At 42.4% G+C, this 111,718-nt stretch overlaps 8 protein-coding genes and 1 non-coding gene across 17 annotated transcripts; 2 read left to right on the plus strand and 7 right to left on the minus strand.

The window, feature by feature from the left end:
- The first annotated feature begins 16,221 nt into the window (after positions 1–16,221).
- Positions 16,222–16,294, plus strand: trnal-caa (transfer RNA leucine (anticodon CAA)). The gene has a single exon. It is a non-coding gene; the product is annotated as a tRNA-Leu (tRNA).
- A 16,454-nt stretch (positions 16,295–32,748) lies between these two features.
- On the minus strand, positions 32,749–40,247 carry drd5a (dopamine receptor D5a). 2 transcript variants are annotated; one of them, XM_076156422.1, is made up of 2 exons: positions 40,238–40,247; positions 32,749–33,995 (listed from the first exon to the last, which is right to left on the minus strand). In XM_076156422.1, exon 2 carries the CDS (start codon positions 33,835–33,837, stop codon positions 32,749–32,751), a length of 1,089 nt encoding a protein of 362 aa, XP_076012537.1. In that variant the 5' UTR covers positions 33,838–33,995; positions 40,238–40,247. The 2 variants fall into 2 exon arrangements, with proteins under 2 accessions (XP_076012537.1, XP_076012535.1); XM_076156420.1 differs by lacking the exon at positions 40,238–40,247 and having other exon boundaries at positions 32,749–34,134.
- On the minus strand, positions 35,958–41,310 carry otop1 (otopetrin 1). The gene is made up of 6 exons (XM_076156423.1): positions 40,906–41,310; positions 40,469–40,605; positions 40,087–40,145; positions 39,793–39,923; positions 37,623–38,530; positions 35,958–37,542 (listed from the first exon to the last, which is right to left on the minus strand). Exons 1-6 carry the CDS (start codon positions 41,276–41,278, stop codon positions 37,372–37,374), a joined length of 1,779 nt encoding a protein of 592 aa, XP_076012538.1. The 5' UTR covers positions 41,279–41,310; the 3' UTR covers positions 35,958–37,371.
- Positions 41,311–43,033: 1,723 nt separating this feature from the next.
- tmem128 (transmembrane protein 128) lies at positions 43,034–45,809 on the minus strand. 2 transcript variants are annotated; one of them, XM_076156733.1, is made up of 5 exons: positions 45,622–45,809; positions 44,338–44,470; positions 43,967–44,128; positions 43,387–43,495; positions 43,034–43,235 (listed from the first exon to the last, which is right to left on the minus strand). In XM_076156733.1, the coding sequence occupies exons 1-4, from the start codon at positions 45,719–45,721 to the stop codon at positions 43,396–43,398; spliced, it is 495 nt and encodes a 164-aa protein (XP_076012848.1). In that variant the 5' UTR covers positions 45,722–45,809; the 3' UTR covers positions 43,034–43,235; positions 43,387–43,395. The 2 variants fall into 2 exon arrangements, with proteins under 2 accessions (XP_076012848.1, XP_076012849.1); XM_076156734.1 differs by having other exon boundaries at positions 43,376–43,495.
- Positions 45,810–47,984: 2,175 nt separating this feature from the next.
- On the minus strand, positions 47,985–50,929 carry lyar (Ly1 antibody reactive homolog (mouse)). Its single transcript, XM_076156813.1, has 8 exons — positions 50,525–50,929; positions 50,320–50,434; positions 50,106–50,213; positions 49,914–49,997; positions 49,375–49,732; positions 48,991–49,050; positions 48,730–48,815; positions 47,985–48,581 (listed from the first exon to the last, which is right to left on the minus strand). Exons 1-8 carry the CDS (start codon positions 50,644–50,646, stop codon positions 48,444–48,446), a joined length of 1,071 nt encoding a protein of 356 aa, XP_076012928.1. The 5' UTR covers positions 50,647–50,929; the 3' UTR covers positions 47,985–48,443.
- A 76-nt stretch (positions 50,930–51,005) lies between these two features.
- Positions 51,006–55,635, plus strand: zbtb49 (zinc finger and BTB domain containing 49). Its single transcript, XM_076156812.1, has 8 exons — positions 51,006–51,221; positions 51,585–51,776; positions 51,907–53,033; positions 53,128–53,174; positions 53,260–53,333; positions 53,450–53,532; positions 53,867–54,028; positions 54,821–55,635. Exons 2-8 carry the CDS (start codon positions 51,625–51,627, stop codon positions 55,558–55,560), a joined length of 2,385 nt encoding a protein of 794 aa, XP_076012927.1. The 5' UTR covers positions 51,006–51,221; positions 51,585–51,624; the 3' UTR covers positions 55,561–55,635.
- Positions 55,636–61,903: 6,268 nt separating this feature from the next.
- Positions 61,904–71,738, minus strand: lmcd1 (LIM and cysteine-rich domains 1). 2 transcript variants are annotated; one of them, XM_076156378.1, is made up of 7 exons: positions 71,401–71,738; positions 67,324–67,421; positions 66,395–66,647; positions 64,647–64,796; positions 63,559–63,750; positions 63,204–63,422; positions 61,904–62,760 (listed from the first exon to the last, which is right to left on the minus strand). In XM_076156378.1, exons 1-7 carry the CDS (start codon positions 71,419–71,421, stop codon positions 62,650–62,652), a joined length of 1,044 nt encoding a protein of 347 aa, XP_076012493.1. In that variant the 5' UTR covers positions 71,422–71,738; the 3' UTR covers positions 61,904–62,649. The 2 variants fall into 2 exon arrangements, with proteins under 2 accessions (XP_076012493.1, XP_076012492.1); XM_076156377.1 differs by having other exon boundaries at positions 61,908–62,760; positions 63,559–63,789; positions 71,401–71,733.
- Positions 71,739–74,508: 2,770 nt separating this feature from the next.
- Positions 74,509–102,974, minus strand: setd5 (SET domain containing 5). 5 transcript variants are annotated; one of them, XM_076156447.1, is made up of 25 exons: positions 102,535–102,974; positions 91,601–91,860; positions 89,594–89,696; positions 88,952–89,184; positions 87,880–87,938; positions 87,592–87,779; positions 87,225–87,263; positions 86,788–87,078; positions 86,240–86,388; positions 86,021–86,138; positions 85,814–85,923; positions 85,210–85,459; positions 84,865–84,942; positions 84,628–84,771; positions 84,132–84,524; positions 83,440–83,700; positions 82,919–83,036; positions 82,564–82,793; positions 82,144–82,200; positions 81,555–82,001; positions 81,048–81,140; positions 77,669–77,997; positions 76,990–77,111; positions 76,739–76,827; positions 74,509–76,443 (listed from the first exon to the last, which is right to left on the minus strand). In XM_076156447.1, the coding sequence occupies exons 2-25, from the start codon at positions 91,669–91,671 to the stop codon at positions 75,871–75,873; spliced, it is 4,545 nt and encodes a 1,514-aa protein (XP_076012562.1). In that variant the 5' UTR covers positions 91,672–91,860; positions 102,535–102,974; the 3' UTR covers positions 74,509–75,870. The 5 variants fall into 5 exon arrangements, with proteins under 5 accessions (XP_076012562.1, XP_076012559.1, XP_076012561.1 ...); XM_076156444.1 differs by having other exon boundaries at positions 88,952–89,214; XM_076156446.1 differs by lacking the exon at positions 102,535–102,974 and adding an exon at positions 98,945–99,044 and having other exon boundaries at positions 88,952–89,214.
- A 2,054-nt stretch (positions 102,975–105,028) lies between these two features.
- LOC143005221 (putative peptidyl-tRNA hydrolase 2) lies at positions 105,029–108,902 on the minus strand. 2 transcript variants are annotated; one of them, XM_076156482.1, is made up of 7 exons: positions 108,736–108,902; positions 107,701–107,814; positions 107,473–107,544; positions 107,288–107,362; positions 106,536–106,633; positions 106,239–106,353; positions 105,029–106,096 (listed from the first exon to the last, which is right to left on the minus strand). In XM_076156482.1, exons 2-7 carry the CDS (start codon positions 107,806–107,808, stop codon positions 106,010–106,012), a joined length of 555 nt encoding a protein of 184 aa, XP_076012597.1. In that variant the 5' UTR covers positions 107,809–107,814; positions 108,736–108,902; the 3' UTR covers positions 105,029–106,009. The 2 variants fall into 2 exon arrangements, with proteins under 2 accessions (XP_076012597.1, XP_076012596.1); XM_076156481.1 differs by having other exon boundaries at positions 108,719–108,902.
- Between the last annotated feature and the right edge of the window lie 2,816 nt (positions 108,903–111,718).

Raw genomic sequence — 111,718 nt, forward strand, 5'->3', positions numbered from 1 at the left:
GCCCATGATGCGTTCTGCCGCTGCCTGTACGGTTGTTTGTCATCCTAAAAAAACTGTACCTTCGAGATCATCAAACTAGCAACACTGATGTCATTTGAAACTCTGCTGTTACATTATTATGTCATTAAACATAACCTTTGCTGACTGTGGCATTAACAGGATGTATGTATAAATGTATGTATAAAAATAATCCCCATATGACAATGTCTAACACACTTGCACCAATGTAACAACAATGTGACAATTTGGCTTCACTAGTATCACTCTGGTACAGAACACAATTATTCATCAGCAATATCGTTATTTTTTTTCCTGTACTACCCGACTGTACAAGTCCACGTGTGTATCACATTTCCTAGATCTCATTAATATGTCGCTCATGGCTATTTCTGTGCGGATGGAGATTGATTATTTGCCATTTAATCAGAAAAAATAAGCTCTTCTAGACCCAAAGGCTTTGCCTATAAGTACAGTCTATTTGACAGACAAACTCGCTACCTTCCAGACTCATTGGAGGTAGGGAATTTGCTGCACTGCGTGGTGACAAAATGTTCTAACATGGTTGACCAAGCTTATGATGTTGTGGTAACTTAAGGAATATTTGTAATGGCAGCAGTGTTTCCTAATTAAATGTGTTACATACTGCGCATTTTGAGAATTCATCTATGTAAGCTAGGCTATACAATTGTAGCTAGCTAGCTGAGGATATTTGCTTTATTTTGACATCAACCTACATACCGAATATATATTATTATATTATATATACAGTATATAATGTGTATGTGTTTCAGAGTTCAGTGTGAGTTCAAGTTAGTGGAAAAGGTGTTTTGTAAATAGCTATGCTACTGAAAAGAGTTAAGTTAGTCCAGCAGCTACTTGTAGTAAGCGAAGCCCCAACACTGATTGTCCCAAATGGATTTTATGGATGAGAGGAAGGATTACGACCCTGACACTAATCTCCGGGCACATAAACAAGGAGAGTGAGCCCACGGTGCAGAAATGACCTGACAGGGACAGGTTTGGGTTTATCCAAATCTTTATCCAAATCATCTGTTCAGATGTCAGGAGTCAGTGGCGGAAGGGATGTGAATAAAGGCAGAGATGGTGTGGCAGAGACCGTGTGGCAGAGACAGTGTGGCAGCAATGGCTTGGCATAAACGGCTTGGCAGAGACGGCTTGGCAGAAACGGCTTGGAAGAAACGGCTTAGCAGAGACGGCATGGCAGAGGCGACGAGCCATTGGACAGCCGCTAGATCCGCTCTATTGCCTTACTCGGAACCCGCACACACACAGCATAAGAAGGTCTTTGGTTGGAATCCTGTGCCAGTGTGTGTTTCCTCCCCTCTTCATGTGTTTGCTTCATACTTCTGCAATTGACCTCGAGGATGTTGTTCCCTGGGTGCCGCAGTTGGTGGAACAGCAGAGCATTAATATCCCCACAGGAGAGCGTGAAAACATAAAAACACACAAAGGTACCAAGGCATAGAAATCACTATCCCATGACAAACGTGAAGGGAAATTGGAATCGAAATTGAAATTCGACTTAAGTGAAATTCACTTAAGTCGTGGCTCCAGAGGGGAACTAAAAGGACGAAGTCTGCGGATCAGGAAGAGGATATTTTAAACAGCCTGAACGACGGTGAACGCAGTGCGAACGTTAGCAGCAACATTTGTAGTATGAAGTGTCCACAGCACCAGTGGAGTTTTTTGTACGCAAACTTGATGAACTGAGGCAGTCCAAATGTGCAATTCAGTTCTGTGGTGCACCTGTGGTTAAGCACAGGAGGCTTCTTATTGTGCCTAGCCTCTGCATAGCGAAAGCAGGTAAGCCGCACACAATTGGTGAACAGCTGTGTTTGCCATTAGCCAAAGAGATGGTACACATTATGGTGTGGCAAGAAGATCGCCAAACAGTTAAATTTTGTGCCACTTTGTGTCACAGTGTAGAGCCATGGCAGATGACGTTAAGACAACACTGATTGAACGCATTAAAAATAGTCGCTATTATTCCATCGAACTGGACGAGACTACTGATGATGCAGGTTTGGCCAATTTACTTGTTTATGTCAGATATGAGCATGATGGTGCAGCTTAGGAGGACTTTCTGTTCTGTCAGGCCTATAAGAGTTATAAATAGTTGCCAAAATGCTGTGTGTTTGAAGTACAGTTGGTTGTGTTTTTGATTTATGTTCTCACATGCTGTGTGTGTGTGTGTGTGTGTGTGTGTGTGTGTGTGTGTGTTAAAACATGCTGTGGGTGTAAGAGGGACTGCCCCCTGCCCCATATAGGAGAGTTGTTCTAGTACCAATTTGTACAATGTGGCTGTGATTGACAAAGGTCAAATTAAATAATATTCTTATGAGGAATAAATGTGCTTTCTGTTTGTATTTTGCATAGCAGCTGAATAGGGTAGGCCTACTGTATTTTAACGGCCATAGTGGTGGTACTTGGACAGCCAAATATTTTCTGAGGTGGTACCCGGTGTGAAAAGTTTGAGAACCACTGTTCTAGAGTAATTATGTTGATCCATCGACAGAAAAACATTTGAGGCAGAAATGTTAAATGCTAATTTTGGCTTGTTTATAACTCTTTATGATCTCATCACAGAAACAGAGTTCACAATTGTTTTCGACACCTTCGCCATATAATTCCATGTGTTGAATAAATGTATTCTAAATGAAAATACAGGTTAAAAACCCACGTATTTTTCAATAAACAAACATGACATTTTTGTACCAAGAACTTTAAGCAAGAGTCATACAACTCCCTTGTTTTCCCAATGTTCATGTCTGAATCTGTACCAAATCTGAGCCGTCTACGCCCAGTGGAAGATATATTACTGAATGTTTTACTTAAGTGTGGTCATTTTCTCTGAGTTGGTGGTGTATACCAGTGTTTTTCAACCGGTGTGCCGTGAGAGATCCTCAGGAATGCCTTGGGAAATTATCCAACTTCACTTAATTAGTCCCAAATGGGACAGAGTACTATCCACTCAAAGTGATTGGTCAGTTTTTCTGTGCAGGTGCGAGTGCCACGACTTGGCCATAGCTCGGATCGTACAATGAGTCTGGATATATTTCAGGACATTAAAAGCTTCAGAATGACAGTGAGTTTGCAAATTGATTCCGTATTTTGGTGTAGTTATGGTTAGGGAGTTATGGCTGAAAGAATGTCGTAACTCCATGACAAAGTTTAAATGGCCTGCTCTGTTTGTTAGTTTGTTTGGTCGCCTAGCTGGACTGTCAAGCTTTGTTGGACACTAAACGCTGCTTGACCGCCTCGGCTAAGATGCTAACAAGGCTGCTTCGTTGAAATTTTATGTTCAAATGCTTTTACTATCACATAAAATGGCTTTTGTTTGGAGCTTGGTGTGAGTGGTGTCATAGCATGTACACACAAACACTTTTATATTTCTATATATTATAATATATATATATTTTTTAACATGTATTATATAACTATAGAACCACGATATGTACAAAGATGTGCTTTGGATCATGCATTGTTGGCGAAGTCCTGATTATACCGAGTGGTGTTTATGGCGGTGTTACATTACGATCATTTGGCAGACGCTTTTATCCAAAGCAACTTACATTACATTACCACCCTTCGCAGAGGGGGGAGCAATTAAGGGCTCAATTGCGCTCACTGGGATGAGATAACGATGACTTAAACACCTTCGGCAGGGGCTCGAACCGGCGACCCACCGCTTCCCAAGCAGAAGCACTACCCACTAACGATGACTTAAACACCTTCGGCAGGGGCTCGAACCGGCGACCCTCCGGTTCCCAAGCAGAAGCACTACCCACTGAGCCACTGCCTCCACTGTTGCTGAGGTGTTTGGATGCCTGCACCTGCACTGCGGGATGAGATAACGATGACTTATACAGTCATACAAGAACATCGCTGTGGTTCATGAAGTTGAGTTTTCCAGCCTTCCATGAATCCTGTCAAGAAGTAGTGTTCTGGTTTAATTTTGCTAAGTAGCAGCTGGGTGAAATCCATTATGCCTTGTGAATGGTTAAAACCACTTAAACCTCCAGAGAAAAATCTAAAATTATGGCACTGTCTGCATATTTCTCATTCTATCAGTTCATTCCAGTTTTCATTTCTTCACAGTAATGAATGTGTACAGTCTGTAGGGACGATTATTCAGACTGAAACAAATGAAACGGTAACAACAACATGTATTGTTATCATAATGTCACGCTTCAGGACTTGTCACCACAGAAAGTTTCCTTGGGGCGTTTTGGTGATTTCAAGTCAATTTCTGTGAAAATTCAAGTTTGTGAAATTATAGCTTTTTACACATTTTCTGTTTCTGGGCAAGGATTCTCTGAGTAAGGACTTCCTCCTTCAATTGCCTTCCATTCAACTCTTCATTTTGCCCAGTGCTACACCGCCTCTCAGTGGACACTTTGAGTTATGGTCTTCATTTCGGGGAACCTGGAAGTCGGCTGTATTATCTGCTTTTTTTCACAATTAGAACAATTTTAAAGAAATTTGTCACCTGTGGTTTTGAATTTCAGGAATATTTTGGGATGCAATAAAGGTTCGAGGGAAATTAAATGAACTTAAATGGAAATCACTTTGCCGCTCTTCTGAGTCTTGAACAACGTTTCCTTTACGATAAACGATAAACATTATTTGAATATTTCGCAATGCAATTCATCGTGTCTGTATCAACGTCAGCTCTGCTTCCCAAGACACCGATACCATAACTGCGCATTAAACATCACAGGAAGCGTTGCCTCCCACACATGCTGCTTGAGGCTCCCCTGTTTGTGTCTGTGGCGTAGCATCCATCATCTGAGCCAGATCTCCCTGGGCAGCAGTTTGAGAGTCCTTGATAGTGGGAAAATTCAAACTCTGCTGTGTTGACGGCAGCTTCAAGGCTGCCCGGATCTGTGCACTTAATAAAGCTGTGATTTGGCTAGAGGGCTCTTCTACTGGCAGCTCTATTAGGAGGCTGCTGTGCTGCCTCGAGGACCTCTTTCCCCCGCCCCCTCCACCATTTGCCGTGAGTGAGCAGAGCACTTCAGACATCTTCAGGTAAATGTTGAGACAGCCGACACGTGCGGGAGGTGCGTGTAGGATGGCTGATACTGCAGCAGCACAGGGTGGAAACTTTTCAGAATTTCATTCAAATAAAGCTGCATCATTTAAGGTGTAATAACTCGATCGATCGAACTCAATCACTATAGTCGGCATGAATGAATGACTCACAATCCAGCACCCCAATTACATAGATTTGCACACCTCAGCTCTTCCCGTCACCAGTCCGTGGGTCCACTCTACTTTCCAGCTACTAAAGACCCATGCGAAAGAATGGGTCCGCGAGCCATATGTCAACAAACCAGGTGTGTCCTTGCCAGAAGAAGGTTGCAAATGACGGTGGCATTTGCATGAATGGTGGCATTGAAAGTTAGTAAGGAACACAAGGACATAAGGAACACACTTCGGGTGTCATTGTCTCCCATTAACTCTTGATTGGCTCGGCTCGTTGCAGAGACACAAGCTCAGGGCTCCCACTAATTCAGCCTACTTATGAGTTGTATTTTTTATGCACTTTATATTTGTTTTTATGCCAGTCCTATCATTTTAGTTTGTCATATTTATCCCCCAACATCTTGAATGCCGGTATGGGAAAATATTGTCTTGACATGAAAACCGGTCCCTGGCCCAAAAAAGGTTAGGGACCCCTGGTCTAAGTGGCTAAACTATATTGTATCTTTGGTTGATTAAAATGTGTCTCAAATGCATGAAACCATCCAGTGCATTTTAATCAACCAAAGATACAATGCAGTGATTTAGACTAGGAACATTAATACATTAATAAATGTATATCTGTAACTAAACTGGATGTGGGGAAACATTGTTGTGCTTCCTGTTAACTTCATATATCTCACGTATTGCAACATATTTGTGGAGTGTATATCCCCTTTACAAAACACAAAATGTTGCCTGACATTTTATTTATTAATGTTCGTACAAAGCCTCGTCAGCCTGTCTGATATTTCATCATCACCACGTCTCTCAGCCCAGGTTATGATACCATTTTACATTTGTTTCATGTTTCTGCTCTACACTTCTTAAAAGCTATCTTGTCCATCATTTCGTGCTGCTACTTCTATCACATTCAGTTCTTCCCTTACTGGTGGCGCAGCGGTGTTGTCCACCCCCTGCCGCATTTGTGTGTGTGTGAGGTAAAGGCTGCGGGCGACACACCTCAGGGTCAGATTGACATTAGCATTCCTGGTGGTGGGGGTCGGCTGATAAACGCAACTGTGCCACATTAATTAATACAGCTGTGAAATGTCAGCATAGATGTTGGATGGTTAATAATTAATTTGATAAACACACATTTGACTGTATACACATTATTTATGTTGCTGCTAATTTATGAAGGGAGATGTTGACCTGTCATTAACCATTTGATGAGTCTTAATAACAAGTCTTAATATCATTACTTCAAAATCAAAGAATAATTGTGCGGACATTGCACAGAGAGATGAAACTATCACACCGCAGATATAACTTTAAATGTAACTTATTCTGACTTGCTTCGGGAAGCAGTGAGCCTGATAAAAGCCATGTCGGGGCAGCATCGAGCTTGTAGAGATCCAAAGCGATTAAACAGGAATGCTGTGTGAAGACTCCAGGAACATCAGCCATGCCAATGAAAACACTTCAGACACCTTCACCTTAAATGAATTCTGCATGCTGAGTTCTTTGGATCAGACATGAATCATTCACCATTCTTCATTCATCACCGCCAATCAAACGTCAATCAGCTGACCTTGACCTTGCTCCATGTGTGATCACAAGACGGACAAGTTCATGAAACACTTTCCTTTGATCTTGTGTGAACTTCTTTCCAAAAATCCTCTTCACCTTCTCTCTCTCTCTCGCTCTCTCTCTGCCGCTGTGTGAGTGAAATATGGACAGAGCTGATGAATTATGCGATGGTGGCAATTAATTTCAAATTGGTGACCTTTCTAACCTCGATGTCACACTTCAAAGCAAATGAGCCCCTGTTCCTCCCTGCTTGGCAAAACCAATGAGAACTGCACTCGGGTTCTATCGTTGGTGTCACTTACATCTGGAGGGCTTGTGTTATTACCAATGAGACGGTTTGAGTCAGCGTATGACACAAAGAACTTAAGACAGTGAGTATTTATCACTCACTGCACTGCTGTGTTTGTAGGTAGAAGGCTGAGTAAATACACTAACTTACTGTCAACAAATTGTGTTTGCACTAGTGATGGACAACAATTAACATTTTTTTATCGTGATTAATGGCATGATTTTCTGTGATTGATTGCATTGTTATGGGCAAAATTCAATAAGGAATTTAAAAGTAGTTATTGCACACTTTTAGTTCAGACGGACTGCAATATGAAAAAAAAGTGCACTTTAAACAAATAAGGTGTTTAACAACAGTATTCCTTTTACACAGTAGCAGTTAAAATATTTCTTGTAAATCTCAAATGAAACATTATGTAAACAAATCAATTAAAGTGTGCGTGTGTTTAAAGTGGCCCACAAATTTTATGCATTTGGCCAGGACATTGTCAACCGCACTGTTCTGCAGGTAGACGCACTGTTCTGTGACAGAACGTTGGAGACTGTGCACAACACAGGGGACGTGTTCAAAAGGCTCTCAGCAGTTATCATATTTCTTGCACTATCTGTGCTAAGTCTGCTGACATTATTTGAAACATTCCACTGCTGTGCAACATGAAAAGGTTCCACACACGTTTCAGCAAAATGTCTTCTGTTTTCATTCCATCAGTATAATGCACTGTAACTCCGACGTAATCATGGTTACCCAGCGATGTCCTGTAGCCTCCAGTGAAAGCAACAGTTGTAACAGCGTTGCCTTTGTAGTCCTCTCCCTTTTCTTACAACTTGTGTATTCTTCTTGTGATGGTGCGTCTTGAGGGAGGCTCATATGTGCCGTCAGTCGTTGCGATCCTAAGGACGTTCCTCAGACCGACATATTCCACAATACGAAATGACCTGCAGTTTGTAACCCGTCTGACTACCTCAGAAGCTGCTACACAAGCCGCACTGATCAAGTTAGAGAACAAATACGAAGAATTGGCAGCCTACACACGTCACAATGATATAAGAATCATGGGCATACCAGAAGAAACCCCCATTAAAACTACCACCGCAGCTGCCTTGCTGAAAGAGGCTTTCCAGCTCGACCAGGAGCCCCCGCACATTCCAGCTGAGGCCCAGACCCGGGGATCGTCCCCACCCCGTCATCGTCCGGTTGTTCAACGCGATCGATGCCTCTAATATTCTCCAGCGGGCTCGAGAGCTTCGTGTGATCACCATCAATAGTACAAGGATCTCCGTCTTTCCCGACCATACGCCGAAAGTGGCCCGGGCTCGGGCGGCTTTCAACGCCGCCAGGAGCAAGCTACGAAGCATGGAAGGACGCGATGGAGTCCGTGGCGGTCTTTTCTACCCGGCCCGTCTTCAAATCACCTACAAGGGTGTTCAAAGGGATGTCCTTTTCACTGAAGAAGCCCAAATCTATGTCAACACCATGATCAAGGTTATTACATAATAACACACTGCATTTCAAGGTTCTCATATTCTGTTTTTCTGTTCACTAAAACCTATACTTGTACAGGTTATTCTCCTACCATGAACAAGGTCGTCTCATCTCATTCCATTTACCCATTAAGGGGTCTCAAAACAAAACACTGTAATTTTTTTTATTTTCTAAAGCCTATATTTACATAATTCGGATACTGCGGGAGCTTCTTTTCCTGGTCCTTGGTGTACTATAATCCGTCCCTCTCATACAAATGGGTTCTGCCTACCTGAATGCCAGCTCTGGCTCTGGCATGCCTGTAAGTTTAATTTCCTGGAACATTCGCGGCATGGGCAATCCTGTTAAAAGATCCAGGATCTTCTGTCATCTGAAGCGGCTCAACTCGGACATAATATTTCTTCAAGAAACTCACCTTAAGCTTAAAGACCTCATCATAGGCTGCAAACCCCCTGGATTGGCCAAGTTTACCACTCCAACTTCAACTCAAAATCCAGAGGGGTCGCCACTTTAATCAACAAGAGAACTCCATTCTCATGTATAGATATTGTTGCTGATAAAAACGGCAGATTTATTATAGTTGCAGGCACATTGGTGCAAACCAAGGTGTTACTGGTAAATGTCTACGCACCCAACTTTGATGGCGGTGAGTTCCCCAACAGATTACTCAGTACTATTCCTCACCTAAATACCCAGCGGATTTCCAATAGAGTTTTTCAAGAAATTCAGTACTAAACTTGCACCCCTACACACTTTCGCCCACGTTGGGTCAAGCTTCAATAGCTCTCCTCCTTAAAAAAGACAAAGACCCCACTGCCTGTGGCTCCTATAGATCCCTATTAAATGCTGATGTCAAGATCTTAGCTAAAACGATCGCTCTTCACTTGGAAAGAGTCTTGCCCATTATTATCTCGAACGAGCAAAATGGCCTCATTAAAGGTCGACTATATATTATTAATATATATATTATCCACTCCTCTCTCTCTGTAATTTCACCAGAGATTGTAATCTCCCTGGACGCTGAAAAAGCCTTTGACAGGGTAGAATGGGAATATTTATTTGTAGTACTGAAGCAATTTGGCTTCGGAAACAAATTCAGCAGCTGGATGAGATCATTATACTCATCACCACAGGCCAGTGTCCATACAAACGATATCCGTTCAAGATCAAGATCGCGTGATGACAAAATACATTTGACATATATGAAATTAAAATCAGACAGCTTTTTGTCTGTATTGCCAAATATAGGCATATGCATTTTAGATGTTTATTTTACAATATGAAACTTCTGTACACCAAGAGAAAAATCAGTGAGCACTCGAGCTGAGCCACACGTCAGCCGGCAAAGACCCGCAGGTTCACCACCCCTGCTCTAGGGGGTTCTCCAATCTTTACAATGTTTGGTTCACCCAGGTACGTTTGGACCTCCACTGATGCGTCCGCAGTGACATTTTGGGTCCTCGCTAACAAACGCACAATAAAGTCCCAAGTCCACAAAATGTGAGAGCGGGGGATAGATTGATGCGTTTCGCTGCCTCTCATATTTCGAATGGCAAGCCAAACCCGCGAACCAGTTCCTGAATCAGTCACGTAGTACAGCAGGTTCGCGAGGCTTAGAACGTCACCACATACGTCACCAACACAAGCCTCGATACGCGCTTCAGAAAGTCTTCCAGGATTACACGACACACACTTCGAAGCCTCCACACGAAAGGACACATCACTACAAATTGGGAATATTCACTCAAGTATCTGCTGAAAACATTCAAACTAATAACTTGTCAGCAAATGCATGTAGGTCACCACATAGGTCTGCTGCCTAATGAGAGACCAAATCAAGTGTGTCACTGTGACAGTGGATCATCTGTACAGCTGCAGACTTTAGCAATAATAATCAATGGTTAATGTTAGTCATTAAGATCGAGGCAGCTAATGCTCTCTATTAGACTTTATTAACTCCTCATACTCTGCTTACCCTTGTGCCCTATGTGGAAAGGTTTTGTAAAAGCTAGTTTAGATGGTTCTTAAAGTGAAACCATGACATTACTTGCTTTTTGATGCTGAGTAACAGAATGAGATCAGTTTAATCTCGAGGGACACTTTCTGACCTGCACACATCTCCACACAGGAACTTTGTACCATCTGGGTTGAATATTTCAGTGCAGTTAACCTGGCCACCACCTCTAAACCTTATGCAGATTAGAAATGTACTGTGAATGTGTCCAAGCAGTGTGGATGGCAGAGGTTAAGGGCTTAAAGCAAATATGACTGGAGTTTCACCTGTCCCAGACTGATTTGAAGGTATCAGATGGATGCTGTGTTTTTTCGGTTGGAGCGCCGTCCGACTCTAAGCCCTCACAATAATTACAGTGGATCAGCATTTTGTTTCTGGCTGCACATCAAATCCCCACGACATGAACTGACATGCCGGAAATGTAATGAGAATGATTTGATTAAATATTTCGGTTCACAACACTAAACTGAAGTCAACTGGGTGATTAGTTTTCTATGATGCAATCTGACATCCCTGCACTTGCTGTAGCTTTCTGAGCTGGTTTATTATCTGGTGTGTTGTTTGCGAGACATCGGCGTGATTCCAGGTCACCAGGGGTGTCCTGCTCTCCTCAACCATGCCGCATCGTTTTAATCTCCATACTTGTGTAACTGCTGGTTGTGTCACGATGGCGGATCGTGTGAATCATCCGGCTTCTGTCTGACATCAAGGGTCTCTTCACATCAGAACAAGAAGTCAGAATCACTGAATCTGCAGCTGAAACACGGTTCTTCATTTTGCCTTAGACATGGTGGGTTTTAGAGGTTCACTCCCACTGGCATTAGAGTGACTTTGTGTTGTATGAGTGAGTGTAAATCAGGTCAGGTGTAAGTCAAGTCAACTTTATTTATACAGCACATTACATACAATGTAAGCTCAATGTGATTCACACACAACAACATGTACAACAAAAAAGTGGGGAATAAATGTACATGGTCACAGTACCTTTGTATGGCTTCTGTTAAAGAACTTCCTGTCATAACTTCCTGTCATGTCTTTTGAAAGGAAAGTAGTCTGCGGTGGTTTGCAGATGATGTGATGTTTAGGTTCAAATATCTATATATATAACAGTTTGAATCATGCAACAGAATAATGTCATGCCAGCAGGGTGATGAATTCTAAAGCATCTTTTTCCATCTTCTGTCATCAAAATCTGCAAACCACCACAGTGTCCTTTCCTTTCAAAACTCCCATTATGATAGGAAGTACTAAAACTGTACTACTTTACCTAAAAGCTGTATGAGGGGATTGTGAGCATGTAAATCTCGCAAGCAGCCAGTAGGAAGACATCGCCAAAGAGAACAGTTTATGACAGAGGGAATTATTGACTAGTATTTTTGATTTATTTCCATTGAGTTTCTAAAATAGTTTCTGAGCTTTGACAGGTTTGTTATTAATCAGTCAGTGGATTTTGAAACACTTCCTGTACCTGAGAAATGAAATGCAGAAAGCCATTTCACCTCTGAGGGCGATATTTCACAATGCACAATACTGCCCTGGAAAGCTGTGAGTGGCAGCTCAGCGTGAGGTTTGACTAATGGGAAAATGATGATATGAAACATGTTTTGTATAGAAGGAATAGAGCAGAGCAGAGTGCCAGCTCAGGGAGAGAGTTGCAAAGGCATATTTACCTTTAATGTGTCTGAGAAGAATGGCTGGAGGGAGAAGAAGAGAAAAATAAATGTTTTTCTGTTTCGACCTGCAAAGAATATGCAGAATATCACAAAGTACAAAAGCAGCATAATAATAATAAGAATAATGAGAATAACTCCAGGGCTCAGAGGCCAAGCAGAGAGGAGGTTTAAGTCCATCAATGCCTTGCATTCCACTTCATACTACTTTTCGTTTACATCTTCTTACGTAATTTTCTTTATTTATAAATGGAATTTATTCTGAAGTACTTTTATATTTTTTACTTACTTTTATCTTTTATATATACATATATATATATATATATATATATATATATATATATATATATATATATATATATATATATATGTATATACTCATATGTATATACTCTTCCTCCTCCTTCTTCCTCCTCAGCTCTAACAGCAGCACTGTGGCACCTCTTTGTTGCATGACGAATCACGTGCACACAGTGTTTAACTAAACACACATCTGACTGGTGTTTAGTTTGTTTTGAAATTGTTTGCACATGAGAAAGGGCTGTAAAATTGTAATTAGGACATTGATAATATCAGCTGTAAATGTTGTATGCCATAATACTAGATAACATTTAAATTGTGACATCATTGTTTAACGCTATTATTGCTCCACTTTTTTAAATCGTAATCACAATATTAAAATCAGTAAATGTTCTTCTATTGACTGATTCTGAAACAGATTTAAAGGGGAAAAGAGTTCATCATGTTTTTGTTTCGGCAGAAAGTTATCTACTTTACATACTTTAGATGAACACGTCGACATTCCATCACACCTCTATAGACACTGATGCAGCTCAGTCAGCCAAATACGCCTCTGATCACCAACAAGCAAATTTATGCAATTGATGTCACACGCTTAAAGTTATGTACTGTCAGGGACGCATTTACTGACTGTGCGCTTGTGTATTTTATATACATAGCTGCGACTGAGATTTGAATTATGTTTGTCTTGTTTAGAAAAACTATCAAGTCATCGAGAATGAAGCAACGCCTCTGAACAAAGTAAACCTCTCATCACCACCTCGTGTGTAGCACTAAAATTACCATACGAGTGTGTAAGGAAGGAAGTGCACAGTTTGTGTAGGAATAAATGACTTTCCGAAATTCATTTGTATGTGCTGTTCTTGGATTTTAAATAAAAACACAATTTCATTGTGCTTTCTTTATCACACTGGCTAGAAGTAAAAACAGCATGAGGTGGGTGTCATCAATAGCAGCATAGCATCGGGGTGATACTTACGGCTCTCTGTTGATCCCTTTTCTATTCATTTAAAAGGAATTCTGATATTGATTTGTGTGTTGTGTTACCCATTTACATCACTGTGCAGGCCTAATTCCTGCACTGACTGTAAGCACTGCAGCAAACAAAAAATAAAAAAAAATAAGCACAGCAGCCTGAGGATGTTTTCAGTAATAACAGCAATATCACACTGAGACGTGAAAGCAACCGTGCTGGTGCAATGTGAAGTCAGGGGGCACGTGTGGATTAAGCGCCCTGCAGCGATCGCTAATGCTCAGATTGTAGCATCAGTTTTGAGGAGAGTCAACACACCAAAAAACACATTGGACACAACTAAAGAAACCAGCCATTTATCCACATTCACAGAATTCAATAAATCCCCTTCTTCTCTCTGGATCAATCTCATTAAACGCTGACACAGGGGCCTCCTGATTAGATCAATAACCCGGGGTGGGGGGGCGGGATTATGTACTGATGCACATAGTGAGGAGAAGGATACACATATGGTTTATTGATTGACTAGTGAAAGAGAAGCGCTCTTTGTCGTTCTGGAGTGAATGGAGCGTGGTGTGCCCAATTAAGCCAGGAGCAGCCCAGACTTCACTGTCTCTTTCTCTCTCTTATTTGGGGTCCCTTTGCTCTTATGTGCAGTCTTGGGTGGTTAATTGTTTATTTAATTTTAAAAGCCAACATATCTTAAGATCTGCTTAATTTATGCAATTCTTCTTCTTCTCTTCACTTTTACCCACGTGGGCTTTAGTTGTTATGTCAGGTTTGCTTTTGTTCAGTTCATGTACCAACTCTTCTAATTTGGACTTTTATGTTTCTCTCTTCCATTGCCTTTAGTCAAATAGACACACTTTTTTGGCCTTTGATACCTCCTCAGTGGCAAAGATGCAACAAACAGATGACGAAGGTGACGGTATCAGAGATGAAGGAATTCATCCATGCATGAAAATGAACAAGCTTGCGCTCAGAACATGCCGACGTCCTTCATCAAGTTGTTGTCTCTGGCAGCTTTCACCTCATTATGCTCAGCGTGCATTCATGATAAACGCTGGATTCTGCATCTTCTCCTGCGCTCAGTGATCAATTTTTTATCGGGAACTCCCTCAGCACAGAACTGTGTTTGCTTATTGTCCGTGAATGCCTCCCACAAAAAGTAGGCCGTCTATAAATAAACAAGAGCAGCTTGTGTTCTCTCTCTCTCTCTCTCTCTCTCTCTCTCTCTCTCTCTCTCTCTCTCTCTCTCTCTCTCTCTCTCTCTCTCTCTCTCTCTCTAGCCCAGGGCAGCTGGAGACACAGGAGATTAAAGACGTTTGAAGTTTTAGATTTTAAAGCTGCGCTCCTTGACTTCGACCCACTAAGGAGCAAAACGGTTGGAGTCAAGTCGAATTGTGTTCCACCGACGGCAAGAAGAAAAACAAACAAAATAACCTTGGTTTTGTGCCTTGAAGAAGGGAGGTGTGCTAAAGTGAAACGTATTGTTCCACTACTAAACATCTTCATGAAAGTCTTTGTTCGCTCTCGGCTGAAACGGGTCGGGAGGGAGGTCAAGAGAAGCTTCTTCTTCATCACTACTAACTACTAGGAAGCAGCTTTAGCTTCCTGATACTTCGCTCGGCCTGCTGCTTTACGGCTGTGAATAAAAATCTGCTCAGTTTTAGTGTCTTCATCACAAACTGCTTCTTAATATCACAGTACATTCAGGATTTAATGGTGCCTTTCTCAATGTTTTAACAAACTAGTGAGATATGACTTATTTAATTTGCATAATAAGGGAACAAGATGTTGCTAATGAGATGCATTTTAAGACATTGTTCAGTAAAACTCCATTAGCAGATCAAATACACATTACAAGCGTACTAATGTATACATTATAGATACAATGAAACAATAACCTCATGCAATGCTCAAAATCATATCAATATCTTATATTTGTTAAAATAGATTGATAATAAATAAGTAAATCATCACATTGTGTACATTTTGTGGCAAGATGAATTAGTATGTCATGATAATCAGACAAAAAGGGGGGGTCAGCGGAGGTACTTAGTATTATGCAAATTAAGGAAGGAGTGAGTGAATTTCAGACACAGCCTCAATTTGAATTTGGGGCAAATTGGGGAGTATTGAAAAAATTCTGAAAAAGTTGACTGCGGGGTCATCGTTTTGTAAAACTAGAGAAAACTTCAAAAGCCCATATCTTCGACATGGAAGGAGTGAGAGAGCTAAAAATTTCAGACACAGCCTCAAGGCTGCAACTGCAACAATTTGTGTGAATTTGGGGGAAATTGGGGAATATTGACAAAATTCTGAAAAAGCTGACCCCCAGTCATCGTTTTGTAAAACTAGAAAAAACTTGAAAAGCCCATGTCTTGGACAACGAAGCAGTAAGAGAGCTAAAGTTTCAGACATAGCCTCCAGGCTGCAATGGTATCATCTATATGGCATTTCATAGTAACCATGGACCAAATGGGTCATTTCTGTGAAAAGCCCATATATTGGACAAGGAAAGAGCTAGAGCTCCAGACCACATCATCTAGATGGCACTATGATCATTTGCTGCAAGTTTGGGGCAAATGAAAAATTTGGTCAAATTCGGGACAGTGTAACCATGGACCATTTTGTAAAAAGCCCATGTTTTGGCAGTGAAAAGAGCCTGAGCGCTATGACCGAAACTTAAATAGCAGAAATAGCTCAGTTGGGAGAGCGTTAGACTCAAGATCTAAATGTCCCTTGTTCAATCCCAGGTTTCAGCAGAAATCATTCTTGTCACAAAAATGTCAGTGTAACCATGGATCAAATGGGTCATGTTAAAGGCCCTTATCCTGGACAAGGTAAGAGCGAGACCTCTAGAAATTCAAACACATCATCTATATGGCACTAGGATCATTTGCTGCAAGTTTGGGGAAAATTCAAGCACATCATCTAGATGTGGTTGAATTTGTTGAATTTGAGAGAGCGCATTTCTCTCTGTTGAATTCATATATCTGTAAATCTGACTTTGAAAGACTCAGTGCCTCCCCAGCCACGAACTTCACCGCAAACCTCACCGCACATCACTGAATAGCTTAGACTTGAATGCACAATAACAGTGGAGCTATGTTTATACACAGCACTAGGCCCAGTTTGATATAAAACACAATTTTATACAATATAAATAGTAGGGGGTCCCTTAATGTCTCCTTCTGAAAACACCCAGAACCAGAGATACTGATTAACTGATTACTGAAAGTTGGAATGAGATCAGTTTTTCTGAACTGATCTATAGGTACCTGGTGATTTACAGTATGTCAGGGTACTTTACTGGCTCCTTTATTCTGTGAAGTACTATTTTGTGAGATGCTGTGAACAAGCAAACATTTTATCGTGAGGGTGATGCTCAACCACAATGGGCCAGAAGTCAGAAGAGGACACAAACTAACTGGCCCCCTGGCATCCCAAGGAGCTGAGGGATTAATGGATGACACGCTGGCGAATTGGGACAAGGTTTGGACCTTTGTGATCCTGTGTGTGTGTGTGTGTGTGTGTGTGTGTGTGTGTGCGTGTGTGTGTGTGTGTGTGTGTGTGTGTGTGTGTGTGTGTGTGTGTGTGTGGTTGTGTGTGTGTGTGTGTGTGTGTGTGTGTGTGTAAAATGATAAGCCCTTGGATTTAGGCTATGATTTTCTGGGTTATACCTCAAAAGCCACCTGCCTTCCTAAAACACCAACAGAACGATTTAAAATATTAATAGAGAAATAACCAACCAAACTGTTTTTATGCATCAGCCAGACGAGCAGAATAACCTGAAAAATTAAGCTGAAGCTTTCTAGTTACTCTTCTGTCCATCATCATCCCGGGGAGATTGAGTTATTTAGAGATTCCGGATTAATCGCAGCAGGCTGTGTTTAAACTTAGACTGAACAGCCAAGAGTGGAGACATTAAACACAGGGGGCTAAATCAAAATTATCAGAAGGAGGTTTGGCAGTGTGCGTCTTGGCGGGGAGGGGAGAAATACTGACCCACAATGAAGAACAGGGATGAAGTCCAGGATCTGCTATTATGTCAAGTTGATGTTTTGGCATCAAGCGAAAGTGATGATCTAAGATGTCTCTCAGCAGCATTTCTGGCCTTGACTGGAGTTCAAACTTTTTATGTGCACGTTTCCCTGAATTCAAAGCTATAATCCATCCATAGAACTGTGTAGCAACTGGCAGCAGTTGTGATTGTTCGCTCACGACAGATTTAACGTCTGCTGTTATTGGTCTCCAGGAGGGCAAGGGAGAGATTCAAGGTGCCAGTCAAGCACAACACAGCCCAGTTTATGTCCAAACACAAAATCAATTCAGTCAACAATGCATGTCTTTTTACCACCCACGGAGGAGGTTACTGTATAAAGGCTTGGATCGCTCTCTCTCTCTCTCAGGCTAAATTGGCAGAAGCAGAGGATTGATTTTGCTTGTTTGGAGGATAAGGGAGCAGAGAAAACAAACATGCATCACATTTTCTTCACATCACTGGATTTGCAGCTAGTGTTTCGCTCAAGAAGTAAAGGTTAGTTAATAAATAATGGGACTAACTCATACAACACAAAGTCCGGATTTAAGAAGAGGAAGTGTTGTTAGGGGCAAATGACATCACTCTTAAGGCAAACGAGACATAAAATGGTAGACTGGCTCCAATTCCCACCCTGTAATCTCTCCAGACCTGTATTTGTCTTTACTTTAGTTTGTCTGGGTGGTGTTGGACACAAATTAACCATTGAAATTATTGCTTGAAACCCAAAGTTTAGGTCTGGATTTCATCTCAATTTGACTAGAGAGCATTTAGACTTTACACTTAAACTTGGTCCCTCAGTACTGGAGCAGAACATAAAGGTAAAGCATTATGAGCCATTATGTCTGCCAAACTGCTACACGTTCCTAAACTTTGTCCCTTTGCTTTATTGCTTCACTGAATCATTGTTACAGACACATGGACACTTTATGTATGTTTCTGCAGTGCATTCATTCAAGCACAAAGACAGAGATACACACACACACACACACACACACACACACACACACACACACACACACACACACACAAACACAATGATCTCACATAATCCACGATCAAACAGTGAATCCACAGGAACAATTCTCTGCAGCCAAATCAATTTACAAAGAGAGAATCACACAAATAAGCCTCTTATATTCTCATTCAAAGATGGCTTTCATGTTTGTGTTTCCAAGTTGCTGGAGCACATCGTCTGCAGTAGCTACGTCAGCTCGTGCTTTTGGTCTTTAACTCGTGTTTTAAAATTAAATAAGAATATTCATTATTGCATCAGTGGGACCAAAAAAACTCATCAAGGCATTGGAAATGTCAAAGACTGAAAGCACAAATGTTCCAAATAAAACACTTATTTAGGCATTCCCAGGTTTCCCATGATGCATTTATTCATACAGCAACATTTCTACAACAGAAAATGTGATTTTCATAGATTGCTAACAAGCATTGGTCAATACTGAAGCCACCAATTCTTCATACAGTCTGCATCACCAAGATCAAACCAACAACACACTTCATATGTGTCTCGAAATAAACTCATTCAACCACCATTCACACCTGGCAACAACTCTTCTCATTCTGAAACATACATTATCATTAATAACACACTAACCCAGTGGTTCCCAAAGTGGGTGGCGCAACCCCTAGGGGGGCGCAGAGTTACTCTTGGGTCCATATTGTTTTATATCGGACAGCTGGGAACCGGTGTGGACCAAGTAAGTAGACTGGTAGCTGGTGAGTTGCCAGTTTGCCTCCAGAGCACTGCCGAGGTCCACGTGAGCAAGGCACCGAACCCCAGCTGCTCCATGGGCGCCGTAGAATGGCTGCCCTGCACTGCCCTCTGAAATGCATGTGTTTGTGTGTGTGTGTGATATGAGGGGGTGCAAGTCAAATTTCAATGGCATGCGATTTGCTGTGAATTGCATGCAACATGATGATTAATAAAAGTATCTTATCTTATCTTACCACTAGACTGGGACACCCCTCCTGCTGAGGTCCTGATCTTATTGACTTGTTAGCAATTAAGCCCTGTGGTGACCACATTCAGATCAAGAGCTCTGCAAACCATGTTGCAAATTGCAACACAATCATCAAACTTAATCTCCTCTCTGTCAGCTTCAGGCTCCCCTGATAAAGGGCGCCGTGAGAGAGCATCTGCGACTGCATTACATCTTTCTGACCGGCAATGAACACAAAACTCAAACGCAGCAATTAAAAAAGGGTCTTTGATCAAACAAAAAAGAGTAACTCCACTCCTGTAACTGAACCTGGGAGAATCCACACCTGACACTTCAAATAAATTGTGGTCGTTTTCTCAAACAGAAATGTATAGCTGAAAAGGTCTTTGTTTTATGGAGGAGATATACAAACAATGCTGTGAGAAAATGAGTTATTGACGTGCAGCCTGTTCGCCTTCAAATTATTGCCACGCTCTTTGGAATGTTACAGCATCTTAAAGCTCAATTCTATGTAAAGATACACACATTCACCCATCATCCTTCACTGTTTGGAGGATGCATAGTCAACACAATCCTGACCTCTGGTGCAGTGCAAACGTTGGTCCCTGCATATGCAAAGCTAATTTCCACCACGGGTCCCAGTGGCAAGATGGCAAAGGATGTCCGCCATTATCACATACGTTGATTAAAGTGTGCGTGCGTGATGCTGTCAATGTTTCTCCCTCTGGCTGCTTTTCAAACCACCTCGACAAAATGTTTCCCCTCACTGACATCGTACAGTACAATGACATTCATGAAAATCAATCTGCCTACATATTTTATAGCAATTCAAAGAATCTGCCATTAAACGGCTCTTTGAACATAGAGACAAGTCAAATCTAATACAAATTTGCTGCAAATTGCTGCACAAAGATGAGACAGACAATAAAATACAAAATTACAATGCCATAAAATGAGATTAAGATAAACTAAGAGACAGCAAAAACTACAAAAGCAACACATAAGGAGTACAGAAAGTATAGGCAAGACGGGACGGTTAAACATCAAACAGACCCAAACTCTCAGGAATGAAAGTGAGTATTTCTATTAGATTTAAAGGTAGCAATGGAGAGCGATGAATGCACAGAAAAGGCCCGATCATCTTTACTCTTTAAATTGGAACATGGGACAGACAGGCGCAGCTGACCTGAGCAACTGAGGAGGCTGGAATGGGAGCAGGAAGTGCGACATGAAGAAAACAAGACCTTAACATCAATTCTGAATTGAATTGGAAGCTGGCACGGTGAGATCAATGCGTAGTCCGTGAAGAGTCGGGAGGAGTCAGGAGGAGTGATAAATGGGGAGGCCTGGAGGAGTGAGATACAGTAGTAAACAGTACTATAATTTATTCTGGGCAACGATTTTTCATTTTTTTTTAAACTGCTCTCATGTGACTCCCACTCCCACAAAACCCGAGGAGTCACCTGACCCCAACATGTGAAGGACTCTGTGAAGGATCAATTACAGTGTCTGACTTGGAACTGAAAAAGCACACAAAAACAAAACACAATTGAGTATTAACAGTAATTGTGAATATATCAAATGTAATATAGTCAAGCTTAACCATGAGTCTCCTCCACTGTATTTTTACAAAGTTGTGGGGTTTGGAATTACACAATTCTGCAATGAAGCAATAACGTTGCCCAAAATGGGACTTTATTCTTCCCAGTTATTGGCGTTTTCATACCTTCAGACTCCCTGGCTAGATCAAATTCAACCTCCATTCCTTTGTAAAACTGAGATGAAAGCAAAAACGCTTTGTGTCGCTGAGAGAAAAGCAGGCAGAGGTAGAAGGTTTTCAACTGAAAGGGTTATTAAAGGGTTATTTATCACAATGGATCAAAGTCTTAAAGGTGGACTTATACTGGGTTATGTTGTTATTCAGTGCGTCAATGTATAAAGGTTTATGTGGCTGCAGGGCTAAATGACTCTGTATTGGTTATAATAATGTATTGGAGAGATAGTGTTCCAGACTTTACACTGCTCCCTCCTCAGCTATTAAGAAATTCCACTGTTTTATTTAATGTAAATTCAATGAAGCCCCCATTTGATGTGCAAAATAGCTACTAACTACAGTCATCAGATAAATGTAGTGTAGTAAAGTAAAGGTTCAAAGTGGAAACATGCACATGCACCAAGTTGTACTTAATTAGTATACTTAGTCTCTTCATTCATTTTATTTATTGTTATATATTTTATTTATTCTTATTCATCATTTGCATGTTTGGAGGAGAGTGAGCCTGGACTAGCCACTGTGTTTGTCTCCGCCTCGGGGCGCCGCCGTGTGATCCTCTATTTCCACATCTGATATGGCACCGCTTTGACAAGACAATTTGCGATTTATTTGAGTGTGAGTTTGGTTTTGTATTCTCTTTCTTAAATGCCCTTCTTAGGTGCCCAGTTGCAGAGCACTGGTCAGGTTTGGGTCATTCTGGCATTCACACTGGGAGAACTGATCCAAACGCTTCCTTTTACTGTCTCAGCCTGCTATGATATCCATCATCATGTTGCATGCAATTCACAGCAAATCGCATGCAATTGAAATTCAACTTGCATCCCCTTATACCACGCACACACACAAACACATGCAGTACAGAGGGGATGCAACCCTTTAGTTCATTTATCACAGCTATGTAGGTCAGGGTTACTTACTGGGTCGCCAACTGATCTTTACAGTGGCCTTGTGGGAAATAATATTCTTCTGCCAGTGTAATTCGAGTGGTGTGTGTCCCTCCTGCCTGTTATCAGTAACTCTGTAGGTCTGCAGTGTATCTCGGAGGGAGGAGTCCTCAGGATCTGTGGCCTACTTTTGTCAGACAGAGAATGAAGCTTTCTCTTTGCTTTTGTTTGTAAAAGCTCCTCCAAGTTGAATAGAACATTGCATTTTGTTGCATCATTAAATTGACACAAAGCCTATGAATTATATTTAGCACTGCCACAGTCATCTTGGGGTTTTGACAGGTCTTGTTGTCTGCGATCGGCAGGAGGAATCTATATTTGAACACGTTGCAGTTATGGATATGTGCTTTATTTTAAGGACAGGTGACATTCAAGTCTTGAACTTCACCAAGGTAGAATTAAGGAAAAAGTCTGGAGATTCTGAAAGGAGCAGCAGGTGGTCTACAGTGCTGAATCATCAGAATCATCATGTCAAACGGGGCCAGTGAGAGTGGCGTAATCATCCAAACAGCTGCTTCCCAAGACCATGCGTTAGCAAACACGACAGAGAGGAGACATGCAGCGCAGAAAGCAGCAGCACTAAAGCTGTTTTAGCTCTTACTTCAGGGCGACACATGAAAAATTATGATTCCATATTTCCTGTGCACCATGTTTAATTACAATAATTAAATCTTTATTTTTATTGATTAAATCTATACAGTCTCCTGTCATACTTAATAAATCTATTACTATTTACATGGACCTCAACCATGCTTTATTCAAAACTAAATCCATATATTGGTTTGGTGTTTCCTCTGCTTTAACACTTTGATGTTATTAGTTTATATTAAGTGATACTCTGTAATTCATACGTTCAGCCTGTGTGGGGGTCATATCTGCATATGCATGTGGGTGCATAGCCTCTGATTGGCCAGCGGCCAGCGAGAGAGAGAGAGAGAGAGAGAGAGAGAGAGAGAGAGAGAGAGAGAGAGTGTGTGTTTCAAAACTGTAATACATAGTTATTCACTTATAAAAATTGTAACTTGAGGCTTGGATGTACATCACATGCATTTAATATCCAGCTGTGTGTGTGTGCGTGTGTGTCATCGACAATCTCTTTACCGCTGATCTCCAAGATTCCATCACCATCATCTCCATCAGTTTGCAGCGTCACCTGCATATCTGTTGGGTGTTTTGAACGTGCATGTGCATACTTGCTTTTGTAGACACCTACACTGAAACTCGAGCTTACACACACACACACACACATACACACACACACACACACACACACACACACACACACACACACACAGGAGTGAGGTGTCATGTTAGGTCACTGTGTCTCTCTTGGGGATCGATGTATAAGGCAGGAGTTTCCCTAATTACGTCTGAATGGTGCCTGGGCCTTACATTTACCTAATGGTTTCAGTGGATCAGCAGCTTCTCCATTAACAAGCCTCCTCTCAGCCTTGATCAGTTCATTAGTGTTTCCATTAGTCGTTGTTTGTGTAAGGACACACTTAAAAGTATATTTTTAGGGTTGATGATCAAACTGCTACATAGAATGATACGTTCAGATCAGTGAAGCTTGGGAGCACATGTGGTGTAGGCAGGAAGGAGAGACGCAACACGCAAGGTAGATATCTGCTCAGGGTGTAAAAGTAGGAAGGTGATTGAGAGGAAGAACTCCAAAGGGATGCGATGAGTCCAAAGTGCATAGATTACCTCATCATTCAGTATCAAGGAAACTTTTAAAAAAGAAGCAAGAGCAATAAAGAAGGTTGGATTTAAACGGAGAGCTCAGAAAAGACAGAGAGGCAGAGAACCTAAGAGTAGCTGCCAGAGTCTGAAGGCAGCAGCAGTTTGGGAAGTAGGATAAGATGGATGGGATAGGATGAAGTTCTCCTGCTGGTTGAATTAACAAAACCCTCTCTAAACTCAGTAAAATAGGGTTAGGGTTAATGATAATTAATAATGTTAATAATAACTGAAACATCAGTCGGCTCCAAACTGTAACTTTTATCTCTCATAACTCCATTTGACAGGTTTCAGTTTCAGTTCAGCTTCGACCTGGTTCACCTAGTACCTTTACCTGGTTCTTATTTTGACTTTTTTTATGGGATGTTTTTATTTCTGCGCATGTAACAATCAAGAAGGTGAACTTGAGAAATAAGAGGATGTGAGCCGTTAGTGCTAATTCATAGCACTTGGTGTTGAAACATTGCAGCAAGTCAATCAGCCAAGCCAATCAGAAGATGTGCAGGCAGAATTTATGTTTTCATTCATATGCATTTCTATTCTATATAGATAGAAAAGAATAGAATGGAAGTACATTTTTGAAATGGAAAAGGATTTTCTATCATTTCATGCTCTGCTGCAGCCTGATCTTCAGTGTCAGCATGAACCCAGGCACTGCAGCTCCTCTTCAACCTCCTTTCCTTAGCCAGACAGAATAGAGCATTCCTGCCCTAAGGAGGGGGTATGCGGTCAATAACAACCCTTGACCCGCCTGGTGAGACTGACTGAGAATCAGATAATCCAATCTCGCTGCTAGAAGGTGTGAGTTAATGAGTGCTGTGTAGCAGAGACAGGTAAGTCGAATGAATGTGGCAGGAGGCGATGAGTGGTAAAGAGCGGTCATCGTTTGTTCCTTCCAGAGCAAATTCCTCTAAAGTGTTAACTTAATTGGCGAATAAAGCTATTCTGATTCTGATTCTGAGTGTGTGTGTCGTCTGTTTGATTGTGTGTGTATGACGACCAAACAAAAGCAGTTGTCACAAGGTGCCACACAGAAAAGAATCACTGAATGACAAGTTCATGTTTGTTTCAACGTGTTCTGCACCGTGTCATCCCCTCATAGTGATGCATGAGTGACCAGGAAATCCCTTTACTGCAGTTTCCAATGACCAGATGTCTTCAATGTCTCATTGAGTCATATGTCTTCCGATTCTTGCTTTTGCTGTACAGCTTCTTTGTTTTTGTGAATGATGGATCATCAACCCTCTATGATTTAATTAAATGCCTAAATGGGTCAAAAGAGCCTGTTTTGCTTCAATTGTTATTGAACCCCCCTCAAGCCAAAATGTTTTTTAATGGATTGTACTATAATGGTTTTTCATGGTGACCTGTATATGAACCCTCCTTTCACAGTGATCATACTGTACGTATATAGATTGTAAGTTAATGGATCAGAGTAAATGACCCCAAAAGCTCTTTTAATACAGCTGATTTGTCATACTTCAGGTAGTAATAGGAGTTCACAAAGGTTCCCTGGTGAATCTTTTAGCCTGATTAAGCCTTTAAAAGATGATTTTCAACGCTTTGTTACAGGAAAAATAAGCCTTTTGATAGAACCACAGAATGATTCAATCCTGTGAATTGCCTCTGCGGGACCCTGAAGCCACTAACTGGTGACACAGCAGAGCTGTGAGCCGTCACACCTCAGTCTGACCTTGCTTATGTCCACATCGCTACTCTATTCTCTCTGAACCAACACACACACACAGACCCCTGCACATATATTCCACAACCGTGTCAGCTGACATGGCTTGCAACCTGATTCCATAGCAGCAGACATCAGCAAAGCCAGTGTACCTCCCACTGATATATAACAAGGCCGACTCACCCGTTTGTCACAGGTCAGCACTCATATAGACGGATACAGTTACACCTCCTCTCCTCTCCTCTCCTCTCCTCTCTTCTCCTCTCCTCTCCTCTCCTCTCCTCTCCTCTCCTCTCCTCGCCTCCTCTCTGTCACGCAGAGGCCCTGCTTCCCTTCTTGTCCCTTATTCTTATTTTGCATGTCATTTGTTCCACAGACGTTTCCCATATCCGTCTGTGACTTCATGTCCTGCGGCGCGTGTGTTTCTAGCTGCCATTCAAAAGCAGTGAAATAAATTAATGGGTGAGATGCCTGCCATTTATAAGGCACACCCACACAGTCTCGACATTCACTGAATGTGTGTGTATGTGTGTGTCTGGCAGGAGATGATATAGATGTACGCTTCAAGCTAAAGGATTAATTTTGCCCTGATCAACCAATACAAGGTGAGTGCTCAATGAGTTAATTATGTTCTGCGCTGCATAGGTTTTATATTGTATAAACATTTGTAATACTGTGATGTGTTGCTGACTTGCTTGATGGATGACATCACATATGCAGTATATGTGCAGTATATGAGCCATTCAGCTGTAAAATGAAATGTAACCATCCTTTGTGTATTTGTAGCTCGTATACATTACGTTCATTTGGCAGACGCTTTTATCCAAAGTGACTTACATTACATTACCACCCTTCGCAGAGGGGGGAGCAACTTTAGGGTTCGTTGCCTTGCTCAGGGGCAACTCAGCAGGGACTCGAACCGGCAACCCTGTGTTTCCCAAGCAGAAGCTCTACCCACTGAGCTACTGCCTCCCTATATAGTGATGAGGTCATCAGCAGTCGTTCTTTGGGACTTGGGTGCAATATACAGGAAGAGAAATAACTCATCTTATGATTATTGGTGGATCCCTGCAGAAGACTGATGACAATGTATACAATTATACAGATTTACATAGGTTGTTTGGATTATTCTTTGTTACTGATATAAATGATCACCGCTGAATGGAGTTTGAAGGACACGATACTCTGCTTTTCTAATCTTTTTTCTGCTCGATAGTACTGGCAGATAAAGAAAAAGGTGTTATTGTTGCCGTAACGCAACAGGATTCAGGTTTTGGAAATGGGCCAGAAAGAATAAAGTCTTGATTAGTCTGAGAGTCTCAGACGCAGTGGAAATACAACACAACAAAGAACAAATTGTGTGTTTTTTGGTTTATTTTCCTTCATTTTTGTAAAGTTTGTGCTGAACATTGTCAAAGTTGCAAGACTGATATGCCTGAGAGCTGCATCTCCGCACGTTCCTCTGAATGAGCTGCTAAGGCCCCCCCGAGACATCAATCCATCACCACGGATAGCATCACATCCAATCTGTTTCTGTCCACAGCGATAACGCAGGACAACACGCTCAATGGACCTTCATTGTTCACGTGGAGCTGTGGTGAGAAGGGAATGAAGTGATACTGATGTGATGTGATGTGATTGTTCACAGCGCTTCAGATCGTCTCCATCTCAAGCTGGATATTCTCGACATCGTCGGGAATCCATGCAGGGCAGAAACTATTCTTGTCTGAAAGATGAACGGTTGCTTCAGATAGTCCCCTGTTTTTCAAAGGCAGTTTATTGTCACTGGAAGCTCTATTCAGAGAGACAGCTCTACGCAGGCTTTGGAGGTCACATCATTTTGGCACTGATAGCCACTCCCAGATGTTGGGAGTGATGTTTAATTCAGTAAAAGGATCTAACAGAAGCTGTAGTTGATTAAATTTGTTGTGATTATTAACAAAACACAACCTTAGTGATGTCATAGATATCAGTTAACACTAATTCAGATATATAAGTAGAACATTTGATATTAGAATGTGTGTGTTTAGAAATCCCAAATGGTAACAAAAGACACTTTGGTCCTGTTGTGTCATGAATAAGTATCTTATTCAACATTAATTTGCTTCCAATGAGATTGTTGTAAGTGTAATTTTCCTCCATTACCTGAGATAATAAGAGTCATAACTTGAGCAATTTCAAGACTTGTAAGGACACCATGCTGCTTTTGTGGCATAATTTAGTTTAGATATACCTCAAACCAAAGGTTCGGCATTATTCATTAAGCACCATCATCGTTTGAAATTCAACCTTTAATCCAGTTAAATCCCTTTTAAAATGATTATTTTTCCTTTGCAGTATTTAGTCAAGAGATTTCTCAAACAGACAGATTCAATGTGAGAGGTGAACAGCAGAGACATAGACGGGAGTGCTAATACTGTACAACTGTCAGGAGCTGATTGCGATCGCTATGTTTTGTTATGTGTTTCTCCTCTCCCCTGTTTTCCTTTTTTGTTTTCTCCCTACCCGTGTTGTTGTTGTTGCTGTCTGAGCGTGGTTACCTGACCCCTGTTCCCACCGTCTCACTCCACACACCTGAGGCTCATCCACCATCCAGGACTCATCAGCTGCAGTATTTAAACGCCTGGATCATCCCACCATTCTTCCACAGATAGTTGTGAGTTCTATGCTGCTCTATACGGTACTGGTGAGGCTTTGTGCTTGTGTTTTACATCTCTTTGGAATGTCTGTCCTTTTTTGTCATTTGTGCCTGTGTTTCTTCCTGGACCTTATAGATCAATTCATTGGCTTCATTCACCTCATCTCACCTCACTCATGTGAAACGTCTTCAAGCAAGTCTTTACCAGCAAGACTGGTTGCCTAAGAGCCCTAAGATTAACTTTCCTTGGATACTATGAACTGAATGACTGAGAACCTTCACAGACAATAATGATGATAATAATAATAATACTTACTCACTTAAATACACTTTGACAATTCTCAAAAGGTAATTTATATATCCATTTAAAAAATATAGATGGACTTTTTGCTTTTTCCTTTCTTCAAGGCCTCACATTTCAGGCTACATAGCACTTTTTCATCCTCATCACATTACCAACGCTCACCTTGTCTCCCTCTCCTCATATCCAAACTGTGATCATCTGTGATTTTGATGTAGAAATGCAACGATTTTCAGATGTCAAATTGACAACGAAGGCACCATATGGAAACACAATTTACAATCTATATACATGTGCTTCAATCAGACGCATGAACCAAACACGAAATAAAAGCTAATTATGAAGCTGACAGTGTCCTCCATGACTTTTATCATAAACGTCTTACAATATGTAATCATGTTTTGTTGTTGTGTTTTCTTGTAAAGTTGTTACAAATGATGAGACAAAAATGAAGCACTCACCACAATAAAAAACTATTTCTGCAATGTATGTCTGTAATTCCACAATTCAAATTTGATCAATTTTGTCTTGCTTTACCTTACATTTTATAGATAAGTGCCATCGTCTTTCCACACAGCAGAAACCTTTTGAAGTGGGTTTTCTGAGATAGAGCCTTTTTACTATACTCCTCAGAATGTCTGTATGATTTTATAAAACAACTCTCTGTAAAAACAGACAGAAAAATAACGATATTAAATAATAGCAACAGATGTTCTCGGCTTATTTGCAATGAACCAAGTTACATTTGCATGGAAAAGAATGAATGAAAATGAGCTGGTGAAAAAAATGAGAGAGTATGGACCAGTGTTCTTGTGTGAAAGATGACACCGATCCTCTTCCTCAAGCTTACTGAAGAGTAACTAAAAACCACTGACAGGATGAGAAGAGGACAACAAAACCTTTGATCCTCTCCAGCTGAGTCTTCTTGTACTGTTACAATATATATTCAAGTGTATACAGTAGTACTACAAGTGTGATACTTCTTTACGTTGACCTGAGGTGTTTCATTTTACAAAATATGTCTGATCGTGCAGGTCAGACACAACTAACAGATGTGTGCTTATGGAGCTCATTCTTTACACAGCACCCATGCAGCCATGATCAGATGACATGCTTTGACACACACTTTGGGGGAGGGGGAAGCAGCAACGACACGGAAGGAAGGAAGGAAGGAAGTAAGGAGGGAAGCATGCTGAGCATCGAGAGGGCAAAGTATGTGTGTGTGTGTGTGTGTGTGTGTGTGTGTGTGTGTGTGTGTGTGTGCGTGCGTACGTGCGTGTGCGCGCATGTGTGTGTGTGTGTGTGTGTGTGGAAAGACAGAGGAATGGAGTTGTTTTGATGAATATGTCTTGACATGAACCTTTGCCTCCCCTGCCTCTCCTGTCATGGTTGCGGCAAAATCACCTCTCCTGTCTTTGTACTGTGGGGACGGGAAAGCAAGTAAACAAGAAAAAAAAATGAAAACCTCAACGCTGCATGACACCGCTCTGATAAACTGATCATCATTTATTCATTCAATCACTCATCTGACAGCTTCTCAGGGAGGATGATCAGATATTGAAAATGAAATTGAACTAGTCCCCTTTGTGATGATGTTTAATCACGATCTCTCACGGGGGGAACTCTGATCACTGACAGGATGTGTGTGTGTGTGAGATGTGACGGGTGAGTGTGTGAGTACTGGACTACTCACCATCAGACTAAAATATTTTCACCAGATATCTGTCTGATAGAGGTGTAGCAAAATTTAAGGAAGCATTCCATTCGCTCTGAATTCAACACCACATATCAACGACTCCTATTCTGACTTTAGTCCCTCCCAGATTGATATTCATTGATCTTGTTCATTCTGAGAACAAAAACCGACCTAGGTGTCTTTTCAGCACTTAAGCCAGGCTGACAAAAAGCCATAACACTATTGACCCATGTATCCCCATAGATATCAGCTGTAACTACTTTGTGAACTTCTTTGACAATAACATTATAACTATAGCAGCATGGGGGCCTATAGCAGCCCCCATGCTGCTATAGGCCTATATTGCTGGGGGACTTCCCATGATGCGCTGAGTTCCTCTCTCCTCCTCCCCTCTCTATCTGCATATCCATGTCATTGCATTACCACTGCATTTCACTGACTTTACTTCTTCCACAGAGTTTTGTGTGCTCTCTCTCTCCTCTCACAGGTTGTTGTGGTAGCCTGTCCTGTAGAGATGAAGAACCTGTCCTGCTATTTGTATTTATATCATTAGTCATTTACATTGGTACTATGGTTGTTGTTGCTGTGCCTCTGTGTGTGCCACCTGGAGCCCGCTTCTGCCTGAGGTTTCTTTCCCTTATAAGGGAGTTTTTACTTGCCGCTGTTGCCAAGTGCTTGCTCATGGCAGAATGTTGGGTTTCTTTAAAGGCTCTGTGTGTTAAGTGCCTTGAGCTAACGTTTGTTGTGATTTGGTGCTATGTACATGAAGTTAAATTGAACTGAAACCTAAAAAATGTGTATAATCACCTATTAACCCTTGTTTACCAAGAGAGAGTGCATCAGAGCAGTAGTGCAAGCACATCAGTTCATCATTCAGCTAAACTAATGTGGTCATATTAAATTTATCTGTACAAAACGTGGAATAACCTGTTCAAATGTACTTCTCCTCACTGCATATTGATCATTCATTGACCACATGAAGTTACACTGAGTATAATAGTATTAGTGATCATTAGGCATCCTTCCTTATGTTGTGTTTTATTCCGGATTTGCTCTTTTCTCTCTTATTTTCCATGTGAAAATCTATTTTTTATCAGCTCATCAACCAGCTGTCTAAGTCAGTGGAGGTTCTGTCAGAATAATCAATGCGGCCAGCAGAAAAATGCAACGGGTCCGATGTGTCTGTAACAATCCCAGTTTGGACCCTTTGTTGCATCTTCAAAGATGAAGGCAACACGTCGAATTAAAACATAATGAAAACATCATACTCCTAATAATTTGAATAAGAACCAAGCCGGCCACAAGTTTGAAAAACTCTTGCCCTCTCCACTCGGAACCCTTTAACTAAAGCGACCTTCAGTAAGATTCCAAAGCACCTCTCTGCATGACGGCATTTTATTAGACAATTGAAGACACACATCACTGTTTAGAGGACAGTATACATTCAGCTCAGGTCATCGGCACAGAAAAAAGAGAGAGAAGGGAGAGAGAGAGAGAGAGATGGGAGATGGGAGAGGTGATGTATGACACCAAGCTTTGTTTCACCCAGGAGCCTCAGATGTGTGTGTGTGGGTGTGTGTGTGTGTGGGGGGGGGGGAGGGGGGTTCCTCCAGTTCGCACAAAAAGCTGTAGCCTGTAGTTCTTGGTTGCTTGACATTTTTGTTCACCTGTATAGGACAGTGTAGATTCAAGATAGATTATTTTATGCTGCTTGATTGTTATAGATTGGGATGCAAAGCTTTGGCCCCTTTGGAAGAAATAATCATCCTAAATCACCGGATTCATCTAAACTTGCTCTCCAATTGATGTTTTCAGAATAGCGGAAGCCATGGGTAAACGCATGTATGTACAGAATTACATTTTGCGCCTTTACACCACCATCTGATCCAATCAAACTGTTTCATGGTACAGATCAAGGTGTTGGAGGAGTTACTGGGCTGGATGAACACTTTAATACTGCATTTTGGCATTGTGTAAGCTCAAACACCATTCCACACATTCTCATTACATCTCACATCAACATCTTCTCGGAAAAGGAGATAAGGCTTCGGAAATGACTGCAATTGGGCAAAATTGTCTTGTTGCACTTGCCTGTAAGGCCGACCTCAGTTTTCATATCAAGTAGAAATGTGGGCACAGACACACACACAAGGCGATTGGGCAGCAAATGGTTTCCATCTTTGAATTGTAAGTGAGTCTTTACAAACACATTTACCCTCCATGTGAATGGACACAAGACCCCAAAACCACAGCTTCGACCACTATGAGGATACACAACCTTTGAACAGATGAAACACAAAATTCACTTATCAGTTAAATAAACACCTAAACATCACTTTGTTCAGAACGAGGAAGACAACATCACATCTGACACAGTATAAGCCAGGCGGGGACAGGGTGGACCCAAACTGTGACATTATCAATAGATCCAATGGCAGGCCCGAGTCAGTGTAATCCATTGGGCGTGTATGGTGACATCCTGTCAAGGCTGATGTCCGCCTCACAGTCCTCCAAGTCACAGACGGAGTCCGTGGCGTTTTCGTTATTGTGAGAAAATTGTGATAGCCTATCAAACGTCTCTTCGTGTTCAATACATTCTACCACGTTGGGGATCATGTTGACATAAGCGTTCGCGATCTCCTTGTGGATGAGTGTATCCTGGTTATACGAAACCAGCTCGTTGCTGATGTTTACAGTTTCCACCGGCGTGTTGGAGCAGAAGTGGCGGCAGCCCAGGAGGCTGGAGAAGGCCTTCCTGAACTCCGTGTTGCAGGCGTATATGACGGGGTTCAGCGAAGAGTTGGTCCAGCCGAACCACACGAAGACGTTGAAGGTGGTCTCGCTGACGCACGGCAGACCCGCGTCCTGGTCCGTCGCAGGCTTATCGCAGAACGGGACCATGCAGTTCAGGACGAAAAAGGGTAACCAGCAGCACACGAACACACCCATGATCACCGAGAGAGTTTTGAACACTTTGGTTTCCCGCCTGATCGACGTTTTCAGGGTGTTGTGGTGTTGGCACTCGAGTCTGTTGGACCTGCAACTTTGCGCGTGTTCCGCCGCTCTCTCCAGGGAGGCGATTCGTCGAATTTGTATCTGTGCGATTCGGTATATTCTGGTGTAAGTCACAATCATAATTGCCACTGGAATGTAGAAACTTATCAGAGATGAGGATATCGCGTATTCCCTGCTGAGGCTGGAGTCACAATTCTCCACTATCGGCTCAGTCGCAGAAGAGTTATGCATCCCAGGCATGGCGTCAGCGCTGGCTTTGTGCCAGTTTAGCTGGACCGGTATGAAGGAAATGAGCACAGATAACGTCCAAGTGATGCTGATCATAACAAAGGCAACTCGCTGAGTCATTTTCCTCTCGTATCGAAACGGGCTCGAAATGGCCCAGTATCTATCCACACTGATGATGCAGAGGTTGAGGATGGACGCCGTGGAGCACATAATATCAAATGCCACCCAGACGTTGCAGAAAGTGCCAAACGGCCAGTAACCCGCCACCTCGGCCACAGCTTTCCACGGCATCACCAAGACGGCCACGAATAAATCCGACAGAGCGAGGGACACGATGAAAATGTTGGTGACTTTGGTCCGTAGATGCCGAAAGCGTAACACCGCGGAGCAGACCAGGATGTTCCCCAGCAGGGTCCATATGATGAGAAGGGACAGCAGACAGCCAGTCACTGTGCGCAAGAGCATATCCTTACCCGCGTCAGGTGTTGCCTTCGTGTCGGTGCGGTTCCAAATCATCTCTTCGACGAGGGGTACCGGCGCAGTGCCAGCCCCATGTGCCGATGAGAGGTGCTCGGCTGGGTTCCCCATGTGTCACTTCAAGTAAAACTACAGTCCATCGCTCCCTGCGCTGGAACGGGCGCAGTTATCAGCAACTCACCATGTCGTCCCCATTGTCCCGCTCGGGCGGCAGCCTGTGGAGTGGTAACCAGACGGGAAGAGAGAAATGAGCGCGCTAAAACTGAGCCGAGCGACATGTCGGGTGAGCTGAGGGGCTGAAACGCAGCACGCACTGGCGAGCGCATGTTGCCCTCTGATCTGCGCCGGATAAGCGGACGCTTCTCCAACTGTATCCTGAATGGAGGTGCTCAGTGTGGAGGACGACAGTGCCTATAGCGAACACGCATACCTTAGAGGGCAGGACGCATGCACCATCCCGCCTACTTTGTGCGCACTTATTACGCACAAGTGAATTGCGTTACAGACGACTTGCGTGGAAGCTCTAATTCTAAGCTGCAAACTCCAACCTGCTCAAGCGCGAACTTGAAACGTGACGTGTGTCTAACGCCACACTCGTAAGAGGGATTCTCCATCCTCTCCAGTGCGCATAATCATCTGTATTTCACATCACGATCACACAACACTGCAGTGATAGCGCAGAAAACAGATGATTTAGCCAGTTGGAGATATAAAGTCATCAACAGCAAATTTGAGCCTTTTCAGATTCTTACTTAAACGTGCGGGAGACGAGGTCAGTACTGCAGCACACAATGAGATTTGAAACGGAGCTGTCCGCGGTGCTGAAAAGCCAAAACAGCTCGGAGCATCGTGGCCACACGGCAACGAGCAGATCCCCCTGCCTCAAGCAAGCCAATAAAGCAATAACCCGGACACGAAATAATATCGACATACCACGGGATGGTTTGGGGTCTGCACTGCAGAACTCATCATATTAATTGTTTGGTTGCAAACTTTCCATATCCACCTGCCATAATCTCGGGTGGTATGGTATCTGAGAATTACGGATTGGTATGTAAAAACACAAACACTCTTCTCTCGAAAACCTATCTAGATGACAACATTTCACGTTGATTCCGGGGGATCCCCGACTGCAGGCCGTTCAGATCGTGCCTGCACAGGTGGGTCACATTCACTACGGAGCTCCATGCGCTGCAACGTATAGACACGCCCGAATATTTTTTGATTGAGCGTGAGTGTTTATGCACGCCTGTCAAATCGTTACCCCACTCAACCAAAAACATATAATATAGCGCCAAATTCACTGGAGTAACCTGCGATTAGCGTGTGTGTGTTTGTACCTAAATATACAGTATATACATAGTGTGTGTATAATATCATTTATGATTTGATAATTTGATATGTCAAATATGAAATAAAACACCAGGTCATTAAGTATTGTCTGCATGTATGTAACATGTGAACAGAATGTATGGAACGTAAAATAAATGTGAGGTAATTTTTTTAGAAATCAAATCGAATTTACGCTGCCCTAATGTAATCCGCAGTTTAATGTATATACGATCCATTATTATCCATTAACTTCTCTCAAAACCTCCTAATGTAGATGTTATTTGAGGAAGATAGAAGTGGAAATTTGGCTTATAAATCATGCAAACCGTGAAGGAGCTGTTCATCCTCCGAACCCCTGATAAAACATAAATACGTGGCGCCATCGTGTGGTACCATGGTGTACTATATTGGCTCTCTGTTCTTCGTACATGAAAAACAGAATCTCAAGCAGATCCCCTGTTTTCTATCAAACCATCCGTGGTATCATCTGTCCGTATCTGTGGCATGGAAGCAAAGAGAATGTTTCAGGTCTCGTATGAAAACAGAAATTCTTTATTCATCATTAGGAAAAAGATATACATTCATTACTATTGTACATGTAATTTCATATGAGCACCATTTCATTTGAATTCCACAAAATCATGTCACAGTGTCTGATGAGGATTTTGATCAACATGGCAATATATTTACAAAGATAATATTGCAGTTTTCACCTAAAAACAAGGATTGACCGGACGTTGGCACAAACCGAGAACACAGTTGTAGTAGCACCAGGGTGAGAACTTTCTGAATGTCTTGACTAAAATGAACAAACTAACCTAACATAAAATTGTTAAGTCCAAATATTTTTGATGTCTTATTTCACTGAATTGAACAGTTAATGTCACAGATTTAATTGTTATGAAACTTTGGGTGTAAACATAAAAAATCTGTGCTGGTGTGTGATTTATACTCATAGAAACAGTGATTGGTGAAAGTTGGGTGTCAAAATCAATCCACTAACTGTTCAGTTGTTGTCGAAAATAATGCAAGTATTGACCACAGTAACTGCAAGTTACACTTTCAGCAGATTCCCCGCATTTTACAATATACAGTGGAAGGCTCCTGAAACATAACAACATAAAATCAGTGCCTTTCCATATTAATTTGCCTCAACTCCACACACTTCTGGCAGTAAATCTATTTCAAGGTACCAATAACAGCCCTCTGAAATAGTGCTACCCAATAACATGATGTTGAACAAGACATTAATTTTAACTTGGCAGAAGAGAGAACATCAGCATAAAAGAGGAGAATATCAGAAACACATTTCTGAGAACTATCGTCCCACACATAATGATTCAGTCACAATGCAGTGTTGTGCTAAGATTGTCACTAACTTAGCAGCTCAAGGGTTGCATGCTTCTCCATTAAACTATATGAAGTATTCATGAAGTAGATGAGAACATTATCCACATAAACTAAGCATATTTCACATGAGAGCGAAATAGCACTAAAGGAGTATCAATGTTGCACTTGTGTGACTGTGAAATACAGTACCATTACCCTTTATATATTTGAGATTAAGAGGTTCTTCTGCTTTTCACTTGTCAGTTGTTAACATAAAATAGTTCAAGCTTGATTACAGTTTTTACAAAATCTGCATAGATACATATGATGCAGCAGTCAGGAAGCTGCAGTAACCCACTGAAATGTGACTACAATACACAAAAAAACATTAGACTGAAATATTGAAATCAAAGGCACTTTGGGCGAAACACCATATTTTAAGACTTAATTTATAGAAGGTAATTCTTCAGATTAAGTAGGCTAACTGGTTAATGTTCCTCTGTAATCCCCACACTGAGAGATCTACATTTTGTCTGTCTCCACGGTGTGCTTTCAAGTCTGTTGGAGTGTGACTCAGAGTGCCTCTTGAACGGTTGACCTGCGCTGTGAGACACTCTGTGAGAGCCGGCAGTGACAAGGCATTCTTGTGCATTTTTTCCCCAGCGTTGTCAGTCATCCGCCGCTCAGTCAGACCCGGCGGAACACCTCGAAGAGCGAAGCCACAGAGTGCATGCGGTAAAAAAGGTTCAAAGGAACAGCAAAGTTGAGAACTGTGGTCCATATGCTGAAGCCAAAACTCTCCTGTTCCAATCCGTTGTCATACTGTGGACGGCACCCAAAGGCAGAAAGGATCCACAGCTGAAAGAAGACAAATCAATCAATCAATCGATCTGATTTGTTGCCAATGTTTACAATCAACCTACAGGGCAAATACTCACCGAAATGTTGCACATTATTAGAAAGACGGCAACGTTTTTCAGGATTTGCCTCTTAATATTTAGGGGTTCTTCTACTTTGTTCCCCACAGGTAGAGGCACTTCAGAAGGCTTCCTTGGACATCTGTACACCTGCCCGCTGTCCTCCTGCTCGCTCTCCATGGTGACACAGGCCCTGTCCAGAGGGTCGTAGGCTTGGTTGATGATCCCGTTGTACGGTGGGGCCAAAGAGGACGTCACAGAGAAGATCTCTGGTGTAGCCGCTAACTCGGGGTCCTCCCTTTCTCCGTCATCCCACTGCCGATAAAGGGACTCTATGATGAAGAGGTTCTGGACACACTTCTCCAGGACAATAAGGAGACAGTATAAGAGATTGGTCCAGCGGTAGGGTGGGTTGCTCTTGGCACCCAGCACGGCTACAATGCTACACCAGGACATGAGCCAGGAGCCAGTGGAAGATCCAAACAGCAGTGCCGTGTCCAGCTGCCTCGACGGGTTCTTGCTGGTGTCCAGTGGCATGTGGTCTGCACGGTATATGAGCAGACCCGAAGCATTGGCACAGCACATGAACACCAGCATGACAATGCCGTAACAGTAGAACATGGAAATGGCCGACTGACGTGTCTGGAGGGACCCCTCCACATGCGTGATGTAGACCACCAGGACCGCAATGGTGCTGGCCAAGGCAATCAGACCCAGAATTGGCCCGATGGTCAATCCGTGTGCTTTTGTGGCCATCCTTTTCTGGTTTGAGGAATGATCGAGAGTCCGCCCAATGTTTTTCCACATGACGAAGAGCATAGCCGAGACAAAGATGTGGTACTCGATGTTGAAGGGGTAGAGATAGTAGAGGCTGCTGGAGAACATGGAGCAAGTGTTGGTGCTGCAATTACAGTGAGGCTCTGAATGCACTGCAACGCAAGCAAAATACACAGAACCCATCGCATGTCAGAGAGAAGAAGAAGATTTCATTTTAATGCTGCATAATTGCTGTTTTGTTTGTGTTTATATTCAAACGTGTCTGGCTTGAGGAACATCTATCAACACCTCAGCGTGTACAGGTCCAACAGAAATATACTGGATATTAGAATAAGACCCTGACACATGTGTGTTATCTTCATTGGTTTCAAACTCATAATGTCTTACTATATGCGATGAAATTTTACTCTCCGGGGTGGGAAGGATCTTCTCAGCAGAGCCATTTTATATCGCTGCTTCAGCCTGATGGATGTGGACACTGCTCTGCTCCACTGCTCTGCTTATTCTCACTTACACACTTGCATGCATGAAGACTCCTGGGAACTGAGGAAAAGGACCGCAGCTACCCAACAACGGCGAGTAGTGAAATAGAGTGCTAATGCACTGCTCAAAGGCTCGGAAAGCGACTATCAGTTTGGATCAGTGAGGTCACTTCTCGGTGCTCTGCCTTCCGTCATACTAAATATGGGTCAGCATCGTCAGAAAACAGTGAGTTGTGCATTTAATGACTGAATGAAATTAAAGCTTTGATTGTTTTTTGTTTTAAAAAAATTATTCGCTTGGTTAAATATACCACGAATTTGTTTATGCATTTTAGATATTGATAACAAAGCACTTTTGTACTCACTCGCTGCTGTAAACTACACTGCAACGTACTCTGGTAATGTTATTGCCCTCTCGAGATGATTTCAACAAAACCCTGCCATGTGCCCCCCCACCCCTCAACCTCCCAAGGGCCACCACGATGGTCCTGCACCCTTTAATTAAAAAAGGAAGAACAGTCAGGGTGCAGCCAGCCTCATAGTCAGCCGGATATGAGGCTGAGTGGCCGAACCCCCCAACCCTCGGCTTAGACGTATCAGTTACTGTAATTGCAGCACCCTTGGGAGTGAGCGGCCAGGGACAAAGCCGTCTGAGGGCAAGGCAGGGGGTTGCCAAGAAGGGAGATGGTGGCTGAAGTGTGGGGAAAGGGGCTGGGGAGGGGGCCCGCAATGTTAGCAACACTGTGTGGCCCTTGAAACCTAAGAGAGAGACGTTCGACACAAACAAGACCCACTGGTCTCGCAGGCTAACCTCCCTTCCCCTCACGGCCTTCCTCTCCTTCCTTTTTCTTTCATCCATTGAAGTGAGCTCTCAAGTGGACTATTGTGCTTCCTACAAGGTACAAGCCAACAATCGACCCCTTGGCCCTTACCTATGGTGAGGTTCTCGTAGCCCAGGGCAGAGAGCCTTTTCTTATGGTTGTTCAAGAAGTGCTCTGCCTCTGACATCACGCCGTTGCACCACAGAAGGAGGTTGGTGAAAACTGCGTGGATCACACCAAACCTGAAGAGTGGATTGAACCAGGGTCAATTGTATATATATAAACAGGGCTATCGAATAGCAGGTGGGAGTGTCAGAATCGTGTGTATAGACTTTTCACATCATGAAAACTGGACTGGTGCGATGTGACATGAATTATATTTTAATATCATACATATTTACATACCTCTCAAATGTCTCAAAGGTCTTGATGACATCTTTGATGTGAAACCAAAGAAAATGCACCTAAACAAAACCCACCAAAGCTTGGATTTAAATTGAGCAAAACACTGAAGTTTATCAAAAGCATATTCTGTAAAATTTGCCCCATATTTGACATGATTTATGAGAAGGATTTCTTTAATCATATGTAGTTACTCTCAAATAACACAGACAATGATAGGATTATATTGTTGCAGCAACTCTGTACTTGCCTGAACAACAAAGAGCACATTATTCAAAGGCCTACCTGGTTAAGTGGTGCACAGGAAGAAGAAGAAAAGTGGCAGTGTGTAACACAGCTGAAAGATTATCACTATATTGAAATGAAAGTGGGGCTGTAAACTTACCTGTGCTATGGTGTGAGTTGCATGGATGACAGGATAAACTCCAAGCACCGCCGACACACAAGACTGATAGCCAACAAAATAGCCAATGCGGAAAGCGTCCATGATGAGGGAGAGGAGTGCGAGGATGGTCAGACCACCTGGCGTGAAAAACAAAGTTAGCCGGAGTGATCCACAAGTAACTCAAAATGCACTTAATGCATACGTTATCAATTACATACATCTATAATCTGGCGGTTTTCTTACAGACTGTGTAGGTACTTAAGAGCTGCAAAGAAACAACATACACGCAAATACATGTTTTTTTGTGGTTTAGCGTACCAGAACATCTTTGGCTCATAGGAGCTGCATATGTGGAGAATCAATCGCTCTCTCGCTACATACTACACACACTGTCCAAACACACTGAGCACTGTGGCATCACTCTCACTGTGCTTCACCTCTTATCCAGCATGTGGTGGCGTGGACATCTCTCTCATCCTGCGCGTTCTTCTTCCTGTCCCTCACCAGGATATACCACATCATCCAGGTCAGCTGCAGGATCATGAGGCAGGTGATGAAGGACAGCAGGTGCTCTTCCTTGACAGACGGGCCGTGGTGCGCGATGGCCAGCATCAACGCCGCCCCGATCAGCAGCACGTTAGTCCCATACTGACCGCTGAGGATCTCCGCGTTCTTCCGAGGGTAGTCCTCGGACAAACTGAGTTTCAGCTTAGTGAAAATCTTCTTTTCGTGCTCTGAGCTGGAGGACGACGACGAGCTGTGACAATACTTGTTCAGGCACATGATATCCAGGCCGCTGTGCTCCACCATGGCAGATGAAACGTATAAAAATCGCGGTACCGAGAAAGGAGTAAAGTCAACGTCGCGCTATAAGTGCATTTGAGGGAGACCAGGTGCTAGGTGGGGACTCAGAGGGACAGGTACCGTGCCAAACCTGCTCATTCAATCTGCAAGGTCCGGCCCGGTGGTCACGCATATAGTTTCAGTGTCCAACCTCGGCGAGGATGGATTTGATAGATGCCATTGTCATCTTGTAACCCTGAAACACAAATATCTGGTCGAATAACTGGCTCGCTGAGTCACTGAAAATGGGAGATTGCGTTTCACTCTTTGGCGATCCCAAACCCCCGTCTGCTTGAAACTCCCATATGTTTCAGGGAAATCGCTGGGCTCTCCCGTGCCAACCATTCACCGCCCGCACAGGCAAAAAAAAAAAAAAAAAAAAAACTTTTCAGCGCGGAATTATCCACAATAAAAGAAAAACCGAGCTTCAGTCCCAATCCAGCTCCTCTTGAGTGCCAGCCGCTCGTTCCAAACGCGCTGAAATCCCTCCGATGCGCCTATCGGGTGTTAGGCGCGCAAGCCCGGGGAGATGAATAGGAAGATGACATTTCACTAAATTTGAGTTTGTACAGGGGTGAGCTCAGAGGCGAGGGGCGAGTGACGAAGCGAGTTCTCTATAAAGCATGGATTCCAAACCCATGCTTTCAAGGATGGAAGGGGAAGAAGAAGAAGACTCAGATTTCAAATGATCAAATCCACAATGGCTTTTGTGAGTGGCTGACAGGGACGAGAACATTTAAGCCCGTCAGCACCGAGAGTTCACCTCCATGGAACCTTCGCTTCTATAGCAGAGCGGATGCGTCAAATCAGCACAAGAACAGGAGAGCAGATGGCGTTAGATTGGAGATGGTGGGGGAGGAGTGTGACTGATGAGATGTGCATTGATTACATTTGTTCTGATAACAATAAAAAGGAAGAAACTGCTGTGAATCAGAATAATGTGTGTGTTAATCCGCAAAGCCCCGTCATAAACGACTTTTTAGTTACGTTTAATTGTGATAATAATCATAAAACATAGCAGTAGCCCTGAGTGCGTTGCTCTGGCTCATGAAGCCATTGGCGAGGCATTAGGAGCGACGGAGATCAAAAGTTGCGCTCTGCCACTCATCCGACCAGAATCGATTTGTTAATCAGCGCGTTATACAAAAGATAGCTGTATGTCGCTTGTCGGGACTATTTAATGGCACCGTGATAGGATTGGACGGAGCTCCATTGGCACACGGTGCCAGTTTGCATCATATTGTCTTCGCTGAGTGGGACAAATTGACAAACAACGTGTAAGCTCTGAGCCTCATCAGGTTTCAATTTGTAGTAATGAGTTATCTATAAGCAATTATGACATCTGCTCTGTCATAATTGCAATAATTTTAATATTCCAGTTGCTCACGAGATAAGAGCTTCAATTTGGTCGTTTTTTACAATTATAATAATAGATAAGTCTAATCAATGTATAAATTTGGGTATTAGTTGTGTATGGTATGATCAGAATGACAACTACATAAAAATATAATAACATTTATATGTGATAAGTATCAGTATTTTAATGGCAACCATTCAGTGTTTGCAGGCAGGAAAGCAAAAACAATGAATGAAAAATTCTACTATGTTCCACAGTTTGAAGATAGTTGAGCCTTTCAGAACCATTAGATTATTTTTTTTATATCAAACATCAGTTTCTGTATTGTAGGTTTGACAAATGTTATAGTGTACAGTATACATAAAACACATGTGCAATGGTATCATTTTATTCAAGAAAATCCCTTTTAAAGACAAACAGGAAGTCACTGACATCTTAGTGCCAATGAAACAAAAATAAATTAAGAACTTTGTGTTCTTCAATACAAATATAAAAAGGTCAAATTCCTCCTCATAAAAGTTCATAAAAAATCATATCAACATTGTGGTTAAGGCGGACATCTCCAAGCTGCAAAACACAAAAAGGTGATGTGAGGTTGTGATTGTTCACAGATGAAGCCCTAGACTTTATAAAGTATTTCATGTGTAATGTAAACCAAAAGGTCCACATATAAACATATATGTATACATGACACTTCATTATGGTACCTGAAGCTCACCTGCTACTTTTATCCAAGCAAGGAGATGAACATGACCACCCCCATGAACTGACTGAAGAGGATGAGCGGAGTGAAGAAGGACCACACAGGCCACAATGCTATGTTAAGGCTGCAAGGCAAGAACAAACACACACGTTATTAATATCCATCAAACAAAGAAAAAACAACATAAACTGCACACAGTCCATCACTGAGAATTACATACAGTTACTAAATCATCAAATATAAGAGACAAACGGCACTAACTGGGCAATTTCAAGTCAGATTTGATGAAATAATTTAAGTTTATGTTTCTTAAGATCCGATAAATCCATATTCTCTCCTGACACTGTGCATAAAAAAGTCAGTAGGGATGATTAATCGGGACAATCTATCAAAGCAGTTTAAAGGTGATTCCTGGTTTTATAAGATGTCATGATCTGTAGGAGAGTTATGTCCAAACTAAGTTGTTATTGTTATTTGAAGTTTAACTTGGAGCCCTGGATGGAACTCCCATTCTTTGGAGTCTCCCAACTCCATTCTATCCTCAATCTGCTTTTCCACAATGGGAAAATTACAGAAATTTCAGGCAGTGTTTTACCTGCAAGAAGCTGCGATGAATGCTGCTGTGGTGATGGGGGGAATGGCAGGGTATTCGTACTCGTAGTGCTGGATGCCCTTGAACCACTCCAGGTAAACAATGCAAAACATGGCCAGCGAGAAACAGATCACCAGGAGTAGCAACCCTGCGTTGAACCACCACCTAAAACAAAACAACTGATTAAAATGTATTTCTATGTGTATTACGCTAAGTAATAGATATTAAATTCACACAATGTATACAAATACAAGTAATAAATTGCAGTATGAGTGTATTCCTGTTAGCAGATTCTTCTGTGTACAGCTGTAGATCTCTAAGAGGAGTCTGACGCAAACAACTTAAACAGGTGATCCTCTTCAAAGGTGGATCACCTTTTAATATCACTGTTCTCCACAATATTGCTGAAGAAGTCCACGTAGTACGTCAAAGCTACAGATGCCACAATCCAGAAAACAGAGTGTCTGTTAATGCGAGGGAGAGGTTTGGCATCTTTCTCCTCTGGACCTGAAAGGCAAGACAAACACAAATACATGAGATGAGTACAGTATTTTAAAGTATGAACACCAAAAGGTTACTGAATGAGTATGTACTAATTGACAGAGAATGGTAATTAGACTTAAGAAATAACTTCTTTGTTTTCTTTGTGAATACATTATGACAATATCCATAGATTTGATTCCAGCCACTTGGTAGATCACCACACTGCACTTCAAGTGCCACCTGAGGTACACATACCACCGTTTGGATCTAATCATAACAGTGGTACCATTCACTGTAAGATAACTGGATATGAAGAGACAGAAAGGGTTACAATACAGCATTAAATTTACCATCGAATGTGATATTTTTGTTGCCCCACTTTTCTGCTTTACAGGGTTTTTTAAGGTGAAGCAGACTCCTGTTTCTATGAGATAATCTTACTTCTTGGACAGTGATTAATCTACATAATTTACTGGATGATTAAACGTATCAAAGCCAGTTTTTGGCTGGTGAAGTGCTTGAGCACACAGTGCTGTCCTCAGCAGAGTTCACCCTAAACCCCCTACCCCCAATAGCTAGTTAGCCTACATCTAGAATCAAAGCTGTCTGCAGCAGGTCAGACATCTAAGAAGCCCTTAAGTGGAGTATGAAAATCTCTCAAATTAAATCCCTGCATCAATAAAGAGGGATGACAGTTTGGCACAACTTGTGTCTGCTGCTTATGTTGTGCTTATCAGTTGAGTCTGGCAGAGATGACTCCTGGATGGGCTGCCATGCTGGAGCACAGTTTATCTGGATTAGGTTGCAGGTCTGACACAGCGTTTGCACAAACTCAAAACAATCAAGAATTGCAGGATTGGTGCCAGTAAATGCCTCAGAAATGGACAATTGTCCACTGTGCCTGCTGCCCACATAGCCCTCCAGTATACAGCCTGTTGCTATCACTTTTAGCATTTATGCATTCCTAGATGTTATATTGTGTAAAGGTCACGCTTTACATTTTGTGCAACTTCAACTTTTAACCGCACCTGCCTGATGACACAAAAGGAACAATGTGCGTAAACGTGTTGCTACTCTAAATAGTTTCTTGTTGCTGTGTTGTCTGCTGTATCAGTAACTACAGTTAAAGTGAGCTGGCACCATTAGCTACGTGATGCTAGCTGTTACACACTTACTCTTTTCGTCATGGTCACTCGATTCCGCTCCTTGCATAAGAAGAGCCGCATCTCGTTTGAATCTGTTCCGCAGCGTTGCAAGCTCACTGTCATTCAGCATTGTCACTGTTGTTGCTATTATTACTAGCACAAATAACGTTGACGTGCAACGATTTCGCCCTGGCTGCTATCACTTCCTATTTCAAGGCTAGTCACTTGTTTATGACGTATATAAGAATGGACGGTTGTAGTTCTGGATGGAAACGGTAAACGCAGTCGAAATCGGACCCAAAGGCGTTTTAAACATCGATATATTATTATACTTGCAGCACACTGGAAAAACAATAGATACCTCCGATAAATAACAGTTATATATGTTATTCCAAGTCTAAATTTGTTCTATGATTGTGCAAATTCAGCATTGTAACGAGGCCAACGTCACCAAAACTGGAACGGTCAGAGGTGATTTAGGATCTTTCCATCAAACTCATAAATGTACCAGAATCCAGAGTAATTAGACTTACTCTGTGCTTTATCTTGAATGTATACGGTTACTGCTGGTGAGGATTTGATAGCACTGTCCCATTTCGTTGCCAAATAGGAAAGTTAATATGAGGAAAATATGAGGTTTATGCGGGGCTGAAAAGTAATACTGCACAGGTAGATGTCAGTCACCAGTGACCCACTTTTGTTCATGACCTCAGTTATAGGACATCAAAAAAAAACATTCAATCAAATATTACAATAAAATATATTTGTATGCCAGTCTTTATGTGTAAGCTTTGCTGGTGTGTTCAGGGACCTGGTTTGTTTTCACCATAGCTATTGCTGGGGTTGCAAACATGCCACTAAACAAGACAACAAACTTATCTTGTTGGCTGGTTTAAACCTTGACTTTTCTGCCAAGTCTGCCTGTCTTTTGAATCTTGAGAAGTACTTGCTCAAAAAATGACAAACAGCTGTTTTTAATGTTGTTTGTTTACAGACTGAGAAATAAACTGTTAAAATATAAATAATAAATATATATATAAATAACTTTTGGAACATAATTTTCCTCACTGTCTGTCACTGTTTCACTAGGTAGGCCACACATTTGCTAGCAGGTTCTTTCTCCTACCAGGACTGTGTGCAGTAGCCATGATCCTCCTCTCCTGGTGCACATTAAATGAGCAATCATATCAATTTTCATTTTAAAGTCAGCAGTTAAAGCTTTAATTAGTTTCTGTATCCACAAATTGAACAAATATGTCACCTTGTCAATATATTAGCCCAACATTAGTTTTTGACTAGAAAAAAACAATGGTGGCCTGCCAGTGTCAGTTATTCTCTACTGTATGTACTAGCTGCTTAATGGAGCCGGAAATCCTGTTAAACTAGTTTATATTGTTAATTATAACAGATAACCATAAAATGTCAAAAGATTTAAGTCTAAATTAAATGTTTCTGTATCACGAAAAATCTGATCCATAACACTTTACACTGAGCAATGACCTATGCATTGTCTTATGTCAACCAGACATCTTGCATCTTTGAGATATTCTTTGACACTTTCTTGTGTTTTAACATTTTACACATAAGAGGTAAGGCAGGAGGTGATACTGGAGGTTGGTCACGTTTGGCCCCTTGGAGATGAAACGGTTCTGCTCTGAGGTGCTGTCGTTACACAATCCTACTGCTCACTCTGGGCCCGCCCCGAATTGTGGCACTGGAAGCTAAGCATGTTACATATTTACCTTAAAATTACATGTTTCCTATACTATTCATATACTTGAGTTGTGGGGAAAAAGTTTAAATGGAGATGCTGCTGTGCATAGAGTTCAGCATGTCATATCTGATAGCAGACCCAAAAATGGTTGATTATGCAATCAATATTTGTTTTCAAACAGTAAAGCCTGTTTCAGTGTCTTGGCTTATCATGTGTGGTCTGGATTGAAAGAAAGAACTAAGTAATCTTTGAAAACACCATTTTAATACTAGTAAACTCGAGTAACAGCTTCACTAATACCCAAAGTATGCAATCTACAATTACAGGTAAGCAGTGTGATGAATGAGTATCAGTGTTAAACCTGCTGGGATTAGCAGAGCTTCATAAAGGTAGGCCGATTTCCTCCCAATGCTCCTCCTCCTCTTCTGTGCATGTGTGCGTGTGTGCGTGCAGGTGCATGTGTGCGCAGGGTAAAGAAGCTGCTCATTCTCGCGGCGGAAAAATCAGACAGCATTAAACCTTCACCCGAGGCTGACACCAAGCGTCTTGCTTCTATGGAGCTTCTGTGTCCGCAGCCAACTGAACCCCGTTCGGAGTGCCGAGGAATGTGCATTAGCTCCGTCCCGTGTGAGAGTCAAATTCACCTCAGGTGCACCTCTCCCGTTTCCCTTCCCCCCCATTTCAACATCTGATCCCACAGATAAGGTGCTGTTTCCCAGCCTTGCCGCGGCTGCTGGAATGTGGAGCACAGCTGACACTGACCAACAATCGTCATATTATACATAAAAACTTGCACATTCTGAAGTTGTTTGCAAACATTTTACTCTTGCCACCTGGGTGAGGATATTTTCCAAAGTGACATATGCCACTTTCAATATCTGAGTCTGTTATCCATGGACTCCATGCATTACTGACCATGCACATGCTCACAACGAACAATTCAGGATTTTGAGATAATCAATACTTGGATTCAACCAGAGAGGACGTGATCATCAAAGAAACACTCCACTACGTAGGAGTCATCATTTGGTTATATTAAAAATTTAATTTTCTCATCTGTAAAACAAACATTACAGGCAACAACGGCTTTGGAAATGTTAAAGTCTATGGGTGTGCTGTGTGTGTCATGATAAGGCCTCTACTTCACTAGTCTGACTTTCTCTTTCAAAAGCCTAAACTTTGGATTGCCGCTGATCTTCTTGTTGAAAAGTGTGATCAACTGCTGCTCCGTTTTAAAATTCTCATCGCCGCTGAAGGAGAAGTAAGCAGCCAAAACCTGTGGAGGAAGAATGCAGCCTGAAACAAACAGCCTCACGTTGCATGTTACAAAAGTTATCAAGACAACAAGATGGATTCAGATGTGAGCTGTGACTCTGAAGGACTGAAGAAAAGGACAGAAATAACTAAGACAAACCAGGGCTCACCTTCTTCCTGAGCTTCTTCACCGCCAGCTCCTGCTCAGGTGATTGTCTCAGCACGGCCTTGATCGTTCCCTTCCAGTTGAACTTGCCTGTAAATCCATGAGAAACACATGTCAGAAAACATCTATATAATATACTTTTATTTATGTAATATACAGTACAGACACTGAAGGTCATTTCACCAGAGCACCCCAATGCCACCGGCAAAACAAACAGTGACCCCTGGTGGCTTCATTGCATCACACCATCATTTGCGAACGCTACCTTTGGGAGCTGCTTGGTCCTCAGTCTCCTCTGTTGTCTCTGCCTCTGCTGTTTGCTCATCTGGAACACAGGAGAGAAGCCGATACACAGTAAGGCACCAGGAAATGAATAAGCAACTACTGTAAGAGTGAATTAATCATTTGATTTATCCAGTTCCCCAATGTGAAGATTTGTGACTTTGTTTCAATTTCATGCAACTAAAACTAAAGAATCTGAGGACATCACTTTGGGTCGGCTGTCATTACTTTTGACATTTTACAGAGCAAATAATCAAGTGATTAATCAATGATCAATAGTTGGAGCCCCAAGAGTATGTTTCTGAAACCAACATACCCAAAAAGCAGAATCAATAATGAATAATAATAAAGTAAAGAATGGACAAACCATCAGAAACATCTTTCCTCTTCTTCGTCTTCCTGGTGGACACCTTGTTGTCCACACTGTGCCCATTCTGCACGATTTCATCTTCCAGACACTCCTGCTTCCTCTTATTTCCCTTCTTTTTCTTCTTCTGCTCTTCCTCTGGCTCTTGAATCTTCTCTGCATGTTCTGTCACCCTCCCATTATTCTGCCGGCGGGCCTCTTTACACTCCAGTTTCTTCAGTTTCTTCTCCTTCTTCTTCTTCTTCTTCTCCTCAGCCTCTGTATTCTCTGTGGAGCCATTCTGCGTTTGACTATCCACCTTAATTTCAGCTGTCAATGTCAGTTTAGTGTCCTCAGCCTTCTTCGAGTCCTCGGTACCCTGTCAGATTACAGGTGGAATAAGGAAAACCCCGTCAGAAACTGAGAGCTGATGTGTTAACAGTTACAGTCACTAAGTGAGCCAGTTTCAATTCAAAACTATTTTTGAGTGATCAATACACAAGGAAAGTAAAGAACAAACTAACACTGGCAGTGTGTTTAAAACGGGCTGAGCACTTTACATTGTCAGTGGATGCAGAGATGATGTCCCACACTTCATTGTGTACACCGGGATTGGTGATTTTCATACTGTTTCTCATCCAGTTCTGAGTGAAAGCCACAAGACAGGAGGGGATGAAATTTGATGACGTCATGCATGCATACACACAAGTTTAACCACCATGCACCAGGCAGCTGTTGTTAGTATGACCAACCTGAAACTTTGCTTTCTTTCTAGGGACGTTGTCATATGAACTGACTTGATGGAGCACATCCCTCAGCTTTGCACTGATTCCAGGTTTGTCCATGGCTTCCTGGACTCTCTGTGTGGGGAAAAGCATTGCATGAAAGAATGTCAGTTTGAAAAACAAAGTGAATAATGTTAGACATTATGTTATTGTTGACGTTTTGATTTTTTTGTGTTTCTACCTGGATCCACTGCTGCTGTTTCACATCTCCTTTATTGGATTTGGCCTCGTAGCCTTTGCCTCCATACTTCTGATCTTCACTAATACATCTTGTGTGGTTCTTGTAATCGTCACCCCTGTCCAACACAGATAAATACAAATATATATTTAACATTGCAAGCATGCCTCTAGGACAACACAACGAGACTACTCTGTCTGCGTATTACCAGAAGTCTTTTCCGCAGTCGATGCAGGACAGGACCTGGCAACCACGACACATGGCCACATGTTTATCCACCTGAGCCTTTTTCAGAGACTCGCCACACGCGTTGCAGGTGAAAAAGACCATTTTGGACAACGCTTTACTTAACGCATACGAATTCTCAAAACAAAAAAACACACCGCTAAAACAGCTAAAGCCGACACGTGAAAGTAGCGCCTGGACACAGCGCGGATAAGAGCTAAAACGTTAGCCCCTGGCAGTTAGCCGACTATGCTAACACTGCTATCAAACAGTTATTGTAAGTATTATGTATATATGAATATACTGGGCCACCCTGTTAGCTTTTGATTCAAAGTCGGAAACGCAACTTCTCTGACCCATACGCAAGGCAGTTTCAATTCAAAACACACGTGACCGCTCGGCAAGCGTCTGTAGCTACACTATTAGTCTTCCGGGTATACATCTAAGCCGGCATTAGTTCCGGGAAAAGAAGAACCTAGTCATACACATGGAATTATGTATTATATAGTGTGCAACGAGCTTCAGAATAAATGTATAATAATTTATTTTCTAGTATCATCTCTTTTAAGAAAAACAAATCCACTCAACGCCTCGATTGCTTTTAATAACACTAGCTGTTCCAGGAAGTGATGTAACTAGCTACACCACATTCGAAAAGTGACCAATCATCCAAATAAAAGGTAAGTCGCTGAGATGCAGTGTGCGTTTGTTAATTATATTTCTTCACTAATGTTATCTTTTGGGTGTTCACATTGCGATTATATTGTTCGCGGGCCTCTTTCACAGTTTAAAATGTCACTTTTTCGGGATTCGTTAAGGTGGGTCGGTTAGCATTGCTTTGTAACTTAGCCGATTACGTCCAATTTTCGCGTGGTTGGTCTCTCTGGTCAGGCACCGGAGCCTGCACGGTTGTTGTGATATTTATTCATTGTGATTGAATATTTCCCAGGACATGTATTCTTCCGTCTAGCTGTATATCATGAAGTGACACATTGTGGTTGCTGGTGTTTACTCGCTGGTTCTGACATGTCTCCCCGAATCAGTTGTTTAGATGGTTCGGTCGGGCTCCGTGGCTGAGTGACCATGGACCCCCTGTCCAGCCACAGCTCCTACCTGCTCCAGCAGCTCCAGGAGCAGAGGATCCAGGGCCTGCTCTGTGACTGCATGCTGGTGGTCAAAGGTGTTTGCTTCAAAGCGCACAAAAATGTCCTGGCCGCGTTCAGCGCCTATTTCAGGTTACGTTACAAAGTGATACTAATAGGAACTAGTTTGGACGTAAAAGAAAACTTTAAAAAAAGAGCATAATTTAAGATACAATTAACGTCCATCTACGAAATTGATCACAAATGTCTTTGATATTTCCAGGTCGTTATTCCAAAGTTCCCCAAGTCAGAAGAATGAAGTGTTTAACTTGGTCATCCAGGATGTCGGCGGCATTGGCCAAATATTGGACTACATGTACACCTCCCATATTGACATCAACCAAGACAATGTACAAGCATTGCTGGACATTGCTCAGTGTTTGCAGGTTCTAAACGTCCAAAGCATGTGCAATGCTTTTCTCAAGCCTTGCCCTCCACCAGTGGAGATCCCGTCTTTCTCTCTTCCAGGCATGCTAACCTCAGAACACGACTGCCTCCTGGGAAACAGTCTTCCTCACGATGTTGACCTCCATTGCTCGTCTGAAGCCCAGAGGCCTGGTTTCAGCACTGACCTGGACCACACAAAAAGGTTCCCCGTTTCCATGCCTCATAGTGGCTCCAATTGTGACACAAGTAGTGGCACTCAGGCGCCTGTGGAGAAACAACTAGTCCATGGCTACAAGCTTCGTAACTTCTACAGCAAGCAGTACTTCAAAGAAAGTGCAGCTCACACTAATGCGGTGGCCTCCAGTCAAGGCCCGAGCCCTTTGGTGGTGGCAGAGGAACAGCAGTGTGGACTCGGTGTCTCTAAGGGAGGAAACATCACCCCTGTGAGCTCAGGGAATTCCGTTCAGTTTAATCCCCCCGGCACATCTATACCTGTTGAGAAGAACCCTGGCCCTTCGTTAACACCTTCAGAAACATTAAACACTCCTAACTCTGAAACAGCAGACTCCATGCTCAACAAACCAGTGCGTCCAAAGAAAGCTGTATACCTGAAGAAATACAACTATTTACGCTCTCAGAAGGCCTTGGAGGAGATGTTTGCTGAAGCCGTCAGTGAACCAGTCCTCATCCTCCCCAAAGAGAGTCTTCCAGAAGAGCCTGTGGTCCAGAATGAACCTCCAGAGGTCCTTGTTGAGGGGCTTCCAGAAGGCAGGGAGGACGTTCGCGAAACGGTAACAAATACTCAACTTCCCAGCCCCCCACATGTGGACCCAGAGGAGCAAAATCCAAAGCCTGTGTCTGAGGCACAGCAGCAGATGGGACACAAGCAGTACTGCTGTGAGGTGTGTGGAAAGATCTTCAAACACCCAAGCAACCTGGAGCTACACAAACGCTCCCATACAGGTATTTCATTTTTATACCAGCATTATAATCAGTTGAGATAGACAGTCAACGTTTAGTCAGAAGTTCAGCCACAAATCTGCATTTGTTGTTGCAGGCGAGAAGCCATTTCAGTGTAATGTCTGTGGGAAGCATTTCTCTCAGGTACGCCCTGGTGTACTTTTATGATCCATCACATTTCTGTGTTCAGATTCTAAGGTGCTGAGTTGTGTTGATTTTGTTTGTACAGGCTGGGAATTTACAAACACATTTGCGAAGACATTCAGGAGAGAAGCCATACATCTGTGAATTATGTGGCAAAAGGTAAATAATAATCAGTTAAAATTTGCTTCTTTCCTCTTTGAAGATTTGTAATAATTAAAATGTAAGATAAATTAATTAGTAATGAGTTCTTACAAGGTTGTGCTTTTGGATTTCAGCTTTACTGCATCAGGAGATGTACAACGGCACAAAGTTGTCCATACTGGAGAGAAGCCGCATCTGTGTGATATATGTGGTCGAGGTGTGTGACTGCTCTCCACTGAAGCCAGAGTATTGATCTGTGGATTTCCCTTTCTGAAACAAAATAAAATCCACAACTTGTTGAAAATCACTGATTTCCAGCTGAATATCAAAGCATTTTCTGACACAGTGAGAGGTTTCTTGAAATATTTCTTTATTCTCAATTTCCAATTTTTATACTTTGGCATTGCAGTGCAAAATAAAGCACAGAAAAGTTCAGCAAAGGTCTGCTTGTGTGCAGGTAGTTGTGCGACTTAACCCCATAGTGTCCATGGCAATCCCAAATGAGCTATACTGACAGCCGAGCGTGACCTGTTACGTTGTATTTTTCTCAGGATTTAACAACATGAGCAATCTGAAGGAGCACAAGAGGACTCACGCCACAGACAAGACCTTCACCTGTGATCAGTGTGGAAAATCCTTCAACACGCACAGAAAGCTTCTGAAACACAAAGCCCGACATGCTGGAGAGAAAACGCACAGCTGTGACACCTGCGGTAAGGAGAAATCATCATAACGTTCAGATTTATTAGGAACCTTAAACTAAAGACGTGCCATGCTGTTCACTATGAGAAGTTTACAACAAAAGTCTAAATATCATTTGGACACCAGTTCTCTTCTGCTCCTCACACCACAGAAAAGTTGTTTCCATAGTGATGTTTGGGGTCATTTCTTGTAATGATCGAATTCCAAACAAACATTTCTTTTCCAAACAAACTTTATTTGGCACCGCCTAAGTTCAAATGCTGGCTTTGTTTCCTGCTCCACACACCAAAGTACAGGCAGGTAAAAGTCTCCAGGATATATTGAGACCATACACAATACTGCAGCAGAGTATTAGGTCCATTTACATAAACAACTATTGGGAGAATTAAGACATATTTCAGGAAAAAGGTGACTAGACTAAAATTGTAACATTTTGGGGAAAAACCTGGGTATTGTGAGCATATGAGCTTTGTAAGAGTTTGTAATTAAAATTGGCCTCTCAAATGTGGCAATACTTCATACATATTAGGACATAAAAACTATTGAATTCTCAACACACTATAACTTTATGCTCTAAAGTTTAAGCATTTAGAATCTGTTCTCAGGTCAAATTTCATGACTCTGTTCTCATCAGTATTTCTAAGTATTACAACTTTACTCTCACAATTTTTCCCAGTTACCTGAACACACCGTCATACTGCACAGCACGTCGCCACCACTTAATAATTTGTCATAATTACTTTGTATTGATTATAGTCAACACCTGCACAGTTTTACACAACTTGTTATTTCAATCATTGTAGGTAAGTGCTTCATTGGCTCTGGGGACCTGCAGCGTCACATCCGTTCACACACGGGGGAGAAACCATACCTCTGCAATGCCTGCGGTAAGAGCTTCACCCGCTCCGCCATGCTGAGGAGACACAGAACCGTGCACTGCAAGGGGCCTCCGGCGTGCAGCCCCGCCACCGACGCCTCGGACCCCTCGGACCAGCCGCAGGCCTCAGACACAGCGCCGTCGTTCCCCAAACCTGTCGGCCGCAGAAAACCTCCCACTGTCTCTGGCGAGCAGCATTTTCCCAGCTTGCTCGAGAAGCCCACACCGCCCGCTCCGTCACAGCCACAACCGACAACACACATAGAGACTCCGCCTCCCAGCATTCACCTCTGCCCAGCGTCCACACCCACCTCCCTCCCTGAGCTGCGCTCCCTGGTGCCCCATCACCTCCTCTCCTCCAGCCACCAGGAGAGGAGCGCCACGCTGCCATCCACAGATCACATGAAGCTGCCCAAACAGGCCCTGCCTCAGGAGGCCGTGTATGGCCCGTATGTGGAGAATGGAGCTATGACGATGGAGATGGGTCGAGGTCACTTGGGAAAGCCCTTCCTCCCCCCCACAGACAGTCAGTGCAGCCCCCTGACAGGATCCAGCAGACCCAGTGGCGGACCCTACAGGTCCAGTGAAGGCCCATTTATCTCCAGCGTGACTTTATGGGGCCTGGCAATGAAAACACTGCAGAACGAAAATGACATGGAGCAGTGAAAAGCCACAGAAGCACATTACAGCCTCCTCATCAGGTGTACTTTTTACACTACAAAGAATCAGTATTAAAATGGATTTACCCTGACTCAAAGGGATTGTTCTTATTTCTGCTTTTAAATAGTTGACATGCAAACGCTATGAAAATGCAGCTGGTGACTTGTACAATCACCCCTGGTTTAAAGGGTCAGAGCTCACTTTCCAATATTGCAACATGTTCAAACATGTCCAGTCTAATGCTGACTCCACACTATTACATTCATATGTCAACTTACATACACATATCCTTATTAAACTTGAGGTACGTGCGCGGGCTTCCTCCATTCCTGTCACTAAAGACACATGAAATAGGTAACAGCTATAATGGCGCACATTCTGTTGCAAACAATCCTGAGAAAGGGCATCAGAGCAGACACACAGGACCCATCTGCCTCACACACCACTCACAGTACATCACCAAGATAATACTGATAGGATCCAATCAAAGGCTTCAGATGTGGAAAGTGAACTGCAAAATATTTCCTTCCAAAAAAAGAAAAAATGTCAGTGACTGAGTTCAGACATTTATGGGGGTAAAACTTTATCCAGCGATCTCAGACAAATCAAACTGAATGTAATGGAATGTTTCTCTGTCTGTTGAGTTTTGACTTTTTGCTTTATTGGGCCTCAGTCATTACAAGGAGCAGTGTTGCACATTACTGTAGTTAACAGGCGCTGGCTTTAGGGTCACTCCTGCCCCATGAGAGGGGACCCTCGCCATCTATGCACCTTTAACAGCTGTGGGGTTCTTGGAGTCACTGCTAGATTTATATAACATTAGTCATGTTACATTACTGGACTCTGCACTTGTATAATTACATGATCGAAAGGATAGTGACATCATTTTCTGAGCCATTCTACCTAACAGGTGCTACTTCTATCCTAAGGACAAGGATTACCCCAGCTGCTGTTTGCCATTCTTTTTGTAGGTCACTTGATGTCATCCTCTGGTTGTTGAGTGACATTCAAATGAGTTGGCGGTCATCCCGGTCAGTGGAGAGTCATTTTCGCCCTCTGCCGGTCTGTATGTACCTGTATGAATTCTCATGAACCGCCATCTTTTGATAGTGATGACCACAGCAGTGTTTTTTATACTTTTCCTCTTTAAGACTTGGTCCAGGTAATTACCTGATCAGTACCTCATTAAGTAGGATGGGGTGTGCTTGTGTTGGAATTCAGCAGACACTGGAATGGAATGGAATGGCTGCCATACATGTAGAGATGCTGATTTAAGAAAAATTAGGAGTGGTATATCCAGAGCTGTATTTTGGTGAGGTGATGGGGTGAACCTCTCTGTAAGAGTCCAAGAAGAACTAGATTAGTAATTCAGAGGGTTCATATTATTATGAAATGTATAATTTGATAATGTATAAATGTGATGTACTTGTCGCAACTTTACTAGTTGTGATGACATCATTGTTGTAAGTTCATTAGTATACATGGCATCACTGTTTTAGCTTAGTAGTCAAAATTTGTTTTTTCAGTAAGTTGGGCTAATTGTGACAAACAACATGAATGAACCGCACGAAGATGCACCGCAGGAAGGACACCAACCGACAACACCATCACCAAGCAAACAGATAATAAATGTGATGTGCCCTCAACTCATAGAAGATATTAGAGCTGAGTGGACAAAACTCCTTGAAGAAAAAGGTGGGTTGCTGCCACTGTGCCCCTTCGTGAGTGGCGTAGCATTAATGGTTGGTTGGTGCAGGTATTTTGTTCTAAGCGCACACTCCTCAGTTTATTATGGTCTGCCATCCAACAGATCCAATAGATTTGTCTTTGGTTGCGGAAGAGAGGAAGTCCTCAGCAACTTCAGACAATGTCTTCCACTCAACCTCCCCATACAGACTCATAGTGAGCGCTTTGACTCGCTGTTGGAGTGGGTGGCAGCGCAGACCACAGATTTAATTAACAATGATGCATCGTTTCTACATTTTTTTTTTCGTGGGACAGTTCCTTGTAGGATATTGCGTATTGCTGCTAGTCTATGGAACATCTCAATGTTTGGGGATTTCAGGCCTGAACCCAGGTCTGCTGGGGACGGACAGCAAGTCATTGGGATTCCTGCAGACACTCGTCGTTTCCTTTGTGACGCCGAAAGGAATGGTGTTGGTCGCACTTTGAGGATGGTTTGAGGTTCAGTGTCTTGCTCAAAAACACTTCGACAGCTTGATTGAACAAGGAACGACTGCTCTGCCCTCTGAGCTGATAATGATGTATAGCAGCTCACCGCATACAAAACCTTATTTCGGGCGGGCAAGTGAAATAAAATTGCCTAAAAGAGGATCATTCCACATTCTCCGTCTTAGTTTTATGTAGTGGGTTTCCTCCGGGAACTCCAGTTTGTCCCTCTTCACAAACATTAACATGAGCTCTTCCCAACACGTCCTCTGGGATGGATGTTTCCATTACTCCCCCATGGAGCCTGGATCCAGGAGGACATCACTGCTCCTTTTAACTGGCCGTGAGACACAGAGAGACACCTAGCCTGCCCACTGCAGCCTCCCCAGGGCCCCTGGGTCTCTGGGGCTTCCACCGCACAGCCCCCCTGGCTCCCAGGAGTCACACTGGGGACTGGCTGGGAGAGAAATCCTTGTTCCAGAGCCCCTGCTTCCGGGTGAAAAAACTGTGGGAGTGCGAAAATAAAGTGAAATAATCAGACATTAATCATACTTTACTTACAGTTATACATTGCGGGTTTCTGTTATTGATGATTTTGAAATTATATAAGCATTTGCATTCTGTTTATGATTTGAAAAGGAAGTTTTGGGTGATTGTGAGGAATCTGCACCGCATATAAACGGGAACAACATGTGATGTGATGTGTGAGCCATGGCTATTTATTATATGATGGGAGTTTTGAGGATGAAGATTGGATTATAAAATGTTTTCATTTGTAGCTATTGACACTAACAATTCTTTCTGTATAGATTTGAAGTATCTGTGTCCTTTGGTTTTGCGATGTGTGTAGAAAACAGACACATCAGTCACGTGCTGTGTGGTTAAGAGGGAGCAGTATTAGAGATAAACCATAACAAAGACCTATCGATACATCTGCAACTGTCAGCTCTCTATGTAGAAATAATACAAAGAGGCAATGCTAAAAAGGATATCAACTTGAAAAGAATAAAATGTGACAAAACAACAAATATTATTTACATATTGATGAAAAATTATGTGTATTTCACCAATAATGGGAAAGAAATCAGTTCAGATGCCATGTGGGTAAATTGTGTTACAGCATTAAGAAGCAATGAGAAACATAGACAATCATGATGTCATCAATCAAAAAGCACATGAATCAGAATGTGAGGAAAAGTCAACGACTGCAGATCAGCTCATCATTTGTACATTTGATCCCTTACATGACATAATTGTTTCATAAAAACACCTGCCATTTACTCATTGTGACTTGACAGCTGAGATGATCAGAGGGACGCATTTTGGACCATCATCTGAGAGATGAAGGAGTAAGGGAGCAGCCAGTGAAAGAGAAGATCAGAGCTGCAGCATCAGGAGACCAAACCCCCCTCATACGCCACAAAAACTCTATCTCTGGCTTTGACTTCACACTCAGACGGACAGGAGGGAAGCTACAGTCCTGTGACCTTTCAGGGGGCTCAGTCTGACGATTACCTCATCATGAACTTGTTTCCCATCATCAGACAGGATTACAATCAACTGTCACGTCCACTGCAAACTGTTGGATCCTGCTCACCCTCTCCCAGCCTGTGTCCAGTCCTTGGTGGAAGGAGCTGGGCTGATTGATGGAAAACTTCAGTGTGAGAGCTTCTCCACCTAAGCAGCTCTTTCCACCAGCTCCCAGAGTTATCAAGCACAATCTTGATTTTATATTTTTAACTGAAACTTGGTTAGACCAAAATAACAGTGCAGCTGTTCTCATTGAGTCAACTCCTCCCAACTTCAACTGTATTAGTGAGGCTAGAGTGCACAAAAAAGGAGGTGGAGTTGCCATTTTGTTTAATGACTCCAAATCTCCATGGAGAAATACCACATTGGTCAGAATGGAAAAAAGAGAGTATAGTACAGCTGAGAGCAGGTGGCAAAAAACAAATCCCTAGGTTCATTATGAACTGTATAAAGAGAGACTTCACACTTGTAACCTGGAACTGAGAAATGCAAGGCAGTCCTTCTTCTCTGACATCATCGCCAAAAACGATAATAATGCATGTGCACTCTTTGCCACTGTGGACAGACAGATAACAAATCCTCCTGTCTCAGTCACCACTGAACTTCTATCCACCAGGGCCTGCAATGAATTTGTCTCCTTCTTCACTGACAAAATCCAGAAAATTAGTCAAGCAGTCAATGTCCCCATATCAGGTACAGGACATGTGTTGCCTTTTAGTCCAGACAAAGTAACTCATTTTGGAGCCAAAAATAGAACTAATTGTAAAATAATTTCTTTCAGCATAGATCATTTCTATGAGGTGTCCAGAACAACATACTAAAAGTCCTAAGAAATCCTAGTTGCGGAAATATGTTTCATTCTCATCAATCCGAGATGTGTGCCAGTCAGGCCAGACAACAATACACCCCAATGGGGCTATTTTTTTCCTTTACTCCTATCAAAATGAAACTTTACACAATGAAAGAACCCATGAAAAGTAACATTTTTTGTATTACAAGTTTCTTTGAAAATGAATTTTAATATGCAAATGAGCTATACACTAATCGAATATAGGCTACCCAAAATATACCCACATAGGCTTAATTTTTTCCTTTACTCCTATCACAATAAAACTTTACACATTTTCTATTTGGCATAGGAAAGGGAATGGCACTGAAAAAAGTAAAGAATGATACTAGCTTTCTCAAACAAGCTAAGGTGTTCAGCCAGTCACAGGAAAATGTGGGAAAAGGCATCATCATTGCAGCAGGTGAAAAAGCTTTAGTATCAATGTATGGGGGCGGAAAAGATGAATCAATGGATATGTTGAGATACAGGCGATTCTGTGATAAAGTAACTCAGAACTCATCTCCAGCGGAACCTCAAACTCTCCCTCCAACGTCAACAGCTGCAAAGTTCCATAGTCTTCGGGTCTTTTACCAAATACTGGAGTGGAAAGGGGGAAGTGAACGTATGGACCCAAAAGACTGGGGGTGGCATGTTTTGGATGGGAGATTTATGCCAATAATGACCGATCAGCCTGCGGCACCACCAGAAATACTAGATGTAGTCCGCTGTAGTTGCAGGAAAGACTGCAGCACAAAGAGATGCACATGCAAAAAACATGGACTCCCTTGTTTGGACTCCATTTGTGGAGAATGTCGTGGTACTAGCTGCACAAACTCACAGTTGCCTGATTTATCAGATGAATATGACCCAGAGGGGAACAACTAAGCAAAGAACAAACCAGGAATTGATATAGAACGAAGAGAACGAAGAGCCTCAGAGAAGGGGTTGAGGATCCAGGCTGGATTTAAAAAATAAAAACATTAAAAAAAACTTTAAAAAGAAAAACTAAAAAAACTAAAATAAAACAAAAAAACCCTCCCCTGTTGTTACCACCTTGTCGTGGTGGGGAGGCTTGTGTGCCTCCGTGACCCTGAAGACTATACCGGTGGGGGTCATACCCCTGGCAGGTACTACCAAGCCAGGCAGTTTACAGGTTGGAGGCCAGTCTAAAAGCAGCATTGCCATCACCCATTGGCAGTACAATGATTGGATGAAGACTGGGCCGATGTATTTGTCATACATACGAATGGTGTTTCTGCCTATGCAAACTAGGACATATTCAGTAAGTGTGGAGCTCATGTACATATTCAAATTAATTTCAAAAGAAACTTGTAATACAAAAAAAATTAATTTTCATATATACTTTTACTATGTAAAATTTTATTGTGGTAGGAGTAAAGGAAAAAATTAGGCCTATTTGGGTGTATTTTGGGCATATTTCATTAGTGTATAGCTCATTTGCATATTAAACTTCATTTTCAAAGAAACTTGTAATACAAAAAAATGTTACTTTTCATGGGTACTTTCATTGTGTAAAGTTTCATTTTGATAGGAGTAAAGGAAAAAAGTAGCCCCATTGGGGTGTATTGTTGCCTGGCCTTATTGGCACAAATCTTGGATTGATGAGAATTAAACATATTTCCTCAACAAGGATTTCTTAGGACTTTTAGTATGTTGTTCTGGACACCTCATAGAAATGATCTACATTACATTACGACCATTTGGCAGACACTTTAATCCAAAGCGACTTACATCACATTACATTACATTACACCCTTTGCAGAGGGGGGAGCAATTGAGGGTTCAGTACCTTGCTCAGGGGCACCTCCGCAGGGACTCGACCCGGCAACCCTCCGGTTCCCAAGCGAAAGCTCTATCCACTGAGCTACTGCTTCCCTGGAACTCATCCTAGAACTCCCTTTCTAAGCTGCAAAAAATTATTTTACAATTAGTCTGTCGTAAAACGCTACTTTGCCTGGACTATTTGTGTCCACCTAAAATCAATTCCAATACCATGACACAATTCTATCCAATAAACAAAAAAAAACCTGAAGGACATTATTTTCATCCGGAGTGTGTCCTGTGTCATGCAATACTGAACATTATGGGTCTCAACAGGAATTATTTTCCTGAATATAAACACATGTCTTTATCTGCTTCTATATTTCTTTTATTAGACATTTATAGCATTGAACCCCAGCAGCTTAGTTGTGCAGCTATAATCATTACAGCAACATCAACACAAAGCTCTTTATTACATTTGAGTGTTTTAATGCACACAAGTAACTTCTAAATAACAGTTTGCAGTTTTGTTTAGTTGGGCACGCGACAAAGCTATGATATTTATCAGGTTTACACACACTTTAAACTCTGATCACACTGACATTAATGTAACAAACCTATTATCCCCCAAAGAAATATTTTGCGCACGAGTTGCGAGGTAAAGAAAAAATGAATCGAAGATTGAAGTTGAAGATTTATGCAACCACATATTTTCTTTTGTTCATATTTTCATTCAATTCATACAATGTATGATCTCTGTGTGTGTGTGTGTCTGTGTCTGTGCGTCAGTGCTGACAGGGCACGTCCAGGCTTTCTCCACAGCGCCAACAGCAGTAATGATGATGATGCCAAGTCCGACCATCCGTCACCGTGTGGAACGACTGGCAAAAGATCAACTGAGGAGGAAGGGCAGAAGAAGAGAAAAGTTAACACAAATAAAATGGACAGGATATTCTCGCATCCTTTATTTCTTCATACTATCTATATTAAATAGTAAATAGTAAGTATTTTATGTTAAATAGTAAATGCAAGTGAAAGCGTGGGGGCAGCAGCTGGTCCTTATTATTGTGCTGATTTACAACATAAGTTGTTTGCCATTCTTTGTGTAGGTCACTTGCCAGTCTTTGTGTAGGTCACTCATACGTCTAGGCAAAAGATTTAACCCCGTAAATATGTAAACTTTTATCAATCAATTTCTTATGGTTCACAAACAGTATCGATATTTATTCCACCGTTATGAGACCCTATGTTATATTTCATGGTGTGGTAGCTTTTCACAGCTTTTCACAGACAGACAAAACTGCATTTAATCTTGTTTCATTTGTTCCATCTTTCTTACCTCATCACAACCAGAGCATCGTGGCCACACAGTCTGGCAGTAATGTCGTCCACAGAACAGCTTCTGATTGGACCAGAAGTAAACAAGGTCCACCAATCCCTGACCGCACTGTGAACACACAAAGCAGGTGGGATGCCACATGGCGCTCGAGTAGCCAGCCCGCTCTGCATAAACCGCCGGGCTTTCCTTATTGATGTCCTTTAGGCAGCCAGTGCACCTCTAAAGCAGACAGGAGACAATGCATACATAAAAATATAAATAATAATGTAAATGTAAACATGCTGATATGTCATAAAGTCAATGTTATAACTGTAATCTGGCAGTGAGATGAATGTCAGGGAATGAATGTAATTACATAATCGCTCTTAACGCTGTTTTCCATCCCACTGGAGCTTATGGGAGTAGTGTTGCTATGGGTTGGCTCGTGGTCCTGGTGTTCTGGAGCGGCTTTACCCTCGCTACACTCCTTTGCTCTCCTCTGAATGGCTGTCTCTCTCAGAGCCTCTCCCTCACCAGGTAACGCCACCTCTCCGACCCCTAGTACTTCCTGTTTGTAGTGTTTCACAAACAGCAGCATTGACGAAATCTAGAAAGGAGGCAGTCAGAAGAAGTGCATGATACTGGGATCAAAGCCCTTTTTACATCTGCATTAAAGTTATTCAGTTAGATCATCTGCTACAAAGGGGACCCTTCTGAGGTTTATTGTACTTTTGTCTCTGGCATCTGGATTCAACCTGAATAAATATTGGTATAGTGAGCTCATTCTGTCACTCAAGCATCAAAAACAATATCTCTTTTTCTGGGCTTCAGTATTTTACTTACATTTTTTACACAAGTATGACGAAACGACAACATTTTATAAAATACTAGGGCCGAGTAAGTTTACACGATTGATTAACGCAGACAATATTTTATCATGCATTAACACAGTTTTTTCATTGATTATTATTAATATTATTTTAGAAGTCTGTTGCTCACTAGCTACAAGCTGCATGCCGATTAGTATTGTGGAATATGTTGGTCAGAGGAATTTTCTTAGGATCACAACGACTGATGCACCATCAGTAGAAGAATACACAAGTTGTATGAAAAGGAGAGGATTACAAAAGGCGACGCCTTTACAATGTGCACCAACTGTTGCTCTCATTGGAGACTGTTGGACATCGCTGGGTATCCATGATTACCTTGGAATTACAGTGCATTATATTGATGAACAATGGAAGCTGCATTCACCTACCATGACCGTAATGAAAACAGAAGACATTTCACTGAAAGAGAGCTCCTAGAGAGCTTTGGGCGGGATTGGGAATTTGTTGTGTGTCTGTAAAGCCCTTTGAGATATTGTATGTGATATTGGGCCGTACAAATAAAGTTAACTTGACTTGACTTTCTATGGAGTAATTAGCAAAGCATGATCATGCTTTGATCTGAGGAGTACTGCACCTCATCCTGGCTCGCCAGGCTCTGACACTGCATGGGGTCTTGATCATATGCAGGCAGCTGGCTGAGAAGCTGCTTGCGCCGCTCCAGTGCTCCATCTGTTCCTGAGACTGGGCGCCAGCACTCTGGGAGGAGCTCCATGTATTGCATCGCCTGACGGGCAGATCAGATGAAAAGATAAGATAAGATAGAACTTCATTTATCCCGAGGAAAATTTTTGGATGCATTTGTGTTTGAGTTTGGCATAAGCATTATTGTTAAGACTCCTCTATTAATTTGCAACAGTCGAACGAATAAAAGTGTCCGAGAGCAACTCATGTTTGACATTATTAGTATCATTTATTCACATGACTAGTTCTCCACCCAAACCAGCTGAATAAGCATCTTTGGTGCTTTGTGAACAATTTACAAAATGATGATATCCAACACTCAACACTAACATTTTCTAATACTACACCTTTCATATTTCACATTTATGTCTGTCCACATATCACTGTCACAATTTCCCTTCACATTCCCTGTAACTCTGGGAATTCCCTGTAGTTCCCATATCATCCGTAATTCACATGCGTTCACTCTTTCCTGATGTTAGTGAGATGAGAGAGTGAAAGTGTCTGGTGTCTTCTGGAGAGTTAACTCTGATGGGGCTCCTTTCCCTTCTCTGTTGGTAGCCTAGCAATCGGAAAGTCCGGTGAAAAGTGATCGACAGACGCTCGCACTGCAATTGAGACACATCCACGCTTGCTAGCCTGCTAACATCGCCTCATGTTACGGTGTCACCGACATAAACAAACTTGACAGCAGCATAATTTGTTGGACAGCTGGCTTATAATCATTTTGTGACAGAAGGGGGCGGGATTTGATTGGATAGAAATCTAAACAGGTTTACCAAGTGAGGTTGTGTTATCAAATGTATGTATTCGTTGAACCTTTAGCGAGCTACTCAGAAACGGGTGGCGAGCTACTGGTAGTTCGCGAGCGACGCGTTGGAGACCCCTGATCTAGCTGTTCTCTATACCTGCTTATACTGTTTAGGGTCACAGGGGGCTTAAGCAGGTTATTGTTCAATCAATGCCCCACTCATTCACTCGCATGCACCCCTTTATGGTTTAGTCACCTCTGCTGCACAACTTTGGAGGTGGGAGGAAAGGGGAGCACCCACCAGAAACACACACTCATTCCAATTATAGTGCAAGTAAAGCAGTACTGCGACTAAGTTGCAACTCATGTAAACAGAAAACTACAATTATGTTAATGTGGAGTACTGGGGTTTTAATTGCGCCATACAGGCATGTAGAAAACAGTAATCCCATTAATTCCTCTCTAATATCAGTGTTGATGTGCCAATGTGGCAGAAGGACGTCGAAACCACTTTAGGCTCACGCACTTGTGTTCAAAAACAGTTCAGAATGCATGAGGTTACATTTTTGTAGAGCCGTTTGTGCTGAAAACTTTACGAGACTAGCAACAAACAGTCTAAGTACATCTGGAAAGCATCTTGTGTTATGTAGTGTGGCATTGCAGTTGTGTCAAGGCCTACAAGAATTTGGCCTTGAATTTAGTCATGTACCAAATATTGTGTAGTATACATGACATTTGTGATGGAAGACCTTTACAAACATCCACAAATGAATGGAGGCGGATGGATTTTTGTCAGCTTAATACTCTTCTCTATTGCAAATTGAACTTGCTCACTTCCCACATTGAATTCATCCAGTTGAATGTACCATTATCTGACCAGCCTGACTCACCAGTTTCTGGTGTCCAGTTGGTACCCAGTCGTACGTCGTGGTGCTGAAGGTCGGATCTTTGCCTGACACCACTGGATTGGTCACAATCATACGGTTCCTCTTGTACAGACGACGGCCACCGCCTCCTTTGACCTTTGCCGTAAGATGAGAACAGACCGAGTCGGCGAGCAGGGAGCCCACATGCTGGTCGTCGTCGTCGTGGCTTCCAAGGGCGTGGTCCACCATGCTGCAACCACAGGCGGTGCAGGCTTTCCTGTGTGGTGGAGAGAGAATTAACTATGTTTATGAGCCTTGAATCCTCTGGGTAACTGACTTCAGTTCCTGTTGTTGGGCACCCTATTCAATCATTACCCTACACGTGGGGCCCTAAGATAAACCAGGCAAATGTAGTAGGCGTTAGTGAGTAATGCAATAGGGTTTTATTGACCTTAGCGTTAATTATTTACCATAATTGAATGGGTCTGATTCTGAATTGTATCAGTTGTTTTCTATATGATTTATAAACCGTTCTATCCTCTGGTACATGCCTTTTTGTTCATGTACCTTTGAGGTTGCTAATGAAAAGAAGAGTCAATTCTATCCAATTCTTTGACACTGTGCAGGACAGAAGTTTGTGGTTCATCCCATTCTGACATTTAGGTTGTGTCACTGTTTGAATATCTTTGTCTTAGCGTGGCACTGTGACGAAGGCCGACCAGCCTCAGCACGTAGGCATATTCTAATATGGTAGTCCAGATTTACATAAAAGGGTTTTTTACTTTCACAGCACACTTTAGCCACTGAGATTTCTTGGCCAAACAGCACAAGCAGAGCCTTCAAACCACTTCTGAGCAGTATACGTACATCTGCAAAACTTCTCCATTCCTTTCAATGTAATTCTTTTTATTTATTTGGCAGACAAAACAAGAAGGAGAAGGAAAGGTTTTAACCTCCAGGAGTGCGACTGAAATCCAGAGCAGCTCTCATTGCACAAAAGACACGGGGCTGCACCTCTGCCTGCCCCCCCGACACTTTGCTTTGCAGTTGCCTGAGAAAGGAAGGAAAACACAATTCATACACAAAAACCATGAAAGCATCTGCACTTCTGCAATCATGCGTTGACATTTATATGATTTTTTAAAAAAGATGAATGATGAATGATCAATCAGGGCATCTCACAATAAATAAGGGAAGCCTTTACCGTAACTTTGACAATAAGCCAAATAATATGACACCCAAATATTACTGAGCATGTGTGGTGCCATTTTGTAAAATACAAATCATAGATGCAGCAAACACACAACAAGAGTAAAGCACAGTTGTAGAATATAGCTCCCATCTGCTTGCTGTTCCCACACTGGGATTTATTAATAAAAAATCCACCAGTCACCGGTTGGCAACTACATAAGCTGTTTGTCCTCTGATGTCCACACTTTGGCTAAATACATCCTTCTCTAAAATGAGTCCACTTCAGTTATTCATCTAATTGTTTGTTTTCCTGAGAGGGAGGTGAAATTCCTCACAAGGAAGAAGAGAATCCTTAGCACCAGCAAGAATGAGAAAGGGGACTTCCAGATTCCCTGAAATAAAGCCCATAACCCAGACTGTCCACTGAGTGGTGCTGTAGCCATCGGCAAATTGAGGGGATATGAAAATGTCCATTTGTGTTAAGTGAGCAGTGTGTTTACAGGTGTGTGTGACAGTCAAGAGGCTGTTGATCACTACGTGTTGAAAAGGTCACAGTGATGAGAGTCAGAATAGAAACAGCTGAACAAAAGCACTTGTATTACATCCCTCTGGAATGTGTGGCTGTGTGGCTGTGTGTGTGTGTGTGTGTGTGTGCGTGCGTGCGTGCGTGCGTGCGTGCGTGCGTGCGTGCGTGCGTGCGTGCGTGCGTGCGTGCGTGCGTGCGTGCGTGCAAATGCAACTTGTTCTCATTTAACTTCACTCTGTCGTCTACACTGGCTGAGGTGTCTGTATGAAGGCAGGCAATCAGTTTATGTATTTGACAGGGTTTGTGTGTGTGTTAGTTAACAAAACATTATGGACACTTTTATTACTGACAAATTTTGCTTAGAAGTTCATCGTGGGCCAAGAGATTCTTGAGGAGAATCAGAATCCGCTGCTTGTCCTCTGTCCTGTGTTAAATGTAAATATATATGTATAAAGTTACAGAAAATCCCCATTCACACATGCAGCATATGTCAGCATAATGCTGTGTTGGTTCCAGCATGGGGTCATGTGTGAATAGGCATATGACTGATATGCTGGCATATTCTGACCCAGTCTATCTCAGCTCAAGACCAAGTAACAATGCTGGGATAATGCTGGCATGGGTCTGTTGCGAATGAGCGAAGGAAATGTACTGGCATGCAAGTGAACCAACCACAACACTCCGCTGATGATGTATTTGAATCGGTATTTGAACTCGGTTTGACGGAAAATGTGGATTTGTTGTAAGGAGTTGTTGGTGTTTTTATTTTAAGAATGGCTGCAAATTGCAGAACTCCTCTCATGAATTGATCACAAACATTAATCTTGCATTGAATATTAAATGTATTATAAAAACAATGGCACAGGAGGAAAACAGCTCCTTACCCGTCATGTTACTTCTACTTGGTTGGCATCCATACTGTTGCATTGCTGAAAATCATCAGCAGTGCCTGAAAGGTTAACCCAGCATTATGCCACCATCTATGTGTGAAAGGGGCTACAGAAAGCTGGGTTACTGCCGATCACTGACTCGACTTGAATAGCAGAAGAGGTAGCCTTAAACTTGTACTACTACTCGATAACGCCAGTGAGTTTGGACAAATGATTCCTTCACACACTTTAGACAGCATAAACTTGCCGCTGTTGACATAATCACGAACACCGAAACGCTTTATCGTGGAGTGTATTTTTATGGGAAAGAAAGAAATGCTTGGTGCTATTTATGAGGCAGATAAGCGTAGTATGCAGTATGCGGATTGGACATAGCCGAACAGTGACACCATACAGTGATTCTAAACATGTCAGCTATGTGAACAGGAAATTGCAGAAAATCTGAGATAAGAAGCTGAAGGTCTTTTTGTAGTGTTGTTCGCTCTATTTTGAACAACATAAAATGTCTAAAGTTCCCTGTGAGCAGGCACTTTACACACAGTGTGGAAAGAGCCAAAAACGGTGTTTGTAAGCTGCCATCCATCCCACTAGGAATCTTTTGATTTTATTTTCAGTTAGTATAGATTTGCATTACTTTCCTGTGTTCTTTCTTTGATTTTCTTTTATTGACATTTTTCTCTTACTATTTTAGACATGTATTTATTCATTTATATGACTTATCACTTTGTTTCAAGAATTTTCACCATATTAATTGTCATATTGTTTTCATTGATTTACTTTGATCATTTTATATATGCATCAGTCTCCATGATTTTATCTCTTATCTTTGTAAATGGTCTAACTGAATTTATTCAATTTTTTATGTATCTCGTCAATCAGTGATTTAAAGCACCTCTAGTGCACACTGTCCCACACAAATATAAGATGAAGCCCAGGGCAGGAACCCACAACCTTCTTGCTTTGAGGAGGTGACAGTGCTATTCACTATATCAACATGACGGCAGGGCCCACGTTACAAACTGGTGTGTGCTGAGTTGAATGAACTCTTCTCTACCTTAACAAGTTATTTGGGAGCTGAATATGCCTATTGTGGTGCTTTCTCACCTTACCTCTGCTGGGCACTTAACTGGGCTGTTAAATTCTTACAACATTAGTTTGTCTTTTAAAAGTTCATCTTCTCTGTGTGTGTGCGTGTGTGTGTGTGTGTGTGTGTGTGTGTGTGTGTGTGTGTGTATATTTCTATTCTAAAGACCGCAGTTGTTCCAGCATTTGAAGGGGGCATGATAGTGGACAAAGCCTGGACAGGTGACATTGTATTGCCCCTCAATTCCTCTGGGGTCAGAACTCATCCGGGCACAGCAGGGGGTATCAGGTCGCCATGCCCACGGATTATCTTCAATGAATGTATCAACTGACCTTCTGTGAAAGAAGCCATCATTTAAGCTGTCTGGGTCATTAGGAGTCATGTTTCTAAAACATTGAGATTACATTTATTTATGTCACACAACATTAACCTTGACTCGACCAGAACTTGAGTCATTGATTAAATATGTTGATGGATCTCAAATATAAATGAGCACTTTAAACTGAAAAAGCCCCCCAAAAAACATTAAGACACCTAAAGTCATCTTTTTTGTGCACACATTTCAGGCATCTTTATTGAGTGTGAAGCTAAGTGTTAAAGCTTGTTATTAGTTATTTGTTTTCAGTCTCTGCTAAATCAAGATATACTGAACTATCTTCACTGTGAATGTTCCGGATGTATTACTGAGTCTCTTGAACAAAGCATGTATTATATGTGATGCTGAAAGCACCTTTAGAACAACAAATATTCAGATAATCAGTAATAGTTGCATTTTATGTAAACTTAACTTAAGAGCACATTTCAAACATGGGTGGGTTTTTTAAGAGCATGCTTACATTTCTTTATGGCAATTTGGAGACCAATAATGTTTGTTCAAACAGCTGTTTACATGGTTTCCATGGAAATGAGAGGTGAAATGGGAGCATGTGGCTGTTGAGGAGGAAAAAACGACCATTTGGACACCCAGAAATGCAATTTAAAGATTTTTAAATCCTCGTTTTTACATTTTGTTTGTTACCTTTCATTACTGAATGAGGTATTGTTTCAGTGTTTTGACTGTACTTTGTTTCTGTATATTTGAATGCTATTTACCTTTACAAAGTAAACAAAAGAAAGATTGAAGACATTTAATTCATCAGAATTTCAAGTGGTCAAATTGAAGAATGACCTCATCCTCAGCCTACAAACCCGACCTCCACCCAACAAAGCCTCCTTATCCCACCTCTCCTGACCTACATCATTTTAGAGTAGAGGCTCCCACAACTTATAGTGCAATCAACTGAGAGGTCTTCTACTCAGCTCTGGAAAAGTAAACTTTACTAAGTACTTTCTCTCCTACCTTCTCCATGGTCGAGGTCATTCTCTGTCCATCCGGCAGCTTCTCCTCTCTCTCTCTCTCTCTCACTCCCTCTCTACTCCTGCTTTCCAGAACAATGAGACTTTAAATTCCTTTCCCGATGACCACATTTCCCCATTCCACGCCTACAGTCGCTCAGCTTCATTTTTTTAACCCTCTGGATGTTCATCCTCTTCCTATGCTCTGCCGCTCTCAGAATTGGGAGCATTTCCTCTGCTCTGCTTTGACCCACACTTTTGTTTTCATGTCTTGTCTGTCAAATAAAAACAAAAATGGTTCTCCTCCCTAAGAACGATCAGTTTCTCTCCTCAATGCCTCAGAATTCTGCTTTTCTATTCCTTCCTTTCCCTGCCCAGCTCCTCAAGGTTTCCATCCACTCCCTCTCCACCCTGTGAAACACAAACAGAGCTCAGGGTTTTGCTCCAACACAAACTTTCTAACAGTTTCTTGACATAATAGCACCTCTTCCCTCTTTCACTTTCTTGCTGCAGAGGGAGGAGATTTACTGTCTCTGCTATACAGCTGCTAGCTCAGGTACTCCGTCTATTACTACTGCTGCTTTGTAAGTACTGCTGCTGTTCTTCAAATACACTGCCACTAGAGAGAGAAAGACTGACACACACAGACAGACACGGAGAGAGAGAGAGAGAGAGAGAGAGTCAACCAGTCAGTGCCAGCATGATAAATACTCCTCAGCCAATAAGATTGCTAGAAACTCCTCCTCCTTTCAGTCTATCGTTGTGAAGTTTTCAGTATTTTACCTCAGAAGAATGCAGGCTGGTAATCAGAGCCAGGCAGAATCAAACCACACACACACACACACACACACACACACACACACACACACACACAGACTGGATCAGTCAGACAAACCCTGAAACCATAATGTGTGCATGTGTGCTGAGGCTTTAATGCCTCCATTATGAGTTTAATGTAGAAAATGCAAAAACAAATAATTCTCAGGCATTTTGAACACATTTCTAGTGACTGAAGAGATAAACCTCTACTGGGTCATTACTCTTTGACCAACATACTTTGATACTTTTTTTGTTTTGAAGAAAAACACAAATAAACCTTAGAAAGTAAACCATTTTAGGTTCAAGTGAGCTTGTTTGGTTATCAATGTATCCCAGTAATGGCCCAAAATATTTCTTTAAATATATATACTGTTTATATACAAATACATATTAATAAATTCAATTAAAAAAATATTAAATATGACAATGTTGCAATACCAATATTGACATTACAGTTTGGTTGGTCATCTTTAAAATATATTTGAGTTGTAATGCTGTTCAGTAACTTCTCTGTAGTCCTGTGCATATCAGCTTACCAAGTGATTGTCTCCACGAACAAAATCACATGGCAGGAGCTCTGTCTAATGGTGCCACAGCGCCCCTGATGGATTTAGTGGGTACAGCGTACTTCAACCGAAAGCCAAGGATGACCCCAACAGGTGAAGTTTGTTTGAGTGTATTCTTGGAAGCCATAATAGCTGAAAGCTGCCTTTCTGTGAACTTTCAACTTTTATATGTGACCTTTGGGCCTCCCCATAGCAACTTCAACGACCTCTCAATTTATTAGTTTAAGACTTCACTCAATCAGCTCCAGCTCAACTAGACAATGGTGGTAGTTGCATATTTGTTGTCCTGCTAGGCACCCGGCTATGCCTGGATAAATATACCTCCCATCTGAAAATTACATTCTGACCACCAGATGCAGATCCAATTGATCCCAATTCAGTTATCACTTCATGATAGTCTAGCATGCACGCCTGACCTTCCTCCATGAGGGTTTACATTTTGTTTTGGAAGAAATCCACAAAACATTTTCAAGTCCTATCTCGTGAGGATATAATCCAGTCCACTTTCAGATCCAGATCTGCCTCACAATCTAATTCCTTGTTTGTTGGTCTGTGACTCACCCCTCAGACCTTCGAAATATCCTGCTAACACACGACCACACAAACAAACCCAAGGCCAAACCACCAGCTCCTTGGCGGAGGTGCATACGTACTGAGACCACATGCCCACCAAGTCTGGTTACAGTAGACTCATACATTCATGAACATACAGTGCTTCGTGACCAATGAGCTACATCTACTCAACTTTGGCAGCCAATTATAGCAAAACAGTTAAGAAAAACAAAATACAAAGATTCCGCTTTTGTCCAGTTTGGTCCAAACATTCTACATTTAACGTTTGTGACAATGACACAATACTGTAGGAGGTGTGGGTTCTAAATGGGTGTGGCCTAAATGGATGGAAGTAGAGTTGTAAGTACAGCGTCCCCATCAGGCGTCCTCCTTGAATCATGTTCATCCTGCCTACCTAGTTTGTTTTAAAGCTGGTTATTGCTCCATGTGACCACCGAAGGGTTAATGACACATCACAATGGCCATTTTCAAAATACATCACCATCATGATTATTTTATTATCAAAATGCATTACATCTCTTGCTTTTTAAATCTTTTGAAGGGGAAATTTGAAATAGCTACTACTATGCTCTGTGTAAAAATAAAACCTGACCAACAAAATGATCTTTACAAAAAACAAAACATAAGAATGCAGTTTCTGGTTTTCAGAGGAACCCAGGAACAAACCCAATGATTAGCTTCCAACCATCACTTAGACCCTAAAACAAAGATCATGCGATAAATTCAGTGTTCTATATTTTCTCCATACAAGTCTATATCACATTTCTTTCTATACAAGTACACATAATCATACATATTGTCATATTGTGTCTTTTAGGTTGTATCTCTTTCATTTAAGGTGCTGGTTAATTATCTGTGGTCTTCTGTCAAACATTCATGTAACGTGAGTACCCTTGTGTGGACTGGTGGAATAGCAGAGAGGTGGTGGCGATGTCATGTGACAGGCCCCTCGGTCCGTTAAGTCTTCAACAGAATCCCAATCGTTTCCTCCAAAAGTCATCTGGTCCGAACAAGCTACGAAACAGTCTCAAAGAGGGAGGAGAGGGTGCCTCCTGCTGTTTTCAGGTCCCACAACACAAGAACCAGTTTAGAACGGTTTGCCATCTTTCTTATAAGTCAGTTTGTAAGGATAGAAGTTGGAAAGAATTACAGCGTTTTCTGTGGAAAGGGAAGCAGCTCTCACGTATAAATGAGACCATAGCAGCTTTATTACCTGGTTTAACAACCATCCAAACCATCCCTCAGAGACCTCACAAGACTTTTATCCTTGGTGTCATACGGAATGCAAGGATTGGTCATGAAAAAAAAAGGAAATATAAATTTCTCAAAACATAAAAGAAAACCTGCAGGATTAAAACAAAAAAAGTGAAATCCAACAACCGGCCAAAGAGAATGCTGAATTATTTGCATCTCCTTTAGTTCCTACATTCCACTCAATAAAACATATTTTCAAAAGTTCAATAAAATATAACGATTTGTGTGAAAATGATATGACAAGATGAATGCAGCCGTTTGTCAGGAAACATGGCTGGATTTCAGTTTATTGGAAAAAAAAAAAACAAGACTGCAGCACCATGAACGATAAGACCTGTATGTCTCAAGTACAACATCAGAAGCCTACAGTGACGTGAAATCAAACCAGCAGAGTGGGAGATGAAAGAACGCGAAAGGAGAGGAGAAGAGGAAGAGTCAATGGTGAACAATGGAGAGGATGAATAATCTTGAGGGGTCCGTTGTTTGTGTTTTGTGAAATTTAACAGCCGGTAATCCTATGGAAGGATCGGATCCACCCTCTCAAAATGTGTGAGAACGGAAGGTGAGCACGTCTGCTTTGCTTACCCCCTTCCCCCCAAAAAAAGAAACACTTATACTGCCACTCGCCCCAAATCAAAACAGATTATTAACAAAAAAAAAAAAAAAAAAAAAAACTCCTGCTTTCGGTTACATACGCATCTCAGCATGAATCCAACTCGGGTACATTTATCTTATTTCACTTTGTACAGACGTTTGTACTTTCCAATGTTCTATAGCCTGTTTGCACAGTCCAGCACATAAGGAAACACTGGGGGGCAATTTCAAGTTACACATGATTTCTTATTTTCAGAACGTGACTTCGTCCAAATCACTTTTTTTTCCCCCCAACAATTCTGTAATGATGTCCAAAGTCAATGATTAGCTTTGTGCAGAATGTGGTCATTTGTTTTTCTGAAAATAAACAAAGAAAAGACAGAAAATAAGAAAAGGAGACATCCGCGTTTCAGTCCTTCGCTCCTTTTGGGTCTGTACATTTCCCCTGACCCCCGTTTCACCATAGGTTGAGGGCTTAAGGAGGTATGCAGCTTCATTAACACACACACACACACACACACACACACACACACACACACACACACACACACACACACACACACACACACACACACACACACACACACACACACACACACACACACACACACACACACACACACACACACACACACACACACACACACACACACACACACCAAAAGGTCCTAAAAGCTTCCTGACTGTGTCCTTACTCCGGGTCCCTGGAGGGGGGGGAGCTGGAACTGAGTCAAGCTCGTCCCTCGCTGTGGGTAGTGTGTCACCCCGGGTGCTGGCAGCAGCTTGGGGCCGGCCTGCAGCGCTGCCTGACCCGGGCTGCCCGACTTCAGGCTATGAGACACTTGTGGCTGGCTCAGTCTGGAGGCCAGGACACCCGAGTCTGTTTTATTCTGCCCTTGAGGCCTTGATCCCATGGTGGGAGACCCTGCCAAACTGCTGCTGTTCAAAAGGCTAGCTTTTAAGTGGCTGCTGTTGTAGCCATGGCCTGTGTCTGCGGTGCTGCTGGCGCTCTGCTGGTGTAGCGAGCCCCCCGGTGGCCTGGACTCTGAGCATGAGGAGGTAGGGGTGGAGTTGTGACTGGCATAGGAGGATGGTGGGTGGTCCTGGTAGGGGCCGGGTTGGGAGGGAAGGCGTGGGTAGAAACTCTGGCCTGATGAGGGACTGTAAGAACCTCGGAATGGAGAGTTGGAGGCTTGCTGGAGGAAAGACGGGCTGTCTGCCTGCCGGTGGCTTTCTGACAGCTGAAGACAAAGAAACACGACTTAAAATGACTTAGAAAAATAGTGAAAAGGATCCAAACAGCATGAAATTAGGATGATCTTGATATCTATCAGTCCAAAGACACCTCGAGAATTTACTTCGAGTAGCAGACCTAAATTATGGGGCTGTAAATCGATTCAGCAGGCAGGCAAAGGCTGTAATCAGAGGAAGACACAGGCGCAAGTATCGTACGTCAGTGTGTACGTCTTACTCATTCTCTGCCACAGACAAAACAGTGTGCATGTACTTGCAGTGTGTGTGTGTCAAGCAGCTTACCTGGTGTGAGTACACGGAGGGACTGTATCTGTGTGGACTCTTCATCTGAGAAGGCGCGGGTGCCGCCTGAAGATCGTATCGCTCTGCGTCTGGATAACGCAGGAAGGAAGATCAAGTACAGGGAAAACTCGCATTCCATGGGTTTATCGCTTGCGTTCTGCTTCACGTCAATCTAATGTAAATCCTAGTTGCATGAAGCAACCTGCCCCTTTACCCCCTGTAGACATCTTCAAAATGTTATCACTTCGTACCAGGTTCCTTCTCGGTAGAACCGTCGCTCCGCTTGTAGACGCGCTCCATCTTGATGGTTCTCAGCACGCGCTCCAGAGCCCCCTGGCCTTCTCTCAGACGCTCAACACTGGTTGGAACCATCCTAGGAAATCAATACAAAAAGGTATCATCAAGGTTTTCTTTGATTAAGGGGCCTCACACTCATCCAAGAGGCATCAGGCAACTTTTCTAACAAAGAAATGAGCTAAACCCTCTGAGAATGGATCATCTTGGTTGACTGAGGAAGGGGATACGCCAAACAATTTGCAAAACTTCATGCATGTATACCTCCACAACATTCTCTCAGTCTCTTCACGTTATGGTGCGACATTGTGAAACTGATGCGAGCATGAACCCAGAAAATAGCCAGGATTTCAGATCTACATACAGACGTGTATGAGTTAAATGTCCTACATAAACAATTTGAGGGAGAGGTGAACATATGTGTATGAAACTAAATATAAAAGTTCATGTAGAGGAGCTTTTGGAGGCTTACATAGGTTACAGACCTCGAAATAGCTCAAGAATGTAAAAAGAGCCAGTATTGATTTGCACCTCTAACTTCTACCCCTTACTGGGCCGTTGTATGTATGGATACAACATCACTGCCCATAGGTCATGGGTTAAGCATAAGTTCATATAATTGTGCAAGCCTCTCACCACTGGTTGTTGCTTTCCTTGCGTCTGGTTTGGACTGCCGGAGGCTGATGGTCTGGAGGGCTGACTTCCTCTATCTGAGGGATGGAGGAGGTGTGGACCGGGTGGGGGTAGGAGCTGTGCGGGGAGATCGGGTGCTGCTGCTGCTGCAGCTGATGGTGAGCATGGGGAAGACGATGGGACTGGGGAGGGGGATGGATATGGTGGGATTCCTGGTTGTAATGGGAGATGACGGGGCGGATGGGGGTGCCACCCATTGAGGAGCTGCTACTGCCAGCTTCCAAGTCACGACCACTGCCCTGCTTCCTCTTGCGGTACTCCAGCAAAGACACCTGGGACAACAGGAAGAGAGGAGCTATATAGCACTTACTGCTCAAGGACACGCACAGACACACACACACACACACACACACACAGCCCGAGCAGGCGTCACAAACACGATACCCATGTCAGTCACACTGCTGCGAGGTTGCTGACCGCAATGAATCACATCATTCACCAAAACGACACAGCACCGGAGTGATGAGCAAATTGCATGCGCCACACCAGGGAGGACTCACCTGGATAAAGTGCTCACAACCACTCAGTATGACACAGAAACCCCAGTTGATGATCTTTTGACATGAAAATGACATTGTATGCATCTCGTGTATGCGTTCCAACAACATACAGTGGCAAGGCCCATATACAGGGTTCATACAGACTTCCATGACTATAAACTTCCACAGTGACACGTTAAAATGTTTCTACCTGTTGAAATTGAGATGTAGAGGCCATGTTTGAATAATTCAGACAAAACATAAAACTGACATAACGCGAATGACAAACACAAGTTTGATTTGTAATAGTCAACATTCATTGACATTAAATTTGGATAATAAGGATGTTTCTGGTTTTCTTTTATCGTCTTCTCTATACAATTGTGTAAACCACATTAAAGTAGCCATCCGATGACCTGAGACAACGTCGCTATGGTGACACGCTCCAACGTCATGTGTTGGCCAAAGCTCCTATCTCGACTTTTATCCAATTATAACCTATGGAAATCGTTAACAGTTTGTGAACACCTTTTATTCATCAGAATAAGAATGATTAAAACATATTTTAAACTTCCATGACTTCTAAAAAAATAAAAAATGTTTTTCCAGGACCTTTCCAGGGCTTCCGTGACCGTATGAACCCTGGACATAAGACATAAATGCCGATTTACATCCTTTAGACGCTGTTAGTAGCATACAGCATCTTAAACAGTAAATATCAGGCAACTCCAATGTGCACCACAGCATGATGCAACCAATCTCACCCACAAACACAGACACCCATGATCAACATCCACATGAGGTTCAAATGCACACTTACAATTTACACCCCCCCACAATAAAACAATGACAATGGGTGTGCTAGACCCAGGTTATGGTACAGAAAATGCTTGTGGGAACAGATGATATATGAAAGGGACAGGGGAGCAAGATGAAAGGCTCTTACCTGAATCTTTACCAGACAATAAGACGTGGTCGGCTAGCTACAGAAAGCAGCTAATTTCTGCCAGTGAATGTACCAAGAAACGAGCACAAACGTTGATAAATTGCCTTTTCGCGTCACTTTTGCATACCTCACCATGTCCTACTTTTATTAGGAGGGCTGGAATTATTCTTCTCTCAGGACTGTATGTTTACTTTGTCCTCAAATGGAGTGGCCGTTGCTATACAGCCAGACACAGACCCATGGTTGACCTTCATCTACAAATGTCTCCTCTTTCTGTTCCCTTCTTATCTGGCGAGTTACCTCTGGAGCAACCATGTTTGAGATGGCATATGTTCATATAACTTAAATAAGGCGGGGCGCGGTAACAGAGAAAATCTGTTAAAAGCAGAAATGCTGAAAGTTACACAGCATTACACCGTTAGACTTCTCATAATTCCACTGTAAATTGAGTGATTTGTCACTTTATCATCTATTTTGTTTTGTTAAATGATAAGTTGCAGTTTTATGAATTGCAATGTTTAAAATAAATTACAGTGAAGTTTGGGGACCACTGACATAACTATCATGATTTTGGATGAGGTTTAATTATCCTCTATTTCAGGTCAGTGGGATTTTTTTCCACAAAATTAATTAAAGCACATCCAGCTTACCACAGGTCTGTTTCAAGTTGAGTATTGGACCCTTGAAGACCGCTCTACTAAATAAGTCACACTGACCTGAAATAGAAGATAATTAGATCTGATCCAAAATCATGACAGTTAAGTTAAAGTTACAAATTGCAGCAAAATTCAGCACGACACATTTTTAACCTTGGACTACTGCATCTCCTGTCTGCACAACAAATTTACGTTTACTAATAAAAGTACAAACTTCATGGAGTTCATGGACGTGTTTCATGATCTGGTACGTCCTCTCCTCAGGGGCCCAGCTGTTCTGATTCAATTCAGTCGCTTGAAATAATGTTCGATCTAATGTAATGTTGGGTAACTGTTATTCCTGCGCAATGAATCAATTCACACTGATTTGCTGTGAGCAAATTGAATACAAGGTTTACAGGACTACATGATGGAACTACGTACATTAACAATATTTTAATATTACATATTATTTGTTCATCCCCCAGTGCTGCCAGAAAACACCCCAACCTTCCCATCTGATATTTAGTTCCAGCAGTACACTGCATGTTGAACTTCTTAGAGTGATATTTTACAAAATTTTACAAAACTGGATGTTCAGGAATTTCGACGGATGTGAGAAGGCACCCGGAAGTTACTATAGGAAAGAGGTCCATGAAAACAGAGGTTTCAGGGTCAAAGGTCAGAGGAAAATGCTTTTTCAGGCAACCGTAGACATATTTGCATCTAACTAAACTCGTAGCTTAATAGTAGAGGAGCTTTTAGAGGCTTTAACGCTTGTTCCATAGCTCCCATTCCTGCAGACTTGTTAAATGAGGGACTATCATCTCCAAAACAAAAAACAATTTCAGTGACCTTGTTCAAATGTTTCCGAAACCATGACATTTTACAAAATTGCTAGCATGTCGCTTTAACGCAAATGCTTCACAGGCCATTGACCAAACCCTGCAAAGAGCCATGGATGGAATGGAACAAAGATACATGGACTTCAACTTGACACCCACATGATAATTCATGAACCACCAGCCTCTTGTGTTGAAGGTAATGGATGGAACTAAAAAAAAACACTTCAATGAATTTGACTGAAATGGTATAATAAATAAAAATTTCTTATCAAAACTACAGAATAATAATTCAATGTAGATTTTGAAGAGGGGAGTAAGGGCGGAGCTGTCAGAGCGTGGGGTGGGTGTTGTATGCAGATGTAAAAACAATATTTACATGCACACTTCTAAAGATGTATTTGTAGGGAGTATATTCACCATATTTTGTACTGGCTTGTATTCACGTCTTACAGCTATAGCCTGGTAATCTGGCTTCCCTGTCAGCAGACTAATGGTATGCTGGTTGGCCCTCTGCCTTGGAAGAAAAGTGGAAGAGAGACTTGGCAAAAAGTGTCAAGGAGCAGTGAGGGGGAGGAAGGGGACTGAGGGAGAGGGAGAGGAAGGGTGGAAGCTACAAATTTTAAATCATTTCAGACATACACTTGTAAAGTGGTCAAATGTTTTTTTCAACATGCCTTTTGATTTGTGTTTAATCAACCAACACAAGGGACCAAATTAACATATTTAACAGAAAGCAATCAGGCAAACACAGAGCAAAATGGGAAAGCTCATCGTGAGGGCTGCTCTGTTTTATCTGCATGTATCGCACACACAATCATTCATGCTTGAGAAGATAAAAAAATCCTGAAGATTTGCCTGGAAAAAAGCTACCCTCTGTGAACACACCAAACATTTTGTGTTACGAGTATGATCTTGAGAACTTGCCTTCTTCTTTTGTGGTGGGTTGCTGGTGTGAGGGGGTGTACCACTGTCTGGGTAGCCGCTCCCATAATGAGGTTCGCCATAGGGCGACATGGACCCAGGGCCCAAGTCCCCAAGTAGCCCCTGGCTGCTGTGGAAGGACTCTGCAGGGGAAAAGCCTCCTTCTGACTGAGAGAGGCGTCGGTCAGAGTGCACAGCGTTCCCCAGGTTTGCGTTGAGGGGCGAACATGTGTATATGAGGTTGAACTCTGTCCTGAAGCCCTGCTCCCTGTTCTGTGAGGTTAGGTCAGAGTTGGAACAGGATGGTGGGCCCTGAGACTCGTGGCCTGGGAGTCCACCGGACAAGGGAAAGTCTTCCGAGGTCACACGCACGGGGCTCTCTAAGCTGGAGGGGAGCGAAAGGTCCGGGAACTGCGGTCGAAGAACGTCAAACTCAATCTGAAGACATGGCTGAAAGTGGGAAGGGGAGAAGTAGAAAAGGATGAGAAGATTGGATGAATTGATAGATATAAGACCCAATGTACACTGATACTTTAAAGCAGCATTAATTCATGAGCATTAGCCATTAACGTTTATTGAGGGAGGTACCTACCTCAGGAGAGATGGACTCTGGTCGGTGAACAGGAGATGCCTCAGGAGATGATATGTTCTAGAGGTAAAAACAAAAGCTATTAAGAAAGTTCACCATGTCACAGTACTGTCCAGTGTTGAACATGTTCGCCTGTTGGTAAACCCATGAAAGGGTTACGGGTTCCATCCGGCCATGTCTCATTTACAAGGGGCTGCAATAATTATGCGGTGCTATGAATTATTGCTCGATTACACTACGATTTATTGCTTTAATAGAAGTATAATCTGCGATTACGTAACATTAAAACAAAAGCTCTCCAAGTCTCTTTTCATGTGGGAGTTGAAGAGAAGAGAGTCTTTGTGTTTGGGTACTAAACAAAGATAAGTCATGTAAGGACAGATAAGAGCTCAGACAGGTTCCGCCATTAGACTTGTCCTTTACCTCAAATTGCAAAGGTGTGTTGCAGCGGCTCGTTGGCAGCGAGGGCATGGGCGAGTATACCATGCCATTGGGCAGCAGTGGGCCGCAGGGGTTGTTGAGAAGTGGGTGCAGGGGGTCCTCTGGAAGCGGCGGAGTAATGGGCGACAGCGGGCGGAGCAGGTGGCCCGAGGGCGCTGGTGTCATTTCTACCATATACTTGGAGCGGCGCTTCTTATAGGGTGCATTTAGCTCTGGAAGAAAAATCTGTGCTTAATATTCAATCCCTTTCTTCAGAATTTATAAAGGACACGTCTTTGTTCATGTTCACCATTTCCATTCAAGGAAAAAACATGAGGTGCACAGAGTATGTACCCACCACTGGATAGAGGGTTGGGCGTCGATCTGCTGCTGGTACTTTGCTGGGAGGAGGTTGATTCTGTGCTATCCCCCACACTGGTTGAACAGCTCTCATCTTCCACCTGTTTGATCCATCTCTGCATTAAGACACCAAACCACAAATAGAAACCTGTTAGTAATCCTAGCTTTCAACAACTTTTTCCATTTCAATCAAATTCACTGTTAAGTGCTTCTCCAAATGAGCTTTTTGGTTGGAAAGCTTTGAAAGCCTTCATCTGTGTTGGAGTCAGGGAAGCCAAATTTCGATTGGCTGAACAATGATTAGAGGACACACAGCAGGGGTGCCCAATTGGACGATCGCGACAGACCGGTCTCCCCACCCCCACCCCCTTAAACGAAAATCACGGACAGCACCCCCCCCCCCCTTATGTAGGTAGATCATTTTGACTTGGTCATTTTCAAAGTAGCTCCCAAGCTGAAAAGGTGTGGGCACCCCTGACATACAGTTAGTAAGTTGACTCTTCCGAGGCCTGCGCTCACCTTCTTGAAGCAGCCGTAGGTACCGTCCATTTGCAGTGGACGGGGTCTGCGTCTTTCAGGATTGAAGGGCGAGCCGAAGCGGACATAGTGCCTAGGAGCGGTGCAAATGAGCGATGAATGAGAGAGGCCTGGCAGCATGTTGAGAGTGGTGGCCAGCACCGTGGGGTCTGTAGTAATACGCAAGGGCCGCTCGATAAGCACTTCTTGCTGGACCTTCTCTCCTCCAGGAACCTTGTCATTTAACCACTCGGTCACCAGGTACTAGGATCAAGGAAAGGGAAGAATGATTCAACCAAATGATTTGCCTGCTTCCACTTAAGCCAAGCTCACAATACTAGACAGAAACTCAACACCCTGTGTACATTCAAAGACCTGCTGATTCTGTCGACCTTATGGTTCACACTTTTCACAGTTGATCTCGGTCATTTACAAGATCATAACAAGATCATCTTCCTCAAAACCCCCCGCCCCCCCCAACAAAAGTTTTGTTCGATAATTTTGTATGCCGCATATGATAGCAACATCAAAATAGGTTCCCCACCCCTGCTCTACAAGAAGACACACATGACCAGAATGGAAGATGATCATGTGTTCATCCCTACAATAAATACTTGAATATCTGCAGCTAAATGAGTTGATTGACAAGCCAAAAATCATACAACTATTCTGGAAAAAGTGTCATGACCTCTAACCTTCTTGGTCTTGGGATAGCGCAAGTTGCTTTTGCTCATGCAGGTGGGGCCCTGGCTGTCTCCATCTTGGAGATGACTGGCCCCCAGGCTGCTTTCACCTAGGCCTTGCTCAGTACCAAATGGGCCCTGGGATCCCTCCTCGTCCAGACCAGGACCATGCTCGGCTGCTGCTGGTGTTGCTGCCACTGAGGCAGATGCGGCAGCTGCGGCAGCTGCTGCCTGCTGGGCGAGGGCTTGGCGCTGCCGCCGGGCACGTTGCGAAGAGCTTGACCGGTAGCGAGAGATCCTGCTCTTTGGTCGAGGCTTGCTCGATCGTGTTGGTTTAGGGGGGGCAACTGGGGCGGCCAGATTTGGAGATGATGAGGGCTTTTCTGCTTCCACATGTGATGGATCCTGAAAAAAAATGTATGAAATAAAACATTGAATAAACATGTTGCCAAATCTGAGGATGACATTGAAAGATAACAAATGAGGTCACTTCTTCTCTCACACTAACCACTGTGTAGGTGGTGCGTCGCGTGCTAACTCCAGTGTTGTGGAGCATTGGGGTGTTGCCTGCACCGTCTTCTGGTTCCACACACTCATCCTTTACCTCGGCTCCTCCTACTCTCCTCCGCCTCCTTTCAAGGTTGTTTAATACCTACCAAAATGTTTTGATGCATATTTGTTATAATGCAAAACTTTAACTGCATGGAAAGTATGACTGCACTGGAAGATAGTCAGAACGGCTTACTCTTTTACTGGAGATAATGACTCCATTTTCGTCAACCTCTTCTCCCTCTTCCACCTTCATCTCATCCAGCAGTCTCTCCTAAAACACAGACAAGTGAGCATCTTATCCAACACATCACACAGCAAAAGGTTTGACTGATTTTCTTTGCACCCACAAGCATTCCAGCTGTTCAACCAGTTCTTCATGAATCATTGCTCATCTAACATTTCCTTCTCAAGCATGTTGCACTACAGATCGTAGTCTCCATTTTCTATGCAAACCTTGTTACTTCTCTGAAGAGGGCCCATACACGCAATTAGTCCGTTTGTGTGTGTAGGGGGAGTGAGAGAGAGAGAAGACACACACCTCTGCATCACTGGTCCCCTGCAGTTCTTTGGCCTCTGGGTGCTGGGCAAGGTTTTGGTTGGTTTCGTCTGCCACGGAACCCTCCAGCTGTCTTCTTCGAGCCTTTCTTCGACGGGTCTCGGCACCCAAAAGGGGGGAAGGAGGTGGCAGCAAAGGAGGGCTTACCAAGCTCTCCCTGGGGCTCAGGTTGTGCTTCTGCACTGGGCAGTTCTGGTTGCCCTTATGGCAGGCACAGTCCACTTTGTAGTTGCTGGAGATTCATTGTGGAAGAGGAGAACATTTTAATGGGCCCTTACACAATGGACATGGTAGTGAATGACAAAATGCCTGAACGTATACTAAATAAAAGACTAAAAATAATCAGTGCCCTAACTTGGACATCATTTTGCAAAAATCATGATTTAGTAAAATTGCTGGAATATCCCTTTAAAGATAGAAGACAAAACATGTTGTGTCATGGCAGCATCACGCCAAAGCATTAAATGAACAGGAACAAGTGATAAGCTAACTAATTAACTAACTACAAAACTAACCAACTACTGAATTTTTGTGTTTTTTCTTGTTCTGGATGAACTTGTAATGGCAGATAAAGTAAAATGCTGACCAGCTATTGAACTCGTAGTCAAATCCAATGGTGACCTCAGCGTCCTTGGTGACTTGACTGACAGCATAGATGCACAGGTGGATCATGCCCTCTGCAATCATATGCCGAACCTGGGAGATGGTGAGACAATAAGAGTTGGCTTCTTTCAATTGAAGGAAGAGAACAAAGCAAGGAAAGACAAGGGGACAAACCCCCATAATGGCTGACCTCAGCGTTGGGTGTACAGGACCTCCTGATGAAGCGAGCATCATTTCCAAAGGTTCGTGCATCAACACACATCTCAACGTCATTAAACTTCGAGTAGAACAACACGAAAGGGTAGGGTCTGGAAAAATTCAATAACAATGAACAATGACTAACAGTCCACACAGGTGAGATGCAGGAGATAGGAACATATATTTTTAGACAATACTGCAATATACTTACTTTTTGAAGAAGTGCCCATTGACCTCAAACTGTTGTTTGAGCATGACCTTTCCCCGGTATTCAATGATAAGGGTATCTTGTTCCAAGTTCTTGGCTGCTCTCAGGATCTTCCTGTGTTTCTGCACCCGGGTTACCCGACCCAACTGGAGCTTGAGACAGCAACACAAAAATTGCTTATTATTGATTACAGGAATGAAAGATTATTCGGACACGGGAAAACTTATCTCTTATGTTCTGCTATGTGTCAAAATGTATTGTTGTCCATCAACTTACTGCTGTCATCTTTAATAAGAAACTCTGCTGCTCATCTCTTAAATATATCCTGGCCCAGTACAGCTGTTTTCACAACCAATATACGAAAGACTATTGATGACATGATTTAGTTTCCCAATTTTCTCTCCGTCTAGGTAAAAACCAATTTAAGCTTCCATCTCTTCTTTGCTCTTCTTCCATAATCTACCATAGACTTGCTACTCGTCCAGTTATGTTTTGCAAAACAAAATATGCATTATGATTGGTTGATTGGTTTAATCAGGACCCCAGCTGACCTGCATCTGCGATCCCAGCACGGTGTTGTTACAGGCTAACTCAGTGCGGTTGATGGTGTCCATGGTGTCGGCAGAGACATGGAGCTGCGTGGTTGACGGTGACGTTGCGGTGCTGCTCTCATTCTTTGACACTGTGCTGCTGGCGGCACGGTGGAGTTGAAGCAGCGTCTGGATGTCAGCGCTGTACTGGTTGGCCAAGGCTTCCTCGTACTGATCCGTCCATTGGCGGATCTTGCTTTCCCAGCCTTCTGCCGTGTTCTCGTCCAGCACATTGAGCTCTGTGGTGGAATTCTGGACAGCAAGAGGACAGAGTAGGATTAGGTCCTGTTTGATGTATGCAGGTTCATTAGACACAAGTGTATTTTGGGTCAGGTCCAAGATTTTGGGCTTAAAAGTAATTCTCAAGGGTTTAGTACTTGTTCTTGTTCATATCTTACCTTCATTCTCATGGACTTTCTAGAACCTTCTCTGAAAGCCTGGAAAAAACAACATACATATGAGCAATCACATATGTTTTCCTTTCCAGTCTCAGTCCTAAATTTGTGGTTCTTGTCATTAGAAATGCTCACTGATATGTCAGATTACAAATGGCCGATAAAGATCATTCAGTGTGGCACTATTGAATATGTGCCACACTGAATTACCCTACCCTTTCGTGTTGTTCTTTCGGTTTGAAACAGCATTTAAGGATTTAAAAATATCATCAACATCTAATTAAATAAAGTTCTCAGCAACTCTTTTTGGAGAGCTTCAAAGTCGACTTTCTGCAAGACAACAATCCACCCCAGCTCCTTGCTTACATACCTTGACCTTCTTGCCTTTTGGTGTTCCGCGTGCCTTCTCCGTACTCTTCTTCCTCTTTTTAGATTTAATTCTTTTAACTCGATTAACGGTAAGTTTGATGCTGGTCGGTGTATGTTGTGTGGCGGTGTAGGAGATGGTGGAGGGTGACACCTCTTCATCCCCGCTTTCTGTGGCACTGCTCTCCCCAGCTACCAACAACGCACAGACATGTTTATTAGATCCTGTAATTAATGTTGCATACTCAAAGCTCGTCAGAGAACACACAAACAATGAAAAAAATATATTTACCTGACACATGTTCTGTTTTCCTGTGTTGGCTTTCTGTTCCTTTCCTCCTGTCCAGTCCCCTGGAAACAGAAAACAAACAAAACTAATCAGGGCAAATGCAAAAGTGTTATTGGTAAAAGAAAGAAGAAAGAAAGCCTTTATTGTCTCAAGCTTGAAAAATTCCCCTTTCAAACACATGCTTTACATTTAATGCAGTTGTACATGCTATTACAAACATGTTCCACACAATTGCAATCACATACATTTGAAAGTTTGCGCCCCCCTCCTACACAAATGCACCAGAAGGAGGGGACACCGCAGGCAGCCAGCAGCCGGCGCCAGTGGAGCAGGTTGGGGATCGGTGCCTTGCCACCTCAGCAGTGGTCTGGAGGCAAACTGCCAAATCTTTGGCTGCCAGCTGCCAATCCACACTTTTTGGCCCACAGGGGACTCAAACCGGCCACCCTCTGGTTCCCAAGCAGAGTCCACTATGGACTGCCCCCCTGGTACAATACAACTCAACCTCGAACTTTTAATACACCATAGCATGTTTTTAGCACCAAGAATACATGTATGTCCTTTTGAAAATGGCAATAAAGTTAAAAAATGTCTAATGATGAAGTTTGTTACACATTAAATGTAAACACGGTGCAGCTTAGGGACCTTCATTGTTGACCATTTAGAGTTTTGGACCCATAAGCAGGAAGTGCCATGACTTTAAACTCAACTTCCAGACGTAAACTTCTATTGTGATGTACATCATAGTTTGAATAGTCATATTTAATTATTTAAGAAAGGATTACACTAGGATTAAACAATATCTTTTATAATCCATATAAAATGTATTATTACATTTATTAAATATCATTTATTACATCTTATTCTAAACTTTTTATAATTCCGGGTATAATGTTTTGCGTGAAGCTGTCGTTATAAACATAATTCACTAAATTCCTGATTCCATTTAACTTAGCAACAGCAGCCATCGTTTATGGTGTGCAGTGCGACTTAAATTCCATTTGTGGCATATACCCAAGTAATATTGAAACAGAAGTCAAGATGTTCCAGAATGGGCCCACTGTCATTTTCTCACCTGCAGTCATCGCATTTGATAAGTAGGCCGTCCGGCATCAGGCTGCAGTGACACCAGCTGGCCACGGCGCCATCCTCCTCTGAGGAGCTGTCGCTATCGGCAGAGTTGTCCTCTGTAGCGTTGAGATAGCGCGAGCCGCGTACCATGCCATTGAGTTCCATGCGGGGAATGATGGTTTGGGAGAGCGGGGAGGCGGGTGGGGTAGGGGGAGGGGGTGCGCCATAGTTGTGATCCTGACAACACACAACGGAAGACTGTTGCATCTTCAAACAACGGGTGTTCAGGCAAAAAGGGAAACGGAAAATGGAGACGAATGAAAATGAGGGCAAAAAAGGTATGTGAAACAGTACAGCTGTTAATAACAGAAACAGTGTTCAGTTACAGAAAACTGATACTAGCATAGACATTTATATCCTTAATCAAACTAGCAGCATCAATATTTAGCTTTACTTTTATTTTGCTCAACTAAGGAAGCAAATTGATGACATGTTTACTTTCTATAAATATTTAATTAGGCATTCTCTACTTATTACAGTGTTAACATATAACATATTTAATGTATGCATCTCATTAGACAAATTTCTCAGACCAAGTGTTTTTCACTGTGCTACATCTAAGTTACAGAGAGCTGTATGAACTCACAGCATATGGTAGTCCCCGATACCCATGACTCTGTGCGCTCCCACAGCTGTGGCTGTTGTAGTTTTTCTCATTCACAGCAGGACTTGCTTCAACTGACTCAGGGCTGTGAAATGAGACGACAGCACATATTATTCGAAAGAATACAAATGAAAAAACTTACACTATAAACAGCAGGCAGTCACAATCAAAACGACACAGAACTATCACAGCCAGAAACTAAACAGTCACTAGATGGCATCAAGAGCAAAGAGGTCCTCTCCAGATGGAGCAAGGGGAACAGCAATTCAGGAAATGGAATGTGGGCCGCCATTATGTTATGCAACTCATACTGCCCTTGTGCTGAGGTCTGACCAGGCAGTTAACAACTTTGCTTTCTCTCTCCGATGTTGGAGACAAATTTTAAGAAAAGATGACCAAAATATTTACATCAAAACCACTGGATTTTCTGAATGTCAGCAGACATTGAACAAAGCTCAGGGGAACCTAAAGGGGCCACGAGCAGCCACTCCATTCTACCCAATCTGGGTCCTGTAAGCAACTTTACCTACGGCTGTTTTTAGTTAGGCTGTCGGCTGGCATTTGCTCAGACACTGCTCAAGACAGCTGCACCCTGTAAAAAAGATATGATTAAGATCTCCTTCACTCGCACAGAGGTGGCCCTATTGACCACATCTCCGTGGACTCGAGATCCTTTTACAGGACTCAAGTGAATTTAGTTTTCCTGTATCATGACATCTCATACTGCAGACCTGGATTTTCCAGGAGAGAACCTGGAGATTTCTTCCATTTTTCCCTTATAGGGTTTTTGAGAGTTTTTTCTGGTCTTCCAAGAGGACTTTGGGCTCCGTCAGGAACTGTTTTGGCTACACAAACATTCTTGGCTTGACTATGTTAACAGCATTTACACAATACTACCACCATTACTAGCACAGAGTACGAAAAGGAGGAGGAAGAATAAGCAGGTTGTTCTTAATAGAAGAATGAAGGAATATGGTGGAGAAGGAGATCATAGATTTTCCCCAAATTATACACAAGATAAGTGAGTGATAAGAGTTTTCTAGAGAAGTAGAACAAACTATGACTGAGATAGAGGGACAACATACAGGGACATGGTTTGTTACACCTTTACCAGGTGCTTCCCAGACTTTAAATTCATCCACAAACCATGACAGTCTGTGAGAAGAAGCTACTAACAACCCTATGGTTTCTCGGGGAGTTTTGTAGTTTAACCACAGCACATTGCACTCATGACCACTGCCATATAACTTATATGGGCTATCAAGTAAAAACAACAACTACATCACAGCCAGCAGCTCTCCTGTCGGAGTGGGTAGTACATTCTATGCAGCAAATCAAGTGGTTATACTGAAATCATTACAAATTATGATTGATCAGGAAGACAAACACAGACACCAGATTAATCCAGATTTGTTATCTACCTTCACATACAAAACAGTTTGTCATTGCAAGATATCAGTTTTCCCGAGAGGCAATCGTTATCATATACTTGGCACTCCTTTTGGCAAAATAGTTGGATCTCGATGATGTCATTCTTGAAGCTTTTCTTAATAGCCTTGAATCCATTATTGTAGGACAAGGAGAATTCAGGTTGTTATACAGTGTTGTTCTAAAATGCTTTACATGTCAGAATTTGTTGTAAACAAACCCCCAGTTTAATTGTACCATATAAACAGTTTAAAGGTAAATGAACCCAGAATGTCCATTACAGGCATCTACTGCATTAGAAAACTGCATGCCTGATAGTGGTAAGAATGGCAAGCCAAGGAATTAGATTATTTTTTTTGCAAATACAACAAACCATTAGGTAATTACTTAACAAAATATCTTGTGTTGTATCGAAACCTCATATGTACACTGTTTTGGATAAAAGCGTCTGCTAAATGACTAAATAACTCAGACTAAAATAAGGCCAAGGTGAGCATGTAATTTCCCTTTAAGATAAGCGTGCGCCTCTTTGAGCATAACGCCCTAGCGGCAAGTACTCACTCTGATCCAGCAGCCATATCTGAGTAAGACGTTTCAGGTGTGGTGACTCCCAACGCGATTACTATGCTCATGACGTCCAGCACAGCGCCGCGTGGGAGGGGGGGAAGAGGGGGGGAAGGGGGAGGGATGGGATGGGACGGGACAGGGGGGAGGAGGAGAGGGCGAGGTTTGGAATCACAGGGTTCCGGCTACTGCAACAGAACAGTCTCGAGGTGGGGTACCACCGAGCCGTAGCTCACCGCTCTCGGTCATGGGGAGACCTAAAAAAGAGAGGGCAAAGTCGATCAGTTTAACACACAAAATCCAGCATGGATACAGTCAAAAACATGAGCCATGAGTCAGTGTGATGTCATGTGAAGGGGAAAACTGATTGTTGTTCCACTGATATGGTTGTAAAAAGGCCAGTTTATGCAGTTATAATCGCAGGTAAGGTACAAAAATAAAGTGAATCATTTGTACAATTATTTTCCACAAAAAACAAAGACAAACTGTAATTCCCCAAACATGGTTTTCATCTATTCAGGGTGCAAAAACATTATAAGCTAAATTATTACTGCTAGGGTCTACTAGCTGGAATAACTTTAGGACAAGTTGCTACATATACCTTTGTTAAAAAAAACATTATAAATTGAATGAGGAAATAAATCTCAATTGAATTACCTTGACACAGAAGAACTACAAATTGAAATTGATACATTGTCAGACAAATCATTTCTTTGTCATGCGTCTTGTGACCTTCATTTCATATGGCGAGGCAGCACATTGTCTTTGGAAAGACAGAGGAAAGTAAAACAGAAACTCCCCGGGGATCAAAGATTACAATTACAAACCTGTACAAAGCCCATTGCTTCATTTGTTAACTTGATTGCACTTTGTTTGATAACTGGGATAGAAAACTAAGCCTGTTCAAGCATGGCAGGAAACGGTCAATGACCGACTCCTTTCCCATGGGAGCTTTGGTTAAACATTCACAGGTTTGTCTTGTCTACATATCCACAATCAAAAATACTACTAAAGGGAAATCCCCTTGAAGTCCATAACGATGAAGCCAATTTGCTGAGTCATGTTGACTAAGAAGGCTTTGTCAGAGGAGTGCCAAAGAGTTTCATCTACATCCAGCTAAACTACGAGCCCAATATGGACATGGTGCAAGTGGACTCTTGTCCATACTGGCTTCCAGTATGTAGAGGGCAGGGGTGGGCTATTCACAGAACAGAAAAACAACCATAATCTTTACAGCACTTCCTACAGTCAGCCTTCCTTTCATTAGGATGCACTACTCAAGGGAACCAGCAAGGGGCGCCTTACTCCCAGACAGCCTAGAGGGGTGAGTCATCCTATGTGAGGCCTGGCTCTCTTATATCATGTGATCACACAGCGCTGAAACACTGACCCACACTCTTCGCTCCCTCTCTCTGCTTCACTCATATGCCCAGGAAAACACATCGTCACAGGCAGCAGCCATATCTGCAAAAAGAGGAACAGTGCCTTCTGTGCTCCTTTCACACGGTGTGGAAAGGATTTGGCTTACAGCAAGGTCATCCCTGGGACAAACACACGGATATTACATCAATGTAGATTCACTTCCATATGAACGTACATGCCACAGCCTCATAATCCGACGAGGTATTTCCTCATTTAGCCACCAACACTTATTTTTCCTTTTGGCACAGGCTGAAAGTTTGCTCTTAATTTACTCATTGACACACAGATCACCCCGTTATCTCATAATAGTGGGGCTATATTCTTGAAATACTATGACTTCCTTTTATATTTCAACAGTGGCCTATTACACTGTTGTAGAAGTTAAAGCAACAGGATGCATGACATTTCTATGCCAGTCCCCTACAGCAACTGCTGCCCTCGGCAACCACAGCAATGCTGGGGACTTCCAGTAAAGTCAAGGTCAGTTCAATCCTGCTCACTGTCAAAATGAGAATGCCAGCACCATCCGGAGGGACAGACAGACGGACACGCGCGGGAATCAACCATTGGCTAGCTTTCTTTTGATTACAAATGTTTCACATTTGGCACAACTACGCACTAACACAGAGCCAAATTTTGAAAGATTTCGGCTGGTAATTTGGGACATTTATAGTATACTTATATTGTATTAAAGGGCCTTCTAAAAAACACACTGGTGTTTCTGAGCCACATTGATGGTCACTGTCTCACTAAAATAGCCACCAGCTTCTGTCCAACTGACAAAGAGAGTCACTATTTGGGCCTCTTCCAAAAGAGCCAGACGGTGAACTAGGGAGGTAAATTCCATACGAAGGAGAGCCTTTCTTTACCTCACTCCCTCCACCTCCCCCACTATCTCCCTCCCTTCCTTGTTCGTTCCTCTGACCATGAATACTGGGTTCATATTACCAGCAGGCTCAACAAAGTCTTTTCACTTCGACTAGAACAGAGGCCATTTTGGAATCAAGTCCAATGGGGAGGGCCATATGCACAAAATGAACAGGAGAGGAGACATCTATCTCGATCTCACATTCACTTGAATTTCATCTCTCACTCCAGACTTGCAACATTATTAAACATTGGTATGTGAACTTCATACTCACTGAAGTAATTCGACTCTTGTCTTAGGATAATATAACTACATGTTGTCATAGGGAGGATACGCAACTGTAACTACCTGAGTACACACAAACACACACACTGAATTAAAACAGAAACATACAAAATGGCACCGTACCAAGGCTGGCAAGCGTCAAATAACGAACTGAGAGACCGAAAATATGTACGCAGACAAGTAAACACATATACGCAAACCTTGTGCTTACATGCACTCTATGACATTTGCAAAGCCTCTACTCGCCATTATGAAAATCAATTACAGGATAAGATGGGAAAATGTAAGACCAAACTTCATAACGAAACTGACAGGAACAACAAAAAAAAAGGTGAGGTGATTGAGCAATGGAAAACTTCCATTAGTGACTTTGGGATCTTGTTGTGCCTCTGGCCTTGCAGAGAATACAATGCCTTTTGTTGACACACTATAGCCCCCATCCCACGTGTACGTGAAACTGTATATGCTCTGGCAATTGGAACTTTCAACCATTGGAACCATCGTATAGGAATTGCAGCTGGAGTTGATATTAGCAGTAAAAGCCTCTGGCAATGTGCCGGCTCAGAACCAGGTAAGATTTCTGGAATTCTTCTGCAGCAACCTTCCACAGTTAAAACCACATCATATTCTTACATATTACACTTTAGTGTACAGCAAGCACACCAGTTGCTCATAATGGATCTCATTTAGCCATGGTGACTTTGCTCATCATTTTACAGTACTGGAACAAGACAGTGTTTTAATGAAAGTGCCATTATGGTCGACAAGATGGCTCTCTCTTAAAGGCAATCTACATTCAGGAATGTTGCTTCCCCCATGCATTTTTGAACACTTTTCCTTTAGTGTAAACCCATATAACAACCCCAAATTCCAACCTTGTTACATTTGGGTTAATTTTCAAGTTAAAGTCCTGCCGAGTACGCCATGGAAAGACAGAGGTTGCTCAGAAGAGACTGTGACAAAAGATGAAAATGCCATTGGGCAATTAATCCTCCCTTCAGGTAACATCACATCAACACACCGTGAGCTGAGTTCGTCGTTCATAAACAGGTTTGTCAACCGTACATATTATCATACAGCATCGCCATGCCAATTCAATATCCACCTGCGCCAAGTCAAAGCTTTAAAGCATATCTAGTCCAGTGAAATTACATCAGCCTCTTCACGCAGCCCTCACACACATGCTGGCTGCACAAGCAGGATATGAGAGTCTCTGCCATTCCCCACTACTGAACAGGAGGAAATTGAAAACGAAGAACAAATCAACGCACACGTGATCACAGGAGATCTGATGTCAGAAACTCATATGTGGATGGCCATTCTATCCCAAACGGTAAAATCCTTATTTGGCACAAAACATTTTCCCTGCTTGGTACGGGTTTGTCATGAATGTAGAAATGGGAGGCAGGCCGAGCAGACTGCAGTCAAGGTAGCTTGTGTGGAGTGGTGATAATTCATTGATTATCAATCGTGATTGGCCATGCATTTAACTGGTTGATGTGCACATTAATAAAACCCATGTGGAAGGTTTAAATCGGGAATTCACATATAGGTTTGGAAAGTACCAAAATAACCAAATGATACTGCTCAAATTATTTGGTAAATAAGTTTGATTCGACTTGCCAAAGCTGCGCCGATCACTGCCTTAAAAGGGCTGGTTTTCTTGGTTTGAGTTCACCCTCCTGGATTATGCCATACTGGATTTAATCCTCAAGTATGTGCTTTAAAATGAGACTATGTTTGGTTATGGGTGCCTGTTTTTCAACCCACAACAGTCTTAACGGTGGCTTCACATGTTTGCATGTTGTAATTGTACTGTACTACAGTAAAGCAGCTGTGTCAGTAAAAACATTTTATATCATGTATGCGTACCCTGATTAGCACTATCAATGCAGTTTGTTTGGCCGGCCATCCATTTCTCGGAACAGATTTTTAAGTGTTCCTGTTCAATTGAGGTACAGTTCTGTCATGAACAATTCATGAACAATTCAAATGAATCCGTACATAAAGATGTTTGGGGAATAACAAATCCAACATGGCTCCCCCAAAGCAACTCCTGCCATTCTTTTGGCTGGGGGCTTTTGACAGGGTTGCCACGCAAATATCCGAGCGCACAGAAATAAAAATCAGAAGGCAGACAACATACGGTTTGAGCACAAGCAGAATAAATCCAAGCGCAAAGAAGGACATTTTGAGCATGAGGAGCTGAGTTTTAAGTGCAAGGACAGATAATTTGAGTGAGAGGGCTGGTAAATAATTAAATTCTGCTCATGAATTATGATAGGATTGTCTCCCCATACATTAGTTTCTGCTTGAAAAAAGTTTTCAAGTATGGCACAGGGAGGATCACTGAGTAGTAAAGCAACTGTTGTCAAACTTGCATTGCATGATGATGAAATAACACCTGAATTGAGAGTGTCCTAGTTATTGTGATAGGTGAGAAAACTATAAAATATTAGGTTCATTGCATCACATAAAATCATGTTGTGTTAACACCTTTTCATGATGAAATTGATTTAAAAGAAATCCCCCCCAAAACTCCAGGTAAGATTTGAGCAAATATCCACACTGCAAAAGAAGTAAAAGACCCTTCAGTCCTATTACAACAGCTCTTTTGTCACTATCTTCAACAAATTGCCTTGATCTCTTCCAGAAACCCTGTGAAACAAGCTAAAAATAATAATTATTTCATGCAACATCCAGCTGCTCTGGACAGGCCATTTCTCAACTCAGTAGCGAAATTCTGGGCCCCAACCATAATTATAGAGAACAAGAGCTGTCTGAAACAGATACATCTGTCGCACAGCCCTTTAAAAACACTCCTGGAACAAGTTACTATGAGACTGAACAGCCATGTGCCAAAGACAGAAATGTTTACAAACCAACTCTACACAACTTGACTCAACTCAGCCTGGAGAAGGAATGAACACACATCATTGTGCCACAGATGGAAAAGTAGACTACATTTCCATGAGCCTGTGGCAGGGTATATCAATAGATAAGCCATTGCTGTGGCAGTGATGTGCCTGTGCAATGGAGTGTCCTGGGTGTGCAGTATAGCCTTCGATTAACACAACACACAACAATGTCCAGCTGCCTGAATGGACCAGGACCAGACCAGGGATGAGACACACACAATGAAGAACAAAGGCAGTATGGGTGCTGTGAGAGGAGTGGGGGAAGAGAGCGGTCGACAGCAGGGCTGGCGTGACACAAAATCAATCATCTGTTTCAGGGCAAACAAGCCAGCCACTGTCCATTTGAAGCTCAGTAACCTAGAAGATGAAAAGAGGAACCAAGAGAGAAACCACTGTCTGTTTGGGCCTGGCCAACCCGTTCTGGCCCAATGATGCCCCTTTCTTTTGAAACCTCAATTAAACTGGACTGTTGCGACACAAATTGTCAAGACATCTGAAAGTGAGACATTTGTAACTCTTAAAAAAATGTCCCAATATCAAATAAAACAAAAAGTCAATACTGTGAAGGTATCGTTGAGACATTTTATTCAGAGGTTTAAAATGAAACTTACCATCAACAAATGGCAACAATGGCAACAAAATGCATATACTATCAAATGTGGGGAAGGTGGTGTTTCATTTGGTTGTCTACCAGAAGCAAAAAAAGCAGCCTTGTTGTTAGATAAACTTATGCTGTGGCATATTGTAACCAGAGACACCATCACCTCTATCGTTTACCACATGATCTCACTATATGAGACATGTAAACGACATTTCCATTTATTATGGTCAGAACCCCTATTCTGGCTCCACCTTGCTGAAAAATGTCTAGACTAGAGCAACAGAAACGCAACACTTGCCAACTTTAGATTAGGAGATAAACGCTCAAAAGGAAACACTTTGGGTTGGCAGCCATTTTAAACCACGACAGGGATTTCTAGCTCACGCGCACACTCTATGGAAAGAAAGTACACACTTCAAAAATATCTTTATGGAAAACAGACACAATTCTGGGGGGGAAAGCATGTTTGCTCAGCGAGATAAATAACTGCCAAGCTTTTGTGAGGGAAAAAAAATCGAATCAGCATTAAAAAGGTTAGACGATGGACTCTACGCTCTACTTACAAACCTAACATCGGCCATTCAATTCCTTCAGTGTTTTTAGGACTGCTTGTGTGCATTACAAAACAAGGCAGCCACAAAAAGGTTTGGCATCTGTTTTGGTGCAAAACACTCCTGGTTGTTTTTCTTTGTTCCTGTTCATTAATGGTTACTTGCCACACACACACACACACACACACACACACACACACACACACACACACACACACACACACACACACACACACACACACACACACACACACACACACACACACACACACACACACACACACACACACACACACACACACACACACACACACACACACACTCTGACAACACCCATAGAGCAAATATACCAAAATATAAGCCTGTAGTATTTGCCGACCTGGTTTCACTCTGCACAAAGCATAATTGACCTGCATGTACTCTCACCTCCTTTATTTGCAGATAAAGAGAGAAAAGGGTGAAAATGGGAAAGGAATGAGAGAGGTATCAAAGTAGCAATGCCTAAAATGGTGGTGAAGACTAAGACAGCTCTGAAACTTTTTTCCTGCTACAGTCAGTCAAACAGTGCAAGAGAACAAGACAAACAGTGACAGAGAAAGTAAAGAAGGACAAAACATAACAGTGCAGTGGAACATGAGAGAGAGAAAGCGAGAGATCATAAGAGGGATAGATGATTACGTAGATTGCCTGCCTCACCCCCCTTCCAGCCTTGTTTTTTTCCCCAGCCTCCTCCTCCTCCTCCATTATTCTCCCAAGAAGCATTGCTTCTTGGCACAAAACAGAATTAACCAGCACTGGCCTCTGCGACACTCCTCCCCCAGTGCTGAAGACTTACCCGCACCCCATTGGAGCAGTTCCAAAGCTATTGCACCAATAGGAATGCACCAATGAGCCAGGCGTCAGAGAGTTTTGTTTTTAACCCTGTTGTGCAAGGCGACAAGGCACAGAACACATAGGCGCTGTAGAGGAGAAGCTGCTTTTCGAGGAAGTATATCACCTCATCTGTCCCCATAACTCAAACACAGAAAGCATCTCAACTCTGTCTTTCTACCATAGGAACTGGTAAAATAAAACAATCTGCATTGTAATATTTGTTTATTCAGATGCCAAAAAAGATACAATAGATACACATGTCTCCATGTTTGGCTCCAATCAACTTTTTTGATTCATAAAATCATGGTTAAAATCCAAGCATGACAAAGGACTTTTTCTCCTGACATAACTGCAGTGAATCACGAGAGGTTTCAAATGTATTCACATATAGTGAATTTAGTGTTTCCGACTCACAGGTGTAGATTCACAACAGTGACTTGGTGATCTCCTAAAACACACACGATCTAATTAACATGTCAATAGCTACACCTGCCCTCTGTGTAATGATGCAGCGCATCATCAGCATGCAAATAGAAAGCTAAAAGGACAGGGATTCCCCCCCTTCTATCCCTATTCCCCACAGCAACATCTTCATCTCCAACTGTATGCACAAGACAGAATCCTGTCTTCTTTGTTTGGAAAAGGGTCAGAATCCTGCTTCTCTAGCCCTGAATTTCAATTCTTTACACAAATATGAGTTTTAATACTTTACAGCTGCTTTTGGAGCATGCTCCTGTAATCAAGAACTTAAGGTCATTTCAACCAATAGATAGATTTTTATAATGGCCCTGCACGTGTGAATGTAGAGTACATTTTCCCAAGTTATCATAAAACTGGGCCAGGCTAACCTAGCATGTCTGCACATTCCTCAGAGCAGTTTTCAGAGGCCCACGTAGGGAAAGGAGGGGTCCACGTCCTCCAGAATTTATCCACATACAAGTACAGTGCTGCTCTCGATGACTGGCCTCTAGTCAAAACACTCCAACAGCCCTCTTTCAAAGGAATGTTGTGATTCAGCACACCTAGCACACTACAAAATATTATCCCGAAGCTGCCGGAAAAACCAACATGGTGGGATAACGGATAGCAAGGAGGGTAAGGTCAGGGGTACTGGGAGGGGGTTCATATTTCACATCATTGTGATTGGTCAGGTTGGCAAGAAGCAGCCCACACAGTCTAATAAAAAACGTGAAACATAATTAAGAAAAACAACCAAATAACAGCAGTCTTCACAATGCAATGTGGTCTCTAACACATATCATCTTGTGACCACAACAAAAAAAAGGCACCCTTCTATATTTACTGGCTGGATTTTGTCTGCTTTTGAAAATTGAGCTGTACTCCAGCACATCGATCAGAAAGGAAATTATAACTGAAATGTGACCAGCTGGCTTAATGACGCGTCAGACAAGACAGGCGGACACGAAATGCCGTTGCAGCAAAGTCGTAAAACATCAGGAAGTGCATTTATTGGCCTTACAAAGCCAGATGGAGAAAAACATAGTCCCATTTCTCTGCACTCGTGTATGTTGCTGTGGACTGCGGGCGGACGGCGATCGGCGCGCTGTGAGCCAGTATAGAGCAAGGCGAGGTTTGGGGCAGCCATTTCCGCACGCCATATGCGGGGTCTCGATCAAATTCACAAGACGCTTTTATTACATAAGAGGAAGTGCTGCGCGATTAATATGCAATCCATGATAACAATTAGTTAGTCAGTTACCTCACAACCAGTCTCCCTCAAAACAACAACCGTGTATAACATATAGACATATACATACACAAGTATATAATTAACATTTATGTCCATAAACGGTCGCGATTATCAAACTACTGTGCTTTGTCGTTTGGAAATCACAGGAACAGCGACGTGCACTGCCACGAAGTCTCTAACTCGTCAAAACTTAGCCATGGACGCAACATTGCGACTCGACAAAGCCTCTCGCAGTTACACGTTGAGATTCTTAAAAAAATGGAGGCTAAAAAAGGAAACAAGAGCTCCCCTCTAAAATACCACCCATTTCTCTTAACCGCCACAGGGACTGGGGGTTGGTAGGTGGGGGAGGTGAAGACGAATAAGAACAGCAAATCACTACCCAACCGATGAGCGTTTTCTTATTGCAGGATCCCACACAAGGGGAGAGGGGACAAGCCAAAATAAAAGAAACACCACCGAGCCCTCTGCTCGATTCACACGCCTGAGCGAAGCCAGGAATGTTGCCAACGACAAATTCAATAACATGATGTAGCAACCATCATGCAGACACCATGCTTAAAATGAACATAACAACCCTAAAACCCTTAACAGTGACACACCAACTACGAAATGCGTCCCATTTCAAAATATTCAATAACGGACAGTCGGCGTGCTGTGAAATGTTGGGTGGAAATAGAACACAATCAACTGGAAGACATCGAAAGTTAGCTAAACGGCTAGTATAGCATTGTTGCAAGACATGTATGCTAACGAACACAGCATCTGGTTGCTTAACACTGACTACCAAGAAAGACGTAAATACATCAATATATATCATAATAATTGGCTAAACTCGACAATTTCGTGATTATAGCAACACACACAGCAGTCGCAAGACGAATGCAACGAATTGTTAAGGATATATCACAATGTTAACAAGTTTGCTTATATCTTACTCGGTCTGACTCTGAGGCTATTAGCTAATAGCTAGGATGGAGTTGTACAATTCTGCCAATTTGAACCTTAAAAATAGCCAAGAAATACACGCACATTCAATCTATCATGCGATTCTACTTATGTCCCTTCGATAACACCAAATATTCCGTACGACAGCACATGGTCGTATTCAGACCTTACAGCATTAAATAAAAATGATTACAGACGCTGAAAAAACGACACACATTTGTAACACAACAAGCACAACGAATTGCATCTTAGGATAGTGTATTTAGTCTTTTCCCTTTGGAATGTAGAGCATGAACTGAACTGAGGGCACCCATGGTGGACTATGAGTTTTAACTCGTGAAAACTGTTGCAGACAAGTGTGGGAAGTTGGACATACATACACAAAATAATGATATATCCTATTAGCATTGCATACTGTTGTGGTAGGTATCCGGAATAAAGGGCTACCTGTCCAAAACAACACAGGGATATAACCAAAAAACATGGAAGATCCAGACAACCGAAAAGCCCGTTAACATGGAAAGCGTTTGTCCGACAAAGTAAGCCAAAAGAAACTGAAAAGATAGTTGGAGTAACCGTAATCAACTTGAAATAAACTTGGGTAGAAGCTACGCATTTTGCTAGCCAAATTGGATGGGTTGTTAGCTATGTGTGGTTGACTGGAACCATGGTGAGTATCTGTTGTATTTATGTTAGTGCCTCTGGCTATATATGGTTAATATTAATAAATAACACACAAATTCAATGCACTCACCTAAAGAGTCATTCCAGACTTGTTCGAGCAAGGTAATTTCTCATACAGTGGAAAGTCCTTCGAGTATCCCAACATCAGATCCAACCAGACCACTAGGCCTGTATGTCGGCCTCGGTTTCTCCTGTATCCTTTACCCTTAAAAGTAGCTCCCTCTCCAGGGGTAGGAAACAAACTTCTCAGTGTCTCCCACGCATAGCCGGAAAGTTAAATTCCCTGTCGGGTTCAGGTGCAGTGCATCCATTGAATGTCTATGGTAGATCCTCGGTCATTAAATCCATTTATTTTAGTGTTTTGTATATTTACAGTCGATATTTATAATGGGGTATGTGCAGCTGTATGTGATACAGGGCTCTGATTCTGTCTCGGGTCCTTACATTCGCAGAGGCGCCCATCCCCCTCCTCACCGGCATCGACCGCGGGTCCAAGCGAAACTGACACACAACCACGCCACGGGGTTTCCTAGGCGACCATGCAGGGGCCCTCTTTCCTTAGGCGGCCCTTGCGTTGGCGTGCCGCCTCTCACCCTTGATTGGCCCCTTGTGTTGTCAATCATTCTCAAGACGAAAGTGATTGGTGGAGTTCAGCAGTGACTTTTCTTTTTTTCCCCTTCGATTACGCAAGGCGGGGCGGGCACATCTTCGGTAAGCGGAGCAACGAATTCAGTTCCACAATGAGTTCTGTGTACTGGTGGCGCACAAGGAGGAAGGCAGGAGAGAGTGGATGTATCCGGGAAACAATCTGACACAAGACCGGATCTGTACCTTCAGTTTCAAGATTTGGGAAATGCTCGTTATGAAATTCAGATGCCGTGGAACTAATTTGAATTTGTTAGCGGGATTGTGACTGCTTTTTATTTGAGGGTTACACTCATCTACTGTGGAGGGAGCTTTCATATCCAAAATACAGTAGCAAGCGTTAGCTACACAGGGTCTCTGGGGCCCAGTTCCAGGGACATCAGAGGCAGGGTTAGCCCACTGGGTCAGCCCCAGCTATGTCAGATGAATGGAGTATGAGGTCGCTCCTGCTAAGGGATTGGACAGGGAAAATGACCAATACTCCCGGGTTGCATCCATTTATTCCTGGTCCCTCCTCCCATTCCACGTCCCGCTGTCGAAATCAGTCTTCTCACACAATCGTCTTCCAGACACAGAACGGGATAGGCAATGACGCTATCCCCACTACAGATGTCGGTTGGCCGTACTCTGTTCAACGACAACTGTCTTAGTGAGTGGTCCCTGTAAAACGTTCATTTTAATTTGTAATCGAATAAGAAAATCCCCTGACCATTGCACACAATGGATTTTACTTTTTGCACTATTTTCAATCCCTTTAATAAGGCTACGTGGGCGTCGATGACTAAAACGAATACATTTAATGACACGCGATTGGTTTCTTGCCAGGTCACGAGACTCGCGGGGCGACTTTCGATTGGTAGACGCGACAAATGCCGACGTCATTTGTTGGAGAGGTCTAACGAGCGTCTCAAAGATTAGACAGCAGAATAAAATCACATTGCAGTAGGGCCTGGTGGGGATTCCATGAGAAAAACGATTTCAGACAGTGTTATAAGAACATAAACACAAGGAATTATGGCCCCACATGACCCAATGTCTGAATACATTTAATGAAGAAGAGATCGCAAAAATAGGTCTCGCAAAGCATTGTTAGTAACGATTTGCCACCCAACATCACAATGGCATAGATTCAGTTGTAATGTGCAATTATCACACTTCTTCATTGAGAATCGGTGGCATAGACTACAAAGTTATCAAATTTCGGTTAGTGTATAAATTTGATTTACAATAGTTCATGCGCGACTTTAAACGGGATTGATTCTTCTCATTTACATTAATCGACAAATGTTACACTGTAATCATGTAGTGGTTTTTAATGTCTTTTGTAACCAGTTGGCTCAACACAAAATATCCCTACTGTTTCACGTTTGAGTCATTTAGGGTTTATATTTATATTACCGTCTATCCTTTTTTGTGTTCTATCCACTTCGGTCGCTCTATTAAACATCGTGATTAGCTGTTGAAAACGTCAACAGATTGAGAGCTGCAAGGAAGTTTGCAGATTATCCAGCGCGATTGCTGTGGAAGGCAGTGGCCATATTTAACAATGCCGCCATTGTTACTGCAGTGAAAAAGCGATGTCATATGTCCTTGATTCCACCCTCCCCCACACAGCGTGTTTACAGCTGTGCGCCAGTATCTATGAGATTAAAACACAACTCTTGACAGTTTTTTTAACCTGCATTTCAATTCCCCACAGAGATGATTACAAGGCACAGCAGATACCAACGTTTGGGCCCACTGTATTCAAATTGCGTGATTTGGGGGGATTCCCACATGGGCCATTAGCATAAAAACCTTTTAAATGCATGTGTGACGCTGCAGATAAGATTCTGTAAGAGATCTCCATTAGCCATATAAGACAATTAAATATAAACTCTAGAGTGACACTTCATGCCCCACAAAACCGTTGTCACAAGTGAGAACATAAACACCACATGAGTGAGATCTATTTGCCATAAACACATTCATATGCATTCTGTTTCAAAATGTTCACCAAATTGACTTATGTAAACTGTCCACCATAGGTAGTCAGAGTACATAGTTTTAGGTCAAGCACAAACCTTTACTAAACATTACATTTCTCATTCACCATCAATTTCAAACATAATTAAGGAACACTCTTTACATTAAAACAATACAACAAAGTCCAGTAAGTGTATATTGCGCCAAGAGGCGTGTGTAAACAAAATATAACCATTTCACAATAACAAACTAATGTTGCCGAATCTACAGGATAGGGGTCTTTGAGGGAAATGGTTGCATACGGACACAATATCATTTAAACATCAAAAGTTAATGTTTCACATACTGTCAGTTAATAAGTTATACTAATTCAGCAGGGAGATATTACATCTGCTATGGTTTTAATCATAAGTATATGGTGTAGTATAATAGAATACACTGCTCCTTAAGTAACAATAACTACAACATTGGACAAGCACTAGAATGTTCCATCTTATAGTTGATTTATCGCCACCGTATCTGACATTTGAATAGATGCTTTACAATGTTTGCCCCACATGTTTGTTTTTTAAACAATAAAAAACAACTTCCCCATTTGAAAGAGAGGAATGTCACCAAGGGGAGAAAATAAATAAAATTAAACCGCCTATAACGCTCTCCTCTGAGAGGAACCACTCTGTTTGGGACTGTTCCGTTTCCTCTCCTGGCCTTGATGGCTCCACAGCTCAGACAAAGAACGAAAGGGGAAAATGGCTGAGTGCTTGTTGTCTGGTGTTGGGATATGTCTTGTTTTCCTCTTTAGTTTTTTTTTCTTTAAAAGGTTGTTAACGCTCTGGCATGCCAAGACTCTTCCTGCTGCTGGGGAATGTCGCCCTCTGCTGGTTGCTTGAGCGGCCCTGCAGAGATGGGCCTCCCCCGCTGTGGGTTTGAGCCCCTCAGAGCAGCTTCAGGCTCCCAGTAACATTATTTACCATCTCATCCTCACCCATAATGGCCAGGACAGTGCGGGCACCCACCTCCACCTGATATGGACCCAAAGGTTGGCCGGATTAGTACTGAGGTCAAGACATGTTTTCATTCCAAGGGTTTAAGATACAAGTTGAGTTACTGTGACATTACAACATTACTACAATAAGTTACTTTCAATAAAATACTTTCTTTTACCTGGGTAAGCCCGGCATCCTGGACCAGATAAGTGGGCAGACTGAGGCTCATGGCCAGGGCCTGGAGCTCAAGCAGATGAGCCACATTGGTGCCCTGGAGCACTACCTTCTTGGCCCTGGAATAACACAGTACCCAAACATTAAACACTACACCCTACATACGGTGTACACTAAGTGGGAACACTATATTTCTCCTAATAATAAGAGGTTAAAAAGTTTGCTCCAGGAAACATTGCAGGGCTGAAGATACACACAAAACAATTTTTTTTAAATATTTTAGTCGTATGTGGACACTTACCCACTATGGTCCCACTTCCAGGCCATCTCCCGCCAGCTGTTTTTCTCCTGAAGAGCCTGATACAACCCTACAGCAGCGTGACCGACCTGCGCTGCCACCTTTAAGCATATAGCATACAAGTTCACACCTTCATGGTCACATGCCCAGAAACCTTTCATCAAGCCAGACATTGGACTTCACGTGCAGCTCCTGCTTGACTCAACTACTAAACAAAATCCAAACTGATCATTTTTTATTATATTGTTATCGTAACTTGATGCGAATGAATTAAAACTGTGGTGTTGCACACTAGAAATAGTGTGCATACAGTATGTTTGCTGTACGTTAACAAGGACTTTACTACTAATACCAGTGGTGTGCAGAGTGTGGTCGTCTGTCGTGCTCCTGCATAGAGGTTGTTCCGTTAAACTGCATCTTCATCCATTATCACCCAGTGTTTTCTTTGTTGTTTAATGTTAGGCAAGACAACTTGCCACCAACTGGGCTTGAGTGTGGGGTCATATTGCCAAGAATTGATTAGGGCCTTGTTTTATTAGACATTAGAAAATATATCCACATGTCCTTATAGCCTCCTTGGCTACAAAGTTTCTGTCAACAGAGGATCTCTGGTTTGTCTAGGTGAAAATCTTACATTTCCTGTTTTAAGACTCCAGGACTGATCAATCATACTTGGTCCACAGAAAGAAAACAGTTGCATGTACTGGAGCTTCCGTTTATGCATAAAAAGTAAACTGCATACACTCAAGACCCACCTTCCCAACGCCCATGGCCAGATCCATGTTCACCACAAAAACCATCTTGAACATGAGGTCGTCATCTCCCTCCTCCTGATGGTCAGATCAGAAAAGAATACACACTCAGAATTGGCTTTTGGCAAACTCCAGGAGTTCTAATGTACCAAGGTGTACCTGTGGGGACTAAGGCTAGCATAGGGCACCTCATTCTCCAGCTTGTTGAAGTAGTACATTGCAGCCTCCTCGGCAGACACGTTCCGAGTATGCAGGAGCGCCTGGAGCAGTGAGAAGCAACAAAAAAGAAAATGTAACTGCTAAGGGCTGACAAGGTTAATGTCTGAACATTAAAATGCGTACTATTATTTGTTTGCACTTATGGCATTAATGCGAGCATGACTGGGATGAAATGAATAGCTGAAGCGGCATCCCACCTGTTTGGCTGCCTCCTCAGGGATGTCGAGCTCTCTGAGCTGCTGCAGGAACACAGGGTCGACATCCTGACAGCCTGTGCCTGGAGCGGACTGCTCTGATGGGTCCATTCTTAGCTGCGGCAAGAACACAATCAAATGTACCATCATGCACCTTTTCATTTCTATTCTGAAATCTCAGCACATTTCAACCATATGTAAAATCAGCAGCTTGATATGAATAATGTTAAAAAATCTTTACAGTGGGCTCAACAGATTTATTTCTGTTAACTTAACTACAAGTAGTTTGGGACTGAAACAAAAATAAATAAAAAAAGACTTACAAAAAAGACTAAATGTTATGTTCACGAACAAAAAGAACTACATCTCAGACTTAACACACCTAATAGATTGTTTTATTCAAGATATAAAACAATCTAAAAAAAATTGTATTAGGGAATTTTGATCAGGAAAAGGTGATTTTAATATCAGAACCCCATCATGACTTTGGACCTTTATGATGCCTCATTAAATCGTTTATTCTTATCGTTATTTTGACAATTCGTTATGAATAATTTATTGTACTAGCATCGTTCTTTGCATATTAAAATTGTGTTTGAATGCGGGGTATTTTAAACGGACAGCGCTAACGTAACATTTCCGTTGAGCAGTGGGCTAGCTTAGCTATAGCTTTTTCGCTAACATTACATGGCACCAATAAACAAAGACAAAAAAATAAGTTCGTGACATTTAGTTGGTGATTTAAACAAGCAACCAGCAACCCACCATCAGCTTCTTCATTCAATTTGTCACCTCAACGACCGTAGCTAACGTTAGTGTCGTTTCGGGCTAATTAGCTCATTCAATACTATCGCAGCTAGGGGGGCAGAGTGTGGCTCGATGTTAGCGTGTTGACAGCGAATGACGGCTAGCTCCATTTGAGCTACTAGAGTTAGCGTTACTGTTAGCGAGAGACCGTAACAGCTAGCTAACAAGCTGTCTGTGTTAGCCGAAGAAAGTAACTTGCTGATTATGAACGTACCCGCTCTGCGTAGTTACCTCAACAACACGGACAGGCACAGTGACTTCCTCTGAATCCCAGAAGTCTCGCTTTTAATTCCAATTTCAACGAATTATCTTCTTATATTGAATTGACATGAAGCTGTAGCGCAGTCTCTCTGTGTCTCTACTCCATTTTGGACCACTGCAAACACCTGCGGCTGAGATTGTCGTGCGCGTTTATTATGCAGTTACATGTGCTGCGAGCAGCCAAAAAGGACAAGAATTGGAAAAATATAACAGTTAAATCTATCTGCAAATAAGTTCTCAGTTAAAATAAATGTAACACTTTTGGCCCAATGTGTGAAAGTGTCTCTCAAGTTATTCTTTAAACGTTATTCCAAACAGTTGAAATAATAAATAATTTTCCAAAAATACTGTATATGCTTCTGTTACTATATATGGTATAATCTTATTGTTGAAGTTATAATAAGATTATTTCATCTCAGATAGGGAGGGGGAGGGGATTTAACCCCCTCCCAGGAAGAGTTTAAGTTATTCAACTGAAAGTTGAATATGCATAACATGCATTTTGATGGGTAACGCCGTCAGGTCCCGATGGTCAGCACAAGGGCCCTGATCGCATGTGCTGCCCAGCTGTGTTGAGTCCTGCAGTACATCTTCAACCTGAGCCTCAGTCTGGAGAAGGTCCCTGTGCTGTGGAAATCATCCTGCCTGGTTCCAGTCCCGAAAAGGTCACACCCCAGCACCCCAAATGATTACGGACCGGTGGCGCTGACATCCCACCTGATGAAGTCCTTGGAGAGGCTGGTCCTATCAGTCCTTCGGCCCATGGTCAAACCGTCACTGGACCCACTCCAGTTTGCCTATCAGCCGAAACTGGGAGTAGAGGATGCCATCATCTTCCTGTGTTGTTCTTTGGCTTCTCCAGTGCATTCAACACCATCTAGCCTGCCCTGCTTGGGAATAAGCTGTTGGCGATGATGGTAGGCTCTCCCCTGGTTTCCTGGATAGCGGACTATCTAACTGGGCGACCATAGTTTGTCAGACTGCAGGGATGCGTGTCTAACACTGGGGCAACACTGGGACTTTGTTATTTTGCATTCATTCTTGCACTATAGGTGATTCTTTGTTTCATTCTCCACGGTACTGTAACTGTTGCACACAAATTTCCCTCCCTTATCTTAATAACTATGGCTGGGGATACGAGAGGGTCGCCCAGAAGAGGCAAAAACATCCAAAGGACACTTTGCACTAGTTAAAAAAAATAAAATGTGTATCACTTCTAAATCGAAAGCACAGCAATCTTGTGTGCTTTTCACTGTTCTGCTCTTGTTGCTGTTGTTGCTTGTTGTCTACTATCCCGCCAAATTGAGGTCCACGCATGTCGGTGCACTTCAGTGTATCCATACAAACTGTCACGGTCTGTCTCTTCTCCCCCTTTCGGTTTGACTTTGAAACTCTGTCTTGTCTATGTTCCAGCAGTCCCTGTGTCAATATAGACCAGACCCATAGAAAAAAATGCAGGTAGGATTTTTGAATACTTTATTACATCACCATCTGTGCGAATGTGAACTTTCTCTTATTAAACAGGATAAATCACTACAGTTACAACTTTTAAATCCTTATGTACAATGATGTTAACACCAAATCACCACCAAAACATCATTTAAATTGCTCCTTGCAGAGCCTGCTCTACATTTACACATTGAAGTTAGTTTCCCATCACAGCACTGAGTGAGTGGCGGGACAGATCATTCAGATGAGTCATTAGTTGCTTGTGTGTTAGGTACATTTAGCAGAGGCACAATCTAAGCTTCAACCTCAAGGGCACAGGAGGAGAAATGAAGAGCTTTTAGGTTAAACGTTCCCTCTGGTGCTTTTGGTCACGAACCGGCGGCTGAGTATCAAACTCAACTGTGTTTATCAGGAAACTCAAGAAAATGATTCAGCTTCGTTCTGAATTTCCTGGTCTGAATCAGTTTATTTCATGGGTGTTTGTATTTGGACATGATAACACACATTGGGGAGGTTTGGATTATTTAACAAACAAAAAAGTTTTTTGTACCATACATATAGTATTTATCGCTAAGTTACGACATCCAGAGACAGCTAGGGAACTGAATGTGATCCCACACAATCAGTATTGTTACAGTACAGAATCAGAGATAGAATGCGCAGGGTTTATATTTTGTTATTGTTTTCCCGAGACCATGTTTACAAAATCTTGAGAAAATGCGGACAGGCGGCGAGCAGGGATGGAGGCGGCACATGTCTACTTCATCACGGCCTGATGCAGGCCGAGAGCTTCACGCCTTGATACGGAAAATATACACATCAGCGTTCGTGCTCTAAGACGTTTTCGGGTGATCTCGTGAAATATGTAGCAAACTGATCTCACCTCAGTAAAAAAATAGTAACACTGCACCTCAGCCCTCCGGCCCGAATAAGAAAATACGTTTTCGTACCGAATTGACATATATAACGAAGATACGATGTAGCGGGACAACCAGGGAGCCAAGATAACATCACCGTTATGAACACAATACAACACAAATACCTGGTGGACTCCAGCACGTGCAGAAGCGACACCTTGTGTCTAAATAAACAAACTGCAAACAGAAACCAAGCTTCCATGTTGAAAAGGAAGCATTGGCGGAACATGAATAAAAACATTTGTTCATCATATAAAAGCTAAAAGGAATGTTTACCAAAGAGGTGTAACACACTGCTGCACTAAGATTTCACTTCATTAAAATGAATTTCTCTATGGAAGGATTTCTGTCTCTCCAGTGACTCGTACACAGCAGAAACACAAATAATAAAAAATCTGTAAATAAACAGAGGCTGATGTAAACAGTCACTCACTTATAGTGACTTCATGCAACACCCTGCTGTTTTGACTAAATGTCCTGATATTCCAAAGTTTTTATGTGCAAACTCGATTCAAGACAGGGTTTCTTAAGTTGTATCATTGTGCGGATCTATGTTTCCATTTCTTCACCAGCAACATAATGTCGCC

The sequence above is a fragment of the Genypterus blacodes genome, unplaced genomic scaffold (assembly GCF_046128005.1).
Source record: "Genypterus blacodes isolate CSIRO-AG114 ecotype Tasmania unplaced genomic scaffold, CSIRO-AGI_Gbla_v1 ptg000070l_1, whole genome shotgun sequence".
NCBI lineage: Eukaryota > Metazoa > Chordata > Actinopteri > Ophidiiformes > Ophidiidae > Genypterus > Genypterus blacodes.

Bases quoted from the DNA above. Each gene is read 5' to 3' on its own strand.
- drd5a (XM_076156420.1), bottom strand. From the start codon at position 34,134: ATGGGGAACCCAGCCGAGCACCTCTCATCGGCACATGGGGCTGGCACT.
- otop1 (XM_076156423.1), bottom strand. From the start codon at position 41,278: ATGGTGGAGCACAGCGGCCTGGATATCATGTGCCTGAACAAGTATTGT. The intron at 40,606-40,905 runs GTGAAGCACAGT...TTTTCACGCCAG, and splicing joins CACCACATGCTGGATAAGAG to GTGGTCTGACCATCCTCGCA. The intron at 37,543-37,622 runs GTGAGTATTTGC...GTCTTCTTTCAG, and splicing joins TAATAATGTGCAACATTTCG to CTGTGGATCCTTTCTGCCTT.
- tmem128 (XM_076156733.1), bottom strand. From the start codon at position 45,721: ATGCTGAATGACAGTGAGCTTGCAACGCTGCGGAACAGATTCAAACGA. The intron at 44,129-44,337 runs GTGATCCACCTT...GTTTTGTTTTAG, and splicing joins GAGAACAGTGATATTAAAAG to GTGGTGGTTCAACGCAGGGT. The intron at 43,496-43,966 runs GTAAAACACTGC...CTTGCCTTGCAG, and splicing joins TTCATCGCAGCTTCTTGCAG to CCTTAACATAGCATTGTGGC.
- lyar (XM_076156813.1), bottom strand. From the start codon at position 50,646: ATGGTCTTTTTCACCTGCAACGCGTGTGGCGAGTCTCTGAAAAAGGCT. The intron at 50,214-50,319 runs GTAGAAACACAA...TTCCCCACACAG, and splicing joins AACAGCAGCAGTGGATCCAG to AGAGTCCAGGAAGCCATGGA. The intron at 49,733-49,913 runs GTAAAGTGCTCA...GTAATCTGACAG, and splicing joins TCTCTGCATCCACTGACAAT to GGTACCGAGGACTCGAAGAA.
- zbtb49 (XM_076156812.1), top strand. From the start codon at position 51,625: ATGGACCCCCTGTCCAGCCACAGCTCCTACCTGCTCCAGCAGCTCCAG. The intron at 53,175-53,259 runs GTACGCCCTGGT...TTGTTTGTACAG, and splicing joins GTGGGAAGCATTTCTCTCAG to GCTGGGAATTTACAAACACA. The intron at 53,334-53,449 runs GTAAATAATAAT...TTTGGATTTCAG, and splicing joins TGTGAATTATGTGGCAAAAG to CTTTACTGCATCAGGAGATG.
- lmcd1 (XM_076156377.1), bottom strand. From the start codon at position 71,421: ATGACCTCGACCATGGAGAAG. The intron at 63,423-63,558 runs GTAATTACATTC...TGTCTGCTTTAG, and splicing joins ACAGCGTTAAGAGCGATTAT to AGGTGCACTGGCTGCCTAAA. The intron at 62,761-63,203 runs GTAAGAAAGATG...CTTCCTCCTCAG, and splicing joins GATGCTCTGGTTGTGATGAG to TTGATCTTTTGCCAGTCGTT.
- setd5 (XM_076156444.1), bottom strand. From the start codon at position 91,671: ATGAGCATAGTAATCGCGTTGGGAGTCACCACACCTGAAACGTCTTAC. The intron at 83,701-84,131 runs GTTAGAGGTCAT...CCTTGATCCTAG, and splicing joins GCTATCCCAAGACCAAGAAG to TACCTGGTGACCGAGTGGTT. The intron at 83,037-83,439 runs GTGAGCGCAGGC...GTCTTAATGCAG, and splicing joins CCTACGGCTGCTTCAAGAAG to AGATGGATCAAACAGGTGGA.
- LOC143005221 (XM_076156482.1), bottom strand. From the start codon at position 107,808: ATGGACCCATCAGAGCAGTCCGCTCCAGGCACAGGCTGTCAGGATGTC. The intron at 106,354-106,535 runs GTAAGTGTCCAC...GTGTTATTCCAG, and splicing joins TGGAAGTGGGACCATAGTGG to GGCCAAGAAGGTAGTGCTCC. The intron at 106,097-106,238 runs GTAAAAGAAAGT...GGTCCATATCAG, and splicing joins AGGATGCCGGGCTTACCCAG to GTGGAGGTGGGTGCCCGCAC.